This window comes from Carcharodon carcharias, chromosome 14 (assembly GCF_017639515.1).
Source record: "Carcharodon carcharias isolate sCarCar2 chromosome 14, sCarCar2.pri, whole genome shotgun sequence".
In the NCBI taxonomy this organism is placed as follows: domain Eukaryota; kingdom Metazoa; phylum Chordata; class Chondrichthyes; order Lamniformes; family Lamnidae; genus Carcharodon; species Carcharodon carcharias.
Genome location: NC_054480.1, coordinates 432,779 through 576,334, shown reverse-complemented (window position 1 = coordinate 576,334; position 143,556 = coordinate 432,779). Strand labels below are relative to the sequence as shown.

General features: G+C 43.5%; 2 protein-coding genes across 7 annotated transcripts; both read right to left on the bottom strand.

Annotated features, from left to right (window-relative positions):
- Positions 1-45,084: 45,084 nt before the first annotated feature.
- Positions 45,085-133,092, bottom strand: cpne1 (copine I). Of its 5 annotated transcripts, XM_041204451.1 has the most exons (17): positions 132,968-133,077; positions 128,275-128,371; positions 78,177-78,330; positions 75,527-75,706; positions 74,323-74,397; positions 73,478-73,549; positions 72,495-72,578; positions 71,288-71,377; positions 69,919-70,017; positions 68,643-68,729; positions 64,066-64,125; positions 58,124-58,257; positions 57,942-57,996; positions 57,141-57,192; positions 52,889-53,022; positions 50,931-51,167; positions 45,085-48,364 (listed from the first exon to the last, which is right to left on the bottom strand). In XM_041204451.1, exons 3-17 carry the CDS (start codon positions 78,306-78,308, stop codon positions 48,251-48,253), a joined length of 1,605 nt encoding a protein of 534 aa, XP_041060385.1. In that variant the 5' UTR covers positions 78,309-78,330; positions 128,275-128,371; positions 132,968-133,077; the 3' UTR covers positions 45,085-48,250. The 5 variants fall into 5 exon arrangements, with proteins under 5 accessions (XP_041060385.1, XP_041060387.1, XP_041060384.1 ...); XM_041204453.1 differs by lacking the exons at positions 69,919-70,017; positions 128,275-128,371 and adding an exon at positions 70,067-70,162 and having other exon boundaries at positions 132,968-133,092; XM_041204450.1 differs by lacking the exon at positions 128,275-128,371 and having other exon boundaries at positions 132,968-133,092.
- On the bottom strand, positions 111,690-133,082 carry rbm12 (RNA binding motif protein 12). 2 transcript variants are annotated; one of them, XM_041204448.1, is made up of 4 exons: positions 132,968-133,011; positions 128,275-128,371; positions 118,884-118,969; positions 111,690-117,190 (listed from the first exon to the last, which is right to left on the bottom strand). In XM_041204448.1, exon 4 carries the CDS (start codon positions 117,163-117,165, stop codon positions 114,661-114,663), a length of 2,505 nt encoding a protein of 834 aa, XP_041060382.1. In that variant the 5' UTR covers positions 117,166-117,190; positions 118,884-118,969; positions 128,275-128,371; positions 132,968-133,011; the 3' UTR covers positions 111,690-114,660. The 2 variants fall into 2 exon arrangements, with proteins under 2 accessions (XP_041060382.1, XP_041060383.1); XM_041204449.1 differs by lacking the exon at positions 128,275-128,371 and having other exon boundaries at positions 132,968-133,082.
- Positions 133,093-143,556: the final 10,464 nt, after the last annotated feature.

The following is a 143,556-nucleotide window of genomic DNA, read 5'->3' as shown; positions in this document are numbered from 1 at the left end:
CCCTCCGACGGCGCGGCGCTCCCTCGGTACTGACCCTCCCAAAGTGCGGCGCTCCCTCGGCACCGACCCTCCGACAGCGCGGCGCTCCCTCGGCACCGACCCTCCGACAGCGCGGCGCTCCCTCGGCACCGACCCTCCGACAACGCGGCTCTCCCTCGGCACCGACCCTCCGACAGCGCGGCTCTCCCTCGGCACCGACCCTCCGACAGCGCGGCTCTCCCTCGGCACCGACCCTCCGACAGCGCGGCGCTCCCTCGGCACCGACCCTCCGACAGCGCGGCGCTCCCTCGGCACCGACCCTCCGACAGCGCGGCGCTCCCTCGGCACCGACCCTCCGACAGCGCGGCGCTCCCTCGGCACCGACCCTCCGACAGCGCGGCGCTCCCTCGGCACCGACCCTCCGACAGTGCGGCGCTCCCTCAGCACCGACCCTCCGACAGTGCTTCCCCTGCTCCATATCTATTACCAGGAAGCTGCCATTAGGGAGATGGGTTATTAACTAAGCATATAAACATTTGCCTAATAACAGAGGCTGACTGTTATCTGACAATTCCTATTCATTGCTGGCTTTATGTTTCTATGTAGTATTTTGTCCTCCTACATCAAACAGTTCACACTGGAGTTATCCGAGAACCAGCCAATGAAGCGCCTCAAAATCAAAGCAGGTTTGAAGTGGAATCTGGGGGTCAGATAGACCTGGTGGGATCTGATCTAATATTGGGATCGGGAGATGGGATGGAATATAAGGCACTGAGCCAAAGGTAACTCTGTGGGAGAAAGCTCAGTCAATACCCTGTCTACCAAACTCAGTGGACAAGAAGTGGAATTATTTAAAAATGCAAAATCCTTTGGATGCTGGAAATCAGAAATAAAAACAGAAAATGCTGAAGGCATTTAGCGGAGCAGGCAGTATCTGTAGAGATAGAAACAGAGCAAAAAGTGGCAGCATGGATCCAAAGTCAACCGTGAGACAGGAAACAAATAATCAACTAGTGAATGGCTGTTTATCAGACTGGAAGAAGGTATATTGTGGTATTCTCAAGGGGTCAGTATTAGGAACACTGCTTTTCTTGATCTACATTCATGACTTAGATGTGCAGGGCACAACTCAGATAACAAAATATAAAAAAAAACTTATATCAACCCAATTCTTCTCAGCCAAATATTCCACCTCCCGTATATATATTGAAGGTGAGACTCTGGAATATGCTGAGCACACTGCATATTTCAGCAGACACGTCTCTCAAAAGGCCACCGTTGATGAGGAGATCCAACACTGGATCAGCTGCACCAGCTCAGCCTTCCACAAAGCACAGCAGTGAGTGTTTAACAACAAAGACCTCCGCAAGTCAATAAAAGTCCTAGTGTACAGAACAGTTGTTGTTACCACACTCTGCACTGCAGATCTGGTCTGTGTATCAGTGACACAGTAACAGTGCGAGAGAAATTCCATCAGCAACGCCTCTGCTGTGCCCTCCGGATTCAATGGGAGGCCCGTCAAACAAATGCCAGTGTCCGTGAAGCCAGCTCCACAAGTATTCAGGCAAAACTCCTGCAAAATCAACTATATTAGACAGTACACTGTGTCTGGATGGTCATCACCCATCATCTCCTGTTCTCTCAACTCTTAAATGGCCAGTGTTCCAGGGGAAGACGCAGGAAACTCTACAAAGACACACTGAAGCGTGGCAGCATTGACATTAATGACTAGGAGGAGCTCGCTACCTATTGTTCAAAATGGCAACAATTTTCCCATTAAGCTGGATCACCTTCGAGTCCAAATGCCAGGATGAGGTGAAGCAGCAGCAGAGGAGGAAAGAAAAGGAATTAAATCCTGCATTCCAGATCCCATTGCCTTGTGGGACATCCTGCCCCCTGTGGCCATAGATCTGTGGGTTGAGGATTGGCCTGTTCAGTCACATGAAGGCCCAGTCAGTAATTAAGAAAGCTAATAGAATGTAATCATTTATTGCGTGGGGAATGGAATACAAAAGTAGGGAGGTTGTGCTTCAGTTATACAGGGCACTGGTGAGACCACGTCTGGAGTACTGTGTACAGTATTGGTCACCTTATTTAAGCAAGGATGTAAATGCACTGGAAGCAGTTCAGACAAGGTTTACCGGACTAATACCTGGAATGGTGGGTGAAGAAAGGCTGGGCAGGCTAGGCTTGTATCCAATAAGATCCTGAAGGGTCTTGACAGGGTGGATGCGGAGAGAATTTTTCCTCATGTGGGAGAATCTGGAACTTGGGGTCACTGTTTAAAAATAAGGGGTCAAACAGACGAGGCAAAAATTTTTCACTCATTGGGTCGTGAGTCTTTGAAACTCTCTTCCTGAAAAGGTGGTAGAAGCAGAGTCTTTGAATATCTTTAAGGCAGAGGTGAATAGGTTATTGGAGGTAGGTGGGAGGCAGATTTCAGGTTACTATCAGATCAGTCATGATTCTATTAAGCGGTGGAGCAGGCTCGAGGGGCTCCTCCTGCTCCTTGTTTGTATGTTCGTAAGGCAGACCTCGTGACCCCGAGTAGACATCATCCTTGAATCGAGGGACAGCCAATGATGACGGCACAATTTCAAAATTTGCAGATGCATCAAAATTTGGAAATATTGTGGACTATGAGGAGGATAGTGACAGAGTGGTGGAGTGGGCAGATGTAATTTAATGCATCAAAACGTGAAGTGATACATCTTGGTCGGAAGGCTGTCCAATTCAGTTTCTGGTCAAGGGTAACCCCCAGGATGTTGACAGTGGGGAATTCAGCGATGGTAATGCCATTGAACATCAAGGGCAATGATTGGATTCTCTCTTGTTGGAGATGGAAATGTTACTTGCCACTTGTCAGGCCGAGCCTGGATATTGTCCAGGTCTTGCTGCATTTGGACATGGACTGCTTCAGTATCTGAGGAGTCACGAATGGTGCTGAACATTGTGCAATAATCAGTGAACATCCCCACTTCTGACCTGAGGATGGAAGGAAGGTCATTGATGAAGCAGCTGAAGATGGTTGGGCTGAGGACACTACCCTGAGGAACTCCTGCAGTGATGTCCTGGAGCTGAGATAACTGACCTCCAACAACAACAATCATCTTCCTTTGTGCTAGGTATGACTCCAACCAATGGAGAGCTTTCTCCCTGATTTCCATCTCAGCATTGCTAGGGCTCCTTGATGCCACACTTGGTCAAATGGCTTCCTTGATGTCAAGGGCAGTCACTCTTACCACTCCAGGACAAAGCAGCCCGCATGATTTGCACCCCATCCATCACCTTAAATATTCACTCTCCACCACTGACGTACAGTGGCAGCAGTGTGTACCATTTACAAGATGCACTGCAGAAACAAGGCTCCTTAGGCAGCACCTTCCAAACCCACGACCACTACCATCTTGAAGAACAAGCGCAGCAGATACATGGTAACACCACCACCTGGAAGTTCCCCTCCTGGCCACTCACCTGACTTGGAAATATATCACCATTCTTTCACTGTCGCTGGGTCAAAATCCTGGAACTCCCTCCCCAACAGCACTGTGGGTGTTGCTACACCCCAAGGAAGTTATAATAAACTTGTATAAAGCACTGGTTCAGCCTCAGCTGGAGTACTGTGTCCAATTCTGGGCACCACACCATAGGAAGGATGTGAAGGCATTAGAGACGGTGCAGAAAAGATTTACAAGAATGGTTCCAAGGATGAGGGACTTCAGTTATGTGGATAGATTGAAGAAGTTGGGGTTGATCTCCTTGGAGAAGAAAAAGCTTGAGAGGAGATTTGACACTGGTGTTCAAAATCACGAGGGGTCTGGACAGAGCGGATAGAAAGAAACTGTTCTTTGGTGGACAGACCAAGAAACAAAGGAGACAGATTTAAGGTGATTGGAAAAAGAACCGAAGTTGACATGAGAAGCAAGAGCCTAGCTGCAAAATAGGCTTATATGTTGAGCATAATTATCAGCTGTGGCTCAGAACCACAGAACTGTTACAGTGCAGAAGGAGGCCATTCGGCCCATCGTGTCTGCACCAGCACTTTGAGCATTTTAACTTAGTGCCAATCTCCTGCCTTTTCCCTGTAACCCTGCACATTGTTTAAATAGAAACAATCATCCAATGTCCTCTTGAATGCCTCAATTGAACCTGCCACCACCACATGTCCAGGCAGTGCATTCCAAACTCTAACTACTCGCTGGGAGAAAAAGTTTTTTTCCTACCTCACATTTGCTTCTTTTGCAAAATACTTTAAAACTGTGCTCTCTGGTTTTCGATCCATTTACAAGCAGGAACAGTTTCTCCCTTTCTACTCTGTCCAGACCCCTTGTGATTTTGAAACCTTCTATCAAGTCCCCTCTTAGTCTTCTCCTCTCCAAGGAAAACAGTCCCAACCTCTCCAATCTTTCCTCATAACTGAAGTGTCTTGTCCTTGAAACCATTCTCGTAAGCCTCTTCTGCACTCTCTCCAATGCGTTCACATCCTTCCTATAGTGTGGCCCCCATGAACTGTACATAATACTCCAGCTGGGGTCTAATCAGTTCATCATAACCTCCCTGCTCTATGCCCCTATTAATGAAGCCTAAAATACCGTATGCTTTAGAAACAGCTCTCTTTACCTGTCCTACCACATTTAATGAATTATGTACAAATACACCCATATCTCTCTGCTCCTGCACATCCTTTAGAATGGTATCCTTTATTTTGTGCTGATCTCCATGTTCTTTGTACCAAAGTGTATCACCTCACACTTCTCTGCATCGAACTGCAGCTAGTAGTACTCTTGCCTGAGTCAAGTTGTGCTCATTTCTGGACTTGAGCACAAATATCAAGGCTGACACTCCAGTTCTGCACCTGGGGTCGGAGGTGTTGTCTTTTCAACGGGATGAGAAACCAAAGCCCCATCTGTCCTGTCAGATGGGTTAAGAGATGCCATAGAACTATTTTGATGAAGATCACATCTCCGGTGTCCTGGCCAATATTGATCCTTCAATCAACATTAACAAAACAGATTATCTGGTCAGTAACAGTCCTTTTTTTAAGGAGCTTGCTGTGCACAAATTGGCAGCTTTGTTTCTATTTTATAACAGTGTCTGTTATGACCGATGCAGTTGGTAAAGCGGAGTTATTTAATACTCCCAGAGGGAAACTTTAAACAACTGCCATAACCTATAATTTTAAATGTTATGTTTGAGATGTGACTCCAAATTCAGGAATCAGACCACCAGTTCTCGAGGTTTTACATTAAACTAAATGAAACATTTTATTAATTTTACACAGGTTAAAGTATCGCTTCAAATTACTACTAGCCTAACTTTTAACAAGTTCTCAAACTAATCTCCAATAAGGCAACAGCAACCCATAGACTTAACCAAACACCAGGCAAAGCATTTTCACCTTATGAATTCAAAATGAGGCTATTTTCACTGTGGAGCCAGTTTGAGGCTGACTGCTGCCTTTTGATCTCACATTGCCTCTGCCCTGCACAGCCGAAAACTACTGAAATTATACCTACCAGCCCCATTCTCATTGTATCAACAACCTCTGAACTAAACCTCTCTAACAATAAAACTCCTTGCATAGTATCAACTTTATTAGTAATATAAACATATTGCTTGGTAGCTGCTAGATAGGCATCAGTTTTCACCCCACTTCTTGAATGCTCTATTCAAAAAATGCAAATGCACACTATATCTCTTACATATCAAACCTAGTACACAAAGCACCCAGACTAGCTGGCTATAATCCTATTAAGACACACCCACAGCCTATAACTCTATTTTAAAAGGAAAATATTTTCCAAAATATTATATACATTAATAGCTTCATGAGAGTGACCACACTTCAAAAGTACTTCATTGGCTGTGAAGCACTTTGGGATGAGTTGCGGCAGTGAATGGCGGTACATAAATACAAGTCTTTTTATTAGCAAAAGTATCTGGAACAACCTCCAATCAAAACAGTGTCATCACCTTCTTTGAAATGGAAACATTTGCATTTCTCATTTGATGTTAAGGATCCCCTAGAACTATTCATAGAATCAGAGGACAGAAAGATATCCATTCAATCTGTGGTGTCTGTCCTGGATCTTTGAGAGAACTATCCAATTTGTCCTAATTTGCACGGCAATTTTTTACCTATTCAAATATTTATTCAATAATCCTTTAGAAAGTTATTGAATCAGCTTCCAGCACCCTTTCAGGCAGCATATTCCAGATCACAACAACTTGCTGTGTAAAAAAAAAATTCTCTTCATCTCTCCCTGTTCTTTAGCCAATTATTTTTAAATCTGTCTCATACGATTACTGACTCTTCTGAGTTTCTCCCCATTTGCTCTACAAAAACCTCCTGCTGATTTTAAACGTCTCTATCAAATTCCCCCTTAACCTTCTCTGCTCGAAGGAGAACAATCCCAGCTTCTCCAGTCTCTCCACATTAACTGAAGCTCATTGTCCCTGAAATAATTCTAGTCAATCTCCTCTGCAACCTCTCCAAAGAGCATAAAGTGACCTTGATGTTCCAGCCAACATTCTTCCCTCAAACATCATCAAAACAGATTGTGCGCAAAATGGTTGCTGCCCTTGGCTGCAACACAAGCCGCTGAATTTCAAAATATGTGAAGCATTCTGCTACGTTGGAGACTAGTGATTAAAGTCCTCCATACAAATCCTTCACTCGCTGCCAGTGAGTCTGGTGAGTTTCATTCAGTTTTTCTGTACTTATGACAAATTAATAATCTGTCACTGAAAAATTGGAATCAAATTTTAAGAATCATCTCATCAGATTACGACTCGTGGTTAGTGGAAGATGCTGGTAAAAATGGATGAAAGGCTCTCCTGGTTCAGGCTCACTCACCTCGAACATGCGTAGTCCGTAGAAAGTTACAATAAGGAGCAGTTAGCTAGCAGCATGTAGGGCAGAGAGAGAAATTATTGACTCTGGCCGGTGGGGGGGGGGGGGGGGTAGTCCACGACAAGGGGGTATAACATATAACATTAAAATTAGAACCAAGCCACTCAGGAGTAATGTCAGGAAGTATTTCTTCACACAAAGGGGAGTGGAAATCCCCAAAAAACTGTGGATGGTGGGGGGGGCGGTCAGCTGGAGTTTTCAGGCCTGAGATTAATAGAGTTGGTTAGGAAAAAGTGTTAAGGGCTGCAGAGCAAAACGTGGTTGAGGTGCAGATCAGCCATGATCTGACTGAATGGTGGAACATGCTCGAGGGGCTGAATCGCCTCCTCCTGTTCCAATGTAGATCCAAAAAGTTGGCTTGTATTTTCCCCAAGCCCAGAGAGCTGCGTATGGTTTGACAATCATCTTTTCATAACCTTGAGGGGAGATGTGGCCTCACCTTTCCTGAAATATTTTGAATCTGAGCTCTCCCCCAACAGGACTATAATTCACTCCAGGATGTGGTTCAAACAGTTTCAAGGCAGCAGCCTGAGAGGTTTTAACAATGTTGATTTTTTGGATGCGTAATTAAACTGCGATCCCCAACTGCCCTCTCAAGTGGAGGAATTCCATGGGAGTATTTGAAAAAGAGGGAGTTCTCCTTGGCATTATCCCTCCAACTACATCAACAAAAAACAGGTAACCTGGTCATTTATCCCATTGCCATTTGTGTGACTTTGGCATACATCACAACGACTACACTTCATTGATTTTAAAACATTTTGGGATGTCTTGAGATTGTATTGACACACATCCTTTTATGTCAACTTGTGTCTGTCTCTCCTTTAGGGAATAATTCAATTGCTGCATGAATAGCTTCATAAGTCAGTAGGTTAGGAATAAATTATCTAGTTAGAATTCCAGAGATGCATCTTTGGGTTGTAGTGACTGCCTGATTCAATCGTTCTCACACTTCTCTAGTTACCAGTCGAGGCTGTACAATCCATCCTTGTTGATGTTTCCACACAGCTGGTGATTAGCAGAGGTTGAACTTGGCTCATTACCCTCTGCGTCTGCTCCCTTTAGTCCTGTTGGACACGGGGCCAGTTTCTCATCGTTCTTTGCATGTGAGTGTAGATGGCTATCACCGATTGGTCACAACCTCCAAGTCCACACTTCAACAGTTTGCAGCAGAGTCACTAAGCTGTGACAAAGAGCACAATCTCCTGGCTGACTGTTTAACCCATCGGCACTAACACCAACTCAAGCGTTATCCCTGATTAGGATCAGTTAATTCGGCACTGGAGACTAGATCGGGGACTGTCTGCTCTGTATGACTCTATCACAGCAGGCGCTTGATAATTAGCAGTAATCTCTGCCTTTTGATTAATTAGGACATCACATTCTGTTGCAACAAGCTCTCAGAACCTCTGTGCCGACTTAATGCATCAACACTAAACGTTAATGTGCCTTGGACTGCAGACTTCTGTAACATGGCAACGTGAATAAAACAAAAACCATGTAAGGTTCTGAGAAACCGTTTGTCTGGGTCTGGGAAGTGAGTAAAGGGTTTAATTTTGTTAACACGGTTTTGATTAAGCTTTTCGCTGATGTTACTGATCTTCACGTTGAGGTAAGCCGAGTGTGGACTGGGATTGGTTTAGAGGAGAATAAACAGGTTTCCGAAGAGTCCTGGAGAAATACCTTTCGCACGTGAACCACTATATATAAACATTTAATTATATAGATTATACATACATATCTATAAGCTATATATACACATACATACAAAATAGAAGTAGGCCATTCGGCCCCCCCTTGCCTGCTCCACCATTCAATAAGATCACGACTGATCTGTTTGTGTTTCAAATTCCACATTCCCATCTGCCCCGATAACCTTTGATTCCCTTATAGACTCAGACATTTACAGCACAGAAGGAGGCCATTCAACCCATTGTGTCTGCGCCGGTCAACAAACTTCTGACTACACTAATCCCATTTTCCAGTGCTTGGCCCATAGCCCTGGAGGCTATGCCAAATCAAGAGAATATCTAAATACTTCTTAAATGTTACAAGAGTTTCTGAGTCAACCACCCTTTCAAGCAGTGAGCAGACTCCCACCACCCTCTGGGTGAAAATCTTCTTCCTCAACTCCCCTCTTAGTCTTCAACCTCCTACCTTAAATCTATGCCCCTGGTTATTGACCTCTCTACTAATGGACAAAGTGCCTTCCTATCCAACCTATCTATGCCCCTCATAATTTTACACACTTAGAACATAAGAAATAGGAACAGGAGACGACCATTTTGCCCCTTGAGCCTGCTCCGCCATTCGATAAGATTCATGGCTAATGATCATGTGTTTCGATTTCCACATCCCCATCTAATCCCGATAACCTCTGATTCCCTTGCCTATCTACGCTTGCCTTAAAAATATTCAATGACCCCCACCTCCACTGCCTTCTGAGGCAGAGAGTTCCAAAGTCACACAACCCTCAGAAAAAAATTCTCCTCATCTCTGTCCTAAAAGGGTGACCCCTAATTTTAAACAGTGCCCCCTAGTTTTGGACTCACCCACAAGAGGAAACACCCTTTCCACGTCCACCTTGTCAAGGCCGTTCAGGGTCTTGTATACTTCAATCAAATCACCCCTCACTCTTCTAAACTCCAGTGGAAACAAGCCCAGTCTGTCCAACCTTTCCTCATAAGACAACCCACTCATACCAGCTATCAATCTAGTAAACCTCCTCTGAACCGCCTCCAATTCATTTACATCCTTCCTTAAAAAAGGAGACAAAACTGTACATAATATTCAAGATGTAATCTCACCTATGCTGTGTATAACTGAAGCATAACATCCTTACTTTTATGTTCAATTCCTCTTGTAATGATGGATAACACTCCATTAGCCTTCTGAACTTTTTGCTGTACCTGCTTACTAACTGTTTGTGATTGTGATCATATTGAATGGCGGAGCAGGCTCAAAGGGCCGAATGAGCTACTCCTGCTCCCAATTTCCATGTTTCTTTGACTCATGCACTAGAATACCTCTAGATTCCTCTGCACCTCAATTCTACAGCCTTTCTCTGTTTAAGTAACACTCTGCTTTTTTATCCTTCCTGCCAAAATGAACAACTTCACATTTTCCTACATTATATCCCATCTGCCAGATTATTGCCTACTCACTCAACCGCCCACTCATTCAACCTATCTATATCTGTCTGCAAGCTCCTTATGTCCTCTTCACAACATATTTTCCTACCTATCTTTATGTCATCTGCAAATTTAGCTGCCATGTCTTCACTTCCCTCATCTAAGTCATTGATACAAATTGTAAAAAAGTTGAGACCCCAGCACAGAGCCCGACGGGACTCCACTCTTCACATCCTGCCAATTATGCACTCTCTTGTTTTCTGCCAGCCAGCCAGCCAATCTTCTATCCACGTATCGAGTGGTGTGCCACAGGGATCAGTGCTGAGACCTCGACATTGTACAACTTATATCAATGACTTGGCTGAAGGAACCAAAGGTATGGTTGCTAAATTTGCTGGTGACACAAAGATAGGTTAGGTGAGTGGGCAAAGATCTAGCAAATGGAGTATAATGTGGGAAAATTTGAAAATGTCCATCTTGGCAGGTAGAATAAAGAAGAGCATATTAGCTAAATCATGAGAGATTGCAGAGCTCAGATTCAGAGGGATCATGAGGGGGCACGAATCACAAAATGCTAGTATGTAGGTACAGCAAGTAACTAGGAAAGCTAATAGTGTTATTGTTTGTTATGAGGGGAATCGAATACGAAAGCAGGGTGGTGTCATGAAGCTATTAATGAATATGTTATTGGAAAATATTTTCCTTTTAAAATAGAAGTTTAGTCTGTGGGTGTATCTTAATTGGATTAAAGCCAGCTAGCCTGGGTGCTTTGAGGTTTACTTGTTTATATCTCAAAACTGAGAGGTAGAGTACATTTGCATTTTTTGAATAGAACATTCAAGAAGGCAAGTGAAATCTGGAACCTAGCTAGCAGAGACCAAGCAATATGTTTATATTACTAAAAATTGGTACTATGAAATGGGTTTTATTGTTAGAAGAGACTGGTGATACAATGAGAGTTTACATTCCATGATCTGTGCTGTGTATAACTTCAACAGCTTTTGTGTGTGGGGGCAGAGGCAATGTAAGATCCAAGTAGGTGTAAGCCTCCAACTGTCTCCACAGGAACCAAAGTGAAAGGAACCTCATTTTGAATTCATAAGGTGAAAATGCTTTGCCTGGTGTCTGGTTAAATCTACGGGTTGCTGTTGTCCTAATAGATTAGTCTGGGAATTTGTTAACAGTTATGATAGTAGTAATTCGTAGCCATGTGTATGCATTTAACTTGTGTAAATTAATAAAATGTTTCATTTAATATAAAACCTTGGAGAACTGGTGGTCTGATTCCTGAATTCAGAATTGCATCTCAAACATACCACTTAAAAATATGGTTTGTCACAGTTTGGGATTCTTAAATAACTCAGCTTTACCAGAAGGGTATCTCATAACACTTGGGTGCTCTGGCGGGATAAAAATATTGCCAATTCCTTGATTGGTTTGGAATTGGTGAATCTTAAGTTTACGAGTACAAGAAGCACTTTGAATTCAGGAGTTGGTGAGATATTTTAGAAGTGGTGAGACTGCAAGATGGCTTTAACACTTGCTAAGACTTGTCTGGGAGTAGAAGAGATAACTCTGATTGGGTTGGAAAAAATAACCAAAAGTATGTTAACAGAGTTGGCAGATAAGTTAAAATTGGGGTTATCTGAGGGGGTTAGGAAATCAGATATAATTAAAAGTATAGCACGGCATCTACAGTTGGAAGTGAAACCTGACACTAGTGAGCCACAGCTGGAGGTAGTGCGACTTCAGTTACAAATGAAAACATTTGAATTTGAACAAGCAAAGGAGCTGAAAAAGCTTGAATTTGAATTCCAACTGAAAATGTTGGCAGTTAAAAAAAAAGAGATGCCATTAGGTGAGGAAGGATTTATCTCCAGAGTAGAAGCCAGTGAGGATATGTTTAAATTTGTACAAGCTCTTCCAGAATTTGAGGAAAAAGGCATTGAAGCATTCTTTATTTCATTTGAAAAGCTAGCTAAACAGATGAAATAGCCACAGGAAAACTGGATGTTATTATTACAGTCTAAGTTGTTAGGTAGGGTGCTTGAGATTTATGCTTCATTTTCAGAAGAAATGTCGGTGAATTCCGAAGTGGTGTAAAAGGCTATTTTGAGTTCATATGAGTTGGTTCCTAAAGCATACAGGCAGAAATTTAGGAATATGAGAAAACAGCCTGGGCAAACTTATACTGAGTTTGAAAGAGTAAAACAAAGTAATTTTGACCAGCGGATACGAGCATTAAAATAGAGACAACCTATGCAGCTCTTAGGGAAGTAATCCTTTTGGAAGAATTTAAAGATTCAATCCCTTCAGTAGTTAGAGCTCAGGTAGAGGAACAGAAGATTGATTCTGTAAAACGAGCAGCAGAGATAGCTGATGATTATGAGTTAGTTCGTAGAGCTAAACCTTTTTTTTTGCCACCCTTTTAAATTGGAAAAGGATAAAAAGTGGGAAGGTGAAAGGAAGGTAGGTATTCAGGGAAGAAAAGGAATAGCTCAAAGTTCCCAGCAAGTTTTTTCTCTGGATAAAAAAAGATGCTGAGTGTAGACGTGACATTCAAAAATTGAGGTGTTTTCATTGTAATAAAGTGGGACACACAAAGTCAGTGTGTTGGGGATTGCAGGAAAAATCTGTTGGAATTGTTGGGGTACAGAAAAGCTCTGGAAGTAAAAGTATTGTGGGTTCTGATGTTCAGCACAGGAGAAACCAGTGGTTTGTGTACAGGCGAAACAAGGAGAATTGGTGAAAGGTGAAGAAGAGGGAATATGTTCACAGTTTACTCAAGAGAATACTGAGGAGCAGGTTGCAGAAATGTTTAAAGATTTTGTGTGTGAAGGGAAAGTCTTTCCATGTGTACAGGGTGAAATAGGTGTTAAAATTTTAAGAGACACAGGGGCTAGTCAATGCTTAATGTTGTGGGATAATGATATTTGTCGTTCAAAGGGAATATTGCAGGAGCAGGTAGTAATAAGTGGGACTCATGGAGATATTAAATCTATTCCATTGCGGAAGGGAAATTTAAAGAGCAATTGGAAGAATGGTAAAGTTATAGTTGGAGTGATGGAAAAATTGTCCATTATAGAGGTTCAATTTACTCTGGGTAATGATATAGCTGGATCACAAATGTGGGTGATGCCTATGGTAGTTGAGCAGCACGTGGAAGTGTTTCCAACAGAAGGAACACCCTGGATTGTTTCCTGATTGTGTTGTAACAAGGTCAAAGGCTCATAGGGAAGAATAAGATAAACAGGCAGTTCAAAGACAAGAAGGTGTCAAAATCCAATTAGCTGGCGCTGTATTTGATAACATTGTTCAAGAGGAAGGAATGCAGGACAGTTCAGTTGAAGTGTTTAACTCAAAGAGGTTAGTGGAGTTACAGAAAAATGATCTGCAATTAAAGCAGTTATATCAGAAAGTTTATTCAGAAACAAAATGTAATCCAGTATGTTATTATCTTCGGAAATATAATTTGATGAGAAAATGGAGGTTGGATCATATCTCAGCAAAGCTGAAGGGAGGTGCATCGGATTGTTATCCCATTGGGATATAGAAACAAGATTGAGGATTGCTCATGAAATCCCAATGTGGGGGGGGGGGGGGGGGGGGGGGGGCGGGGGGGACATTTAGGAATTAGGAAAACACAGGAAAAGATGGAGGTATTTTTTTTGGCCAGGATTGCATTGGGATGTAGCCAAATTCTGTAGAACCTGTCATATATGTCAAATAACAGGAAAACCACAAGCAGTGATTATGTCGGTGCCTTTAATCCCAATACCAGCAATTGAAGGACCTTTTACCAGGGTTATGATTGATTGTGTAGGACCCCTCCCTAACGCTAAAAGTGGAAACTGGTATTTATTGACAATAAATCAGGTTTCCTGAAGCAATACCTTTAAAAAAAATTACAACTAAGAAGATTGTGGAGGAGTTAATTACAATTTTTACAAGACAGTTGTTTAAAGTTTCCCTCTGGGATTTTTAATAACTCCACTTTACTGAAAGGCTGTTTCATGACAGGAGGTTATGCTTCAGTTGTACAGGACACTGGTGAGACCATATCTGAAGTAGTGTGTGCGGTACTGGTCTCCTTATTTAAGAAAAGATGTAAATGCATTAGTAGCCCAGTTCAGAGAAGGTTTACTAGACTAACACCAGGAATGGGCGTGTTGAGGAAAGGCTGGGCAGGTTAGGCTGGCATCCCCAGGAGTTTAGAAGAGTAAGAGGAGACTTGACTGAAACCTTTAAAATCCTGAGGGGTCTTGACAGGGTGCATATGGAAAGGATGTTTCCTCCTGTGGGAGAATCTAGAACTAAGAGTCATTATTTAAAAATAAAGGGTCACTCATTTAAGGCAGAGATGAGGAGAACTTTTTTTCTGAGGGTTGAGTGTCTTTGGAACTCTTTTCCTCAAAAGGCAGTGCAAGTATAGTCTTTGAATATTTGTAAGGCAGAGGGAGTAGATTCTTGATAAACAAGGGGACAAAAGGTTGTGGGGGTAGGCGGGAATGTGGAGTTGAGGTTACAATCAGATCAGCCATGATCTTATTGAATTTTGGAGCAGGCTTGAAGGGCTGAGTGGCCTACTCCTGCTCCCAATTCGTGTGTTTGTATGTAAACCATTAGAGAAAAGTCAAAAAGGGATAAAACTGGATGAACCACCCGGCATCTACCTAAGTACCGGAAATGACAATGGCCAACTGTACCCTGCTGACACTGCAAAATCCCCTTACTAACATCTGGGGGCCAGTACTGAAATTGGGATGGATGTCCCACAGATCAGACGGACATTGTCTGTAAGGTATTGTAAAAAACATAACTTTTTACTTCTGTTGGACTGTGGATTACTGAATGGAATTTGGAAGACATCAATCAAAAAAAACCCATCAAATCCTGTACCTTGGAATTCAACTGTTTTATCCCATCTTTATAATCCATGTTTGTGTGTGTCTTATGTGTCTTGTATGTGGGTATATAGGGATTTAAGAAGGTGGTAGAGTTTAGGTTATGGAGTTAGAAGTTAGCAGTTCATATTTCTTTCTCTCACCATTAGTTAAAGACAACTTGTTCAATAAACAGTTATTTACTAATCAAGTTTACAAACCTGGTGCTTGTATTCTGTTAACCTAAATTAAAGCATTTGATTAAACTTTTCACATTTGTTGAGGCTCGGGGAGCAGTGGGACTTGATATTGCAGCACACTGTCCCCAATGAGACGTGACGATATGTTTGGTGAGTGTGACGAGGTCCCAGAAAGCACCATCACCATCCCCATCCTGGGTATTTCCTGCCCAGCACAGTGGTATAGAGTCACGAGGGAGCTGACCTGGGAGTCCTCAACATTAATGCCAGAGCCCATGAAGTCTCATGGCATCAGGTCAAAAATGAGCAAGGAAACAACCTGATTACCCCTCAGCTGATGAATCAGGGCTCCTCCATGTTGAACATCACTTAGAGGAAGCACTGAGGGTGGCAAGGGGGCAGAATGTACTCTGGGTGGGGGACTTCAATGTCTATCACCAAGAGTGGCCTGATAGCACCACTACTGACTGAGCTGGCCGAGTCCTAAAGGACATAGCTGCTACACTGGGTCTGCGGCAGGTGGTGAGGGAACCAACAAGAAGGAAAGACATACTTGACCTCATCCCCACCAACCTGCCTGCCACAGATGCATTTGTCCGTGACAGTATCGGTGGGAGCGGCCACCCACAGTCCTTGTGGAGATGAAGTCCTGTCTTCACATTGAGGATACCCTCCATCATGTTGAGTGGCACTACCACCGTGCTAAATGGGATAGATTTTGAACAGGTCCAGAAACTCAAGACTGAGCATCCAGAGGTTCTGTGGCCATCAGCAGCAGAATTGTACTCAACCACAATCTGTAAGCTCATGGCCTGGTACATCCACCATTACCATCAAGCCAGGGAATCAACCCTGGTTCAATGAAGAGTACAGGAGGGTATGCCAGGAGCAGCACCAGGCATACCTAAAAATGAGGTGTCAACCTTATCATACTATAACACAGGGTTACTTACGTGCCAAACAGCATAAGCAGCAAGTTCTGGAATGGTGGTGGACAATTAAACAACTCACTGGAGAGTGAGGCTGCACAAATATCCCTATCCTCAATGATGGGGGAGCCCAGCACATCAGTGCAGAAGATAAGGCTGAAGCATTTGCAACAATCTTCAGTCAGAAGTGCTGAGCAGATGATCCATCTTGGCCTCCTCCGGAGGTTCCCAGCATCACAGATGCCAGTCTTCAGCCAATTCCATTCACTCCATGTGATATCAAAAAATGGCTGAAGGCACTGGATGCTGCAAAGGCTATGGGCCTTAACAATATCCCTGCAAACTGAAGAATGGTGCTCCAGAACTTGCCGTGCCCCTAGCCAAGCTGTTCCAGTACAGCTACAACACTGGCACCTACCCAGCTATGTGGAAAATTGCCCAGGTATGTCCTGTACACAAAAAGCAGGACAAATCCAACCCGGCCAATTACTGCACCATCAGTCTACTCTCAATCATCAGTAAAGTAACGTAAGAGGCCATGAATAGTGCTATCAAGCGGCACTTGCTTAGCAATAAGCTGTTCACTGACACCCAGTTTGGGTTCCGCCAGGGTCACTCAGCTCCTGACCTCATTACAGCCTTGGGTCAAACATGGACAAAAAAAGAGTTGAACTCTCGAGGTGAGGTGAGAGTGACTGCCCTTGACATCAAGGCAACGTTTGACCAAGTGTGGCATCAAAGAGCCCTAGCAAAGCTGGAGTCAATGGGAATCGGGGGAAACTCTCCGCTGGTTGGTGTCATATCTAGCACAAAGGAAGATGGTTGTGGTTGTTTGAGGTCAGTCATCTCAATTCCAGGACATCACTGCAGGAGTTCCTCAGGGTAGTGTCCTCAGCCCAACCATCTTCAGCTGCTTCATCAATGACCTTCCTTCCATCATAAGTTCAGAAGTGGGGATGTTCGCTGATGATTGTACAATGTTCAGCACCATTCGCGACTCCTCAGATACTGGAACAGTCCATGTCCAAATGCAGCAAGACCTGGACAATATCCAGGCTTGGGCTGACAAGTGGCAAGTAACATTTGTGCCACACAAGTGCCAGGCAATGACCATCTCCAACAAGAGAATCTAACAATCACCCCTTGACATTCAATGGCATTACCATCACTGAATCCCCCACTATAAACATCCTGGTGGTTACCATTGACCAGAAACTGAACTGGACTAGCCATATAAATGCTGTGGCTACAAGAACAGGTCAGAGGCTGGGAATTCTGCAGTGAGTAACTCACCTCCTGACTCCCCAAAGCCTGTCCACCATCTACAAGGCACAAATCAGGAGTGTGATGAAAAACTCTGCACTCGCCTGGACAAGCGCAGCTTAAGAAGCTCATCATCATCCAGGACAAAGCTCCCCATTTGATTGGTACCTCTTCCGGAAACCTAAATATTCCCTCCCTCCACCACCGAACAGTGGCAACAGTGTGTACCATCTACAGGATGCACTGTTACAACTCACCAAGGCTCCTTCAGCAGTACCTTCAAACCTGTAACCTTTACCACCTAGAAGGACAAGGGCAGGCGATGCATGGGAACATCATCACCTGGAAGTCCCCCTCCAAGCCACACAACCTCTGACTTGGAAACATATCGGCCGTTCCTTCACTGTCGCTGGAACAAAATTCTGGAACTCCCTCCCTAACAGCACTGTGGGTGTACCTACACCACATGGACTGCAGCGGTTCAAGAAGGCAGCTCACCACCACCTTCTCAAGGGCAATTCGGGAGGGGCAGTAAAGGCTGGCCCAGCCAGCTACACTCACATCCCACCAAAGAATAAAAATCAAATCTGTGTTACTTTAATTCTGGTCTCTGAACATTTTAATCGCTTTCCCATTGTTTAAGGCACCCTTAAAAACCAGCTTTTAGACCAAAGTTTTGATCTAATATCTCATCTTGTTCAGAGTTAAATTTTGTTTGATAAAGCTCCTGTGAAGTGCTTTGGGATGTTTTACTAAGTTAAAGGCAACATAAGTTATTATATCTATCCATATATTTAAAAAGCAGCTTTCCGATGCTGTTTTGGTTTCTGCTGCTCCCTGGTGGCCCTCTATACCTATCACCATTCGGCTAAAGCACCACAAAACTTGTTCTTGCTTTTTCCTGAAAGATTCTGCTTTGTGCTTTGGCGAGGCTTCAATTTAACCCACAAGCTTCTGGTCCCTCATTCAGGATGGCGGGCAACACATCATCACCATGCACATCCCCAATGCCTGGATTTGTCAGTGGCATCATGTGCCAACCTTCTACAAGAGGTCACTGGTTGTTAGGAGGGAGTGGGGGAAACCCCTGAACCTTGGACACTCCCCACCCCGTGTCATCTAATTGGAGATCAAAATCATTTTTTAAAAAAATATTTGTTTTGATCATCTCCAGAACACACATCCACATTGTTTCTTTAGGGAAGCAAATCACTTTAAACAAATTATCAGAGGCTGAGATTAGTGATTTAAAGCAGAGAATGTGTCTGGTCTGTGGGGAGAAGGTGGAGAACTTCCTTTATGGGAGTATTCAGGAAGGAGCCACTCCAAACACCATGAGTCATTTCCACTCACCACATTCTTGTACCAACAAGTGGGGAAGCTGTTGAATCATCAGTTACAATCTGCCATTGTTCTAGAGCCAAGCTAGACCTTTCCTTTAATTATTTGGTTCCAAACAGCCTCCCACTCTGGTCAAAACCCAGGCAAATCCAAGGAAGGACATTCTGATGATTCAGCATCACCAGATTGTGTACGTGTGTTTGTGGGTGAAAGGAGGGCGGGGTTAGTGTAGTAAAATAGGGATTTGAAAAGCCTGCAGGTACAAGATGCCATTTATTCTCTCACAACACTGCAATTGTTTGTCCCATGTACACTGAGGGGATTGGGGCGGGTGGGGGGGGGGGGATGTCATTTTTGCTTTACTGCATCTTTCTAAGTTAGAATGAAGGAGATTAATTACTGTATAAGATGATGGGATAATTGACCTGTGCCACTGGCTTCAAATTTCACAGAAAACTGGTGCAAATACAGCAAATGCAGAGGAGAAATGGAGTGGAACCCAGATCCCCTGCTTGTCATCCAGGGCAGTGCAGTCACTCTAACTTCCTCCAGCATTATAAACCTCCACGATCTCGGCACTCCTCCCGTTCTGGCCTTTTGTGCATCCCAGATTTCCGTTGCTCCACCATTGGTGGCCGGGCCTTCAGCTTCATGGGCCCTAAGCTCTGGAATTCCCTCCCTAAACCTCATCGCCTCCATCTCCCCAAGACACTCCTTAAAATCTGCCTCTTTGATCAAGCTTCTGGTCACCCGTCTTAATGACTTACCTGGTGGCTTGGGCAAATTCTGTTTAATAATCACTCCTGTGAAACCCTAGAGCCGTTTTACAACATTAAGAGCGCTGTGTAAATAAATCCATGTTGCAGTGCTGAGTAAGGGGAAAGTGTCTTGACATGCCTCATTTCCCAAACTGACTGTGTCGTGGAAAGAAATATATCACTCACTAAGCAATTAATGGGATTTTTTTTTTTAAACAGATGCACAGGAGTGATTTTTTTTTTGTGTCAGCACCTGAAATTGAAACAAAAGCTTCACAATCGAGGCTGGACTCTTAAACATTGTTTAAAACGACAGTTTATATTCAAAACAGAAGCTTCCCTCTCTTCATTCACAGGCAGCCAAGAGACGTCACAAATTCCATACCAGAACTCCTGATGGGTTGTCCTTTTTCCTCAAGTAAGGGATTCCACCCCACCCTTCAACAGTGGTTGACAGGACCCTTGACCATGTCTGTTTTTTTTTATATACACTTTTACTCTCCCCCTTGCCCCCAACCAACCTCCCAAACCATAAGAGTTGCCCTTGTCCTACTTTCCAGATTTCAAACCTGGCTCAAAAGCCTGCAATGATATATGCCTTTAACTTAGATAACCGACACAACGGATTACAGGCGTGTAAATCGGACAAAAATTGACACTGGGCCACACCAGGACCTGGATCTACCAAGCAGCAGCAACAATGGTCAGGCTGCGGCTGCACTCGAAATTTCCAACTCGACGCTGCTGTGTATTTATTCCAGGGTTTTCCGATCCCAGCTTTCACAGAAACGTGGAGTGCAGCGTCCCCAGGGGGAGCTCTGTTGGAGCAGCACAGAGTCAGAGAAAGACAGGACATCCAACCCCCCCAACCCTTTTAACCGCACCAGCTGCTGTATGATAAACTTAAATGTCCAGTCTGAATGTCAGTGAAAGGACGAGTAAATGGGGTGCGTGAGTGAATGGGTAGGTGGCTGAACTGGGTCAAGGGTAGTTGGCGGGGGGGCGGGGGTTGTAGTCAGGTGGGGTTGGGGGGGGGGTGGTATAGTCGGTTGGTCATCAGGTCTGTGGGGGGCGGAGGTCAGGATGGGCAGTCGCATGATTGGGCAGGTAGTCAGATAAGAGATAGTTGGGTGATCGGGGTGGGGGGGTTGGTGGTGGTGGGTGGGGGTGGAGGTTGTAGAGTTGGGCCAGGGGACGAATCAATTGTGTAGTCACCCAGGTGTTGGACTAGGTTACAATTTATCTAACACTAACCACCTGAGTACTGTGGAGAGGTCCCAACAATACACAGACCAGAAGATTTGGCCCAAGCAGATATTGGAACAGTGAGGTAGGTTTTAATGAGCATATTAAAGGGGGAAGAGTAGACATAAAAACGTACAAAATCAGGGGCAGAAGGCCATTCAGCCCCTTGAGCCTGTTCTGTCCTTCGGTGCAGAAATAGGCCGAATAGCCTCCTCCTACACGGTAACGATTCTGTGAATAAGAACATGGCTGATCTGATTGGGGCTTTCACCTACCCTGGCTGGACATTCTGCCAAGTTGTTGTTGCTGCATATTGTGCAACACTGCCCAGTGGACAACAGGTTATAAAACAATCATTCTACCTCAGTCCCAGGAGAGTGAAGAGTTGAAAATCCCTCCTCTCTATTCCAGCTGTAAGGGATCAGCCAAGATTTAAAATTTAAGGCTGTCTCCACCCAGTGCCTCGAACACAAGGAGCACAAAATTCCCAGGCACGGGACCCTCACTTTGCTCAGGAAAGCTGGTTTAGGAATCGGAAATGCAACACTGGTGGTTTGGGTTTAACATACTTTGTTAAAGGGATCTGTACTGACGCCATCCCACACCTGGACACAGCTTATTAGGACCATGAGCTACTATCCTAGGTATTTATGGAACATATTTCCTTTTCAAGGCTATGAAAAATGATTCAGTGAGAGGCATAAACAATAACTGGAGAAGTCAAAAATCAACTCAGCACCGCTTGCTTTCGTCGTGATAAGGTCACTAAGATTGCCGCTAAACATCAACATAAGGAACAAACTTCCTTTATATATTTCGCAACCTCAAGACATGCCAATTCACAGTATTCACACAGAGCAAGCTTAGAAAAGCAGCAATGAATTGTTCTGTTGTCACTCCTGGCTGACCTCCCATCTTCCACCCTTTGTGAGCTGAGATCATTCAAAACTGCTGCCTATGTGCTAACTCACAGGCACGTTACCTGGGATACGTCAATGAACCAAACACTATTGGTGGTGATTTAAATAGCTCTAAAATAAACTAACCCCATTGTGAATGTCAGAGTCATAGAGGTCTACAGCACAGAAAAAGGCCCTTCGGCCCATCGAGTCTGCGCTGGTCAAACAAGTACCCAACTATTCTAATCCCATTTTCCAGCACTAGGCCCATAGCCCTGTATGCCGCGGCATCACAAGGGCACATCCAAATATTTCTTAAATGTTATGAGGGTTTCTGCCTCTACCACCCTTTCAGGCAGCGAGTTCCAGATTCCCACCACCCTCTGGGTGAAAAGATTCTTCCTCACATCCCCTCTAAACCTCCTGCCCCTTATCTTAAATCTATGCCCCCTGCTTCATTCCCCAGAATTAGGTCCAGCACTGCGCAGTCCCTTGTTGAGCCCTCTACATATTGACCTAAAAAGTTCTCCTGTACACATTTCAAGAAATCCACTCCATCCAAGCCATTAACACTATGATAAAAACAAAAAAACTGCGGATGCTGGAAATCCAAAACAAAAACAGAATTACCTGGAAAAACTCAGCAGGTCTGGCAGCATCGGCGGAGAAGAAAAGAGTTGACGTTTCGAGTCCTCATGACCCTTCGACAGAACTTGAGTTCGAGTCCAGGAAAGAGCTGAAATATAAGCTGGTTTAAGGTGTGTGTGTGGGGGGCGGAGAGATAGAGAGACAGAGAGGTGGAGGGGGTTGGTGTGGTTGTAGCGACAAACAAGCAGTGATAGAAGCAGATCATCAAAAGATGTCAACAACAATACTACAATAGAACACATAGGTGTTAAAGTTAAAGTTGGTGATATTATCTAAACGAATGTGCTAATTAAGAATGGATGGTAGGGCACTCAAGGTATAGCTCTAGTGGGTTTTTTTTTTTTATTTTTTTTTTTTATTTTATATAATGGAAATAGGTGGGAAAAGGAAAATCTTTATAATTTATTGGGAAAAAAAAAAGAAGGGGGAAACAGAAAGGGGGTGGGGATGGGGGAGGGGACTCACGACCTAAAGTTGTTGAATTCAATATTCAGTCCGGAAGGCTAACACTATGTCTATCCCAATTAATGTTAGGAAAGTTGAAATAACCTAATATAATTACCCTGTTGTTATTGTTTTTACACACCTCTGCAAATTGTGCATATATTTGCTCCTCAATTTCCTGCTGACTATCTAGAGTCTATAATAAACAATGTGGCCGCCCCATTCGTTTTAGATAATATCACCAACTTTAACTTTAACACCTATGTGTTCTTTTGTTCTATTGTCGTTGACATCTTTTGATGATCTGCTTCTATCACTGCTTGTTTGTCCCTACAACCACACCACCCCCTCCACCTCTCTATCTCTCCGCCCCCCACACACACACCTTAAACCAGCTTATATTTCAACTCTTTCTTGGACTCGAACTCAAGTTCTGTCGAAGGGTCATGAGGACTCGAAACGTCAACTCTTTTCTTCTCCGCCGATGCTGCCAGACCTGCTGAGTTTTTCCAGGTAATTCTGTTTTTGTTTTGGATTTCCAGCATCCGCAGTTTTTATGTTTTTATCTGTGGCTGCCCCTTTTTTATTCCTAAACTCTACCCACAAAGCTTCATTCGATATCCCCTCCAAAATATCATCTCTCCTTACTGCAGTAACTGACTCCTTAACTAATAAGGCAATGCCTCCTCCTCTTTTCCCCCTCCCCTGTCTTGCCTGAAGATTCTATATCCCAGAATGTTGTGCTGTCAATCCTGCCCCTCCCTCAACCACGTCTTAGTGATGGCTACTATATCACAATTCCACGTGTCAATCCTCACCCTTAATTCATCTGTTTTACCTGTAATACTCCTGGCATTAAAGTAGAGGCTATCCAGCCTTGCCTTACTCCCTTGAAACTTAATGCAGCTATGCTCCCTCTGACTTGATTGTTTTAATGTATTAGGATGTGTCCCTATTCTGATAACATTCTGAGTCCCCTCCCCCTGCCGAATTAGTTTAAACTCCTCCCAACAGCACTAGCAAACCTGCCCACAAGGATGTTAGTCCCGCTGTGGTTCAGATGTAGACCAACCCGCTTGTACAGGTCCCACCTTCCCCAGAATCGGTCCCAGTGATCCAGGATTCTAAAACCCTCCCTTCTGCACCAATTCTTAAGCCACATATTCATCTGCGCTATTCTCCTATTTCTGTGCTTGCTAGCATGTGACACTGGGAGTAATCCAGAGATTACATCCTGAGAGGTTTTGCTTTTTAGTTTACTGCCTAACTCCTTGAATTCTTGATGCAAGACCTCATCCCTCTTTCTACCCATGTCACTGGTACCAACATGTACCATGACCTCTGCCTTATCACCCTCCCCCTTCAGGATGCCCTGACATCCCAGATCCTGGCACCAGGAAGGCAACACACCATCCTGGACTCACGTTGATGGCCACAGTAGCACCTATCTGTAGGTGGGGTTACCCAATTTGTTCAATTCACTGCCTCATGACACGGAAGCAAAAGCATAAATATTTACGGGCAAGTTAGATAAACATGAAGGAGAAAGGATTGAGAGGGGAAGTAGGTTGGGGCAAAACTTACGTGGACTATAAATTCCAGCATGGATCAGCTTGGCCGAATGGCCTGTTTCTGTGTTGTACCATTATGTGTTTGGATCCTGTCTGTCACAGTACAACCAGGTTGAGTTTGAGGTTAATTTGACTCCATAGCAGTGTCTTTTCATATGTGAAGTCCAACTATTTCCTAAGATCTCCAAAGCTCAGAGATCATGTTTACTGTTTGGATATAATGCAAAAGATAAAAATGTTTGTAAATTACTGTAAAGACAGTTTTGCACTGAATACTGTCCTTTATAAATAAACTATCTGGTGAAAGCAAGGGGAGTTGATTTAATCTGATTCACCTAAGCAAGCTGAAGAGACCCAGATGGTAAAGTGCCATGGGTTCACTGTGCAATCTTACGGTCTCACCTGTGTTTCGCTAAATGTTGCCCAGGTAAAGACTCTCCCTGGAACCCTCAAGGAAAACCCAAACCTGCATCCAGGTTTCCTGGGTCTGTAAGGAATGGACACAAAGTTAGTATATGCTGCACAGTAACCTAAGATTCCGAGGGGGCTTGAACGGGGGCTGAGAGGAAGCTTCCAATCGTGGGGGGATCTAGAAATAAGCAGCATAGTTTCAGAACAAGGGGTCTCCCATTAAGACAGCAATGGGGAGCAATTTCTTCTCTCACAGGGTTGTTAATCCTTGGAATTCTCTACTCCACAGAGCAGTGGAGACTGGGTCATTGAATATTTTCAAGGCTGAATTAGACAGCCAGGAAAGCGGAGTTGAGGCCAAGATAAATCAGCCATGATCCTATTGTGAGGGGAATAGATATAAACGTAGGGAGGTTATACTTCTGTTGTGCAGGACACTGGTGAGACCACATATGGAGTACGGTGTATTATCTCCTTATTTAAGGATGTAAATGCATTAGAAACAGTTCAGAGAAGGCTTATTAGACTAATACCAGTAATGGGTGGTTGTTTTATAAGGAAAGATTGGATAAACTAGGCTTGTATCCACTGGAGTTTACAGGGTAAAGAACATAAGGAATAGAAGAAGACCATTCGGCCCGTCGAGCCTGATCTGCCATTCAATAAGATCAAGACTGATCATCTTGTGCTTCGATTTCCACATTCCCATCAAACCCCGATAATCTTTGATTCCCTTGCCTAACAAGAATCTACCTCTACCTTAAAAATTCAATGACCCCACCTCCACCACCTTCTGAGGCAAAGTTCCCAACTCGCAAAATCCTCCAAAAAAATTTCTCCTCAACTGTCCTAAAAGGGTGATCCTTAATGTTAAAACAGTGCCCTCTAGTTCTGGACTCACCCATAAGAAGAAACATCCTTTCCACTTCCACCTTGTCAAAGCCGTTCAGGATCTTGTAAACTTCAATCAAATCATCACTCATTCTTCTAAACTCCAGTGGAAACAAGCCCAGTCTAACCTTTCCTCATAAGACAACCCACTCATTCCAGGTATTAATCTAGTAAACCTCCTCTGAACCAGCTCCAATGCATTTACATCCTTCCTTAAATGAGACGGCCAAAACTGCACACAGTATTCGAGGTGCAGTCTCACCAGTGCACCGTATAACTGAAGCATAATATCCTTACTTTTTTGTTCAATCCCTCTCATAATAAAGGATAGCATTCCATTAGCCTTCTTAATTAATTGCTGTACCTGCATACTAACTTTGTGACTAATGCACTAGAACACCTAGATCCCTCCACACCTCAGAATTTTCCAGCCGTTCTCCATTTAAGTAATACTTTGCTTTTTTGTTCTTCCTACCAAAGTGAACAACTTCGCATTTTCCAACATTAAACTCCATTTGCCAGATTTTTGCCCACTCACTCAACCTATCTATATCCATCTGCAACCTCGTGTTTTTTTCACAACATACTTTCCGACCTATCTTTGTGTCAGCTGCAAATTTATCTACCATGTTTTCACTCCCCTCATCTAAGTCATTGATGTAAATCGTAAAAAGTTGAGGCCACAGTACAGACCCCTGTGGGACTCCACTCATCACATCCTGCCAATCCAAAAAAGACCCATTTACGCATACTCTCTGCTTTCTGCCAGCCACCCAAACTCCTATCTATGCTAAAATGTTACCCCCTACACCAGGCGCTTTTATTTCCCATCATAACCTTTGATGTGGCACCTTATCAAATGCCTTCTAGAAATCCAAGTACAGCACATCTACAGGCTCCCCTTTATCCACTGCGCATGTTACTCCTTCAAAAAACTCCAATAAATTGGTTAAACATGATTTTCCTTTCACAAAACTATGCTGACTCTTTCTGATTGACTTAAGCTCGTCAAAATGCCCAGCTATAACCTCCTTAATGATCAATTCTAAAAACTTCCCCAAAATGTGTTAAAGTAACTGGCCTAGTTTCCTGCCTCCCTCCCTTCTTGAATAGAGGGGTTATATTTGCTACTTTCCAGAATCCCTAGTTTCAATTTCACCAAGTTCCCCTCTCCCTTTTGCCTGCTGATTTGGAGCTAATACAGGAATTTTTTTGTATCCTATTGTGAAGACATAAGCAAAATATTTGTTCATTTCATCCGCCATTTCCTTATTATCTATGATTAACTCCCCACAGTCACTCTCTGGAGGACCAACACTCACTTTACTTACTCTTTCCCTTTTTAAATACCTGTAGAAACTCTTGCTATCTATTTTCACATTTCTAACTAGCTTCCTCTCATATCTAATTTCTTTCCCCGATTAACCTTTTAGTCATTCTCTGCCATTCTTTACATTCTGTCCAGTCATCTGTCCTGCCACCCATCTTTAAAGAGTTGTATGCTTTTTCCTTAAGTTTGATGCTTTAACATCTCTAGTTAACCATGGATGGTGGGTCCTCCCCTTAGAATTTTTCTTTATAATAGTAAGGTACTTATTCTGAATACTCCAAAATATCCCCTTAAATGTCTGCCATTGCTTCTCTATTGATTGATCCTCTAGCCTAGTTTCCCAGTTCACTTCAGCTAGCTCAGCTTTCATCCACAGTTACCCTTATTTAAGTTTAGGATACCAGTCTTAGACCCACGCATCTCCCTTTCAAACTGGATGTAAAATTCAATCATATTGTGGTCGCTGCTACCTAAGGGTGCCTGTACTCTGAGGTCATTAATTAATCTTATCACATTACACAATACCAACTCTAATATAACCTGCTCTCTGGTTGGTTCCAGAAAATGCTGCTCCAAGAACCCTCTGGAAAGCATTCGAGGAACTCATCGAGGTTACTACTCCCAATCTGGTTTTCCCAGTTTGTGTATATTAAAATCACCCTTGATTATGCCATTCCTTTATCACAAGCAGACAATATTTTCTCTTGAGCACTTTGACCTACACTATGGCTACTGTTAGGGGCCTGCAGACCACTCCCATTAATGACTTTTTCCCCTTACTGTTCCTCATCTCCACCCAAACCGAATCTACATCCTGATCTCCTGATCCAAGATCATCTCTAACAATTGCACCAATGCCCTCTTTGATTAACAGTTCTACCCCTCCACCTTTACCTAGCTTCCTATTCTTCTTGAATGTCATTTACCCCTCAATATTAAGGACCCAGACTTTGTTGTCCTGCAGCCACTTCTCTAATTGCCATCAGGTCATCTTTATTTACTTCAATGTGGGCCTTCAATTCATTTACTTTGTTATGAATGCCACGTGCATTCAGGTAGAGAACCTTCAGTTTTGTCTTTTTGTTATCTTTGCAACATCTGGTCTTGACTGTTGATGTATTGTTAGGTTTTTTCTCTGTCCCTTCCTGCCATTCTTTGACTCTCATTTTTCGTATTAACTATTTTGCTCTCCTACCTTGATTCTACACCTTGAATTTCTACATCTATCCAGGTTTGAACCCCCCACCCCACCCACCCCACCAGTTTAATTTAAAGCCCTCTCTACTTCCCTAGTTATGCGATTTGCGAGAACACTCGTCCCAGCACAGTTCAGGTGTAAACCTAGCTCCTCATACGGACTTTGTAGAACCTCTTTCCTAGTTCTACCTATGTCATTGGTACCGAAATGGACCACGACAACTGGATCGTCCCCCTCTCACTGCAAGTTCCTCTCCAGCCCTGAGCAATGTCCCGAACCCTGGCACTGGGCAGGCAGCAAAGCCACATGGATTCTTGCTCTTTGCTGCAGAGAACATGTCAATTCCCCTCTCTATACTAGCCCCTGCTACCATTACTGTGCCATGGTCAGTCAGCTCATCCACCTTGCAGACCTCGCTTTCCTCCACACCGGTTGTGAGCAACTCAAACCTGTGACAATTGCAAAGCCTGAGGCTCCTCCCCTACAGTCTGCTCAGTCCCGTTACCAGCCTCACTGAGTCACGTCCCCCTGTCCCTCACTGACAGTCACGTCCCCCTGTCCCTCACTGACAGTCACGTCCCCCTGTCCCTCACTGACAGTCACGTCCCCCTGTCCCTCACTGACAGTCACGTCCCCCTGTCCCTCACTGACAGTCACGTCCCCCTGTCCCTCACTGACAGTCACGTCCTCCTGTCCCTCACTGACAGTCACGTCCCCCTGTCCCTCACTGACAGTCACGTCCTCCTGTCCCTCACTGACAGTCACGTCCTCCTGTCCCTCACTGACAGTCACCTCCCCCTGTCCCTCACTGACAGTCACCTCCCCCTGTCCCTCACTGACAGTCACCTCCCCCTGTCCCTCCCTGACAGTCACCTCCCCCTGTCCCTCACTGACAGTCACCTCCCCCTGTCCCTCACTGACAGTCACCTCCCCCTGTCCCTCACTGACAGTCACCTCCTCCTGTCCCTCACTGACAGTCACCTCCTCCTGTCCCTCACTGACAGTCACCTCCTCCTGTCCCTCACTGACCGTCACATCCTCCTGTCCCTCACTGACCGTCACATCCTCCTGTCCCTCACTGACCGTCACATCCTCCTGTCCCTCACTGACCGTCACATCCTCCTGTCCCTCACTGACCGTCACCTCCCCCTGTCCCTCACTGACAGTCACCTCCCCCTGTCCCTCACTGACAGTCACCTCCCCCTGTCCCTCACTGACAGTCACCTCCCCCTGTCCCTCACTGACAGTCACCTCCCCCTGTCCCTGACAGTCACCTCCCCCTGTCCCTCACTGACAGTCACCTCCCCCTGTCCCTGACAGTCACCTCCCCCTGTCCCTCACTGACAGTCACCTCCCCCTGTCCCTCACTGACAGTCACCTCCCCCTGTCCCTCACTGACAGTCACATCCCCCTGTCCCTCACTGACAGTCACATCCTCCTGTCCCTCACTGCTGACCAAAACTGATAACCCTCTTCTAAGAGATGTGACTATATTCTGGAACAAAGTATCCTCCACCTCCCTTATATTGTGCAGTGTCTGCATTTCGGCTTCCAGATCAATAATCCCGATCTGGAATTCCTCAAGCTGCTTACACTTCCTGCAGATGTGTTTGTTATGGATCACCTTGGCGTCCAAAAGCTCCCACATTCCACAGCTGCAACATAACACCTGTCCCGCCATTGTTACTTATGTTATTTAATTTACTTTAATTACTTTTTTCCTATATATGCTACAATTTACTGTTTATTGAATGCTAGTACCACTGACAACTAAAGGTTATACGCATCTTAACTACAAAGGTATGTGTTTTAAATGTTTGTTTACTTTTTATTGCCTTTTTAAAAATGTTTTATTTTAATTTTGATTTATTATTTAAAATTTTAGTTTTTTATTTATAGAGGTACCTGAACTCACCTCTCCTAAGCTGGTTTCTCACACACTGTCTCTAAAACCGAGCACTTACCGGCCAATCAACTTACTAATTTCCTGCGATGTCAGTTACTTTTTTCCTTTTTCCCCCAGACTGCAAACACACAGCCGCTCAAACAGCCACTCCTCAGCTCCTCACTCCAATCCCCGCTCTGTATTTATAGGCGCTCCTCACTCCAATCCCCGGTCTGTATTTATAGGTGTTCCTCACTCCAATCCCTGGTCTATTTATAGGCGCTCCTCACTCCAATCCCCAGTCTGTATTTATAGGCGCTCCTCACTCCAATCCGTGGTCTATTTATAGGCGCTCCTCACTCCAATCCCCAGTCTGTATTTATAGGTGTTCCTCACTCCAATCCCTGGTCTATTTATAGGCGCTCCTCACTCCAATCCCCGGTCTGTATTTATAGGCGCTCCTCACTCCAATCCCTGGTCTATTTATAGGCGCTCCTCACTCCAATCCCCGGTCTGTATTTATAGGTGTTCCTCACTCCAATCCCCGGTCTGTATTTATAGGCGCTCCTCACTCCAATCCCCGGTCTGTATTTATAGATGCTCCTCACTCCAATCCCCGGTCTGTATTTATAGGTGTTCCTCACTCCAATCCCCGGTCTGTATTTATAGGCGCTCCTCACTCCAATCCCCGGTCTGTATTTATAGATGCTCCTCACTCCAATCCCCGGTCTGTATTTATAGGTGTTCCTCACTCCAATCTCCGGTCTGTATTTATAGGCGCTCCTCACTCCAATCCCCGGTCTGTATTTATAGATGCTCCTCACTCCAATCCCCGGTCTGTATTTATAGGTGTTCCTCACTCCAATCCCCGGTCTGTATTTATAGGTGTTCCTCACTCCAATCCCCGGTCTGTATTTATAGGCGCTCCTCACTCCAATCTCCGGTCTGTATTTATAGGTGTTCCTCACTCCAATCCCCGGTCTGTATTTATAGGTGCTTCTCACTCCAATCCCCGGTCTGTATTTATAGCCGCTCCTCACTCCAATCCCCGGTCTGTATTTATAGATGCTCCTCACTCCAATCCCCGGTCTGTATTTATAGGTGTTCCTCACTCCAATCCCCGGTCTGTATTTATAGGTGTTCCTCACTCCAATCCCCGGTCTGTATTTATAGGCACTCCTCACTCCAATCCCCGGTCTGTATTTATAGGTGCTTCTCAATCCAATCCCCGGTCTGTATTTATAGGCGCTCCTCACTCCAATCCCCGGTCTGTATTTATAGGCGTTCCTCACTCCAATCTCCGGTCTGTATTTATAGGTGCTCCTCACTCCAATCCCCGGTCTGTATTTATAGGCGCTCCTCACTCCAATCCCCGGTCTGTATTTATAGGTGTTCCTCACTCCAATCCCCGGTCTGTATTTATAGGTGTTCCTCACTCCAATCCCCGGTCTGTATTTATAGGTGCTCCTCACTCCAATCCCCGGTCTGTATTTATAGGCGCTCCTCACTCCAATCCCCGGTCTGTATTTATAGGTGTTCCTCACTCCAATCCCCGGTCTGTATTTATAGGTGCTCCTCACTCCAATCCCCGGTCTGTATTTATAGGGGCTCCTCACTCCAATCCCCGGTCTGTATTTATAGGCGCTCCTCACTCCAATCCCCGGTCTGTATTTATAGGTGTTCCTCACTCCAATCCCCGGTCTGTATTTATAGGTGTTCCTCACTCCAATCCCCGGTCTGTATTTATAGGTGCTCCTCACTCCAATCCCCGGTCTGTATTTATAGGCACTCCTCACTCCAATCCCCGGTCTGTATTTATAGGCGCTCCTCACTCCAATCCCCGGTCTGTATTTATAGCCGCTCCTCACTCCAATCCCCGGTCTGTATTTATAGGCGCTCCTCACTCCAATCCCCGGTCTGTATTTATAGCCGCTCCTCACTCCAATCCCCGGTCTGTATTTATAGGCGTTCCTCACTCCAATCCCCGGTCTGTATTTATAGGCGCTCCTCACTCCAATGCCCGGTCTGTATTTATAGATGCTCCTCACTCCAATCCCCTGTCTGTATTTATAGATGCTCCTCACTCCAATCCCCGGTCTGTATTTATAGGTGTTCCTCACTCCAATCTCCGGTCTGTATTTATAGGCGCTCCTCACTCCAATCCCCGGTCTGTATTTATAGCCGCTCCTCACTCCAATCCCCGGTCTGTATTTATAGGCACTCCTCACTCCAATCCCCGGTCTGTATTTATAGATGCTCCTCACTCCAATCTCCGGTCTGTATTTATAGGTGTTCCTCACTCCAATCCCCGGTCTGTATTTATAGATGCTCCTCACTCCAATCTCCGGTCTGTATTTATAGATGCTCCTCACTCCAATCTCCGGTCTGTATTTATAGGTGTTCCTCACTCCAATCCCCGGTCTGTATTTATAGATGCTCCTCACTCCAATCCCCGGTCTGTATTTATAGGTGCTCCTCACTCCAATCCCCGGTCTGTATTTATAGGTGCTCCTCACTCCAATCCCCGGTCTGTATTTATAGATGCTCCTCACTCCAATCCCCGGTCTGTATTTATAGATGCTTCTCAATCCAATCCCCGGTCTGTATTTATAGGCGCTCCTCACTCCAATCCCCGGTCTGTATTTATAGGCGTTCCTCACTCCAATCTCCGGTCTGTATTTATAGATGCTTCTCACTCCAATCCCCGGTCTGTATTTATAGGCGCTCCTCACTCCAATCCCCGGTCTGTATTTATAGGCGTTCCTCACTCCAATCTCCGGTCTGTATTTATAGGTGCTCCTCACTCCAATCCCCGGTCTGTATTTATAGGCGCTCCTCACTCCAATCCCCGGTCTGTATTTATAGGTGTTCCTCACTCCAATCCCCGGTCTGTATTTATAGGTGTTCCTCACTCCAATCCCCGGTCTGTATTTATAGGTGCTCCTCACTCCAATCCCCGGTCTGTATTTATAGGCGCTCCTCACTCCAATCCCCGGTCTGTATTTATAGATGCTCCTCACTCCAATCCCCGGTCTGTATTTATAGGTGTTCCTCACTCCAATCCCCGGTCTGTATTTATAGGTGCTCCTCACTCCAATCCCCGGTCTGTATTTATAGGCGCTCCTCACTCCAATCCCCGGTCTGTATTTATAGGTGTTCCTCACTCCAATCCCCGGTCTGTATTTATAGGTGTTCCTCACTCCAATCCCCGGTCTGTATTTATAGGTGTTCCTCACTCCAATCCCCGGTCTGTATTTATAGGTGTTCCTCACTCCAATCCCCGGTCTGTATTTATAGGTGCTCCTCACTCCAATCCCCGGTCTGTATTTATAGCCGCTCCTCACTCCAATCCCCGGTCTGTATTTATAGGCGCTCCTCACTCCAATCCCCGGTCTGTATTTATAGATGCTCCTCACTCCAATCCCCTGTCTGTATTTATAGATGCTCCTCACTCCAATCCCCGGTCTGTATTTATAGGTGCTTCTCACTCCAATCCCCGGTCTGTATTTATAGGCGCTCCTCACTCCAATCCCCGGTCTGTATTTATAGGTGCTTCTCACTCCAATCCCCGGTCTGTATTTATAGGCGTTCCTCACTCCAATCCCCGGTCTGTATTTATAGGTGTTCCTCACTCCAATCCCCGGTCTGTATTTATAGATGCTCCTCACTCCAATCCCCGGTCTGTATTTATAGGTGCTCCTCACTCCAATCCCCGGTCTGTATTTATAGGTGCTCCTCACTCCAATCCCCGGTCTGTATTTATAGATGCTCCTCACTCCAATCCCCGGTCTGTATTTATAGGCGCTCCTCACTCCAATCCCCGGTCTGTATTTATAGCCGCTCCTCACTCCAATCCCCGGTCTGTATTTATAGGCGCTCCTCACTCCAATCCCCGGTCTGTATTTATAGACGCTCCTCACTCCAATCTCCGGTCTGTATTTATAGGTGCTCCTCACTCCAATCCCCGGTCTGTATTTATAGGCACTCCTCACTCCAATCCCCGGTCTGTATTTATAGGCGCTCCTCACTCCAATCTCCGGTCTGTATTTATAGGTGCTCCTCACTCCAATCCCCGGTCTGTATTTATAGGCGCTCCTCACTCCAATCCCCGGTCTGTATTTATAGGCGCTCCTCACTCCAATCCCCGGTCTGTATTTATAGATGCTCCTCAAACCAATCCCCGGTCTGTATTTATAGGCGCTCCTCACTCCAATCCCCGGTCTGTATTTATAGCCGCTCCTCACTCCAATCCCCGGTCTGTATTTATAGGCGCTCCTCACTCCAATCCCCGGTCTGTATTTATAGGTGTTCCTCACTCCAATCCCTGGTCTATTTATAGGCGCTCCTCACTCCAATCCCCGGTCTGTATTTATAGACGCTCCTCACTCCAATCCCCGGTCTGTATTTATAGGTGTTCCTCACTCCAATCCCCGGTCTGTATTTATAGGCGCTCCTCACTCCAATCCCCGGTCTGTATTTATAGGCGCTCCTCACTCCAATCCCCGGTCTGTATTTATAGATGCTCCTCACTCCAATCCCCGGTCTGTATTTATAGGCGCTCCTCACTCCAATCCCCGGTCTGTATTTATAGATGCTCCTCACTCCAATCCCCGGTCTGTATTTATAGCCGCTCCTCACTCCAATCCCCGGTCTGTATTTATAGGTGCTCCTCACTCCAATCCCCGGTCTGTATTTATAGGTGTTCCTCACTCCAATCCCCGGTCTGTATTTATAGGTGTTCCTCACTCCAATCTCCGGTCTGTATTTATAGGTGCTCCTCACTCCAATCCCCGGTCTGTATTTATAGATGCTCCTCACTCCAATCCCCGGTCTGTATTTATAGGTGTTCCTCACTCCAATCCCCGGTCTGTATTTATAGATGCTCCTCACTCCAATCTCCGGTCTGTATTTATAGGTGCTTCTCACTCCAATCCCCGGTCTGTATTTATAGGCACTCCTCACTCCAATCCCCGGTCTGTATTTATAGGTGCTTCTCACTCCAATCCCCGGTCTGTATTTATAGATGCTCCTCACTCCAATCCCCGGTCTGTATTTATAGGCGCTCCTCACTCCAATCCCCGGTCTGTATTTATAGCCGCTCCTCACTCCAATCCCCGGTCTGTATTTATAGGTGCTTCTCACTCCAATCCCCGGTCTGTATTTATAGGCACTCCTCACTCCAATCCCCGGTCTGTATTTATAGGTGCTTCTCACTCCAATCCCCGGTCTGTATTTATAGATGCTCCTCACTCCAATCCCCGGTCTGTATTTATAGGTGTTCCTCACTCCAATCCCCGGTCTGTATTTATAGGTGTTCCTCACTCCAATCCCCGGTCTGTATTTATAGGTGTTCCTCACTCCAATCCCCGGTCTGTATTTATAGGTGCTCCTCACTCCAATCCCCGGTCTGTATTTATAGCCGCTCCTCACTCCAATCCCCGGTCTGTATTTATAGATGCTCCTCACTCCAATCCCCGGTCTGTATTTATAGATGCTCCTCACTCCAATCCCCGGTCTGTATTTATAGGTGTTCCTCACTCCAATCCCCGGTCTGTATTTATAGGTGTTCCTCACTCCAATCCCCGGTCTGTATTTATAGGTGTTCCTCACTCCAATCTCCGGTCTGTATTTATAGGTGTTCCTCACTCCAATCCCCGGTCTGTATTTATAGGTGTTCCTCACTCCAATCCCCGGTCTGTATTTATAGGTGCTCCTCACTCCAATCCCCGGTCTGTATTTATAGGCACTCCTCACTCCAATCTCCGGTCTGTATTTATAGATGCTCCTCACTCCAATCCCCGGTCTGTATTTATAGATGTTCCTCACTCCAATCCCCGGTCTGTATTTATAGGTGCTCCTCACTCCAATCCCCGGTCTGTATTTATAGGCGCTCCTCACTCCAATCCCCGGTCTGTATTTATAGATGCTCCTCACTCCAATCTCCGGTCTGTATTTATAGATGCTCCTCACTCCAATCCCCGGTCTGTATTTATAGGTGCTCCTCACTCCAATCCCCGGTCTGTATTTATAGCCATTCCTCACTCCAATCTCCGGTCTGTATTTATAGGCGCTCCTCACTCCAATCCCCGGTCTGTATTTATAGGCGCTCCTCACTCCAATCCCCGGTCTGTATTTATAGGTGCTTCTCACTCCAATCCCCGGTCTGTATTTATAGGTGTTCCTCACTCCAATCCCCGGTCTGTATTTATAGGTGTTCCTCACTCCAATCCCCGGTCTGTATTTATAGATGCTCCTCACTCCAATCCCCGGTCTGTATTTATAGATGCTCCTCACTCCAATCCCCGGTCTGTATTTATAGATGCTCCTCACTCCAATCCCCGGTCTGTATTTATAGATGCTCCTCACTCCAATCCCCGGTCTGTATTTATAGGCGCTCCTCACTCCAATCCCCGGTCTGTATTTATAGCCGCTCCTCACTCCAATCCCCGGTCTGTATTTATAGGCGCTCCTCACTCCAATCCCCGGTCTGTATTTATAGGTGTTCCTCACTCCAATCCCCGGTCTGTATTTATAGATGCTCCTCACTCCAATCCCCGGTCTGTATTTATAGATGCTCCTCACTCCAATCTCCGGTCTGTATTTATAGATGCTCCTCACTCCAATCCCCGGTCTGTATTTATAGGCGCTCCTCACTCCAATCCCCGGTCTGTATTTATAGATGCTCCTCACTCCAATCCCCGGTCTGTATTTATAGGCGCTTCTCATTCCAATCCCCGGTCTGTATTTATAGGCGCTCCTCACTCCGATCCCCGGTCTGTATTTATAGATGCTCCTCACTCCAATCCCCGGTCTGTATTTATAGGCGCTTCTCACTCCAATCCCCGGTCTGTATTTATAGATGCTCCTCACTCCAATCCCCGGTCTGTATTTATAGGCGTTCCTCACTCCAATCCCCGGTCTGTATTTATAGATGCTCCTCACTCCAATCCCCGGTCTGTATTTATAGATGCTCCTCACTCCAATCCCCGGTCTGTATTTATAGGCGCTTCTCACTCCAATCCCCGGTCTGTATTTATAGATGCTCCTCACTCCAATCCCCGGTCTGTATTTATAGGCGTTCCTCACTCCAATCCCCGGTCTGTATTTATAGGCACTCCTCACTCCAATCCCCGGTCTGTATTTATAGATGCTCCTCACTCCAATCCCCGGTCTGTATTTATAGATGCTCCTCACTCCAATCCCCGGTCTGTATTTATAGATGCTCCTCACTCCAATCTCCGGTCTGTATTTATAGATGCTCCTCACTCCAATCCCCGGTCTGTATTTATAGGTGCTCCTCACTCCAATCCCCGGTCTGTATTTATAGGTGCTTCTCACTCCAATCCCCGGTCTGTATTTATAGCCGCTCCTCACTCCAATCCCCGGTCTGTATTTATAGGCGCTCCTCACTCCAATCCCCGGTCTGTATTTATAGGCGCTCCTCACTCCAATCCCCGGTCTGTATTTATAGGTGCTCCTCACTCCAATCCCCGGTCTGTATTTATAGGTGCTTCTCACTCCAATCCCCGGTCTGTATTTATAGGCGCTCCTCACTCCAATCCCCGGTCTGTATTTATAGGCGCTCCTCACTCCAATCCCCGGTCTGTATTTATAGGCACTCCTCACTCCAATCCCCGGTCTGTATTTATAGGCGCTCCTCACTCCAATCTCCGGTCTGTATTTATAGGTGCTCCTCACTCCAATCCCCGGTCTGTATTTATAGGCGCTCCTCACTCCAATCCCCGGTCTGTATTTATAGGCGCTCCTCACTCCAATCCCCGGTCTGTATTTATAGGCGCTCCTCACTCCAATCCCCGGTCTGTATTTATAGATGCTCCTCAAACCAATCCCCGGTCTGTATTTATAGGCGCTCCTCACTCCAATCCCCGGTCTGTATTTATAGGCGCTCCTCACTCCAATCCCCGGTCTGTATTTATAGGCGCTCCTCACTCCAATCCCCGGTCTGTATTTATAGGTGTTCCTCACTCCAATCCCTGGTCTATTTATAGGCGCTCCTCACTCCAATCCCCGGTCTGTATTTATAGGCGCTCCTCACTCCAATCCCCGGTCTGTATTTATAGGCGCTCCTCACTCCAATCCCTGGTCTATTTATAGGCGCTCCTCACTCCAATCCCCGGTCTGTATTTATAGGCGCTCCTCACTCCAATCCCTGGTCTATTTATAGGCGCTCCTCACTCCAATCTCCGGTCTGTATTTATAGGCGTTCCTCACTCCAATCTCCGGTCTGTATTTATAGGCGTTCCTCACTCCAATCCCTGGTCTATTTATAGGCGCTCCTCACTCCAATCTCCGGTCTGTATTTATAGGCGTTCCTCACTCCAATCCCCGGTCTGTATTTATAGGTGTTCCTCACTCCAATCCCCGGTCTGTATTTATAGGCGCTCCTCACTCCAATCCCCGGTCTGTATTTATAGGCGCTCCTCACTCCAATCCCCGGTCTGTATTTATAGATGCTCCTCACTCCAATCCCCGGTCTGTATTTATAGGCGCTCCTCACTCCAATCCCCGGTCTGTATTTATAGGCGCTCCTCACTCCAATCCCCGGTCTGTATTTATAGGTGCTCCTCACTCCAATCCCCGGTCTGTATTTATAGGCGTTCCTCACTCCAATCTCCGGTCTGTATTTATAGATGCTCCTCACTCCAATCCCCGGTCTGTATTTATAGCCGCTCCTCACTCCAATCCCCGGTCTGTATTTATAGATGCTCCTCACTCCAATCTCCGGTCTGTATTTATAGGTGCTCCTCACTCCAATCCCCGGTCTGTATTTATAGATGCTCCTCACTCCAATCCCCGGTCTGTATTTATAGATGCTCCTCACTCCAATCCCCGGTCTGTATTTATAGGTGTTCCTCACTCCAATCTCCGGTCTGTATTTATAGGCGCTCCTCACTCCAATCCCCGGTCTGTATTTATAGGTGCTCCTCACTCCAATCCCCGGTCTGTATTTATAGGCACTCCTCACTCCAATCCCCGGTCTGTATTTATAGGTGCTTCTCACTCCAATCCCCGGTCTGTATTTATAGGCACTCCTCACTCCAATCCCCGGTCTGTATTTATAGGTGCTTCTCACTCCAATCCCCGGTCTGTATTTATAGATGCTCCTCACTCCAATCCCCGGTCTGTATTTATAGGTGTTCCTCACTCCAATCCCCGGTCTGTATTTATAGGCGCTCCTCACTCCAATCTCCGGTCTGTATTTATAGATGCTCCTCACTCCAATCCCCGGTCTGTATTTATAGGTGTTCCTCACTCCAATCCCCGGTCTGTATTTATAGATGCTCCTCACTCCAATCCCCGGTCTGTATTTATAGGTGTTCCTCACTCCAATCCCCGGTCTGTATTTATAGGTGTTCCTCACTCCAATCCCCGGTCTGTATTTATAGGTGTTCCTCACTCCAATCCCCGGTCTGTATTTATAGGTGTTCCTCACTCCAATCCCCGGTCTGTATTTATAGGCGCTCCTCACTCCAATCCCCGGTCTGTATTTATAGGTGCTCCTCACTCCAATCCCCGGTCTGTATTTATAGATGCTCCTCACTCCAATCCCCGGTCTGTATTTATAGGTGCTTCTCACTCCAATCCCCGGTCTGTATTTATAGATGCTCCTCACTCCAATCCCCGGTCTGTATTTATAGGTGCTTCTCACTCCAATCCCCGGTCTGTATTTATAGATGCTCCTCACTCCAATCCCCGGTCTGTATTTATAGGCACTCCTCACTCCAATCCCCGGTCTGTATTTATAGGTGCTTCTCACTCCAATCCCCGGTCTGTATTTATAGCCGCTCCTCACTCCAATCCCCAGTCTGTATTTATAGATGCTCCTCACTCCAATCCCCGGTCTGTATTTATAGCCGCTCCTCACTCCAATCCCCGGTCTGTATTTATAGATGCTCCTCACTCCAATCCCCGGTCTGTATTTATAGATGCTCCTCACTCCAATCCCCGGTCTGTATTTATAGGTGCTTCTCACTCCAATCCCCGGTCTGTATTTATAGATGCTCCTCACTCCAATCCCCGGTCTGTATTTATAGGCACTCCTCACTCCAATCCCCGGTCTGTATTTATAGGTGCTTCTCACTCCAATCCCCGGTCTGTATTTATAGCCGCTCCTCACTCCAATCCCCAGTCTGTATTTATAGATGCTCCTCACTCCAATCCCCGGTCTGTATTTATAGCCGCTCCTCACTCCAATCCCCGGTCTGTATTTATAGATGCTCCTCACTCCAATCCCCGGTCTGTATTTATAGGTGTTCCTCACTCCAATCCCCGGTCTGTATTTATAGGTGCTCCTCACTCCAATCCCCGGTCTGTATTTATAGGCGCTCCTCACTCCAATCCCCGGTCTGTATTTATAGATGCTCCTCACTCCAATCCCCGGTCTGTATTTATAGGTGCTTCTCACTCCAATCCCCGGTCTGTATTTATAGATGCTCCTCACTCCAATCCCCGGTCTGTATTTATAGCCGCTCCTCACTCCAATCCCCGGTCTGTATTTATAGGCGCTCCTCACTCCAATCCCCGGTCTGTATTTATAGGTGTTCCTCACTCCAATCTCCGCTCTGTATTTATAGCCGCTCCTCACTCCAATCCCCGGTCTGTATTTATAGATGCTCCTCACTCCAATCCCCGGTCTGTATTTATAGGCGCTCCTCACTCCAATCCCCGGTCTGTATTTATAGGCACTCCTCACTCCAATCCCCGGTCTGTATTTATAGGCGCTCCTCACTCCAATCCCCGGTCTGTATTTATAGGTGCTCCTCACTCCAATCCCCGGTCTGTATTTATAGGTGTTCCTCACTCCAATCCCCGGTCTGTATTTATAGGTGCTCCTCACTCCAATCCCCGGTCTGTATTTATAGGCGCTCCTCACTCCAATCCCCGGTCTGTATTTATAGGTGTTCCTCACTCCAATCCCCGGTCTGTATTTATAGATGCTCCTCACTCCAATCCCCGGTCTGTATTTATAGGCACTCCTCACTCCAATCCCCGGTCTGTATTTATAGGCGCTCCTCACTCCAATCCCCGGTCTGTATTTATAGGTGTTCCTCACTCCAATCCCCGGTCTGTATTTATAGGCGCTCCTCACTCCAATCCCCGGTCTGTATTTATAGGTGTTCCTCACTCCAATCCCCGGTCTGTATTTATAGGTGTTCCTCACTCCAATCCCCGGTCTGTATTTATAGACGTTCCTCACTCCAATCCCCGGTCTGTATTTATAGGTGTTCCTCACTCCAATCCCCGGTCTGTATTTATAGACGTTCCTCACTCCAATCCCCGGTCTGTATTTATAGATGCTCCTCACTCCAATCCCCGGTCTGTATTTATAGGTGTTCCTCACTCCAATCCCCGGTCTGTATTTATAGGTGTTCCTCACTCCAATCCCCGGTCTGTATTTATAGACGTTCCTCACTCCAATCCCCGGTCTGTATTTATAGATGCTCCTCACTCCAATCCCCGGTCTGTATTTATAGGTGTTCCTCACTCCAATCCCCGGTCTGTATTTATAGGTGTTCCTCACTCCAATCCCCGGTCTGTATTTATAGGTGTTCCTCACTCCAATCCCCGGTCTGTATTTATAGGTGCTTCTCACTCCAATCCCCGGTCTGTATTTATAGGTGCTCCTCACTCCAATCCCCGGTCTGTATTTATAGACGTTCCTCACTCCAATCCCCGGTCTGTATTTATAGGTGCTTCTCACTCCAATCCCCGGTCTGTATTTATAGGTGCTCCTCACTCCAATCCCCGGTCTGTATTTATAGACGTTCCTCACTCCAATCTCCGGTCTGTATTTATAGGCACTCCTCACTCCAATCCCCGGTCTGTATTTATAGGCGCTCCTCACTCCAATCCCCGGTCTGTATTTATAGGTGTTCCTCACTCCAATCTCCGGTCTGTATTTATAGCCGCTCCTCACTCCAATCCCCGGTCTGTATTTATAGCCGCTCCTCACTCCAATCCCCGGTCTGTATTTATAGGTGTTCCTCACTCCAATCCCCGGTCTGTATTTATAGGTGTTCCTCACTCCAATCCCCGGTCTGTATTTATAGATGCTCCTCACTCCAATCTCCGGTCTGTATTTATAGATGCTCCTCACTCCAATCCCCGGTCTGTATTTATAGGCGCTCCTCACTCCAATCCCCGGTCTATATTTATAGATGCTCCTCACTCCAATCCCCGGTCTGTATTTATAGCCGCTCCTCACTCCAATCTCCGGTCTGTATTTATAGGCGCTCCTCACTCCAATCCCCGGTCTGTATTTATAGATGCTCCTCACTCCAATCCCCGGTCTGTATTTATAGGCGCTCCTCACTCCAATCCCCGGTCTGTATTTATAGATGCTCCTCACTCCAATCTCCGGTCTGTATTTATAGATGCTCCTCACTCCAATCTCCGGTCTGTATTTATAGGTGCTCCTCACTCCAATCTCCGGTCTGTATTTATAGGTGCTCCTCACTCCAATCCCCGGTCTGTATTTATAGATGCTCCTCACTCCAATCCCCGGTCTGTATTTATAGGCGCTCCTCACTCCAATCTCCGGTCTGTATTTATAGATGCTCCTCACTCCAATCCCCGGTCTGTATTTATAGGCGCTCCTCACTCCAATCTCCGGTCTGTATTTATAGGCGTTCCTCACTCCAATCTCCGGTCTGTATTTATAGGCGTTCCTCACTCCAATCCCCGGTCTGTATTTATAGATGCTCCTCACTCCAATCCCCGGTCTGTATTTATAGGTGTTCCTCACTCCAATCCCCGGTCTGTATTTATAGGCGTTCCTCACTCCAATCCCCGGTCTGTATTTATAGATGCTCCTCACTCCAATCCCCGGTCTGTATTTATAGGCACTCCTCACTCCAATCCCCGGTCTGTATTTATAGATGCTCCTCACTCCAATCCCCGGTCTGTATTTATAGATGCTCCTCACTCCAATCCCCGGTCTGTATTTATAGGCACTCCTCACTCCAATCCCCGGTCTGTATTTATAGGCGCTCCTCACTCCAATCCCCGGTCTGTATTTATAGGTGTTCCTCACTCCAATCCCCGGTCTGTATTTATAGGCGCTCCTCACTCCAATCCCCGGTCTGTATTTATAGGTGTTCCTCACTCCAATCTCCGGTCTGTATTTATAGGCGCTCCTCACTCCAATCCCCGGTCTGTATTTATAGGTGTTCCTCACTCCAATCCCCGGTCTGTATTTATAGGCGCTCCTCACTCCAATCCCCGGTCTGTATTTATAGGTGTTCCTCACTCCAATCCCCGGTCTGTATTTATAGGTGCTCCTCACTCCAATCTCCGGTCTGTATTTATAGGCGCTCCTCACTCCAATCCCCGGTCTGTATTTATAGGTGTTCCTCACTCCAATCCCCGGTCTGTATTTATAGGCGCTCCTCACTCCAATCCCCGGTCTGTATTTATAGGTGTTCCTCACTCCAATCCCCGGTCTGTATTTATAGGTGTTCCTCACTCCAATCCCCGGTCTGTATTTATAGGTGCTCCTCACTCCAATCCCCGGTCTGTATTTATAGGTGTTCCTCACTCCAATCCCCGGTCTGTATTTATAGATGCTCCTCACTCCAATCCCCGGTCTGTATTTATAGGCGCTCCTCACTCCAATCCCCGGTCTGTATTTATAGGTGCTCCTCACTCCAATCCCCGGTCTGTATTTATAGGTGCTCCTCACTCCAATCCCCGGTCTGTATTTATAGGCGCTCCTCACTCCAATCCCCGGTCTGTATTTATAGGTGCTCCTCACTCCAATCCCCGGTCTGTATTTATAGGCGCTCCTCACTCCAATCTCCGGTCTGTATTTATAGGCACTCCTCACTCCAATCCCCGGTCTGTATTTATAGGCACTCCTCACTCCAATCCCCGGTCTGTATTTATAGGCGCTTCTCATTCCAATCCCCGGTCTGTATTTATAGGTGTTCCTCACTCCAATCTCCAGTCTGTATTTATAGGTGCTCCTCACTCCAATCTCCGCTCTGTATTTATAGGCGTTCCTCACTCCAATCCCCGGTCTGTATTTATAGGCGCTCCTCACTCCAATCTCCGGTCTGTATTTATAGATGCTCCTCACTCCAATCCCCGGTCTGTATTTATAGGTGCTCCTCACTCCAATCTCCGGTCTGTATTTATAGCCGCTCCTCACTCCAATCTCCGGTCTGTATTTATAGATGCTCCTCACTCCAATCCCTGGTCTGTATTTATAGGCGCTTCTCATTCCAATCCACGGTCTGTATTTATAGGCACTCCTCACTCCAATCCCCGGTCTGTATTTATAGGCGCTTCTCATTCCAATCCCCGGTCTGTATTTATAGGTCTTCCTCAGCTCCGCACCTCACTCCAATCCCCGGTCTGTATTTATAGGTGCTTCTCATTCCAATCCCCGGTCTGTATTTATAGGTCTTCCTCAGCTCCGCACCTCACTCCAATCCCCGGTCTGTATTTATAGGTGTTCCTCACTCCAATCTCCGGTCTGTATTTATAGCCGCTCCTCACTCCAATCTCCGGTCTGTATTTATAGCCGCTCCTCACTCCAATCCCCGGTCTGTATTTATAGGCGCTCCTCACTCCAATCCCCGGTCTGTATTTATAGCCGCTCCTCACTCCAATCCCCGGTCTGTATTTATAGGCACTCGTCAGCTCCTGTCTCCTGCAGGTCCGCTCTGACTTCCAGCAAGGTAGATAACTTGATTGAAACATAAGATCTTGATGGGTCTTGATGGGATGGACGTGAAGAGGATATTTCCTCTTGTGGAAGAATCGAGAACTAGGCGATTACTTTAAGAATAAGGAGGCACGCATTTAAGATAGATTAGGAGATTTTTTTCTCTCAGAGGATTGTGTCTCTTTGGAACTCTCTTCCTCAAAAGGCAGTGGAAGCTGGGTCTTTAGATATTTTCAAGGCAGAGCTAGATAGATTCTTGATGAACAAGGGGTGATGAAAGGTTATTGGGGTAGGCAGGAGGTTACAGTTAGATCAGCCACAATCTTATTGAATGGCAGAGCATGCTCGAGGGGCTGAATGGCCTACTCCTGCTCATATTTCTTACTGTCTTATGCAACTTAAATTAAAATAGCAAGTAAACCATGTACATATTTTCTCTGCTCTAACCTCTTTACTCAATGATTTACTCACGCACACACATTTATAGTTCTTTATTCAAAACCCAAGATCATTCGAAAAACAGTTACTAGATGGTCATGTTCTACTAAAGATGATTTGTTTTGGTCTCACTGGGATCCTTGGTTCTGTCTTTTTGGAAAAGGGGGAAGGGGAGAAAGATATAGGGAAGAGAAACACAAAAGAGGAAGGGCTAACAGTTTCGGAACATTTGTGAAATAACCCTAGTCCCTCATTCTTCAAATAAATTGAGATTTAAGATCTGAAAGATCATATTTAACACTGGTGGAATTTTATGAATCAATTTTTAAGGGTTTGATAAGTAACACTTGTAGACTCAATGAAAGTGATTTGGCAGATTCACAAGGAATCAAGAGTTGAGAGATTAAAACTGGATATTTGGCACTAATGGCGGAGTTCTGAGCACAAGTTCTAGGCCAGTTACACTCCTCAGACAGACTGTCCCATCTTAGTAAACACAGCAATGGAAGAGTAGGCAAGAGGCCTACACGACATAACCTTCATGTTGCCATTCGCATTTCTTCAATTGGAATGAAACAGAGCAGCAGCTGGAGTGTCTGCGTAGGACAGGGACCCACTTGGAATTTCAGGAGCGGCTGGATTTTTGGCGAATGAACAGGCAACAGATACTGCCTGATCCCTCAACAGGAGGAAGAATTAGGACATCTGTGGGCAGTGTAATACCGAGAGCTTTAATCCCATCTCATCTGAACAGGAACTGGAGAATAGCAAAGCTCACCATCTAGACATCCCAAACTAGGTACCAGTTTAGTCTTTGCCGAGATTTAAGGGAGAGAGATTCTTTGTTCAAGCACAGCCAGAGGCACTCGCTGGACCCTTAACTGTGCAAACATTCAAAAAAAAGTCAACAAGAAAAAAATCTGGCTTGGCCACATGAACATCGCTGAGGCGTGTCTCATGCCTCACATTAGGTGCAGAAACATTTAAAATATACACTCTGCAGATTGGCTGATCTACATCTAGTTCCAAGCTACAGAATTGTGAAGCTGGAAGCATGCTTGGTCACAGGCTGACTGGAGAGGCATGGCTTCACCTTGTGAAAGTACCGAGTCCTGCAGTAAGCAGACCGCAAAACGGACAGGGAGCAGTGAACAGGAGCAGGAGCTCTGCCTACAGTACAACGCTTCATTCTAACAGCTCAAGTGCTCCTCCGTTGAACCTCACAGAAGCGATCAGTTCTTCAGGTGAATGCTTTGTTTGAACTTTCAGAGCATCCAAGCATTATTAGGATTGTTCGTGCTGCATTCTTGTCCATCTCAGACTGGCAAAGCGGGCATGGTTCAACTCTACAAGCTGCTCAAAGTGGACAAAGGTTTGAGGAAGATGATATAATCATTGTGAAGATGGCTGGGGTTTAATCTGCCGACTGTCAACAGGAAATGTGCCAGTTTATGAAGGGCAGGTCATTGGTAACATGCTCACTGTGGAGTTCTGTAAACACAATACTGGGTAAATGTAATCCAATAAAGTAATAGTATGTTGGGAGGAGGAGGGAGCTATGGCTGACTGCAAACTTAAACTAGCTCATTCGCAGGTTCTGCTGATACAAAGTGCCATGAACTGATCCCGCCAACAGATGAGGGAGCTGGTGGAGGAGGCCCTACCACTCCAGGGTAAGGCAGCTAGAGTCATCCTGTGTAAAAAACAAATGGGAAACATTCCACGTATTCACAAGAAGAGGGAGAATTTCATTTTGGCAAATTGGGATCACATCCCATCTCTGCTTTCACCCACCAATCCCACTGTTCCTTAGTAGAAAATGACCTTTTTGCATTTTAGTGTTGCTAAGATATAAAAACACAGCTAGGTATTCAAGATAAAACATTGACAGACAGTTCAATGAGGAAAAAAATTGTCTCTCTTATCCAAGGTACTTTATGTAATTTCTTAATCTTTAACCAGCCAATGTTCAAACATGAACCAGTGCCCACTGGCAGAGGGGTTTGAAAGCAGCGATACAAAGTGCAGCAGAAAACAACAGTTAAATACCCAGTTTGATGGATCAATAAAGGATTCAGAAACTACCAGCTGGAAAATACTACATCCAAGTTAGAAAAAGTGACATAATCACAGTAACGGAGTACATTCACTGCTTGCAGTAACAAGGAAGAAAGCATTCTAAAAGTGACTGCCATTGGTAGCAACCTGCTTGCTCTATTATGTAATATATAATTGTCCCTGTTAGAGTATAAAGTGCATGCTGTACCAGTGAATAAAGCTTTGAAAGTCAGCTGTGCAAGGCAGCAGAGGATTCATTGAACAGTACACAAGAGTCAATACTTGTTTTAGCAGTGCTCTGATAGGCTCACAATGATGTGCACAACGGGGAGCGGCTTCGGAGGAGACAGAGCTACGAACTGCACAACTCCACTTGGACTAAACCCAAACCGGGCCAGCTATTGGTTAGAAAACCTGGAAATGGAGTTGAGCCTGTGAACTCCTGGCCTCACGTGTATCAGGTGTGAATCCAGACCCAGGACTCCACAAACTGTGGAAATCGTCTGCCTCTTCCCAAAATGAAGCTGGGTCTTGAATCCAGGAGTTAAAAGCCAAGCAACAAGCTAGCAGTGGGGGGGAGAGGGGATGGGATATGCTGGCATCATGGTCCAAACCAAACCTCTCTGAAATCAAGGAATATATTCAGATAGGTTGCTTTAGAGAATAATCTTCAAACATCTTGCATTGAGAACTCAGTCAACGTTTAACCTCACTGCCCTTCTCCCACACCCAGCCACCCCTCCCCCACAAAAAGCACTGGTCAATAAAAGATATTTGTTGAGTCTGTTAAGGTAGGTTACAAGTTAAGTCACATGGGTGGAAGCACTGCCAACACTCGCAAGTCCTTCCAGGATGTCCACTGCCCAGACACAAACAGTTGCATCTTTTCTGATACTTGTCGTTCTTGTGGGAAGTTTATCGAAAGTTACATTTTGAATTGTGTGTGTCAAGGTCAAGCATTTAAGAAAAAATCTTCCACAACCTGCAGGACTCGTGAATGTTGGATCCACCTGTGTCACCAGAAAAGACACTGGCCCCAATCACTGGCATCCGAGTCATAATTAGCTTGTGTGGGTATGGGCGCAGAGGTGAAGGGGCTGTTAACATTATACTGAACACAGTGCATCTAACATGCCTGGTGCACTGTTACTGGGCCAGCTTTGGGGGGTTCACTGGTGCCAGGTTTCTCATCTTGAAGTAAGACACCAATTGTTTGGGCACCTCAGCCAGCACAGTCTGGGCCAGAGCTTCCTTGGGAGCCTGAGAACAGAAGTAAAAAAAAAATAAATCAGCATTAAGAGAAACATTGGCCTTTACACAGCATCATCAATCCCCACGAGAAATCTCCGTCCAGTTCAGTGATGTGTTATATCCCACAAGCGGTTTCAATTTGAGCGTGTTAGGACAAGAGGTGCGAATATAAAATAGTCGCTAACGGAAAAAATAAGGAATTCCTTACATAAAATGGTGACAATGTGGAACTCGCTGCCAGCTGCGGTTGATACAGAGAGCACTGACGTATTTAAGGGGAGGCTTGATGTATCCATGAAGGATTAAATATTGAGGGATACGGAGGTGGTAAATCAGGGCAGAAGGGGGGGGTTTTTGTGGAGCAGCAACATCAGCATAGAGCAACTTAGCTGAACGGCTTGCTTCTGTAAAGATTCAACATAGTTGTATCATATTCTATGCACAGATGAACAGTGGATAGTAAATCCAGCTGAATAAATCAAGACTTGATGCCACGTTAAATGCACCAACTGTCTGAAATTCCCATCAGGTTGTGCATGATGCAGGTCAGTCCAAATTTAAGACTGAGGTTGATCGATTTTTGTTCAGGGTGCAGTACTGATCATGTCTAATCTGATTGAATTAAGAACAAGCTCGAGGCTGAATGGCTTTTTCCTGTGCTTATGTCAGGAAACAAGGATTCTCAGCCTAGCCCAATGTTGGTCTAATCTTAATGGCCACTCAAGTACATTCTCAAGCAGTGTTGGGGGACAGTGATGAATCCTGGATGATTCGCCCCCTTGTCCCAGGGGGAATGTGCAGGGAAAGACTACACAAACCAGCCATGTGGACTCACCCACAAGAAGAGTTACCATTGTGAATTTAACGCAAATTCAATCATTGTCAAGAAATACTGGAATTGAGAGTGTCCTTCACAACCTCAAGATAACCCAAAGAGCTTTACAGCCAGTGAAGTTCTTTGGAGTGTAGTCACTTGTTGCGCTGCAGGAAGCTACAGTCACCAATTTTCACACAGCAAACAATAACATCATAATAAACAGATACTGTTTCATTGATGTTGACTGATGGGTAAATATTGGTCAGGCTACTGGGGATAACTCCCGTTATTTGAAATAGTGCCAGGGGGGTCTTTTATCTCCACCCGAAGGGGCAGATGGGGCCTCTGTTTAACACAAGCATGAAAAGTTAAAGACAGAGGAGACCTTTTTGCCCATTATGTCTATGTTGTCCAAAAACGAGCTTTGCAGCTTAATCCCAGCTTTCGCTCTGTAGCCTGGATATCCAACTGTAAGAGCAGGGGTGTTATGCTGGAAGTGTATAAAACGCTGGTTAGGCCACAGCTAGAGTACTGTGCAGTTCTGAATCCACATTATAGGAAGGATGTGATTGCACTAGAGAGAGTGCAGAGGAGATTTACCAGGATGTTGCCTGGGCTGGAGAGCTTTAGTTATGAGGTGAGATTGGATAGACTGGAGTTATTTTCCCTGGAGCAGAGGAGATTGAGGGGGGACATGATTGAGGTGTATAAAATTATGAAGGGCATAGATAGGGTAGACAGGAAGGAACTTTTCCCCTTCGGTGGAGGGATCAATAACCAGGGGGCATAGATTTAAGGTAAGGGGGAAGGAGGTTTAGAGGGGATGCGAGGAAGAAATGTTTCACCCAGAGGTTTCACTGCCTGAAAGGGAGGTAGAGGCATTTAAGAAGTATTTGGATGTGCACTTGCGTTGCCATGGCATACAGGGCTATGGGCCTAGTGCTGGAAAATGGGATTAGAATAGTTAGGTACTTGTTTGAACGGCACAGACTCGATGGGCCGAAGGGCTTTTCTCTGAGCTGCAGACCTCTATGACTCTAACTGCTGTTCTCTGCCACCCTTTCAGGCAGTGGGTTCCAGATCCCCACCACCATCTGGATATTCCTCAAATCCCCTCTACTCCTCTAACCAATTACTTGAAATCTATCTTTCCCATAATCCATTATCAGGGAGTAGAGTGAATAGGAAGGTCCTAGCTCAATAGGGAAACAGTGGCATAGTGGTAATGTCACTAGACTAGTAACCTGGAGGCCAAGGTTTATGCTCTGGGAACATGGGTTCAAATCCCACCACGGCAGCTGGTGGAATTTAAATTCAATTAACAAATGAGAAATTGAAAGCTAGTCTCATTGTTGTAAAAACCCATCTGGCTCACTAACGTCCTCTAGGGAAGGAAATCTGCCGTCCTTACCTGGTCTGGCCCTACATGCGACTCCGGACCCACAGCAACGTGGTTGAGTCTTAAATGCCCTTGACGTGGCCAAGCAAGCCACTCGGCTCAAGGACAATTCAGGATGGGCAACAGACGCTGGCCCTGCCAGCAACGCCAAGTGTCAGTCTGTATGTTGTGTTCGAGTTTCTGCGGTGGAACTTGAAATCACAACCCCACTGAGTCAGGTGGCACTGTGCACTGAGCCTTAACTTGGCACCAAGAGTGAAGCTCGGGTATGTTGTTAGATTAATGTCAAAGAACTCCAAAAAGCACCTGGTGCTGTTCTGGAGGGGCGGGTGGTAGCTATGCCAGGCTGTTGTACTTACGTTTTGAAACTGTCTGAAGGGTACAAACTGCACAATGTCCCGGGCAACTGATTCTCCAGTCAGCGACTTCAGGACCCCATCATCACCATCAAGAAATTCCATGGCTTTGAAATCTGCACTGCCAACACCAATAATGATGATGGACATAGGCAACTTGGAGGCTTCCACAATTGCATTCCTTGTCTGGTCCAAATCAGTTATCTCCCCATCGGTGATAATTAACAGAACGTAATATTGCTGAAAGGGAAGAAAATCATAAGTTGAGAGAAAATATAAGCACAAAGTGCAAAGGAAGATCCCAGCAATTTCCTCCAGTGTTTCCCCAGGGGATAATTTCATGGGGATGGAAAATGTTTCATAGGCGAACACCCTCCAATCCCTCATCCCAGGCAGGCCATTCTACAACTGTGTGTTGTGCAACTATTCAACTGTGAAGGGCATCACACCCTGTCAATTCTGCTACATAGCCCCAGACACAGCCTTGCAATGAGTGTTGGTGGCGGGGCAGGTAGAATGGTGGTGGTGGGGGAGGTAAGGAGGCTCACACTGAATAGAGTCAAGGAGCAAGAACCTTGGCCTCAAATCCTCCTCTTCCTCCCTTCCCATCACAATCCCTCCCCTAACTAACTGCAGACCATACGCAGTGGAGATAAGTGCACCATCCCATCTGGGAACACAGTCTAGGAATCATCCAGGCCCCTGCAGCTCTGCATTCATTGGGTTGTGAACAGGCCCAATCTGTTAAACAAACCTTGGATCTCCCCCTTATCTAGAACCGACTGATCTACTGGTCAAGACAACCACAGCAGCAACTTGGCAAGGCTCCTTCAACATCACCTGTCAAAGCCAGGACCTCTGCTGTTTAGAAGAACAAGGGCAACAGGTGCATGAGAACACCACAACCTTCAAGTCACACACCAGTGTAGGACTGGAGTCACCTATAGGCCAAACACCACCTTCGCAGGGCCAATTAGGGATGGGCAATACATGCTGGCTTGGCCAGCAATGTCCACATCCCATGAATTAATAAGTTTTAAAAAAAATTCAATTTCCTGAAGGTTTAAAACAATCTAACACGTTTTAAGCCAGTTTTTCTCGTTCTAGGCACAAAAATTCAGATTTATTGAATACAATATCAAAGCTATCACGGTGAGGTTCAATCTAGTTACCGCACTCCTTTACAACACATGGATGATTGGATCAGAGAAATATCTTCAAGACGATAAACATCTTCCCAACTCATACTTCAGATTTTCCTTGGCAAACGTTAGCTTTAGCTGTCTAACACCAACAGATTCTCAATATTCTAGTCTCAGCAGATTCCCATCTCCATGTTGCTGTGGCTGCAGCCAAATGAGGCTAGAAGTCCCCAAACCTCGCCACACCTCCAGCTGCCAATTCCTGCACATATTTCCCCATCAAGCATTTATCAAGTATATTTATTCAAGCATATTCGAGACAAGCAGCAAATGCTGGCTTTGTCAGTGATGCTCACATCCCAGGAACAAGTTTTTTTTTTAAAATCCACTTCGCTTTTTGCAAGTATTGAATCTGCTTCCATCACCCTTTCAGGCAGATCCTTTCCAGATCACAAATGCTCATCTGCCCTCCGGATCTTTTACCAGTTACCTTAAATCTGTGTCCCCTGATTACCCACTCTCACGTCAGTGGGTTCCTCTCTACTTACACCACCAAAACTCACCATTTTTTGAGCACCTCTCTCTCAAGTCTCCCTTCAACCTTTGATGCTGTAAGGAGACCAACCCTAGCACCCCCCACCCCCCCCAACCCCCATCTCCACGCACCCCACCCCCCCCCACCCCCCGACCCCCCCCCCCCACCCACCCACCAACCCACCCCCAGTGTAAAGCAGGCCGGCTGTGCAGAGTGAGCTTTCTCTGCGAACAGATCAGTTTTGCTCCTTGCTGCCTAGTCCAAGCCGTGGTCTCGATACTCACCCCGGCAGTTGCTTGTTGAGTGGAAGCCGCAGCAAATTGGGACACGTGGGTTATAATTGGGGAGAAGTTGGTTGGTCCATAGAGTCTCACGTTGACAATGGCATTGCGGTAGGCATCAATAATACCCTGCACCCCTGTCGATAGAGAGAAAGCATTGTTAATCCATCTCAAACACCAACGTGCAAAACATGATTCAACATTTGGATCGAAATTCAACATCTGGATCGAAATTCAACATCAACAAGAGGATTGGGCATCATTTTGTCTCCCTTGGTGAATCATTGCTTTGCTCCACATTGTGAAGATCTGGGATGATTCTTGGTTTATTCCATTGGAAATGGAAATGAAGCATTAATTCACCCTTGCTATACTCCCTACACCATTTTTACAATCAACTGCTCAATGTCTCACTACCCCAGCAGGCAAAACCCCAGTTAAATCAGGCTCTCACACCTTCTCCTTTTCTGCACCATCTCAGGGCACAGAGCCTCCGGTACATTGGCCATTTGGCCATTGCTTGTGATGCACTGGCAGGGTCCTCAACATCAGGAGCATTGCAGCTCAGCTTAGTCCCATTGTCACTGATGCTCATCCTCATGGGCTCTCCAGCATGAGTCACTGCAGTGACCAGCAACTCGCTGGATTATCTCCACTTAGTCGTCATCAGCTGCCCCACGGTTTGAGGATGATGTCTACTCAGGATCACAAGTTTCTGCTGTGGGTCTTCATGTGACGGAACATGCCTATTCTTAACTCTCAGATCTTTGGGCACTTGGGGCAGGATGCCCCATGAGGTAGTGGGATCCAGAGCGCAGGATTGGCTTCCTTATCTTTCCTTCTCTGCCACCACTCTCTCTCATCACTAAGATGTTTAACTCCAAACATGATAAAGCTTGATGGACTGGTTGTCACTATTTTGAACAAGTGGTAGGAAGCTTCTCCCAGTCATTAATGTCAATGCCACCGTGCTACAAGGAGAGCTTCAGAGTGCCTCTGAAGCATTTTCTTTGTCCTCCCCTGCAAAGATGGCCATTTAAGAGCTGGTAAAACAGGACCTGGGACGGGAGACACTTTTTGGTCATCCAGACAGAGTGTCCAGTCCGGTCTATCAAAGTGTTTTGCCTGAATGCTTGTGGAACTGGCTTCAAAGAGAACACTAGCGTTAGTTTGTTCAACAGTCCGCCCATTGAATCCAGAGGATGCAGCGGAGGCAGTGCTGATGGAATTTCTCTAGCGCTCTTATGTGTCACTGTTATACAGTCCAGGTCTCACTGCAGTACAGTGACAACTGCTCTGAACTCTCGGACTTTTGACGGTTTGCAGTGGGCAATCACTCACTGCTGTGGTTTGTAGAAGGCTGAGCTTGTACTGCTGATCCGGTGTTGGATCTTGTCAATGGTGACTTTTTGAGAGAGGTGGCTGCCAAGGTATGGTGCTGAACACTTATGGGAGGTGGAATATTTGGCTGACCAGGTGAGTTGATGTGACTTTTCTTTTGGCAACATCCAAGGACAGGTCAAATTTCTAGTATGCAGAATTGAAGAGGTTGAGAGTGGCTTCCAAATCTGCTCTGCTTCCTACACACCAGCAGGTATAGCAAGAAATCCCAGAGGAACAGCAACAGGAGAAGGTCATTAAATCCCCAAGCCTGTTCCGCCATTCAATAAAATCACAGCCGATCTGCCACCTAACTCCATCCACCTGGCATTGTTCCATATCCTTGAATATCTTTAGTTAACTAAAAGTTACTCTTTGTTATCCAGGTAACCCAGAGAGGAATCATGCATATAGCATCTCAACTCCCTGTAAATGAATGAAAAGAAATGAACACTTCATCAGCACCTGATAGAAAGAAAAATGCTGAGGCTCAAATTGGTTCCAAGAGCCAACACAACCCAAACCATTACCTCCAATCAGGTTAACCCCACCCAGAATTAAACAGCCTTGTTGAATGGAAAGTTAGATTCTACCTGCAGGACATGCATCATTGTGACTTCAATAACATTAGACGTTCACACCAACCGAGTATCTGTTGGGAAGGGAGGTTTTGAGGGTGGGGTAAGGAGCTAGGGTGAGGACAAGGCAATCTGTGCAGCAGAAAATGTCTAGTGTATTTAACTGGCTGTGACCAGGTGCATGGGAGGAGCAAATGTGAAGATTAGGTACTTCCCAGTAGGCAGCAGAACCAGTAAGGAGTGGGAAAAGGATGAGAAATAGGGAAACTCATTCCTCACCTACTCCTGACAATTTTTTACATGAGGGGTAAGGCTCTCCCCTCCCAATCCTGGATGCATTCCACATCTTCAGACACAGTTAACGTCCTACCTGAATCCCAGGGTAACGTTCCTACCATTCAGCCAGGAAACAGCGAGGTGGGATACAGGGATAGAGTGCTGTTGGGCTATATGTGCACACTCCCTGCCTACCCTCTAAACACATCCTATATTGTTTGAAATATTGTAACAAGGTGTGTTCCTGGCACATTTTACACATCAACAGCTTAATAAATAGATCACTTAACAAGGACCAAGGGCATCACTTCACCATCAGTTACACTTGCGTGCGGATGAAGTTTAGGGAGGAATTCCAGAGCTCGGGAATGCACAACAGTCAACGGTGGAGCAAAAGAAATGGGGAGAATGCAGAAGAGGCCAGAATCAGAGAGGGTGAGGGACAAGGGGTGAGGGTGAAAATCATAGGGTGAGGAGGGGTTTGTTGGGGTGGAGAAGGTTACAAAGTTGAGGGTGGGGGTAGCAGGGAGTGGCAAGGTCATGGAAGGATTTGAACAAAAGACAGAATTTTAAACTGAAAGCGATGATGGACCAGGAGATAATATAAGTCAGGAGTGTGATAGAATACTCCCCACTTGCTGGATGAGCAGCAGTGTTTACCATCTACAAGATGCACTGCAGGAATTCACCAAGGTTACTTAGGCAGTACCTTCCAAACCCACATCCACTACCATCTAGGATGGCAAGGGCAGCAGCTGCTAGATGGGAACACCACCACCTGGAAGTTCCCCTCCAAGTCACTCAGCATCCTGACTTGGAAATATATCACTGTTCCTTCGCTGTCACTGGGTCAAAATCCTGGAACTCCCTCCCTAACAGCACTGTGGGTGTGACTGCAGCGGTTCAAGAAAGCAGCTCACCACCACCTTCTCAAGGGATGGGCAATAAATGCTGGCCCAGCCAGTGAAGCCCATATCTGGGGAATGAATTAAAAAAAGGAAAAAAAAGAGGGTTGATGGACAAAGGTATTTAATAAGAGTTTTGATATGACCAGCAGTTTTTCTTGAGCTCCAGTTTATAGGGGGTAGTAGATGGAAGCCCAGCCAGGAGTGCAATGGAATAGTTGAGTCTGGAACTAAAAGACATGGCTGAGGATTTCAATAGCAGATGAGCTGTGGCAGGGTGGAGACAGACAACTTTAGGAGTCTTTAGGAGTTGAAAGTCAGCAGGCTGTATGATGGAGAGTGTGCAGGATAGAAAGCTTAGTGCTGGGTCAGACAGGACACCTGGATTACATACAGATGGTCACAGGTTTGAGTGGACAGCTGGCACTGCTCGAGTTCAATCTATTAAGCCTACAAAGAAATGCGACTGGCCTGGCATTTCTTGTTATAACTTGCTTCTCATTCACTGAGTAGAGGAGGAATCTGGAGCCAGTCTCGTCTTAACATTAAGTTCATTTACAGGCACAGAGTCCCTTTCTCTCTCCCCTCCCCCACCCCCCCCAACTCCAAAGGTGGAGGCCAGTTCTTATATATACATAAGAATAATGCCCTAACCTTTTCCCAGTTAGTAATAGCTGCTTTCACTTACGACTAGAGCATGCACTTCATTGTGACACAATTGTAACATGAACAACTTCTGGGCACTCAGCAGATATAGAGCTCTCAAAAATGGAAGTGCCAATTCACACTGAGGCGAAGGATAGACTTTTGGTCAACAAGGGTATTCAGGGTTAGGCAAGCAAGGTGGGTTGATGCACCGATCAGCTATGGTCTAACTGAATGGTGGAACAGGCCTCTCCTGTCCCTATGTTCCAATCTGGAAATATGTGGTACCTTCCATGATACTCAGGTGGCAGTGAATGGAACGAAACCTAATCCAGACAGAGACGTTTGCCAGGATTAAGCAGGAGGGTATGCTGAATAGAGAGCATTTGCCCTGCATTGTCCTTTCCCTATACCATCAGTGACCTCATCACACTGATTCTACTTCAAAAGATTGATGGAGAAATTTCCTACCTTGGCAGTATGGGTTGTTGGGATTAAAATTCAAGGAAAACTCATGGGATACCTGCAGAAAGTAGGAAACAGCAATTAGGTTTGAAATGTTCCCTAATGAAATTTTCTCAACAGTAGTTCTTTTTTCCTAGTTTCACTCCCTCTGGGTCGGTGCCCCATACCTCCACTACTCAATGATTTGAGGCTGCAACAATCTCACTCCTGGGTCACAGTGTAAGGTGATACCAGCCCAAATGATGCCACAAACAAATCCCTCCATAAAAATGATCCAGGGATCAGCCACATTTGCATCGGGCCCAAGGTTCCAGGAGAGGACGTGCAACGACCAACTTCAGGACTATAGCCACAATCCAGAGATACCAGAGGTTTATGAAAATTGTTGCTTCAACAGGCAAGTTCCATATTGTGAAGATTGTAAAAAGCAGACCAGATTGGATGGTGGTGGTGGTGTGCACTGTCAGGGGAAGAGCAGACTGAGCAAACATTAAGATTACATGCTCCAGAAGAAGACAGTGCAGTAAAAGTGTTAACTCCAATACAGTGAGGTTTGCAGATTCAGCATGCAGGAGTTCTGATACTTGGAGCAGCAGTAAATCTATAGCACAAACAGTAGAGGGTAGGCATTATGACTTAACCGTAAATTCTAACTTGATAAATGCATTGTAAAAACTTAACTGATGCCAGTCTTATGCAGAATACGATATGGGAAAAAATGATACAGCACCTATAACAATGCTCACAAAGAATAAGACACAGCCCTCCAGCCTACAAACCAGGACTGCGCCTCTCAGTTGCTCTTACCTGCCAATTGGGAGGGACTTGGGCACCAAATCCAAATGCAGGAAACAGCTTATCTCTGTGGAGAAAGGGAGGACAGTGTGATGAGGGACAATGAAATGCAGACAGCTGATTGCTCATTTCACTTATGCAACAACCAGGAGTGCTTTGAAAACAAAACAATGGAGAAGAGCGAGGAATCTTACGTATCGTAATCCTGCACAACCTGCCCGACAGACCAGATGGCAGTCAGGTACTCATTTACTCCACTCGGGCTGATGTAATGTAGGGAGTCCGGTGAGCGGGGGTCTCCATTGGATCCAGTGAAGTCTACACCAACCTGCAAGAGGGGAAAGTTGTAAAGTGCATTTAATAAAAAGGACAAAACAGGAAACTGTAATCCAATTTAAAAAACGTGAAGTCCATGCACACCTCCCATATACAAAACTTCCTGCTGTCAACACTCCTATGTCCACATTTGTAATGGGAACTACCAACTAGGGAAGAGCCAGTGTAAACTTGTCATGCTGTAATTACAGCCTCCCACCTGTAGTGGTGCTGTAGTTCCTCAGTTTTTCACTTTCCAATGCCTATCAAACCAATTCTCCTTCCATCCATATTGTTCTAAGATTTGCTATTTTACAATAAATACAAAATCAAATGATATCAAAGCAAGGACCACATGCGCTTGAAAATGGGAACAAAATTCGATCTGGCTTCTTTTTACCATGCCCTTCAACTCCACTCCAGTTGATGGTGGCCCTTGTTCACAACTCCCAGTGATCAACACAAGAGATTGACCAGTCCAAAATAAAAGCTACCAGGAATACACAGGTCAAGCAACTGAGAAAAATTGACTCATTGACTCTCATCGGAAGATATCAGTTCCCTCAGCAGGGGAGGTCCACACAATATGTTAATTGTCTTTCTTTTTATATGCCGTCTGACTGATCGATTCTGACTCACCCTCAGCCGGAAATTTTCAAAAGAAAATCCGGCATGCAAATCTACCGCTTGTTCCATTTGGCTCATCCCTCCAGTGGCCCAATGTGCTCATGACCCTCACCTTAGCCTATTAACATAACACAAGTCAACACTTTAAATAAAAAAACTGCAATATAAACAAATCTCTGCTCCTCAATATCTGCCTCTTTCGAACTAGTGTGATCAGTAAGGGGTGTGTGAGGAGACAGACGACTACGCCAGAGTGAGACGAAGACCAGGAAGTAGCGAATTAGTGGTAAGTTCTGGAAATCCTTTACAGGTTTAACTGTACATTAATAATCAAGATCTGACATAGTACTAATCTTTAAGTAAATTAGGTTAACTTGTTAACCAGAGAATTGCCTGGAGTGGCAGTTATCTGTCAATCACCTGAAAGCAGTTGGTTTAAGCGGTACTAGTTACTGTAGCAGTAAGCTAAACTAGCTGGTAACTCAGAGGGTCTATAACAGAGACAGGGTTTTCAAACCACACCATCAGTAAGGGATGCATGAGGAGTCAAGCGAATACATCTCAGTGAGATGGGGACCGAGTGAGTAGCGAATTAGGTTCACATGGGAATTCAATGCACGGGGGAAAGAGGTATTGTATACATAGGAACTATTCTAAATTAATTGAGTGAGTAATTAAATTAAGATAACTAAATAACATAAGTAACAATGGCAGGACAGGTGTTATGTTGCAGCCGTGGAATGTAGACACCAAGGCGATCCAGGGCAAGCACGGCTGCAGAAAGTGTAAGCACCTAGAGGAATTCCAGATCAGGATTACTGATCAGGAAGCCAAACTGCAGACACTGCACAACAAAAGGGAAGGGGAGAAATACCTGGACACTTTGTTCCAGGAGACAGTCAAGCCTCTTAGAATAGGGTCGTCTGTGTTTTGGTCAGTGAGGGACAAGGGGATGTGACCATGAGTAAAGCAAGTAAAAGGACCGAGGAGACAGTAGTGGAGGAGCCACAGGCTTTGCAATGGTCAAACACATTTGAGATGCTCACAAAGTGTGTGGACAAAAGCAAGGGTGAGCAGGCTGGCCATGGCATCACGGTACAGGAGGGCATGCACACAGGGGGAGCAAACAGGAATGTCGTGGTACTAGGGAACAGTATAGTGAGGGGGGGGGTTGACACTGTTCTCTGCAGCATAAAGCAAGAGTTCAAAAGGCTGTGTTGCCTGCCATGTGCCAGGTTTCGGGACATCAGCTCAGAGCTAGGGAGGAACTTGCAGTGGGAGGGGGGAGGATCCAGTCATTGTGGGCCACGTAGGTACCGATGACAGAGGTAGGACAAGGAACGAGGTTCTGCATAGTCAGTTATGAGAAACTTGGTACCAAATTAAGAAGCAGAACCTCAAAAGGTAATAAGCTCTGGAGCCATGTGCAAATCGGCCTAGGGCAAATAAGATTAGAGAGGTGAATGTATGGCTCAAAGACTGGTATGGAAGAAGTGGGTTCCGGCTTTACAGGCACCAGTACTGGGGAAAGTGGGGGCTGTACCAGTGTGGTGGTCTACACCTGAACCATGCTGGGACGAATGTTCTTGCAAATCACTTAATTAGGGAAGCAGAAAGGGCTTTAAGCTAAACAAGGGGGTGATGTTTGGGTAGATGTGACAAATCAAGGGGTAGATTCAAGGCAGGAGGCCATAATAGTGAGATGGAAAACTAGGGTCATGGAATAGCAGGAAGGGACAAAAAGATAAAACCTAAGAATACACCAATAGTCAAGACTAGATGTTACTAAGATAACAAAAAGACAAAACTAAAGGTTCTGTATCTGAATGCATGTAGCATTCAGAACAAAGTAAATGAATTGATAGTGCACATTGAAGTAAATATGATCTGATAGCGATTACAGAGACGTGACTGCAAGATGACAAGGATTAGCTCCTGAACATCTTGGGTATATGACATTCGAGAAGAATAAGAAGCTAGGTAAAGGTGGAAGGGTAGCACTGTTGATCAAGAGTGGCATTTGTGCAATAGTTAGAGATGATCTTGGTTCAGGGCATCAGGATGTAGAATCGGTTTGGGTGGAAATGAGGAATAGTAGGGGAAAGGAGTCATTGGTGGGAGTGGTCTACAGACCCCCTAACAGTAGCCACAGTGTAGGACAAAGTGTACAAGAAGAAATATTGGGTGCATGTGACAAGGGACAGTAATAATCATGGGTGATTTTTATTTACATATAAATTGGAAAAATCAAATTGGCAGTCGTGGCTTTTGAGAGTTTTTCTTAGAGCAGCATGTTCTGGGCCAACCAGAGCGCAGGTTATATTAGACTTTGTATTATGTAATGTGACAGGGTTAATTAATAATGACGTCAGGAGTGAAGGTCGGTACCCTAGATAGCAGCGGCCACAATATAATTGTATTTTACATCCAGTTTGAAAAGAAGAGTGGGTCTAAGACTAATATTTTAAACTTTAATAAGGATAACTATGTGGACATGAAAGCTGTGCTAGTTGAAATGAATTGGGATACTAGGCCAGGGGGTGGATCAATAGAAAGAGATTAAGACATTTAAGGGGTATTTCAAAATACTTAGTAAGTATATTCCTACGGCAAAAAAAAATTCGAAGAGGAGGACCCATCATCCTTGGTTAACTAAAGAAGTTAAGGAAAGCATCAAACTAAAGGGGGAAGCATGTAACTGTGGAAAGATGAGCGGCAGGTCAGATGATTGGTCAGAATATAAAGAACAGCAGAGAATGGCTAAAAGGTTAATCAGGAAAAATAAATTAGAGTATAAGAGGAAGCTAACTAGAAATGTAAAAATGGATAGCAAGAGTTTCTATGGATATTTAAAAAGGGAAAGAGTAAGTAAAGTGAGTGCTGGTCCTCTAGAGAGTGACAGTGGGAAGTTAATAGTAGATAAGGAAATGGCGAATGAAACGAACAAACATTCTGCTTCTGTGTTCACTATAGAGGATACAAAAACTATTCCAGTAATAGCTATAAATCAGGAAGTGGAGGGGAGAGGGGAACTTGGTGAAAATACAATCACTAGGGAAGCGGTACTGAGCAAACTAATGGAGCTCTGGGCTGACAAGTTTCTGGGTCCTGATGGACTTCACCTTAGGGTCTTAAAAGATGTGGCTAATGAGATAGTAGATGTGTTGGTGTTAATTTTCCAAAATTTGTTAAATGCTGGAAAGGTTCCATCAGACTGGAAAGTGGCAAATATAACCCTTCTATTCAAGGAGGGAGGCAGAAAACAGGTAACTATAGGCCAGTTAGCTTGATGTCTGTCATGGGGAAGGTGTTAGAATTGATCATTAAAGGAGGTTATAGCTGGGCACTTAAGAGAAACTCAAGGTAATCAGGCAGAGTCAGCATAGTTTTGCGAAAGGGAAATCATGTTTAACCAATGTATTGGACTTCTTTGAAGGAGTGTGTGCTGTGGATAAAGGGGAGCCTGTAGACGTGCTGCACTTGGATTTCCAGAAGGCATTTGTTAAGGTTATGAAAAATAAAAGTTCATGGTGTAGGAGGTGACATATTAGCATGGATAAAAGATTGTTTTCTGCGAAGCAGGTAGAACATGCATAAATGGGTCTTTTTCTGATTGGCAGGGTGTAACAAGGAGTCCCACAGCGGTCTGTGCTGGGGCCTCAACTTTTTATAATTTCTATCAATTACTTAAATGAGGAGAGTGAAGACATGGTGTCTAAATTTGCAGATGACACAAAGATAGGTAGGAAATATGTTGTGAAGGGGACATAAGGAGCTTGCAGACAGAGATAAATAGGTTGAGTGAATGGGCAAAAATCTGTCAGATGGAGTATGATCTTGGAGAGTGTGAAGTTGTTCACTTTGGCAGGAAGAATAAAAAAAGCAAAATATTAAACAGAGAACAGCTGCGGAATTGAGGTGCAGAGGGATCTAGGTACTCTAGTGCATGAGTCACAAAATGTTAGTATGCAGGTCCAGCAGGTAATAAAGGCTGTTAATGGAATGCTATCCTTTATTAAGAGCAATTGAGCATAAAAGTAAGGATGTTAGATTTCAGTTATAAAGAGCATTGGTGAGACCACATTTCTAATATTGTGTGTATTTTTGGTCCCCTTATTTAAGGAAGGATGTAAATTCATTGGAGGCGGTTCAGAGGTTTACCAGATTAATACCTGTTGTCTTATGAGGAAAGGTTAGACAGACTGGACTTTAGAAGAGTGAGGAGTGATTATATTGAAGTATATAAGATCCTGAACGGCCTTGACAAGGTGAACATGGAAAGGATGTTTCCTCTTGTGGGTGAGTCCAGAACTAGGGGGCACTGTTTTAAAATTAGGGGTACCCCTTTTAGGACAGATGAGAATTTTTTTTTTTGAGGGTTGTGTGACTTTGGAACTCTGCCTCAGAAGGTGGTGGGGGCGGGGTCATTGAATATTTAAGGCAGAGGTAGATAGATTCTTGTTAGGCAAGGGAATCAAGGGTTATTGGGGATAGATAAGAATGTGGAATTTGAAACAAACAGATCAGCCATGATGTTCTCGAATAGCAGAGCTGGCTCAAGGGGCCGAATGGCCTACTTCTGCTCCTATTTTGTATGCTCATATTGACCTTTTTTTTAAAATATAAATTTAATTCTTGGTTGTGGGTGTTGCACTGAAGGCGAGCATTTATTGTTCATCAATAGTTGTTCTGGAAAGGTGATAGTGGGCCAATTGAGAGGCTTGCTTGGTCGCTTCAGAGGGAAGTTGAGACAATGCATTGGTGTGGAACTGGAGTCACATAAGGCCAGACCAGGTAAGGATGGCAGGTTTCCTTATCTACAGGGCATTAGCGAACCAGGTGAATTTTCACGACAATCTGCCAGCATCACGGTCACTTTTACTGATAAAAAATTCAGTTTTTTTTCCCTAAATAAATTTACCTGAAACTAACATAACGGAATCTGAACACAAGTACCAGATATCCTTTTAAAGGTCCTAATTTCTGCTCCGGCCTGTACAGAAGTCAGCTTTTAGAATATGGAGGGCACCAGCAGGGGGGACAGTATCAACTGATGTATAAAAACCAACAGCAATCTCAGCCCGTGTGGTGTTGTGTCAAAGCCACATGCAGAGCGAGGGACACTGGGGAGTGGACATCCCCAAAACCGACACCCTGCTGGGCACAAAATCAAATGCCAATTAAATTTACTCACCGTGAAATTAATCTGACATCCTCCCATAACGTAATCCAGGAAAGAGTATTCAGTTTCTATCTGTTAAGTTAAACAAGATGGAATGAGTACAACTTGTAAAGGTCAGCCTGCTGACAAAAATGATTCAATGTAGTAGAGAGAGAGAGAGAGAGAGAAACTCTTCCCTCTGCAAGAGGGTTGGGGGGCGGCGGGGGGGGTCCAAGAAAGGGGATGGAATCTTCAGGTTAGAGCTAGGCGGTAAAATCAGGAGGCAATTTTTCACAAAGGGTAGCAGAAAACTGGAACACACTCCCTGAAAAATCTATAGATGCTGAGGGCCAATTAAAAGTTTCAAGACAGGACATTAGATTTTCGATGGGTCAGAGTCTCAAAGATGTGGAGCAAAGGTGGGTAAACAGAGTTGAGCTAGAAATCGGCCATAATCTAACAATGGCAGAGGGGGCTCGAGGGTCAGACTGCCTTCCTCCTGTTCCTATTTAATAGGATCATGGGACTAAACAGCCTCCTTATTCTATCACTGAACTATCGTATTTTTCTTAATAGCAGAGAGGTGTCGTAAAGTAGGCTTGTGTGTGGCTGACTTAATTAAATTAGAGATGGATAGGCTGCAGGGTTTAAATGATCAAGAGTCAAGTGAAAAAAGGCATTTGAAATGCTAATGAGTAAGCCAGGGTAAAGTCTCAATAGATAGGGTGTGAATGAAATTTGCATTTTTAGATAAGGGGAAAAGTTAAAACAGAATTACCTGGAAAAACTCAGCAGGTCTGGCAGCATCGGCGGAGAAGAAAAGAGTTGACGTTTTGAGTCCTCATGACCCTTCAACAGAACTGATGAGGACTCGAAACGTGAACTCTTTTCTTCTCCGCCGATGCTGCCAGACCTGCTGAGTTTTTCCAGGTAATTCTGTTTTTGTTTTGGATTTCCAGCATCTGCAGTTTTTTTGTTTTTAAGGGGAAAAGTTGTTGGATTTTCAAAGAGAGATAAGGTGTTTATGACTGGCAAGATAAATGGGGCAAGGTTATTCTGTTGATTTTTCCCAAAAGTGCTGACCATAATGACAACACAAAACTTTTTTATGGAGGGGGGGAACAATGGGATTTACAGATTAAAGAGGAAGAAATACATTTATAGGAGGATGGAAAGCTGTGCAACCCAAACCAAGTGTCAACGGGCAGGTTATTGCTAAGCAAATGCCGCTTGATAGATCCGAGGGGTAAATCGTGTGAAACAGACTTGGGGAAATGCCTCCAGCCACTTTGCAGAAGTCTGCTGTTCCAATAACCAAAGTTGTGTTAAAAGCCTTTCGAATTCCGCCGTCGAGTCGGTGCTTGTGGTAACCCTGCTGGATTGTATCCATGAATTTAAAATCTATTTTGGGCTGTTGCCTTAAGGGGATGCGTAGTTGGGAGTTTGATTAAGGAGGAATTTCGGGAATTGATATAATATTAAGTAACTATGTTACTGTCAGTGCACAAGCCTTCTCATAATAAATACAAATTGCAAGACTGTTGTGATAGCATGGACAAGTTTCCCTTGTGGATTTGGTCAGCCTGGCAAATACCATTTGCCGTATCATAACACTTTTTTAAAATAATTACTTATTTGTTCATGGGGTGTGGGCATCACCAGCTAGGCCAGCATTTATTGCTTATCCCTAACTGCCCTTAAGAAGGTGGTGGTGAGCTGCCGCCTTGAACCGCTGCAGTCCATGTGGTGTGGGCGCGCCCACAGTGCTGTTAGGGAGGCAGTTCCAGGGCTTTGAACAAGTGACAGTGAAGGAACGGCCGATATATTTCCAAATCAGGATGGTGAGTGGTTTGGAGAGGAACTTGCAGGTGGTGGCGTTCTCGTGTGTCTGCTGCCCTTGTCCTTCTAGATGGTAGTGGTCGTGGGATTGCAAGGTGCTCTCTAAGAAGCCTTGGTGAGTTACTGCAGTGCATCTTGTAGATGGTCCGCACTGTTGCCACTATACAATGGTCAATGGCAACCCCCAATTTATTGATAGTGGGGGATTCAGCGATGGTAATGTCTTTAATGTCAAAGGTCAATGGTTAGATTTTCTTTGTTGGAGATGGTCATTGCCTGGCACTTGAGTAGCAGGAATGTTACTTGCCACTTGTCAGCCCAAGCCTGAATATTATCCAGGTTTTACTGCATTTGGACATGGACTGATTCAGTATCTGAGTCGTCGCAAATAATGAACACTGTGAAATCATCAGCGAATGTCCCCACTTCTGACCTTATGATGAAAGGAAGGTCATTGATAAAGGAGCTGAAGATGGTTGGGCCTAGGACACTATCCTGAGGAACTCCTGCAGAGATGTTCTGGAACTGAGGTTAATCTCCAACAACCACAACCATGTTCCTTTGTGCAAGGTATGACTCCACGCAGCGCAGAGTTTTCCTCTAGATTTTCACGGACTCCAGTTTTGCTAGGGCTCCTTGCTGGCCCACCCTCAGTCAAATGCTGCCTTAATGTCAAGGGCAGTCACTATCACCTCACCTCTGGAGTTCAGCCCTTTTGTCCATGCTTGAACCGAGGTTGTAATGAGGTCAGGAGCTGAGTGGCCCTGGCAGAGCTCAAACTGAGTGTCAGTGAGCAGGTTATTGCTAAGCAAATGCCGCTTGACAGCAACGTTGATGACCCCTTCCATTACTTTACTGATGATCAAGAGTAAAATGATAGGGTGGTAACTGGCCGGGTTGGATTTGTCTTGCTTTGTATACAGGACATACCTGGACAATTTTCCACACTGTTGGGTAGATGCCAGTGTTGTAGCTGTATTGGAATAGCTTGGCTAGGGGCGTGGTAAGTTCTGGAGCACAAGTCTTCAGTACTATTGCTGGAATATTGTCAGGGCCCATAGCCTTTGCAGAATCCAGTGCCTTCAGCCGTTTCTAGATATATAAGAACATAAGAAATAGGAGGAGTGGGCCATTTGGCCCCTCAAGCCTGCCCTGCCATTCAATAAGATCATGGCTGATCTGCTCCAGGCCTCAACTCTTCTTTCGTGCCAGCTCCTCATAGTCCTCAACTCCCTGATATTGCAAAAATCTATCTACCTGCTCTAAATACTTTCAGTGATCTAGCCTCCACAACTCTCTGGGGTAGAGAATTCCAGACATTTACTACCCTCAGAAGAAATGTCTTTGCATCAGTTTTAAATGAGTGTCCCCTTTATTCTGTAACTATGTCCCCTAGTTCGAGATTCCCCTCACACTAGTGGAAACACCTTCTCAACATCTTCCCATGGAGTGGACATGGAGTGAATGGAGTTGGCTGAAGACTGGCATCTGTGATGCTGGGGACCTCCAGAGGCCAAGTGGATTATCCACTCAGTACTTCTGGTTGAAGATGGTTGCAAAATGTTTCAGCCTTATCTTATGCACTGATGTGTTGGTCTTAGTTATAGGAGACAGGGGGTGATGGCAGAAGGATGCCCAGTTTTGAGTTGCTACATCTGTTCGAAATCTGAAGAGTCATACGGACTCAAAATGTTAACTCTGTTTCTCTCTCCACAGATGCTGTCAGATCTGCTGCGCTTTCCAGCATTTTCTGTTTTTGTTCGAAATCTATCCCATTTAGCATGGTGGTAGTGCCGAACCACACAACAGAGGGTACCCTCAATGAGGAGGCTTTGTCTCCATAAGGATTGCGCAGCGGTCACTCTTACTAACACTGTCACGGATAGCTGCACCTGCAACAGGTAGATTGGTGAGGCTTCCCTCTTGCTGGTTCCAGCAGCACCTGCCACAGACCCAGTCCAGCAGCTGTGTCTTTTAGGACTTGGACAGCTTGTTCAGTATTGGTGCTACCAAGCACTTTTGGTGATGAAATCCCCACCCAGTTTGACTTGATATCACGAGACTTCATGGGATCCAGGGTCGATTTGAGGACTCCAGGGTCGACTTGAGGACTCCCTGTCTGGGACATTGTCTGTAAGGTATGATTCCTTAAGTATGACTAGGAGCTTGACTAGTCAGAATCAGCACTCTCAATTTTGGCACTAGTCCTAGGTGTTAGTAAGGGGGACTTTGCAGGGTCGACAGGGCTGCGATTGCTGTTGTTTCCGGTGGTCCGTCTGGTTTCATTCCTTTTAGGCTTTGTAGCAATTTGATGCAATTGAGTGGCTTGCCAGACCTTTTCAGAGGGGGTTTAGGAATGAACCACATTGCTTTGGGTCTGGAGTCACATGTAGGCCACTAGATTTCTTTCCCTAAAGGACATTAGTGAACCAGATGAGTTTTTACGATAATTGACAATGGTTTCATGGTCACCATTAGATCTATTAATTGAATTTAAATTCCGCCAGCTGCCGTGGTGGGATTTGAACCCCTGTCCCCAGAGCATTAGCCTGGGCCTCTGGATTACTAGCCCGGTGACATTACCACTACGCCAGCATCTCTTGTTTCTCTGTAACAGGTTGGAGGGACGGAATGGCCTCCACCTGTTCCTGTGCAGCCGATACTCAAGATCACCCCCCCTTTATAAGGCAATTAGGGAGCAGGGTGATTCCCACAAGCTGTCCCACAAATTCAGACCTCCCCCAGGGTAACTTGTTTCAGGATTTACATACCTTACACGATCGAACCCGAATAATGCCAGAATTCTTGTAGCTTTTCTTCTTCTTTTTCTTTTCTGGGTGAATGCATTCAAACTCAACCTTCAGGACAGAAACACACCAATCAGGGAACAATAAGATAAAAGCAAAATCCTGCAGATGCTGGAAATCTGAAACAAAAATGGAAAATGCTGGAAAAACTCAGCAGGTCTGACAGCATCTGTGGAGAGAGAAACAGAGTTAACGCTTCAAAAGTCTGTCATACGGACTCAAAACGTTAACTCTGTTTCTCTCTCCACAGATGCTGTCAGACCAGCTGAGTTTTTGTAGCATTTTCTGGTTTTGAATCAGGGAACAGTACTTGGGGCATTAAAAGGCATATTTAAACCCTTTACTCCAGGTCTGGGCTCCTCTCACCTCGGTCTTTCTTGGACTAGGTACAGGAATAAAGGCTTTCCTTCTGATTCTTTGACCAACTCTAGACTTCAATCACCGCACCCCCCCTCTACTCCACAAAAACATCTCGTCCCTAATGTGACAACACCCTCAGAACCTTCCCTTTCTCCACATACCCACCATGCCTCCCAACACCTAAAATGTTCAAACATGATGACTATCCTGAGTTAAAGACCATTCACATCGGCTCTCTCCCATTTTTAACCCAGGGTAGCAGAACCGTGAACTCCTGGTTTCCCTTTGTACCAAAATCTGCAGGCTTTGAAAGTCCTAACGTAATGACACCCTCCATCTGAACTGTACGACTATGATGGGCAGAATGGTCTGGACCTACGCCGCTGCATCAAAGTGCCTCAAAAACCAAGCTCTCAAAACCAGCATCACCTCATCAACTCCAAGGTGATTTTTGTTTCCCTCCTCCGCTTCTCCTTGACTGAGACACTGAACCGCATCGCCTGCTGAATTGGGCAGCTTGTACCCACTGTTGGCTAACCCATCCCTCCTTATGCAGGGTCATGACAACCAGAGGAAGGGGAAGAGAGAGGGATGGAGGAAGCGAGATAGAGAGCATCAGAGAAAGCACAAGAGAAAAAAAGAGTGCAAGTGTGAAAAAAAGCAAGAGGGCGTGTGTGTGGGAACAAGCACCACTGGGAGGGGAGAGAAAAAGCACAAACAGGGAATTATACATTTACAGGAAGTGCAATGCCCAATTTGACAATAACTGCAAACAACACTTCAGCATGTAAATAGGGTCTGCAGGGTTGCTTCAGGACAGTTTTATATACAAAGAATACGCCATCTTTAAAGATTTGAGAGAAATAATGATGATTCTCACCGGACTCCCAGCTTCCACTTGCTGTAGTTTAGAGAAGTTAGTTTCAAAAAGGCCTATCAGATCATGTGAGCCGTCACCATCATAGTCAGAGCAGCTGACCTACAAAGGAAAGAGGGCAGCCAATAGTGGTAGTTAGAGAGAGGCTCACCACTTGGTTCTTTGCTTCCAATAGCTCCTGAGCGGGAACAGTGAACTCCCCTATCAAATCTGAGCCCGTGCTTTCATCCTTATCGTTACAAGCCACCTGATATCAAACAGAAATGCAGTGAGTGTAGAAACGGCATCAAAAAATTTCCTGGGGACCCGAGAGCTGAAGATGTGGACACATGACAAAGGGGTGAAGCACCCTGTGACTCACCCTGGAACAAAGCACTCCCTGCCCCGCTTGGGTAAGAACCCCAACACTTCACCCTGGCAAGGGGGTGGAGTGGGGCATTTTAGTTTCACAGTTGCTGCCAGCCCTCAGTCATCACCCAAGTGTCCATCCTTCTGGCGCCTGACCCTTAATGGAGACTTTTGAAAGGCTATTGAACTGTGGGAGCGTCACAGGCGGGCATGGCCCTGTCAGCATCCAATGTCCACACAAACACTCCAGTATGGGTCACCAGACTGAGAATGATCAGCAGGGTGGGCTGTTGCTGATTTTCTGCCCCCATTCCCTGCCCAGGGGTACAGAGGTCGACTGGAGCACCCACTAATAGCACCTCAGCCAAGATCAGATAACCCAGAACAGACCAGAATCGAGGTGCAAAAATCACACAGAGCAGTCCACTAACCAACAGAGCCACCCGGGAAACAGGGCTGCAGTTTCCAGAGGATCCAAACGGAGAACACCTAGGTCGCTCAGACACACTGTAAATCACAGCCCAGAAGCACTGGTTAGCAACCAGCTACAATGGGAAATAATACCTGTGAGCAGGCTGGAGGGTGGGGCCAAATATCTTCCAATCCACACTCTTCAACACGTAACTGGAGCCAATGCAGGTGGATGGAGTTAAGGTACAGATCAACCATGTTCTCACCATATGGCAGAACAGGCTTGAGGAGCCAAATGGCTTCTCCTGCTCCTATGGTTCAGAGCATGGAATAGCCAAGGAACTGAGGAAACCTGAGACAGCTTAAAATCACACCATTTAAAACAGTATGAATCAAGCAGTCAGTACATGAAATCCTTCAGTGACATATCCAGCACCTTCAACTAGAGTTTATTCTGCCCATATCCCATTCCCCATCAGTCACCTGGCACCAGTATCACACGCACACTTTTAATTCCTGCACTGCCCAACTCACAAGCAGAACCGCATCCTGGAACATAGGGAACACTCCAGTGCTCCTTGGACAGAACACAGAAAAGGACTCAAACCTGTACCTTAATGGGCTTCTGCAAATCTCCGTTACACAGTGACTGCAGGGACACAGAGAACGTTTTCCAGTTCGGATTCAGGTTGTTCTTAATAACCTGCAGCCAGGAAACAGCGGAAGAAGAGAATGATGTTAGAACATCATTGACCAGTCTTTACATCCAATACTGCAATCAGCCATGAGTAATATTTGTAGAACCACAGAATCTTACAGCAAAGGGGACATTCAGCCCATTGTATCTGTGCCAGCTCTTTGAATGACCTATCCGTTATTCCCACTCCCCTGCAAATATTTACCCTTTAAAGTTTTTATCTAATTCCCTTTGGAAAGGGACTTAGAATCAGGGCATGGATTCCAGGTCACAACAACTTGCTGGGTAAAAAAATTCTTATTTGCCCTCTGGTTTTTGTGTCAGTTACTTGGAAACTGTGTCAATTAGTTACCAGTCAGCAGAAACACCATCTTCCCCTTTCACTCTACCAACTTCCCTCACGGTTTTGAACATCTCGGTTAAATCTCCCCTTAACCATCTCTGCTCCAAGGAGAACAATTCCACCTTCGCTCTATTCGCATCACTCAAATCTCTCATCTCTGGTGCTGAGCTGTTTCTGTGCTGTAAATTCCACACATCGGGAAGGATGGTTGGGAGCAGCCTGGACCTGAACTTAACTAATTAGCAGAATCGGAACTTCCGACTTTCACCTGAAACCACCCCACAACTTCCTAAACCGCAGAGTGCTCACCCCCCTGCTGCAACACTCTAACCTCCAGGAGACTGACCAAAAAAACCTACTGTACCAGAGATTAAAATGAGTTTATCAAAAACAGGAAATGAAGCCACCACATACAAATACAAAAGAAAATCACTCTAAACGTCATAAGAACACATCAGCCATATAACACACACAGGCTGCCTGAAATGACTATCAGACTGGCCTCAACTGCTCACTTGAGGGTCTCCTCAGTATTCAACTAAAAGTCACTTCTTAGGACATTTTACGTGTTGTGAAGCAATAAAATGCAATTTATACAAATAAATATATATATGAAAAGGAAAAATTGAAAGCTGTGGGGAAAGAGTGGGCCTATTTAGATAGGTCTTTGAAAGGGACAGCACAGACACAATGGGCCAAACAGTCTCCTTCTGTGCTGTAAGATTCTCTGTTATGTGGAGAATGTTGCAGGTAGTGTCGGTTATGTTAGAAGGTCATTACCTCTGATCGGTAAGCTAGCTGCCACTTGTCACCGTCTCCCTGCCTGTACAGTTCCAGAAAAGGATCAGATTTCCCCATGAAATCCTTTTAAAAGACAAAAAGAAAATCAAGTTCACCAAAAATAAAAACCACACTTAAAACAGCTGACATGTTCAAACCCTCCCACTGATGCCAGGTTAAACGGACTTGTTTTGTTTTGAGCTCATTTAAGATCAGAAATGAAAACTGCACATTCAGGGTTAGAATCAAGGAGTCAGGTACAGTATGGTTTAGGCAAGGTACTGGCACTGTGTCCTCTTCACCGCTCCAACCGTGTGCTTTAAACCCATTCTATCGGTCACCCACTAATGCGTAAGCGATAATCAGCAAAATTGCCCATCTAGTGTGGGATCAAGGATAGTCAGAGTCTTGGCTATTACTGCACATGCGGCAGCTAACAAATGAGAGGCGGCTTTCGACTCCATCACTTCTGGACTCAATTCAAATCCAGGCCTCCGAAGTAAAAGGTCAGTTTGTCTGTCATGCAACCTCTCTGAAGGAGAAGAGTTTCAGATAGAACCTGCGCTCATTCTCACTGGCATCACTGGCAAAACCAAACAAAAAGGAATGGCCATAGTTAGCAGTTCCTGGTGCCAAGGTGCAGATGGGACTGGCAGAAACCCACAATCACTCAACTGTATGGCAAGAGCGCATGGATTCAGAAGGGGGAGAAAAATGGGCTGATCAATCAGCTCAAGGTAAGGTTTATGTCAGCTCCGTCAATTAGTCAACACATATCCCTGCAACTCTGCTGGGCATAGGTCTGGGAAGGAGCCTGTTATTTACCTGCTCCACCAGCCAAGTGGGAAAACACCCATACATAACTCTCCCATTGTGTGTTCCTCGTTTTCAAGAGACACAATGATCATTGCCTTCCATTATAGTCATACTTCACAAGTAAAGAGTGAACACCAACACAAAACCCTGAATGAGTAGTTCAGCACCTTATTGTCCAGGTTTCTTGCCTCCAGTTGGAGCACTGCTGCTCGTTTATCCTGGATCTCCTCAGCTATTACCTGAGCACAGAAATAAAAAAAGATCACACCAGAATTTGAATCTCAAATACACAACGGGACTTTGCAGGATGTTCTGGCACAGCTTTTATCAGGGAATTTATTCAAAGGATCCAGTGATGCAGCAAACACTCCCTGCGGCAGGCCCAAAACACCACCCCCGGGCAGATACAGTGTACAGCTCCCTCTACACTCTCTCCCAGAAAACGTGCCTGATTAAACCTCAAGAGCATGCACTGCTGTCATTTCCCACATTAACTGTCCTTCCAAGACCTCGGACTGCCAGTTCAGTGTGTGTTGTGGTCTCGTGCCGTTTTATAATTAGATTTCATGAGCTTACAGACCTGAGGGTAAACTTTCACTCTTTAGTTTAAACTGGAGTAAAACTGGATTCCAGAGGCAATATGCTAAACACGACTCTCAATCTAATCCCTTAAACAACTAACAGTCACTGTGGTTACTAAAAGTGTGGTTACTATAATCAGTTGATAAAATTGTGCAATTTCTAACATCACCATAAAGGCTTAAAAATATTCAATATATTGATTCAAGATAATCTATTGACTCAACTGATTATTCTCTTGTCAAAATAATACAGGCACCAAGGGTATGGAGCCTTCACTTCTATCTAACTCTAATTGCTGGAGCAAGTACATAACCTCCCATCAAGTACAGGAGAACAAAGACAACGAGGGATTGAGAGGACCAGAAGAGCACTTGGATGCTCTTTGTATTAGCCATGGGCAAGGAGAAAGATGGGCAGGATATTTACTTACGGTGATGTTCCCCTTTCCAGCCAACTTCCCCTTCTTCAACTGCAAAGGGCGAGTGAATGTCTTATTGGAGACAATCTGGGAAAACAAAAAGGGAAGTGTGTCAGTGGAATGGCTGATGTCCAACCCCAAGCTAATCCCACTGCCCTGCTCTCTCCCCATAGCCCTATATCAATCCCAAACTGATCCCCTGCCCACTCTCTTTCCATAGCCCTGTATCAATCCCAAACTAACCCCATTGCCCTGCTCTCCCCATAGCCATGTTTCAATCCCGAACTAATCCCACTGCCCCACTCTCTCCCCATAGCCCTATATCAATCCCAAACTGATCCCCTGCCCACTCTCTTTCCATAGCCCTGTATCAATCCCAAACTAATCCCACTGCCCTGCTCTCTCCCCATAGCCCTTTATCAATCCCAAACTAATCCCACGGCCCCACTCAATGCCCAGAGCTTGCTCTGGGAACAGGCTACTGAGTTGGATGATCAGCCATGATCATGATGAATGGCAGAGCAGTCTTGAAGGGCTGAATGGCCTACTCCTGCTCGTAGTTTCTATGTTTCCCCTAAGAGATGCAAAGCCTGTTTCAGCTACTCCGTGGCAAAATATTTCACACTTTAACAACCTTCAATGAAAACATTTCTGCTAATCTCTCTCCTGCTACCTGTAATTGTAATTTTGAACTATTCTCCCCTCATTCCTGACAGGGAAATGTTTTGCTATTCACCACCAAAAGCTTGTAATTTAAAAATCTCAATTAAATTTCTTCTTGGCCTTCCCCACCCTACTGGAAATAGTCCCATTTTTACAAGTCTCTCCTCGTAATTATGGTCCTGGCATCATCTGTCCGTACAGTAGCTCGTATCTTAACCATTCCTATCGGAACAGCACAGAGCGACAGGCATTTCTTTACAGCATTCAAATTAAACTCTCGCCTCTTCAGGAACAGGTGGAGATTTGCAGGTCAGATGACACAAATGACTAAAGTGAGAAAGGAAAAGCAGAAGGGAAATTAAAGCAGGTGCTCCTCATATTCCAGCCACCAATTCCCCACCTGGCAGGGATGGCCAGCTCAATATTTAACCAATATCCAGTAGACGTTCCCCTGGGAACTTACTTATACAGGTGAGGGAGCGAGGAGAGGGATGGAAAAGCAGAGCCTGCATCAGGCTGCAGCTACATGAGCCCAATACACAAAGTAGATCACCTGGCCCAAGGTGCACTCCATTCCTCCTAGGTAGTCATCGTCACTCAGATTTGTGGATTTATTATCGATATCGTAAATTCCAAACTTCAGTTTCTGCACACGCTCAAAGTAATAATCTACCTCCAGCTTCTTGGCAAATTCAGGACTCTGGCAATTTTTTACCCTCTCCGTTCGCTCCAGCTGTTGGGCAGAGACCAAATGGAGTTAGTTATGTTCAACTTGTCATCACATACAGAATAGCAACTCTGTCCTGCCCAGCTGTTAAAATGCATTCCATTCAACGTGAGCTCCGGTCCAAAGGGTAGCAAGCACTCTTGGGTCTGAGTCAGAAGGTCATGGCTTCAGGTCCAGGTTGACACTCCCAGCGCAGTACTGCGGGAGAGCTGCACTGTTCGGATTGTCAACTTTCATAAGACATTAACTCAAGGACCCGGCTGCCCCTCTGTGAATTTAAAAGACCCCAAGACACGATAGAAGAGCAGAGATGTTCTTCAGCCAATATCCAAAAACCAATGACCTGGTTATTTATTTCATGACTGTTTGTGGGTACTTGCTGTGCGCAAATTAGCTGCCACATTTCTTACTTTGCAACAATGACTACACTTCAGAAATACTTTATTGGCTATAGTGAGGTATCAAAAGGCACTATAGAAATCCAGATCTTTCTTCCCTTACCCGAGTCACTTCATGACAAAATGGCAAACTGCAACCATCTAAAAGATACTGGTGCTACTGGCAGGGCGGAGACAAACAGCACCATAATGGTTAACAGTGAAGGCCACAACAAACAGGAGTTCAGTCACGATTTCATCATGAGGGTGCCTAATTGTCTTTTCTATTTAAGATATAAGTGATCACTTTTTTGGCTTGCTGTTAAAGTGCCTTCCTCAAAACTGCAGACAATACACAGTGCTGCTGGTAACAATCACTTCCAGGGATGAGAAACTTCAGCTACGAGGATAGATTGGAGAGATTGGGACTGTTCTCCTTGGAGAGAAGGAGGCTAAGAGGAGGTTTGAGGGAGAAGTTCAAAATCATGAGGGGGTTGGACAGAGTAAATAGGGAGAAACTGTTCCCACTCGTAAAAGGGTCAAGAACAAGGGGGCACAGATTTAAAGTGATTTGCAAAAGAAGCAAATATGACATGTGGAAAAAAAACTTTTTCACACGAGTGGTTTGGGTCTGGAATGCACTGCCTGGAAGTGTGGTGGAGGCAGGTTCAATCGAGGCATTCAAGAAGGCAGTGGATGATTATTTGAATGGAAACAGGTGTACAGGGGAAAAGGAGGGCAATGGCATTAGGTCATAATGCTAATTTGGAAAGCTGGTGCAGACACGATGGGTCAAATGGCCTCATTCTGTGCCATTAAAATTCTGAGATTCTGTGACTTCAAAGGCCTTATGCATATGCAAATACACAGCAGCTTGTGTTCCAAGGAGACCTGATCACCTCTCTCTTGGCAGGGCCCCACTGTCAGTCCAGTATTTATTTAATTCCTTTATGAAGGAGTTATTCCACATCCCTATCACTCCGCAGGTTTTAGACTGGCTTCCTCTAGATTTTTTCTCTCAGTTATCTTTATAAAACCGAGAGCATTTTTAAACTTGTACTGTATTACATCCTCCCTCAATCCGCTGATTTGAGAAACCCAAGGAAAGGGTCAAAGTCCACATACTAAGGAGCAAAATTAGAAAGAGTAAAGAAACAACTTGAATTTATGTCTCATCTTATCACATTTTTAAAGGTGTTCAAAAGCATTTTGGATCTAATGAATTTCCTTTTGACTTACAGCTACCACTGTTGTATAGGGAAATGCAGCAACCATTTGCAGACAAGTGATCTGTTTTTGGTAGTGTTGCTTGAAGTAGGAATGTTGGCCCAAGTTGCTGGGAGAAATTCCTGCTCTTCTTCCCATATTGCCATGGAATTATTCACCTTTCTCTTGGCTGTCTAACTCGTCCACAAAGGCAGCATCTCTGACAATGCGATATTCCCTCCATACTACACTGAAGAGTCAGACCTGCATTGGGGTTTCAACTCTCAGCTTTTCGGCTAAGAAGCGAGTGTGGTATTTCTACAACGAACTGGCACTTTATGACGGGAAGGCAACTTTTCTTAGTTTTTGTTTTAAATTTTGCATCTACGGGTTTTTGTTGTTGACTATTGGTCTGGCAATATTTCAACTTTCAAATTCTCACCTTTGTTTTCAAATCCCTCCATGGCCTTGCCCCCACTCCACCCACCCCAGCCCCCCTCAGCTCCACAAATCTACGACATCTTTGCACTCCTTTAATTCTAGCCTTTTGAGCATCTCTGATTTTACCTGGTAGCCATACCTTCAACTGCCTAGGCCCTAAACTCGGAATAGCCTCCCTACAGCTCTTCACCTCTCTCTCTCTTCCTTGAAGGTGCTCCTTATAACTGGTCACACGTACTAATAACTAATGGGACTCGGGAATCACATTTGTTTGATAATGTTCCTGTGAAGCACCTGGAGACATTTTACTACATTAAAGGCGCTATATAAATACAAGTTGTTGTTAGGCATTGCAGGGCTACACTAGTGTAACAAAATCCTACACAGCAAGAGTACACAATTTGTTTTGAAATGCTTCAGAACACCCAAAGGCTCCTCAAAGAGAGTATTACCTCCATCCACTGGTCATCTGCTCCAGTGTTTTGAAGTAAAACGCACAACGGGTCAGACATTGAACCAACATCTTTATCCATCAAATTCTCACAGGAAATGGTCAACTGTACTTTAGTCACACACTGCGCCATCTTGGAGAAACAACTGAGTGTTCTTAAAAGAGAAAGAGAAAAGATTAATTAAAAAGGCATTTGGCAAACAGGAGAATAATTTTCCACAATCGTAAATACAGCTGATTCTCCCACCAGGCTCATTCAAGCCATTGGTAACACTGCATTACCAGGGGAATAAAGAACTGTCAGGTAAAAACTGCCAATGGGTTATATACTTTGTCTATCACTTACTGCAGACGCACAGAAACATGCAAAACAATTGTTTGAAAATGAAATACTATTTAATATTGTACAGTCCTGACATGCAGCCTCAAACTCAAGTTTTTTTTCAATCTGACAAACAATTAAGCTCTGATTGTTTATTCTGTAAACAGCTTCAAGTCAAAGTTTCATCGGGAGTAGCAAAATTATATTCAGCTCCATCTCCTGTCTCATAACTGGCTTGATTTTTGAGACAGCACAGAATCCAATTTTGCACTGATCAACAAATCCACTAACACAACTCAAAGCTGTCAGAAATGTCTCCATCAGCAGTTGCATCAGCTGTAATGAGCTGCAATCACCTGTTACACAATGCAAAAAACACCCTGCTGACCAAGTTTCATGGAATCAGAGTACTACAACATAAAGGAGGCCATTTGGCCCAAGAGATCTGCACTAGCTGTTTCAAAGAGCAATTCAGTTAGCCCCACTTCCCTGCTCTTCCCCCAAAGACCACCAATTTCTTTCCCCTTCAAGTTTGGAAAGGTTAAATTAATTGCACAGCTCAGAACCTGTTTATGGTTCACTGAGCACAACATGGTAATCAGCAAATGCCTCCTTCACACTTCAGTAGAAATCCCAGCAACAGTCTTTTGCCTCAGCTGATAAAAGCTTGCATATATTTCAAACGCACAACCCACACCTCAGTGCACGCCTGGCCCTTCAACAGCACCTTCCAAATCCACAGCCTCTACCACATGGAAACACCACCATCTGCAAGCTCCCCCAAGCCACTCACCATCCTGACTTGGAAATATATCACGGCTCCGTCACTGTCGCTGGGTCAAAGTCCTGGAACTCCCTCCCTAACAGCACTGTGGGTGTACCTACACCACAAGGACCCCAGTGGTTCAAGGCGGCAGCTCACCACCACTTTCTCAAGGGCAATTACGGATGGGCAATAAATCGTGGTCTCCCCAGCAACACCCACATCCCATGAATGAATAAAAAAAACGGTATTTACTGCTCACACTCAATGAGAAAAGATAGAGCCTATTACTGCTATAAGAATCCATATAGGCCACAAGCAAGAACTAGTTGTACTACCAGATCAAAACTAAGGAGGAAGTATTCTTTCTGCAATGCTCCTAGTATGCCTTGTCACCTCAAAACCATTCCCAGCCGCTATAGAAAGTCAGGTGCTTATATACCGGAAATAATTCAGGAGTGAAAAATCAGGTAGAACTTTTCCACAAGGGGTAACAGAAAGCTGGGACTCTCCCATAGAGCGCAGATGTTGGGGGACAACTGGAGCTTTCAAGGCTGCAATATATTTCTGTAGGGCAAAGGTGGAAAAGTATCAAAAATAGGATCAAAAGAGTGGGTAAGTGGAATTAGGATAGAGATGGGCCATGATCTAATTCAGAGATAGAGCAAGTGAAGGGCTGAATGACTAAGTCTTTTCCTTAATTCAAACTGCAGTTTATAAACCCACATGATGAACTACATAACCAGCCTGCACAGAAGTGCATTATGTACAGGAGTGTAGATTTTCCTCAAATTATCACAGGCGTTAACCCCTATTAGGGATTCAGTACAAATATCAGCTGAATCCTAGTGGGTAGCATTCTCGGTCCAAATTGGCAGATTGTCCAGGGGCTCGAGACTATCAGTCCTATTGTGGTACTGCACGGAGGGATAGCTGCCCTGTCCGAGGTGCTGCCTTTTGGATGATACATCAGTCCCAGGCGTTATTTGCCCTCTGATTAGCTATCCCATGGCACTTTTTCAAAGAGCAGGGGAGTTTTCTCCAGTGTCCTAAATCAAAGTAAAACCACCTGGTTATTAACACATTGCTCTTTGTGGGACCTCGCTGTGTGCAAATGCAGTGCCACGTTTCCTTCATCGAGCTCACCTCAGTATATTTTGGACTGTACATCCTGAGGTCACGAAAGGTGTGATATAAATGCAAGTATTTTTTTCTTTCATTAATAAATCACAAGCAGAAATCTCAAGGTAATCCGAAGCCAGGAGGCTTGATAGGAATCTTCATGGCGCAGTGTGAAGTCCACCTAGTTTTATTCCATTCCCAGTTGGCATTTACGCTTGTTGAGTAACAAGAGCCAGCTTTCTCAGCTTAGCTGATGGGTGAAGGCGAGTGACCAGCAGTTCCAAAGTAACATTGAGGGGTTTGTGTGCTAACCTACACCAGATTACCAAACCGATTCACCATCAATACCTTAAGCTTCAACAAGAGTCCTGTGAGGAGGCCCAAGAAAGGGTGTTCATATATATATATTTAATAAATCTGTGCTCTTTAAAGTGAGCAGCTTCAATGCTAAGGGGAGATGCGACTCTCAAATGCAGCTGTGCTACTGCAAGAATAGGCCAAATAAAGACCTCAAGTTTCACTAAAGGCTAGGGAACAGGCAAGAGCAAGAAATAGTGAGAAAGCAAGAGGCCAAGCATCACCCACCGCTGTCCACCACTCAGCGAGTGACACACACACTCTCGCGATCTAGATTCACTTGAAGTATGTCCACTTCACTGGGGTAGCAAGAGAAGCTCAATGGCAGCACAACAAGGCTCCAAACTACTCAACACAGCAAACAGCAACAAAGGGCCCGGGGTGTATGGGTAGTCTAGAACAAGGGGACAAAGTCTAAAACTAAGATGGAGGCCATTTAGGACCGAGATGAGGAGGAATTTCTTAAGTCAGAGGGTGGTGAATCTTTGAAATTCTATCTCAGAGGGCTGTGGAGGCTCAGTAGTTGAGTATGTTCAAAGTAGAGGTTGATAGATTTCTAGATACCAATGACATCAAGTGATACAGGGATAGTGCAGGAAGATGCCATTGAGGCAGATCAGCCATGATCTAGCTGAATGGCGGAGCAGGCTCGAGGGGCTGAATGGCTCCTATATAAATGAGGATATGAAATAACTGAAGGCTCACTGAACCAACCATTGAAAAAGCACTTTGTTCATCGTTTAACCCTTTAAACTCATCATTCTGGCATATCTGTACTGCACCCTCTCAAGGCCAATATACCCTTCTGGAGGGTCAGTGAAGAGAACAGAATGCAGTCACTCCAGATGAATTCTGGCCAAGGCTCTGAACAAGTAAAATATCATTTCTTCCTCTTTGTATTCCAGTTCCCTCGAGACAATCACTAACTTTCTAATTTTGGGTTATTTTTCTACCTGCCCACTAGGTTTGTGATGGACACCTGAATACTTTGCTCTTCCACAGCAACGGGGTTCTCATCATTAAAAAATACTCCAAATTATTTTTGATCCAAAGTGGATGCCTTCACATTTCCCTACATTGACCTCCATCTTCCACAATTTTGCCCGCTCACTTAATCTGCCTGTGCCCTTTCATAATTTCCAGCTCCCATTTGCACACTTTGCTGTCTTCAATAAATTAGTGTCAACTGCAAACCTGGATATGAAACTCTCCATTCATCAATCGGTGACATATATGGTAAAAATCCGAGACCCAGTACAGATCCAAGGGTTTGTTTGATCATCTGCTGCTTTTTAAAAAATAATCTCCATGCTGCTCAGGAATTATAAACAGAACAAGAATTTGTTTCCCAAACCCAGTAACAACTCCTCCTCTACAATAAATCTTTCAAGATGTGATATTGCGCTATCACAGCCAGCTGCACACACAATTAAACTGAAGCACAATGATAGCAATTATACCTGCCACACCCTGTAATACTAACATCCTCTGTGCACATGTGCCTCTCTCTCTCTGTACATGTCCTCCTATGCTGTATGCACTAACAAGTTCATACGGAGTTGTAACTAGCAAGAATTTGTGAGCAGCCAATGAGCACGCCCTGCCTATTGATATTGTAGACTGGAAGAGCTGCTCACAGTCCGCCACCAAAGAGGATCCGATACAAAATGTCCACCTGAAAAGGTTCATTTTTGAAGCACGAGGAACTAGAGATGACGGTGATATGGTAGTATCTACAAACATCTGTTTTTATTTAAACTGTTTACAGCTAGTTTACTGTACAAAGTGCAGAGTGCACTCCTCCCAATCCCCCAAGGCTAGGGTTAGAAGAGAGATTCTCACTTATGGCAAACACATGGAGTTACTTCTCAAATCAGTCACACAAGTTGCTCCATAGAACTGGACTGCGTAGGAAAACCAGTTTCAGTTGTAAAAGACCTTTGCACTTAATGGGTAATAAAATATTTGACAAGCCATGCTGCATCTACTTTTTTTAAATATAAATCTGCAATGCAAGGACATAAGCAACATTCAAAATGAAACTGGATAAATACTCAAAAGGGAGAAACTTGCCAGGGCTACAGGCGGGAACAGGGGAGTGGGTCTCATCGGTTTGCTCTACCAAAGACGCAGCATAGACGTAAGCTGAATGGCCTCCTCCTGTGCTCTGTGATTCTATAAAACGCACATCACATATGCGATAAAATCACATACTCTCCATCTGCACCTCACACGGCAGTTTTTTTTGAGAATTAGCACACACAAGACAAAAAGTATGAGGCATTCAGGTGGTGACAAAAGGCACCATTGGAAAGATCATTGTTGAGAGAAGCCCTTTAAAGGGCAAGAGATTTAACAAGAAAAATAGCTTGAATATAACAGTCCTTTCACACCTTCACGACAACCCAAAGCACTTCACAGCCAACTAATCACTTTTGAAATATAGTCACTTATGTAGTGAAATGTGGTTACCAATTTGCACACAATAAGATCCCACAAACAGGTGTGAGCAGGGATTTTTCTTTGAGAGGCTGATATTCGTTGAGGGGTAAGTCAGCCAAGGACATGGGGAGAACCCACCTTGCACTTCTAACAACGGCTAAGGGATTGTTTGCACCAACCCAAGGGCAGATAAGGACTCAATTTAACATCTCATCAGAAAAATGGTACATCTAACTGTGCAGGACTTCCTCAGTCATGGCACTGGGAGTATTATCCTGGATTATGTGCTCATGTGAGCCTTGAAGCCAAAACTTCCTGTCACAGGAGGAGTGAACGAGCCAGGAGGAAATTCAGAATGTGGGCCTGGAAGCACTAAATGGGGGCAGGGGAAAGGATTGGAATGGTGTCACGGTGAAGTTAGAAGATAAGGCTGAGGGTTTTAAAATCAGTATGATGGGGTAGGGGTTGAGTAGCACATGTGCTGCAGGCTTCCGGATGAGTTCTGGCTTTGATGAGGCGGAGATACAGTGGTTACGTTATGCGACTAATAATCCCAAGGATGCAAATTCCAGTTTTTAACAAATGAAGCTCCAGGTAGTTCTGCCTGAGACACACAGGCGGTGCCCAGGACACGGGATTGTATTACACACACACACACACTTCCTCTATGCAGATACTGCTATATGTTCACTGCATAACAAGGAAACTGCAAACTGCTCTCAAACTGCAGCATTTTTCAACAACACCATCAGAAGGTTTAAAATAAAACTCGACAGGTTTAATTACACGACAAGAACTGGAGGGAGAGAAACATCCTCTGATTATCTTCAGCAAGGGAGGGGTGTGGGTCTCCCCCTCCCAGCCCGCACAGTATAGATCGGAGTAAGGAACTGGACCACAAACGCTCACCAGTGGAACAATTCCAGACATTTACTGAGGCAATGGCACAGCATGGGCGGAACTATTATCATCATAAAACCACACTGTGAAAAAGCAAGGGTTAGAGCCTGAGACTCGGGAGTTACTCTGGTAACTCACACCCTGCAACACTGGCACCCACTGTATCAGAGTGTGATAATGTATCAGTATAATAATCAGTGTCGCACTGGATCACAGTGTAACAAGCTCACATTGACACGGTAAGAATATCTCTCTCTCTCTCTCTCTCTCTCTTGGTCCTGGTGAAGCCGCTCTGTCGGTGCTTTTTTCTCTCTTCTCTCTCGGTGCCACCGCCCAGCTCCAGAATGCTACAAATCAAGCCCCGCCCCCCCCCCAGTTTTGATTGGGCAGTTTGCTCAGGGACCTGTCTCAGCCATTGGTCCATTTCGCTGTCAATCAAATAAAAGCGCAGAAAACTAGTGTAACTTCCGCCTTGCCTTGAATCTGGGTGTGAGCAGAGAGAGTCACTCTCACTGGCAGCCACAAACACCATAATTACAACTGTTTCACAAAACTGGAAATACTCAACTCCCCAACACACTATTTTATACAGAATATTCCCAAACACAATACATTATACACAGGGATCACAAACCTGTTCTCCAAGGAATGAGGGATTTTTCTCCACCTAAGTTTAGGAATCAGGGTGGTAGCTTTCTCTGGAATCTGATAACTCTACTTCTATATTGGAGACACTAAAATAAACAGTGTTCCAGAAGCTACCTCACTAGGATCAAGTTCACATTCATAAACTCTTCTTTCACTCACATCCTAGGCATCGCATTCCAACCTTATATTTCATTTCTTGTCCAGCTCCAAACACAGAACCAGCTATTTCTAAAGACTTAGCCACCAAAATCCTGATCTCTTCCTTTCTGCTACCTCCAGTACCTTAATTTCTACTCCAAATTATCACTTTTTCTACTCACTCTCCTGACTACACTTACCATTTCTGTCTGCTGGTTCTGTCCAAGTTATTTTGGACACATTTGTTAGTGCTGCATGTAATACTTGCATTTATATAGCACCCTTTACCAACCCAGGGTGCCCCAAAGCACATGGCAGCCAGTTAAGTGCTTTTGAATTGCAGCTATTGTTGTAAATGTAGAAATAGAGTGTCGTCCACAAACTGAAAGTAACAGTTACCCCCAACACTGGCTCTATTGTACTCCACTGTTAATCGTATAGGAATTGCACATTTAATTGTGTTCAGGTGGAGGGCATTAACTGGGGACCCACTTGTGCTCCCGTATGTCATTAGCTGTCCCTTGATTAGAGGATAATGTCTACTCAGGGTCATGAGCTTCTGTCATTGATCTTCATGTGACCAGATCTTTAGACACATGGGGCAGGACATCCCATGAGGTAGTGGGATCCGGATTACAGGATTTGTTTCCTTTTCTGTCCTTCTCTGTCGTCGCTCTGTCTCATCATTAAGATGTTGGGACTCAAAGTGTGATGCAGCATGAGGGACAAGTTGTCGCCATTTTGAATGTTTGGTAGCGAGCTCCTCCTATTAACGTCATTAACGTCAATGCTGCTTCACTTCAAATATGCTCCAAAGCTCTCGAAGTGTTTTCTTTGTCCTCCCCTAGAACATCTGCCATTAGCAAGTTGAGAAAACAGGAGCTGGCAGGGAATATGCTTTTTGGCCATCCAGACAGGGTCCAGTTCATCAAAGCTGATCTTGTAGGATTTTTGCCCGAATGCTTATGGAGCTGGCTTCAAGGAGAACACTAGCGTTTGTTCAACAGTCATTCCATTGAATCCAGAGGATGCGGCGGAAGCACTGCTGGTGGAATTTCTTTAGCGCTCTCATGTGTCGCTGATACACAGTCCAGATCTCACTACAGTAGAATGTGGTGACGACAACTGCCCTGTACACTAGGACTTTGTGGACTTCTGGAGGGCTTTGTTGTTGAACACTCACTGCTCCTGTATATAGAAGCAGACTGAAACTGTGGTTGTTGAGTTAGGAGGTGCGTGCTTGTAATATGCACATATATAATTAAATGCTCGCAAAAGTGTGCAATAATTGAGCTCGAATTCTATCCTTCACTAACACTGGCTATCCAGAGTATACCAGATGCCGAGCTGCTCATCTGAGTTGCCATGCCAGCCATCCACACCATACTGAGACAGTCACAACTGAGTGGGGCTGGTCATGCTGCTACAATGTCTGACATTTGCTTACCAAAGCGAATCTTCTATGTAGAGCTCGAGACTGGGGTGTGCTCTCATGGCAGTCAAAGGAAATGCATTAAGGACACTGAAGGCTTTGTTAGGAAACCGAATCTGCACCCTCACCTACTGTTCAAGAGATTCTCGGAGTGGTTTTATGGGTCCCACATTGTCCTCATTACAAGTCTCAATCTATGAGAAATTTGAAGTCTCCCATGATTAAAAATGGGCCCTCAGCGCTAACCTTTATTGTCCCTTTATACTCCATCCTGATGTGTTTTATTCTGTGTGATCCTGAACTATATTGCAACTACTTCATGTCTCAGTGTCTGAGGTTTGCTACTCATGGCTCTCCGCACATCTCTATGCCTCGATATCACAATGGGGCAAGAGGAGGCAGCAGGACCCAAGAACAACCTCAGCCGATACGGGAATCAAATCTGCATTATCAGTATTAAGCACCACGCTCTAGCCAACTGAGCTAACCAGTCCCCCTTTCATCTCCCAGATCAGCCAAAAAAAGACCTGTACCAATTCTCAATTCCATAACAACCCAAGAAATAGGAGAACTATGGCCATTCCATTGTTCAAGCCTGTTCCACAATTCAATAAAGATCACAGCTGAATAGCTCCATCACGTTTGTCTCATTTGTTGCAGTATTAGTGGACCTTCCATGACTTAGATAAATGTAAGTCCTGTAACATACTAACAGGGGAATAATACCATATAATTTACAATGTAGATAAGAAATAGGAACAGGAGTAGACCATTTGGCCCTTTGAGCCTGCTCCACCATTCAAGAAGATCACGGCTGATCTTGTTTCGATTTCCACATTCCCATCTAACCCTGATAACCCTTGCCTAACAAGAATCAATCTATCTCCACCTTAAACATATTCAGTGACCCCCATCTCCACCTCCTTCTGAGGCAGAGAGTTCCAAAGTCACACAACCCTCTGAGAAAAATTTATCATCTCTGTCCTAAAAGGGTGACCCCTAATTTTAAACAGTGCCCCCTAGTTCTGGACTCACCCACAAGAGGAAACATCCTTTCCACGTCCACCTTGTCAAGGCCGTTCAGGATCTTATATACTTCAACCAAATCACCGCTCACTCTTCTACACTCCAGTGGAAACAAGCCCAGTCTGTCCAACCTTTCCTCATAAGACAACCCACTCATTCCAGGTATCAATCTAGTAAACCACCTCTGAACGGTCTCCAATTCCTTTTCCATCCTTCCTTAAATAAGGAGACCAAAACTGCACACACTATTTAAGTTGTGGTCTCACCAATACCCTGCATAACTGAAGCATAGCATCTTTACTTTTACTTTCAATTGCTCTTGCCATAAAGGAAAGCATTCCTTTAGCCTTAATTACTTGCTGTACCTGCATACTAACTTTTTGTGACTCATGTACTAGAACATCTAGATCCCTCTGCACCTCAGAATTATGCAGTCGTTCTCCATTGAAGTGCTGTGTACTGCTTGGCTGTTAAGACACAACTTTGTTTAATTTGTTCTGTTCCTTTAAATTCAGAAAATCTAATTGCAGTATTGTTAAGAGATTTGCTGCTGGCAAGAGAGGTTTACAAAGAAGTAGTAGCATGTGATTCCTGAGCAGAAGAAATCAGTACTGCACAACTGCACTATATTCTCTTTTTATAAAGAAACACTTGACACTAAGTATGAAACTAAAACAAAAACACAAGCAAAAGCAATGTCCAATCAAGCATAGAAATTACACAGAAACAGGCCATTCATCCCAAGAAGGCCATGCCAGAGTTAATACTCCACGCGAGCAAACTGTTCTCATCATGTTTATCCAGGCTGTTCCCATGTCCCTTCTTCCACTTATCCAATCTAATCTTGAATATTGACCGCACTGCAAGGTCAGATAAACCTCACGTTTAATGCATCTTGAAGCTCTTGACCCCAAAACCCAGCCTCAAGGGAATATGCTCCTACATCAGTTTAACATTTATTTACCAGACCTTCTACCCATATAAACAGGAACTGTCAATTTATGAACACACTTCCACAATGGAATTGTACTTTCGGATCTGGCTCAAGATTACCCAAACTCGTCTCAGTTAACTTCAAACTATACGACTGACAAAGTGGTGAGTTTCACTCATCAGTCTAAAATAGAGTCTAGTCTCCTATGAACACATATACATAAGAATTAGGGGGAGTAGGCCGTTCAGCCCCTCGACCCTGCTCCACCATTTGACAAGATGATGGCTGATCTGATTGTGGCCTCACTCCACTTTCCTGCCTAGATTCATAACTAACAAGGGAGTCAATCTAACTCTGTCTTAAAAACCTCAACCATTCTTTCAGACATCACTAGAACTGTTTTCTCCCATTATGTTTCAAGGCTTTAATGCAATCAGACTCTTATAGTCATTGCTTAAAAAAGACCGTGTCCTCAAACCATTACTTATTTTTATACCGTGCACTTCGAGATGCACACCTAAAGGGTTAACATTTACCCAGTTTCAATTATTGCCTCCTGGATCTCGAGGTGTTTTACACCAGTCTGAACTAGCAGATATCAGATGTCCCAGAGACTTACAGACTAAAGCCATGAAACTTTTTTTTAAAAATAGTAATGTGAAACACAAGGATAAGTGCTAAAAGTACATGATATTTCCTGCAATGGTTTCATTACCATCAGGAAGCACAGCACCTGCTTTAGTTCAAATATCACAGCCCTCAGCTGCTTTGGTTCCAAGCTTTGGAATTTCTTCTCTAAATCACTCCATCTCTCCCTTCCTACTTCAGGAGGCTTCCTAAAAAAAAACTACCAGTTTGAGCAAAGCTTTTGGCCACCTGTCCTAATATCTCACGTGGTTTGGTATAAGCTAGCTTGATAAGGCTCCAGTGACACACTTTGGGATATTTTACTACATGAAAGGTGCTGCTTAAATGCAAGCCAATGTTGACAATCAGCTGCGCATTTACCAATGTTCCAGGGATGAGGAACTTCAGTTATGTAGAAAGATTAGAGAAGAGAAGGTTGAGAGGAGATTTGATAGAGGTGTTCAAAATCATGAGGGGTCTGGACAGAGTAGGTAAAGAGAAACTGTTCCTATTGGTGGAAGGATCAAGAACCAGAGGACACAGATTTAAGGTAATTGGTAAAAGAAGCAATGCCGACATGAGGGAAAAATGTTTTCACACAGCGGGTGGTTAGGATCTGGAATGTGCTGCCTCAGTGTGATGGAGGCTGAGTCAGTCAAGGCTTTCAAAAGGGAATTGGATTATCTGAAAAGGTAAAATTTGCCAGGCTACGGGGAAAGGCAGGGAGTGGCACTAGGCAAATTGCTCCTTCAGAGGAACAGCACAGGCAACGGGCCAAATTGACTCCTCCTGTGCTGTAACCATTTTATGATTCCTAACTGGAATGATAATGGAGTGAAATTTTTATTTTGTGGTATTACATGCATTTAAGTTTTATACTTGCTTCTGTTATAATGTTTCAACCCCCAATCTCCGTATACTGACTTTTGTTATAAATTGAATTAATTAATTTTCTACCACTAAGATTGCTGAGATTAGTTGACAAATAATTTTGCTAACTTAGATCATATTAAATATGCAGATCATCTTTAGGAAAATTCCACCATAGCTACACATTAGTGAAACCAAAGTGTGATCCTTAGCTCAGTGGGTAGCACTCTTGCCTGAGAGTCAGAACATCAAGGGTTTAAGTTCCACTCCACATACTTGAGCACCATGCTGATACTCCCAGTGCACAACAAAGGGAGCGCTGCTTTCCAGTGAGACTTTAAACTGAGATCCTGCCTGCCTTCTCAGGTAAATGCAAAAAAAAATCCAGTACCACTATTTCAAAGAAGAGCAGGCGAGTTCTCCCTGGTATCCAAGGAACACTGGAACAGGCCATTTAGCCCCTCAAATCTGTTTGACCATTCAATTAGATCATGGTTGAGCTGTATATCTCAATCCTATTTACCTGCCTTTGACCCATACTCCTTACCCAACAAAAATTTAATGGCTCTAATAGTCTTCACAACTTCCATTTAACATTTAATCCATCCAATAACAGCGTTCATTTTCACGTTCACATTGATGCCACCCAGGTCTACCTCATCGCCACCTCACTAGTCTCCTTCACCGTCTCTAAATTTTCAAACTGCTTATCCAAAAATCCAGTACTAGATGAGCAGACATTTCTTCCCTGATTTTAATTGCTCCACCACTGGTGGCTATGTCTTCAACTGCCTGGGCCCCAAGCTCTGGAATTCCCTCCCTAGACTTCTCTGCCTCTCTACTTCATTTTCCTTTTTTAAAGATCCTCCTAAAAACCTGCCTCAATGACTGAGCTTCTGGTTTTCAGACCTAATTAATCTCATGTGGTTCAGTACCTAATTTTGCTTTATAACGCTCCTGTGAAGTGCCTTAGGATATTTTATTACCTTAAGGACACTATATAAATATAATTTGTTGTTGCTGCATCCATAGCAGGCTTTTGGGGAACGTGTTCCAGTTTTCTACTACCCCGAGTGTGATAAAATACTTCCTGATTTCCATCCAAAATGGCCTAGCTATAATTTTTAGAATATGCCTCCTCTCATGCTGTCCCCCAGAAGAGATAGATTCTCTTTACTTGCCCTGTTGATTCATTTTACCATCTTATTGTCAACATTTATCCCTTAACAATACAAAAACAGAATTACCTGGAAAAACTCAGCTGGTCTGGCAGCATCGGCGGAGAAAAAAAAAGTTGATGTTTCAAGTCCTCATGACCCTTCGACAGAACTTGAGTGAGTCCACGGGAGAGCCTCTCTCTCCCCCCACCCAAACACCCCCCCTCTCCCACACACCTTAAACCAGCTTATATTTCACCCCTTTCTTGGACTCACTCAAGTTCTGTCGAAGGGTCATGAGGACTTGAAACGTCAACTCTTTTTTTCTCCGCCGATGCTGCCAGACCAGCTGAGTTTTTCCAGGTAATTCTGTTTTTGTTTTGGATTTCCAGCATCCGCAGTTTTTTTGTTTTTATCCCTTCACAATGCTGTGTGTTGGAGTTTGATGTGCAGAGACTGGCTGCTGCATTTCATACATTACAATCGTGAGTATGCTTCAAGTAGTGTTGATTTGGCTGGGTAGCACTTTGGGATGTTCTGACGCTGTGAAAATGCAAGTTCTCTCTTTTCTCTGAACATTGAAATGTTATTCACGCAGCTGTGCAAAGCTTTTATTCTAACATTTGGTAGGTTGCAGTTAGCTGGCTGACTGCACATTCCTTGTGCTTCCCATTAGGCATATTAACTGGATTTACAGCATTGTTCGAAAATAGATGTCCAGCGTTCAACGTCTTCGATCAAGACATTTTTTTTTTAAAAAAAGAGGCTTAAACCTTTCACACGGGAGCCTCCGCTTAATCTTAGACAGTGGCCGGGGAAATACTGACTCCTGATCACGTATCCTGAGTTACGAGATTCAGATCATACAAGTAGACTGGTATAATAACTTGAGCAGATGCTAATTAAGCGTGGTCAGCCTTCCAAACAGCTTCTCACAGGAACTAAAGGTCGTTCAAGAACCAAACCCCACCCTTCCCTCCGCTGCTCCCCTATGTTGAGCCTGTTCCACCATTCCATTAATCTGCATCTCAGCTCCATTTACTCACCTTTGCTCCATACCCCATGACATCCTTAATATTCTTTAATATCCTTTAATATTCTGAAGACCTCAATTAGATCAGTTCTCAACCTTCTAAACCCAAGGGGGTACGAATGTTTACAAGGTCTCAGCTGGAGTTATCGTGTACAACTCTGGGCACCACACTTTTGGAAGGATGTCAAGGGCTAGGAGAAGGTACAGAGAAGTTTACCAGGGTGAGGTGCTCGTCAATTAGCTCAGTTAGCTGGATGGCTAGTGTGTGATGCAAAATGACACAAAGGTATGGGTACAATCCCCACATCAGCTGTGGTAGCCATGGAGGCCTGTCTCTTTGCCTTTCCCCACGTTTAGGGTGGTGGCCTTCAAGCTATATAACCAATTCTCTCTCTCCAATGGATGCCTATGGTCTTTTGTGGACTATAGCTAATTACCTTACCAGGCATGAGGCTCAGTTACATGGAGAGATTGGAGAAGCTATGATTGTGGTGCTTGGAATAGAGAAGGTTAATGGGAGACCAAATAGGGCTGTTCAAAATTATTAGACATTTTGCTAAACTAAGGAGAAACTATTTCCTTTGTTAAGTGGGTCAGAAATCAGAAGTCAGAGATTTAACATTGGGAAAGGGACTAAGCAAGAAATGAAGTGAATTTTCTTCCCAGAGGGTGGTTAAGATGCTGAAACACAGTACCTGAAAAGGATGGAGTTAGCACAATCCCCAGGAACTTTACAAAGGCATGTGCTTGAAGATGACAATTTACCGGATTATGGGGAAAAAGCTGACATATGGGACCAAATTGGGCAGCTCTTTCAAAGAACTGGCACAGACATGTTAGGCCCAATGGTCTCCTCCAGGATTATAAAATTCTATGATTCTAACTTGTCCTCTTAATTTAACTCTTTAAGCCATTAAAAATCATACCTACAGTTCCAGACCTTATATCCCCACAGGGGGAATCTCAAGGGAAGGTGAGATAGTAAACAGTAGGGAAAAGGTAGATCAGGAACAGTACCTGCAATTGAATAGATGACATAGGTGCATTTGGTGATGAATAAATTTAGCATTCACGACAGGAAGTAATTCATAAAAAGTGCATTCCTTGTGGGGTTATTGCTGGGAAGGGAATTGGGAGGCAAAAGTCTTGGGAACATTCCAGAAAACCAGATGCTGGGATGGAGGAGGCTGCTTGGCACACTCCCAGCGCAGCAGCCACCGGCACATAAATCAGGATAAGGGGTTGGCCATTTAGGTCTGAGGAGAGGAGAAATTTCTTCACTTGGAGGATTGTGAATCTTTGGAATTCTTTACCTCAGAGGGCTACTTATAGCTAAGACCGAAGGCACTCGATATAGATTTGGACACTTGGAGAACCAAGGAACATGGGAATGGGGCAGGACAGTGGAGTTGAGGTAGAACATTCAGCTGTGATCTCACGGAATGGTGGAACAGGTTCAAGGGGATTTACAGCCTGCTGCAGCTCCTATTTTTGTTCTTACAAAGCTCCCAGACTGGATCCTTGGTATATTTTGAATTCACTCTCATCTAAGCCATGTTACAGATTTCCACCATTTGCGGTATTTTGGTTTTGTTTTGACTGTATATAGTTGGCCTCAGTGTCCCAGGAATAGGAAAGAGTATGGGCAACACCTTCAGGAGGAGCCAAGAGAAAGAGAAAGAGAGGGAAGAAAACGGTCAACACATAAGCAACATTGGAATGCCAGTGTCAAAATGAAGGCAGCAGATGAGATCCAAGTTATTTGACGTGGGTCTCTGTGGAAAATCTGCATGAGGGGCAAAATAATTTAACCATTTCACTCCTTCTTTTGTTTCAAATCTTCAAATTAGCACATGACAGATTGAAAAGAACAAGCAGAGGAGAAAACGCCTACCCGGCTATAAGTACTTCAAATAGCAGGAGGAAAATAACATTTTTGTGCATGTAGTTTGTACTTTCCCCATGTTACGTAACACAGTGTACAGAAGTTCAGATAACTTATCAACCACAAAACCAAAGAGTACGTCATTCTACACCTGGGAATACTTTGTCCTTGCCGGCAAGGTAGAATGCAGTCTGATTACCGACTTCTGTAATCCAAACAGGTGAAGAGAGAAAATAATGATGGGGCTGTGCTGATCAGTCCAGGATATTAGGGCTTCCATATTTTGAAACTTGCCGATCCTACCTGTGTTTTTCACTTTCCAAGGTCTTTTCTGATCACTTTACATGGGCTTTTCCCTGGACCTGGATGTCATGTGGATCTTTCTGTTCTTCACCTCCTAAACTCTTCAACCCAATCCATCCTATATTGACCAATTCTTCTGACAAATTATTTTGTCACGTCAGTATAAGCATGAGGATATTGGATATTACAGACTTACTTTGTGAAAGTGACCATAAAACCTGTTAAGGTGGCTGCAACTTAGCATTTTTCTTAATTAATTTATGGGATGTGGGCTTCATGAGCCACGCCAGCGTTTATTGCCCATCCCTTGTTGCCCTTGAGAAGGCAATGGTAAGCTGCCTCCTTGAACTGCTGTAGTCCTTGTGGTGTAGATACACCCACAGTGCTGTTAGGAAGGGAGCTCCAGGATTTTGACCCAGCGACAGTGAAGGATCGGCGATATATTTTCAAGGTAGGATGGTGAGTGGCTTGGAGGGGAACTTCCAGGTGGTGGTGTTCCCATGTGTCTGCTGCGCTTGTCCTTCTAGATGGTAGCAGTCACAGGTTTGGAAGCTGCTTTATAAGAAACCTTGGTGAGTTCCTGCAGTGCATCTTGTAGATGGTACACACTAGTGGAGAGAGTGAATGTTTGTGGATGGGGTGCCAATCAAGCAGGCTACTTTGTCCTGGACAGCGTCAAGCTCAAGAGTTGATAGAGACGCACTCATCCAGGCAAGTGGAGAGTATTCCATCACACTCCTGCCTTGTGCCATGTAGATGGTGGACAGGTTATGGGGAGTCAGGAACTGAGTTACTCGCCACAGAATTCCCAGCCTCTGACCTGCTCTTGCAGCCACAGTATTTATATTGCTAGCCCAGTTCAGTTTCTGATCAATGGTAACCCCTAGGATGTTGATAGTGGGGAATTCAGTGATGGTAATGCTATTGAATGTCAACAGGTGATGGTTGGATTCTCTCTTGGAGATGGTCATTTCCTGACACTTGTGTGGCACAAATGTTACTTGCCACTTGTCAGCCCAAGCCTGGATATTGTCCAGGTCTTGCTGTATTTGTTCATGGACTGTTCCACTATCTGAGTCCTGAATGGTGCTGAACGTTGTGCAATCATCAGTGAACATCCCCACTTTTGACCTAATAATGGAAAGAAGGTCATTGACGAAGCAGCTGAAGATGGTTGGGCCCAGGACATTACCCTGAGGAACTCCTGCAGTGATGTCCTGGAACTGAGATGATTAACCTCCAACAAACACAACCATCTTCCTGTGTGTTAGGTATGACTCCAACTAGTGGAGACTTTTCCCTGATTCCCATTGACTCATTTTGCAAGGGCTCCTTGATGTTATTCTCGGTCAAATGCTGCCTTGATGTCAAGGGCAGTCACTCTCTCCTCACCTCGGGAGTTCAACTCTTTTGTCCATGTTTGGACCAAAGCTTTAATGAGGTCAGAAACTGAGTGGCCTTGACAGAACCCAAACTGAGCGTCAATGAGCAGGTTATCGCTGAGTAAGTGCCACTTGATAGCACTGTTGATGATCCCTTCTGTCACTTTACTGACGATTGGGAGTAGACAGATGGGGCGGTAATTGGCCGGGTTGGACATGTCCTGCTTTTTGTGTGCAGGACAAACCTGGGCAATTTTCCACATTGCTGGGAAAATGCTGTTCAGTGCTGTAGCTGTACTGGAAATAGCTTGGCTAGGGGCGCAGCAAGTTCTGGAGCACAAGTCTTCAGTACTATTGCTGGAATACTGTCAGGGCCCATAGCCTTTGCAGTATCCAGTGCCTTCAACTGTTTTTTGATATCACATGGAGTGAATGGAATTGGCTGAAGACTGGCATCTGTGATGCTGGGAACCTCCAGAGGAGGCAGGGATGGATCATTCAATTGGCATCCATGGGTATTTAAACTGTGGACAGTATTCAATTCTGTGGCCAATACTTAGTAAAATATGGACCTGACCAAGGGTACTTCACAGCCGCCAGTGAAGCTGAAAAATCTAATTGTTTAACAATAAACCAACATTTCAGATCTTTAGACTGTTCGAATGAATGCCATATTGAACGAGAGAGAATATTTGAGCTTAAGTTGGGGCAGGGATGAGTGTGAATGACCAATGTCAACTGCTATTGCATCTTGGTGGTCTGGACCCCGGAAGTACTAACCCTGCAGTCATGTCACCGAAATTAACTATGAAGGGCTGCAATTTAAAATATCCAGAACAAAGCAAATCCAGCAGAAAAACATCTGAAACAGCTGAACCATCGTAGCTGAAAGTCTTCTAAAGCAGCCAAAGTACCGTACTTGTCCCAGCTTCCAAGTCCACATAAGAACCAATCTTCTGGCTATTCATTTACAAGAGGCTTCACAGATTCATGAGAATCCTTTGTTTCTATAGGACCTTCACTCCATCTAATGTATCAACTGAACTAAGAAGACATCAAGCCTTCAATAACAGAGACTGAGTTATAAATTCCATTTTTATAATTCTGACTTTAACATCTGCATCTACCTTTGTGGTGTGTGAGATAGTGCGAGTGAGGCGAGTTATTCAGACGTTGCATTTTCAAACATCTGGGGAGAGTATGTGACATTACACACCTTTATTTTAAAAATCACCAAAAAGCCTGCTGCTGAATAAAATTTTAAATTAGGAAAAAATTATTCGAGGGTAATGAAATGCAAACACCTTACTTACAAACATCTTGATTAAGGACTGGAAGGGACTGTACAAATTCTGTCTGTAACAATTTACATCCAAGAAACAGGCCATTTGGACCAATTTGTTCATGTTAGTATTTATGTTCCACATAAGTCTCCTTAACTCCACTTTGTCTTACCTATCGGCATAACCTTTCTTCCTCATGCACTTATCTAGATTCCCCTTAAAATGTATCTATACTACTCACCTCAACCAATCCCTGTGGTACTGAGTTCACATTGTCATGTGAAAAAGAATCTGAGGTGTTTGGAGCAATGGTGGGTCTTGAAGGGGTAAAACAATATCCACTGGTCAGGGATAGGGTAACTAGGGGGCACAAATTAAACATCACAAAAAAAAAAGGCAAACTGTTTTTATGCAAAGGGTACAGAAGTTTCTCCCAAATTCCTAGTTGGATTTATTAACAGCTCTCATATTTATGGCCTCTAGGTTCTAACCTTGCTTGTAAGTGAAAACATTTTATAATGTAGTTGCTCAATCTTGATTTCCACCTTGCCTGACTTTCCACGGGCAAAGAAAATCTTCTTTAATTCTTCAAAGGCAGTTTCTCCAAGTCTCTCATATGTCCAACTAGCACCACTCACCTCTTATTTGTGATCATTCCTTCCTTAAATCAAAAGTGGGGATAGATGGAATATCTCCTCTGACTAAATACAATCCCTCATAGTTAAGCCTGTTCCACAAATTGGTTTCCTCTTTTCAGGACAAACACTTCTTTTCCCCTCAACAACCCATAATGTTCCCCAACAGTCTGAGGTTTCTCTCTTACTTGGGGTAGCTTCTTATTCCTCTCATTTACTTGGAACTCTCTCTCGGAGAACAACATATTATAGCATAGGAGGCCAATCAACCGGGCACACAGATGCTGGTTTTTTGAACATTCTCCATCTCCTTTAATATTTTTATTTATGTATCCATTTGCCCTTTAAAAGCCATTAGGGATTTTGCTTCACTCTATTTCTGGTGAAACCAGACAATCTTTTGCATAAAGTTTGCCTATTTTTTCCCTTGATTTCTTTGTATGGTTAATTTGTATTCTCTAGTTATCGTATCACTGACCATTGGATATTGTTTTACTTATTTACCCCACCAAGACCCACCATCACTCAACACTTTAGATTCCCTTTCCCCTTTTTTTTCTAGGAAAGGAAGATTGTTTTCTAGTCTCATCCCTGGAATAGAAGGAAACCATTCAGCCTCTTGAGCATGTTCTGTCATTCAATAAGATCATAGCTGATCTGTGGCCTAATTCCATATACTCACCTTTGTTTCATAGCCCTTACACTTAGTTAACAATAGGCATTAACAAACTCTGATTTAAAATCAACAATTGATCTAGCATATTATAGTCATGTAAAAATCGAATTTTTGAGCCCAAATTTTTAGGCAAAAAGTAAGGAGTCAACTTTCACAGGAGTAATATGAGGGGTTGAAATCCATCCATGTTCTTGGGTACAATGACGTACTTCGGGACTTTCGCACAGGTGACCCGACTGGCAACATTCTGGAGCGGCCTGTTCCCTTCCCCGAGACACTCTCCCACTCCCAGCTCCTTTTGTTCACTTCCTCCCACTAGCCGCCCCTCTCCTGTGCCCTCATTCACAGTGAAGGTTTGGACGAGAAAGTGGTGAGCGGGAGGGGGAGAGAGTTGGCCTGCAGGAGAGGTGGCAAGCAGGTGGTATATAGAAAAAGTTAGAACTCTTTTGGCCAAAAGTTGGGGGTCAACATATACACGGGATACATGAAAAATTAGGGACTTTTTGGCAGAAGTTAGGGGCCAACTTTTACGAGATCCAAGATTACTCGAGTATAGACAGTAATTTGCCATTTGCTGATGAGCATTCCAAAACTTTACCACCATTTTTGAAAGTGTTTCCTAATTTCACTCCTAAATGATTTGCCTTTTTTTTTTTACACTTTGTCCCAGACTCCCCAATTATCAGAAATAATTTATTTCCCTCTGCCCTTTCCGTTCCCCTTAATATCTTGAAAACTGATCAAATCATCCTTTCTTTCTAAATTCTGGGGAATACAACCCTTTTTGTAATCTTGCCTTGGAGTCCTGTATCATTCTGGTAAATCTGCACTGCGCTCTCTCCAAGGTCAATATGTCCATTTTAAGGTATAGTGCCGAGAAGTGATCACGGTTCTCCAGGTGTGTTCTAACCAGGGCTTTATTACCTTATTGAATATGTCGGACTACACTCTGTTGGTATTTACACCTGCTTATTCCCATCATAAAGGCTAACAGGGCTCAGTAGTCTGAGTGTTCTTCAAGGATTGGTTGCAACGTTTACAGCTCTTAATTAGGGATATGACACAGGGGCAAGGACCAACTCAGGTCTAAATTAGATCTTTTAACCTATTCCTCCACAATATCCCCCTGCCTGCATGCTGAACATTACATGACCAAAGGCACCAGGAATTAGTGTGGAATATTCCAAAAAACTACTTTTGTACCATTAGCTGAAATTTGTGTTGTGGGAGTTGCTAACCGATGCTGCCGTGACATTGCGGTAACACAAAAGCCCTGTGGATCTTTAATTCTCTCGCACTCTGTTGGAATCCTATCAGTAAACGGTTCACTCCCAAGCCAAGGTGATTAAGGTACAAAATCAGTACCATAACCAACAACCACCATTAAAAGGAACTGCAGATTATTTAGTGGTGGTGGACTGAGGAATCCTGGTTACCTATAGTCATCTGGGCCCAGGGAGGTTATACATTTCCAAGAATCCTTCAACCTCCCAAAAAAATCCATCTTTTCTTTAAAGCAAATCTTTTTTTGTTTGGTAGACATTCAAACAAGGTCTGAAAATAGATCATTTTAATTCTTCTATGATTTAAGAGTTAAGATTGTGCTTAGAACCTTATTCCATTCAACCAAAAGAAGCCGAGATGCCAGGCGGATTTCAACCCTGTCAACACCCAAGGAATGACATCAGTGCATGTGTGAGCTGGGTACTCATCAGTTTGACTATTTCAGGTTTTTAGCTCAACTTCAAATTAGGAAAATCAAGATCAAATTTGGTTGACAGGTTAATTGGAGGGAGCAAGATTACATTCCTCATTTTATAAAGCAGTGTGGATAGACTGAGTGTGGTTGATACACTATAATAAATGTATTTTAAGTTGTATTTGTGTGGGTTTGCACGCATCAATTTCCCCTGCTGATCGAATCTCAATTTCGGATACTTAAAAAAACTAGTTAACCTTGGGATGGTTAACCAAAGGATAATCTCAGATTATGAATCAAAATGGTTAAAAAAAAAGTGTGGTAATGCACAGTGGGAGGAACTGGATTCTCCCCTATTGTGGCCATGAGGTTCATATACATCTCCGAGCTGGCTAGCTTCCTTCTCTCTCAATCAAGAATGGCATAAAAGTTATAGACCAGTGAATAAACAGGAAGAAAAGGTATCATATACGTCAAAGATTTTAGAGACCTGTTAAATACACTTCTGCAGCTAACTGCAAGTGAGGGGATGCTGAAAACCACAATGAATGGTCTTACGCAATACTAGACTATGAAATAAAATTAAGGAATAGACTAATCAGAGAAGCTCATGTTGCATCTATACTGGAAAAATTGAATCCATTGTTTTCAGTCCCAGCCACAATCTCCATTTCCTAGCCACTAAACTCCATCTACCTCCCCGATTACTGTTTGAGGCCGAGCCAAACTATTTGCGTCCTTGCCTTCCTATTTGATCCTGAGCCGAGCTTCCATCCCATGTGCTCTCCATCACCGATCTCCTCAACTTCATCCTCTAATATCAACCATTCCACCCTTGTCTCAGCTGCTGCTCAAAGTCCCTCATCCAGGACTTTCTTACCTCTAAACTCAATTATTCCAATGCTCTCCTGGCTCGTCTCCCACCTTGCACGCTTCGTAAACTTAAGCTCATCAAAACTCTGCTGCCTGTATCCTAGCTCACACCAAATCCCACTGTGCTCACTGATGTACACTGACTCCCAGTCCATCAATGCTTCAATTTTAAAATCTCAACTTTATTTTCAAACCCCTTCATGGCCTCCTGTTTCTAACCTCCTGATGCCCTACAACCCACTGAGGACTCTGCATTCCTCCAATTTTGGTCTCTTGCTCATTTCTGATTTTCAATTGTCTAGGTTTTAAGCTGTGGAATTTCGTCCCTTAACTTCGCTCTTCCATTCAATTATTTAATTCCAGATCTTTTCTCCAGAAAAAAAAAATCATTTTTGATAACCCTGCAACCACTATTCTGTCTTTCAACAATTTCACGCTTTACCAAGCTTTCAGTCCCAAACACCTTGATCCTAAATTTAAATTCAATAGGATTGGTCTTGACAACATTTGCATCACTAGTTTTCTTTGGAGTTAGGTCATTTCTGTTGTGGATACATTCACAGCAGCACAATAAGATGCACTCCTCTTCATAACCGAAAGGGGTAGAGGGAGAGAAAAATACTTACAGCCAGCGCAGGCACAATGGGCTGAATGGCCTCTTTCTGTGCCGTAACTTTTCAATGGTTCTAAATGCACTTTGGCATTGCAAATTAGATATGTAAACCAAGAAGTGTTTAGGTAAAACAGACACCGGCAGAAGCATCAACAGGTAGGGAAGTAAAAACTGGCAGCGCACCTTTAAATAAAATGTTTTTAAGAATGCCCTAACCTTGTCTAAAAGTTCCTTTGGTGCTAGGAGGAGACCTGCTTTTAGCTAAAAACAAGTCAAGCTGATCAAAGGTGATTTGCACCTCCAAAGTATCCTTAAGAGGCAGGTTATTTGAGTTGCATGTCAATCTCCTCCAAGAAGAGCCAAGTCTAATTAATATTTTTGAATTAAACAGTCCATCAGTTACTAACCACATTTACAATTTCTCAGTAAGATGGTAAGTTACTGTATGGTTCACAAGTGCTAATGTTCATAATTCTCAGATACTGTACTTCAGAACTTTGATTTGAATAATTGCTTTCAATCTTCTCTCAAGCTCCTTCCCTGTAATAACGTGTCCTGCCATTTTGGCTAATGAACATGGCTGTAAAGGCAATTTAAAAATCTACTGCTAAGTAGGCAATTAATATGCAATACCTTGTTTTAATTTGGTTTTGGTGGGTCATTATCTATAGGTACAGCTCCAAGCAGAAAATTGAGTCTGGGACTCTATAATTTGTATATGATCCAGTGCAAGGAATCGTCCCTTATTCTATATTTCTAGGGACTATGGGTTCAATATGTAGGTGATCAATCATGTGCCACTCTGCCCTAGCCTTGTTTCTTCAAAATTTGTAGCACTATAAATACAGGTTGTTCAGAGAACTTTCTATCAGCTCACTCGAAAATCTCTAAATTACAGGTTTAATGCCTGGAAATTTGAGAAAAGCAGGAGGAATACATCAGAAAACACCTCATCTTACAACATGTAGGGCTAAACCTAGACGTGTCAATTTTATGGTCTTAACTGGATTGACTTTGTGATAACCAATCGTTAGCTGGCAATGGCTAAGCTTGGATAATAGATTGTGCAAATTTGATTGATGGGTGCCAAGGTTTACCACCATAGTTTCAGTTTTTGAAAGAATCCAGCAGTTAATTTGGACGATGCAGTTATTAGGAATTCAACAAGAGTCTCATTGAGTGTGAAATATTCACTAACAACTTGCATCTATCTAGCACCTTTAATCCAGTTTTAAAAGTAAACCAAGAAGCTTCACAGGAACAACAAAAAAAAGTTGACACCAAACCACATTAAGGGGATATTAGGGCAGGTGAGAGAGGTGGGTTTTAAGGAACGTCATAAAGGAGGAAAGAGATGAAGGTGGAGAGGTTTAGGGAGGGAATTCCTGAGCTAGACATCTGAAGGCATGGCCACCAGCAGTGGAGTGATTAAAATCGGGGAGGGGCACTCAAGAGGCCAGAATTAGAGGAGTGTACAGATCTACACGATTAGTCTTTCATCCTCCAGACATGGGAAACAGCCCCTCAGCAACTACCTTTATAAGCCCTCCAAGAATCTTATGTTTTAATGAGATCATGTCATTCCTCTAAACTCCGGAGAGTATCGGCCCATTCTAATCACTCTCTCCTGGTAGGAGAGCCCTTCATCCCTCGAATCAATCGAGTGCAACCCTCATTGTATCCCTTTAAGACAAGTTTACCTAATGAAGGATATACCTAACTATAGGTGTGGTCTCAGGTTCTGTACAATAACATCAGGCTTCCTTATTCTTCTATTCCAATCCCCTTTGCAAAAGGCCAACGTTACATTTGACTTGCTAAGTTATTATTGTACTTGCGTGTTAATCTGCTGTGTTTAAGGACACCCAAATCCTTCTGACACCCCTCATAGTTTCTCCGTATTCTTCCTACCAATGAATAACTTCACTTTATACTCTGCCACCTTCTTGCCATTCATTTAACCTATCTATATGCCTTTGCTGAGTCCTTGTTACCTCCCACCTAGCTTTGTAAGCTGAGGGGAAAGTGTCAGTACGTCAAGTCATTGATATTGATTAAATAGCGGAAGCCCAGTAATGACCTTTGCAGCACCCCACTAGTAACAGCCTGTCGACCCGAAAATGACCCATTTATTCCTACTCCATTTTTGCCCTTTAACCATTCCTCTATCCACGCAAAAATATTATCCCAACCCATGAACCTGATCTTGTGCAACAACCTTTTGTGCTGCACCTTATTGAGTGTCCAAATATACTACATCCACTGGTTTCCCTTTATCTACCCTACTGGTCACATCCTCAAAAAACTATAGGTTCAAATATGATTTCCTTTTCATTAAAACCTTGTTGACTCTGTATAATTTATTATTAAGGAAATGTTAACCGTACACTTAGATAATGAATTGCAGCAATTTTCAGACTACTGACATCAGGCTTACTGGCCTGCAGTTCCTGTTTTTGCTCTCCCTCCTTTCTTGAATACCAGCCTTACCATTTGTTATTTTCTAAATAGCAAATACCCCAGATTTAGCAAATTCTGGAAGTTGACAACCAAGGCATCCATTGTTGCTGTGGTCCCAGGATGTAGGCCAGAGTCAGGGGATTTTTGGCTTTTGGTCCCATTAATTTCTACAGTACTTTTTCTTTACTATTATTAATTACTCCAAGTTCCTCCTTCTCATTTGACCCTTGGTTCCGCACTAGTGATTCTGCGGTATGAGTTTGTGCCTTCTACTATAGAGACAGACATCACTTCAATTTCCTTATTCCATATTATAATTCCCTTGGTCTTAGACTCTAAGGGACGCACATTTACTTTTGCTACTCTATTCCTTTTTACGTACTCGTGGAAGCTTTGGTATATTTCTGGCTAGTTTATTCTCATTCTATTATTTTTTATCTTTCAATTTTTTGTCATCCTTTTGCTTATATTTATAAACTCTCCAAAACCTTCAGCATACTACTCTTCTTGGCAGTATTGTAAATCTTCTTAATCTAATACTACCCTTAACGTACTTTGTTATCTTCAGGTGGATCACTTTTTACCTTGGGGTTTTTATTTCTCAAATGGAATGATTAATTGTTGAGAATTATGAAAATTCTTTACCAAACTTTGCTGTTAATCTACAATCTTGGCTATTTTGTTTTAAAACGCTCCTGTGAAGCAGCTTGGGATGTTTTATTACATTAAGGTGCTATATAAATAGCAATGATCATAATACATTTTAACCTAATTCTCAATCTAGCTTAGCCAACTCAGCTCTAATACCCACATATTTGACTTTAAGGTCAATCCGCTAGATCCTGACTTTTGTACATAACTTTCAAATCAAGATGAAGCTTTATATTATGATCACTCAAACTTTTTAAACACCTACCCCCAATTTGATCTTATTCACTGAGGCTTCATTACCGTTAAACTTTGTCCCTTCCTGTCATACTCTGCTCATCTCTTACCAAAGTGCTACACTGCTCTGTGACCTTGAGTTTTCCATTTAGATTTATAAATTTCCGCTTATTTGAACCCCTTCTCAAACTTAATTCAAAGCCCTAGTTTTTAATTCACTAAAACGTTGGCCACAGCCCAGTTTAAATGGAGTCTGTCCCAACAGAACAGCTTCCACCCTCCCCAGTAAATCGAAAGCATGCCTCCCTAAACCACTCGTTGAGTCACACAATCAACGTTGATCTTTTTGTCTCTATGCCAATTTGTACATAGCTCAGGTAGAAATCTAGAGAGATTATCTAAGGTTCCATTTATTAATTTGGTTTCTAGCTCCTCAAACTCCTTCAGCCGAATCTCATCCTTTGTTTCATCATTGGTTCCTATGTGGACCATGACAAACGGATCCTCACTGTCCCATTCCAAGTTATTCTCCAGCTCGGAGATGTTTGGGCAAGCAACAACCTTTGGAATTTCTGGTGCAGAGAACAGTACCAATTCCACCCCCCCAAACCCCCGCCCAACTATACTGTCGCCTACCACTACCACAATCCTTTTCACTTCCCCCACTTGTGCCGTGGTCAATTTGCTCATTCTCCTTGCAGATTTTGTCCTCCATCTACATTGGCAATAACACTGTACTTGGGGTCTCCTTACTAGTCTTCTTGTTCATGGCTAACTAGACTTGTACCACTTACTTTTTGTCTATTAGAGGGTTTTAGGGTGAGGAATTCTCTTCCCCAGTGAGCAGTGGAGGCTGCGCCATGGAATATATTCAAATCTGGGTTAGGTTTGAGTGACAAGGGAATCAAGAGTTATGGGAGGCAGCAGGAAAGTGGAGTTAAGGCCATAACTAGATCAGCCACAATCTTATCAAATGGCAGAGAAGGCTCGAGGGGCGAATGGCCTACTCCTATTTATGTTATGTTCCTAACCTAGGGAGTGTGACTGTCTCCTGGATCAAAGTGTTTAGGTAGCCTCACCACCCCTCCACCTGCCTTCCCTGAGCCCCACAATGTTCTGCACCTTAGACTCAGCGCAATAATTCTGAGCTGAAGTTCCTCAAGATGCAGACAATTATTGCAGAGGTGGTTGTCCAGGACCACAATCCTCACTCGCAGTGCTTTGCACAAACTCTGTTACAATTGCAGCCCATCATCTACACTGCCATCCAAATATAACCTTAGTCAATGTATTTATTTAACATGGTTAAAAGACTAAAAACTATATATGTTTTAAAATCCAGTTTAAGTTTTAGGTAGATTATTTACCTGTAACAAGCCACTAGCAGCATTACAATTGACAGTATCTCCTCTCATACCAAATTCCCAACGTTCACAGAGTGCGAGTGCATCACAAAGCATCCTCTGATTACTAATTCTTCTGCCAGCAGAATGTTTCGCCTTATTTATTCCATCAAACCCCTTCATATTGTGAACGCCTCTATCAAATCTCCCCTTAACCTTCTCGACTTTTGAGGGGAACAATCCCAGATTTTCCAGTTCCTCCACATGAACTGAAATCCCTCATCCCTGGTTCCACTCTGGTAAATCTTTTCTGTGCCCTCTTCCAGGCCTAGAATTCCACCAGAAATGTGGTGCCTACAATTAGATGTATTAATCCATCTGGGGCCTAACCAGTGTTTTACAAAGGGGGAGCATAATTTCCTTGCTTTTGCACACCACACCTCTGTTTATAAATCCAAGGACCCTGTACGGTTATTGCCAACAGGCTTATCACCTGCTAAATTGAGAAAGCCCATAGCCACACAGCAGCCTGGAAGTGTCATGCAGACTTTGTACCACATGCACGGCCATGTACAACCGTTTACAGCGGTGAGTGGGGGAAATCTCTCAGCACATGTCCTCAGCCTTCATAGAATTTTGTATAGAACCCCCAGATCTTTGTTTATGTACTCCCTTTAAAACTACTTTTTTATTACTTTCCTTTCAAAACGTACTTCACATTTCTCTATTAAATGACACCAGCCGTGTGTCTGTCCATTTCACTAACCTGTCTGGACTCTCTGCAGTTTGTCACTATCCTCCTCATTGTTTACCACTGAGTGTTGTCATCTGCAAAATGTATTCTGAAAGTTGGATTATGTATACCAATCCAGGTCATTTATGGTCCCAATGCCAGACACAGGGTGACACCACTGTATACTTTCCTCCAGTCTGAAAACCAATAAGCTCTGCTTGCTGATCCTTTAAGCAATTTACTACCTGTGCCGCCACCATCCCTTTAATCCCACAGATTTCAATTTTCAGATAACACATCTTTGCAATGAAATCAACTGTGTAAACCATTCAAGTGTTTACTTTATTATTTCGTTGGGAACCGTAATGAACTGGGCATCATTTCAACTACAAGACTACCAGTTTTCAAACGGAGTGCGTCGAGATTACAGCGCAGTCATTACTATCAATTGTTAAGAAAGCCATTGGGCTGTGACCCTTCACTGCTGCCCGAGATGCGCCAGCACCGCAGGGATCTATGCCCATTCTTTTAAATCTGCAGGAATACTATTAACATAACGATTTTTCCTTCCGTTTATTTTTAAATCTAATACTCTTCGGCTGGCTGTGCAATTTATCGGCCAATTCGCAGGGCAGTATTACAGGACAGGAGAGGTCCATCGTATGTATCGAGTTAGTTGATCTCCCTCATTGGCCTCTAACCCAATGTTAGCAGTGTTAGCAAAATCGGGGGCTGGCTTTTATATTCACCGCCCCCCCACCCCCCCGGCAATCTGCCCTGGATAGCGGAGTGGGAGGAGTCTGGAAATTAGCAAAATGTTAGCCTCTCTTCTGTACTTAATAACATAAAACGTTGCTTGGGCTGTCACCAGTCTCCCTGTCGCGTGAAATGGCTGCTCGGAGAGTGGAAGAAAAACACTTTGAAGTCTGGTTTTGGTGGAGAGGAACCGATTACGCTCAGCTATTATTACCAGTTACACTGGAGCAATGCTGGCCGTGTTAAACCTGCTGTGGTCTCGGGTTTACATTAAAAGGCAAGCTGCGAACGTTTATAAGCAGTTTTCGAAATGGCCAAAGGCCAAACAGAGGAAATAATAATTGGAGGGGAAGGAAGAGACTCAATACTAAACATTTTAGAAAAAAACTGACCAGGTATATTTTTGCCCTTTTTAAAAAATCTATTTGTGAGGAGTCTCTCCTGCTATTCACCCTGCATTATTTGGACCAGTCTTTCTCCATTACAGCCCCTAGCAGTCTGTAGGTCATTACTTCCTCCCTAGGTGGGATGTATCTGTTGATTGTTCTCTTTCCACCACCCACCCCCCCGTTCCCCCTTTCTCTCCCACTTTGTTTCCAGCCTTACTGAGATTACTGTTCCTCTTCCAGTCTTCCGTTCGGATGAAGGAGCTCACGCCTGCATTGTAGTTTCTCTTGACAGATGCTGACTGACCTGTTTACTTCCAGGTATCGCTGTTCACATTTAAAATTCCCAGCATTTACTGGTTTGGCGTTTTAAGTTTCAAGCAGGTTGTAGACCGTCTGCCTCCAGGATATCGTTCACGTTACCGTCTAGAATGCCCATCGCGCAAACCTCCGCAACGGGAATAAGGTTTCTACATCAAAAATCACGGAGGAGGTTTTTCCACCGGGTCCAAGGCTGTTACACCGCACTTGTGTGAATTAAGTAGCGGGAATGTGAACAGCCATGGTTTGTCACGCTGCGAGTGTTCTTGAATTCACTCATCACTAACCGGTAGAGTTTGGTCTCTTTTTGTCTGGGAATGTTAACGCTTCCCAAACGGAAGCGACGTTGCTAAAGAAACTCCAGTCACTTTTCAGAAGGTAAAAAGGACTGTTAATATTTTCTCACGCCGCTGACCCGGCGTGGGCTGTCATTTTATATAGCGGATAATTTAACAAGTGAAACCTGAGCATTCCCCCTGAAGGAATGCAAACCTCAGCCAACTACCACAGAAGTCAAATTCTATTTATTGTCAAAATCTCACCACTGCTTTTGGCTGATTTGGTGTAATTTATTGTTACATTTCTCAAGCTAGTGCCGATTAATAGATTGTGTGGAGCGAATGCAGGTGTCACAGGTAGGTTACATCAGTACATGGATCATTGGTTAATAGTTTGTATTACTTTACTCAGTATTTGTGTCACACATTTTGTAACCTCAGACCAACACCAGCCTGGTAGGATAATGTCTCCTTGCTTTGCTGGTTGAAATATGAGTGAAAATTACGTGAATTGAGTTTGTTCACTCGCTCATAGCCATTACTTCCAATAACAAAATTCTCTGCAGATTCATCCAGTAACTAGGTGAGCCACAAGAACCGGGAGGATCTTTGGATTGCACTCAGCTGAACTTCGCCACGACAGCACTGCTACAAATAGCCTGAGCTCCCTCCGTTAAGCGGGATCTTGTTCTTTAATTATCCTCTAATCCCTGATTGAAGTATATGCAAGGCATTATGCGTCTTTTACAATAGTCAATCGCCATTCACTGGCCAACACGTGCAGATTAGACCCCCCGAGTGAAGGGAGACAGTAAGGGAGAAAACTGAAGCCTAAAAGCTATCCATACGGTGACAATCTCACTCAAGAGCAAACACAAGCTGTGTGCAAAATTAAGTATAACTTGTACAGTTGGGGAGGGAGTTAACATAAGTCAGGGCAGAATATTTTTTTTACTTTGCATCGGAATCTGGGAGTGTTTGATGCCAATAGATTAAAAAAGGAAATAATTTCCATTCTGAAAATCTGATTTGGGTGAGTACGTGTACACATTGACCATGTGTGCAGTGTTGATGGTGAAGGACTAGCAAGTTGTACAGTCTAAGATCACTGACACTGATGGCTTAGCTGCACAGCCAAATAAGTGCAGAAAAGTTACTAGACCAATTCAGTAAACGCTTAATAGGACATAAGCCTTCTGGAATACTTGACATGTGAATATTGGATTTTCAATGTCAATAAAGTACTTGTGTGAAAGTCTTTAGAACCATAAAGTTTGCTTTCAAAACTCATCTTTTTGCATGGTTTTTATTATCATTGACAAATATAGGTTTAGCAGTATTGGTTGTCCACACTATCCTTGCACCTCTGAAAATTAAACAATGCACCAAACAAATGAGTTGTATGCATTATCTAGTTCTCCGTTCTGGTTAGGGTAAGCAAAATAATTAATGGTCAGTCTCAAACTAGTTCCTTCTAAGAGGGCTTAAACATTCAGTACAAAGATTATAATGAACATTACGAAATCTCAGATCTGACAGGCTAACAGCTCTAGACAACATAATAAATAGATATTCAAATAAGGGGTGAAATGTTGACAATTAGTTGAACTGGAAACAGGCAAGAATGTGGCTATTTCTGCAACATCATATTCTGAACGAGAAGTGGGAAACCAGCCAAATCCATTTAAGTACCCCTCTAACAAGCCACCAAGAGATGCGGATTGGAGATGTTGGAATACAGTGTGTAAATGTTGGTCACTTGTATACCATACTGGGATAGCAACCCAGAGGTTCAGGGTTGAGTCCCACCAATGCGAGCTACAAAGTGGGATTCAATAAGACTGGTAACTGAACTGGCTCCAAATATGATGTGTTTCCAGACAAGAACATTCAACTGGTTCATTAATGTCCTTCAGGATAGAGGGAATCTGCCATTCCAACCCAGCCTAACAAGCCACTCAGTTGAAATGACTTCTATCAAACTACTACCATCTCAGTATAACTAAGTCTGGGCAATAAATTCAACCTAGTCAGTGTCACCCATAACTGAGAACAAATCAGAAAAGATCTACACACCAAAATGTAAGTGAATGCCAAATTTCCATCATCGGATTTATTCAACCACTCATCTCCTTCCCAAATACGTGACAACCTACCTTTTCCAAGTTGACATCACCGCAGTGACTTTACAAGTTTGGTCTCTGCGCTTAAGCATCAATGGAGACAGCAGGAACTGCAGATTGTAGCCAGGTCTAAGTCAAAAGGTCTCAAAATTGGCAACCGTGATGGCATCAACTAACAGTGGCATATATGAAATGGACCATCATTCAGACACTTAGATACATTCACTCTTCAGCAGCTTTCTTCATTCAAATATCAGCCTGTACGTTTGATTAAATTTGGTACATTTCTGCACATCCCATGGTTCCAAATGAGTTACTGCATTAGATTCAAAATTTATCAGTTTGTTCACTTGTGATACATCTACTGAACAAAAGTAATTGCAAAACTGGTTCACCAGCATAAATCAATAATCTGATGATACAAGTGTAGTCAAGTGTCTCTGAGTTTCCTTTTCCCAAATAAATAAACTATTTCACAAGGTCATCTCTCTTAAATGAACATCACCTTTGCCAAAGCACTTGATTGTAATTTAAACCATTTGCGCACCATGATCAAAAATTCAAATACCACACGAGTCTTTATTTCATTATATTCCAACCTTGGACATTTCAGAATATCAAGATCATGAAAAAAGGAACCAATTTTTACAAGATTACCCTGATTTGTGAAACAGGGGTGCCTTCTGTGCTAACGTTGAATTGAGAAGTGAGTGAGAAACAGATGATGTTTGAGAAATACATAAAAACATTAGTTGCATTCAAAACCAATGCCCATTCTGCAGATGTACACAGTATACGTTAGCTGCAAAGCATAGAACTTGCCACAATACCAGCAATGCGTTTTTCGAAGTTGTACCATATATATTCCACAAATATAAATGCATTGGACCACTGACAAATGAATGTTCACACTGAAGCCATCAAACTGCTGGTGTACAGAAGGCCTACTGATTCTCTGAAGGAAAACACAGCATATTCCAAACCGTATATACAAAGTGATCGTACAATGTTGAGAGGTAGCACACCAGTGTTCTTATAGCAATGTCAAAATGGCAATGAGTAGGCAAAGTAAATCAGACACAAGCAATTTGGACAAGTCAGACAATGAGTTACTCTTGCCATTTTATGTATGCAGTTTAAAGGTCGTACAACAGAAACAGAACAAGACACTTGAGTTTCATGTAAATATTACGCACAACTTCTCTGAAAATTGAAGAAAGTAAATTGAGAATATACCACAAGGACAAGCCAGACAAAAATTCACTCATTCTCTTGATAACAGGAAGAATTCAGTCTAATACATATTCTTTAAAAAAAGTAACTGGGAGGGAAAGTCACCAATATTCTCCTGCAGTTAAAATCAAATCTAACCTAACCATTAATGGATCTTCTCTTTCGAAATCGCCACCTCTTTTCCAGAAATTGTAAGAGTAATGTAATTGGGGGCAAAAGCAAAACAAGCTTTGTACTCTTTTAGGGAGGACTAAGCATTGTAAAAGGTTTGGGGGGCTGGGGGGAGGAATAAATTAGTCTTAGCAAAGTGGAACTCCAAAAAAAGGGGAAAAATTTGAAATCATTTATGGAGACTTTCACTTTAAAAAAAAATCGGCTTGTATTGATTCTCCCAACTCAAAGAACCAGCAAAGTAAAATGATTTTTAACATGGAATATCACTGTCACAGCTGCTCATTGAAAATGCTGTTGTATAAAACATTAACTTGCTTCTGAAATAATGAGGTAAATTGCAAGTATAGATGATCAATGAGAAAAATCAGACAGATAACTGTGGTCCGCTCATCTATTTAAGTCAGTATTGGACAACTTTGTTCCCACCAGACCATTAGGTTCAGACATCAGGTGCACTACAATGTTCTTCACTGTTTCACACAAAACATAGAAAAACAAAAAAGACAGCCAACAAATTTGCCATTTGTCTGGCCTTTTTTAAAAAAAAGCAACACAACGTTTTACATCTAAACCTACAGGAGCTGTTTCCTTTATTCATCACGGAATGCATTTTATTGACAAAAAGCTGCAAAGATAATGGTGTATGTACAACTTGTTCTTTTACATCATGGTTCAGTTCAACATTTTGCCTACTGATCTCACCAAATAGATGTAAATGCAAAATTTATCAGTCTGCAAATTACAAAGGCGATCTTTAAATGCAACTGTGCCAATACAAAGACGCTTAATATGTTGCATCAGCAGATATCCTAGTCACACAAAGAACAATGCAGTTCTTACAATAGTTCTTACAAGTAGTTTATGTGGACTTCACACATCAGCCCACTGAGCAGACCTTGGGTTTAGACTGGAGTTGAATTTGGCTCAAGGGTCAACCATCAGGAGCTCGGAGTCACATGACAATTAAATATCACTGCCAAGTTGATTAAAAATAACCAGCTACTTTTGAGACCCAGTTTACGTGGGAGCTGAATCTAGGTTCTTGTGAATTGAGACCAATCTGTTCCAAATCCCTCCCCACTGCCTCCAGTATTAAGTAAACACTACTGGTACAGTAGTGTGGGATGGGAGTCCCAAAACTGAAAACCACAGGGATACAATATCCCAAGATGTACTGGGAACAGTTATGGATGCTCAGTAGACCAATAAAAGTCCTTCCTCACTATACAATGTAGTGTTGCATACGTTTCAGATCTCCTCAACATCATTTGGAAAAACACATCAAAAATTCAAATAAGCAATACGCATTGTTCTTTTTAGTTAAAAAAACAGCATCACACTTTTACTGATTCATTTTGTATCTTTTACAAAAAACTCACGGATATGATACAGTAGGATTATTGAGTTTTGGGTCATTAACAAGACTGTACAGCATTTCCCAGTACAGGGCACTGTCTACCCAGCGTATATTTGCTTACAAATACATTTCAAAATGCTAGTTACACTAAATTTCTACTAGCACTGCATGCTGGTATGAATACAATGAACTTTTCCCAGTGCCAGAGAAGAATACATTTGCAGCTAGCCTTTTTTTAAAAAAAAAAACACTGTTACAAGAATTCATTCAACCTTTGAATGAGTTTAGTTAGAGGGGACTTTTGTACACTTTTACAAACCAACAAGTAACAAAATTTTAGAAAAGTATTAATGCAGAAATTATACTAAGTGCGTCAGCATTAAAAGGTTGGTATTAGCCAAATCCTACAGCAAGAAATATATCTACTGGCAGCCTGTAGTGGTTAAAAATAATAAAAAAACAGTTCATCTGAACTGATTTCACCACTGTTGCAGCATCAATATGAACAGTGTGGGTACTAGCAGAACAATTAGGTAACTAGCATACAAATGAGCTCTATAAACATTTGAATGTCAAGCCTTGGGTCATACATTAACACAAGTTCGAATTGAACACAGAAGTGAAACAACCTAACCTGCAGTATGCTGTATATATACAGGGACTGGAGAGAATGGCTGCTCTCAAACTCAAAAGATTCAAAAAAACACACCATGCCCAGAACAAAAAGGGTCAACATGCACATTAAGAACTCAGTTTTCAATTTATTTGTACCCTCGTTCCTACTATTTTCACTGTGTCTAATGGCAGCTGACAATAACACCCAAGTGCACAAAATACTATAATTTACATCACTTAGAAAGAACTGTCCAACCTAGGTTTAGCTCTGATTTCATCATTTTCATATGCAGGGTTAGTTATCTGCAGTTACAGTTTAGTCGCCAGAGACAGAGTTTCTATCCACTTAACAATCAGGGCGCCAAAACTTAAAATGATTGCATTGTAACAAAGAAATATGGCTACATTAGCATCTAGTATGCATCTGTGCATAGGCTGTTTGCCTAGTGTATAAGTAAACTAACAGTTTCATGGATCTACACAAAAACATCCACTTCTGCTAGGTCTACACTAATCAGTGGTGTACAGTACTTACAATTTCCACTGGACACCTAAACATTTTCATCCGGTTCCAAATAATCTGGGTCAAAAAGTCAGCGCAAACACTTGCAAGTTTCAGGCCCGAGGTTCAGACAACCTCCATTTAAACAGCTGTGCTAAAGGCAAGCCAAAAAGCTACAGCCTTTGTTTAAAGTTTGGAATTATCCCAAGACTAGCTTCACTTTCCTTGATCCCATTGGTCTATCACTGAGATCAACAACAGCTGACATTGCTTCGTCGCAGGACTCAAAAGCAACCATTGCTTCACCTGTAGGCATGCCTTGTTCATTGAACTGCAGGCACACAGAGTCAGGAATCACACGGTAGCCATAAAAGAAATCCAAAATTTCATCCACAGATACTTTAAAGGGCAAATTCTGCACTTTAACCACTGTTGGGCTATTGGTATTTAAAGGGCCACCTCCAAAGCTTGGTTCAACCCCTGGTCCTGGAAAACTACCTACACTGCTGCTGCCAAAAACAGGCCCTCCCACTGGGCCATCACCAATACTGACACTGACCCCTGATCCAGGACCTGGTCCTGGTCCAAACATATTACTTGATCCACTGAAACTACTAACAGGGTTAAATGGTGGTACAGGGCCATTAAGATTACCTGAATTGCCACCTGGAGAAAAAATGCTGTCTCCTCCAACACTCGGGAGGAAAGGAGGATCAAGGCTCCCTTGGTTTGGATTCTTTTGACCTTTGGTTTGAAATGGTGGATTAGTCTCCATGTCTTGCTTTTGCTCAAGAGTGATTAGTTGCAGAAATGCATTGCGTCCATTTAATTTCTTGCGATGCAGTCGCTCAGCCTTCTGTGCCTCCTCTTCATTTAGGAATTGCACCAGTGCCTGCCCCAGCCCTTGACCATTAGAGTCAACAAGAATCTGGACACCATTTTCTGCTAGTCCAATACCTTCCAAAAACTGGAACACATCACTTTTCGTTACATTATAAGGAATATTCCATATATGACCACAGAGTTTTGGTGAACCAGACACTTCCTCAGTTTTCACAGTTACTTCTCTCTTCTGCTCATTTTGCACAAAGTTGTGTGTTCGCTTCTGAATAATTTCTAGCTTCTCTAACATGGCTTTTTTAGTGATTGGATGAACCTGGATGAAGCGACTGCCCATGTACTGCTTGTGGCGACACAATGCAGCTTGGTAATCAGTGGGAGTTTTAAATTCCACAAAGCCTTCACCTGTTGCTCTTCCATTTGGTCCATAGGCTATGTAGATGCTGTCCTCTATGAGTTCCAGTTTATTGAAAAATTCCATGATGTGTTTATTTTCAGCCTCGTATGGTAAGCCTTTCAAATAGACGCAGAACTCTTTCTCATGAGGGGAGCGTGATCGTGACCGTTCACGCCTGCTTGGAGATTCAGACCTAGATGTATGAAATGGAGGTAGGTTTTGTCCATAATGCCCAATGGTAGGTGGGGGACCCATGCTTTTGGGTGTATTAAAGCCAACCGTAGTATTCATCCACTGTCTCTCTGTTGCAGGGAACACATTGGCAAATCTCTGGCCCATCATCATTTTCCCATGACGTTTCAGAGCTTCAAAAGTGTCCGAGGGACTATAAAATTTCACCATTGCATCTCTGTTATTGCGACCCAAATGATCTTTCATCATGTGCACTGCATCAACACGAAGTCCATGAAAAAATTCCCTTACATCCGATTCCATTGCAGTGTATGGCATCCCATAAACATGGACATAGAGATCATCTGAATTAATTGGTGGTGGTCCTTTATTCATTGAACTATGGGAATTCATGGGGTGCAATGGATTCAATGAACCCAGGGGACCCATGTACATGGAACTTATGCTATTACTGATGCCCATTGCAGACCCAGAACCATTCATTCCACTGGGCCCAGAGCTTCCCAGAGGAAGAGCACTACCTGCGTTCATAGGCATGGGTGGTAAGCTTGGCATAGGAGGTAGAGGCGGCATGGGAGGGATAGGAGCAAGAGGTGCTATAGGAGGAAGGGGAGGCACTGGTGGCAAAATACCAATTGGAGGAATTGAAGGCATAGGTGGCAGTGATGGCATTGTAGGTAAAGGAGGAAGTGGTGGCAAAGGTGGTACAGAGTTTATTGTATTCAATGGCGGCATAGTGCTGGCCATTGTTGAACCCATGCTAAACCCAGGGCTGCTAAAAGTGGGATTGAGGCTTGAGGGTGTACTTCCCATGCTGGCAGCAGAAAAGGTGGGCACATTTTTATTGCCCATGCCTTCATGCAATGAGGAAGTTGTGGTAACCATAGTGGGAGTGTTTAAGTTAGGCATAGTAGTTGGTAAATTACCCCTTCCACTCATACCAGTATTGCTAGTTGGCCCTGGCCTGCTCGAGCCCCCTGGTGGCATATCCACATTACCGGTTTCAAAACGCCTACGGCTGAGCTCAATCATATTTTGCATTTCAGTTTTACTACTCAGTAGGAGTGACACTTTGGATCCTTTAATTGTACCCCCACCACGCATCATACCAAGCCGTGCATCTTCATCTGTGGAGAAAACGATGAAAGCCTCACCAAGTTCACCACCTACAATATGCACACCACCATCAGGAATGGTTAGTCCAGAGAAGAAGTGGCGGATATCCATGGTCCCCGCCACAATGGGGAGACCCTGCAAGCGGATGACCACGGCCATGCTGAGCCCAATCAATAACAACCACCTGCAGACGAGAAAGGCACGAACTACGTCAGACGTGTTAGAACAAAACCAGCCTAACCAGAAATGTAAAATGTACTTAGCATACAATATAAGCCATCACAGGAAAACCATCAATTTTTTTTGCATAGAGGACCAGTTTTAGGACAGATTTTTAAACAAACATTGCATTGAGTCCAAGTTGCATAAATGCAATATCCAAAACTTAATTGCACAGCAGTTTAATGAAGTAACCACAACAGTAATGCATTTCTCTTTACCACAACAAGTTGCATTTATACCAAAATAATAGAGCCCGAGGCACTTCACAGAAGGGTTTTCAGACAAAATATGACATGAGCCATGTTAGGACAGATGACCAAAACCTTGGTTGGTCAATGAGGTAGATTTGAAGTGTGTAACGGAGAAGAAAAAAAAAAAGAGGCTGATAGGTTCAGGAAGGGAATTCTGGAGTTTGGAGTCAAGGAAGCTGAGAGGTCAGCCATCAAATCAGGAGGCCTGAATCAGAAGAGCACAGAGCTGGAGGAATTAGAGATAGAAAGAGGAGGGAGACTTTGAAGCGATTTGAATACAAGGATGAGAATTTTTAAAAATTGAGGCATTGGCAGATCAGGAGCCAAATAGCTCAGCAAGCTCAGGGATAATGGGTGAATGAGGCTTAGTGAAGTTAGGATTTGGGAAGAGTTTTGGATGAGCTGAGGTTTATGGAGAATGCAAGGTGGGAGGCTGCCCTGGAGCATTGGAGGTGTCATATTTAGAGGTAAATAAGGCATACATGAACTGATTCAGGGTAGAAAAGGTGGTCAGATAGAGAGGATGTAAACAGCCTTAGTAGCCAGGAAGAGAAAGGAGACAGTGGCAGGGGAATGAAGTTTGTAGCAGCATCAAAAGACAATGGCTTTTGGTCTTCCCAATATTAAAGTGGAGGAAAGCTCTGCTCATCTAATACTGAATGTTGAATGAGCAGTGTGACAAATCAGAGACAACGGAGAAGTCGACAGAGGTTGTGAGGTATAATTGAATGGTGTCAGCATGCACATGGAATCTGATGCAATTTTGGAAGGTGTTTGTTTCAATGTCAAGCTTCCTTACAAATATGTTGCAATATGCAACATGAAATCGGAATGCAAAAGCAAGCAGCTACAATTCAGATTTTTCCCAGATTTCAAATCATTCTCAGCTTGTAAAGGATATCAGAATTTGGAATTGTTTTCAGACTCAAGACAACTACAGTAAGCAAACTCTTGTATTAAGTTTAGTTGATATATAAATCTTCTGGGTTTGTTTCTGTGCTCACTCTATGCTAATAGCCAATTCTGCAATTTTTGAAGACAAACATACTAGTGGTTCTAAAAACCCAATGCATTCGAATAACAATGTTGGGGTCAGAGATTAAAATTCAGTAGGTGAATCAAAAACACTTTTACAGCCTAAAACAGATTTGAGTCAAAGCGGTCAGCAATTTTTAAAAAAAATGTAACCAACTTCAGACACATGAGCAAATAAATTCGAGTGTAAAATACTATATTTAAACCAAAATAATCTACCAAACTGAAGAGCTAATGCCATTTTACTAAATACCAATTAAAATTGTAAATCTCAATGTTTCTGCTCAAAATTTGATAGCAACTAACATGGAGCCTATATAAATCTTTAAATTCTATATCTAAAACAACCTTTACAGAAGAGAATCTTACCTGTGACCAAAACAGAGGCGTTTCCCTTAAGAAGCTGAGGACACCAGCCAATCCTGTTGTCAACCAATTTAAACCAACTTTACAGACTGCAGAAAGAATAAACGGGATGACAAATCAATGTCTGCAATACGCAATGCAATCAGGCTCGTGCCGTGTACACAAATGTCTCCACATAAGACCGCATCTTGCAGAATCAGTACAAACTGAACATTTCAGAATTTCTCACAACTTCCCATGTTATACAGCATTAACTATCACTTCTCCCCTAGCTAAATATTAAAAGGGTGCTACAAATCCAAGACCATAATCACAAGTCTCCAGATCCAATCGAGGGAAGGAAAAGTACAGAAAAAGGAGGGCAGACTATTCAGCAAAAAAACCCCCAAGGTTCTTACCAAGTAAAACTTATGAAAAATGTTTCCCTGACAAGAGTTCACTCTTTGCTGGGGTGCAGCTCCAGGGATGCCTGGGGCCTTCCAGTATTTCACCCAAGTAGCCATGCTAGCACAAACAAGTGTTGCAAGTATTAGCAAGTTATTTAAATTTTGCACAAAGCCAAACTCAGTCCCACTATGGCCTAATGCACCATTCACACACAATTTCTAACAGGGACTGCTGGATAGCAGCCAGGAGCTGGAAACCAAAAAGGACTGCCCTTTCTAAGCCAATGATGGTGCCCCTATTGCTGCACTAGCTGAGATCAGCTAACTCACAGAAGATCAGGGATCAATTCTGGTACCTGCCTAGTTTGTATGGTTCAGCTATTTCTCACCAAGCTACAGGAACACAAATGATATTTATTTCCCAAAGGTCTTCTAATTTGAAGCAGTGAGGTTCGGCATTTGAATTTGGCAGGAGGCCACAAATAACTTGGGGTTTAGTCAATGGTTAAAAAAAATGTTCACGAAGGTGTTAAATTGGAAGACAACTGCCATCAAATTGTACAGGACAACTAGAGATGACAACAGCTGTGTTTTACCAAAGAGAAACACAGGCTTTCTGCAAAGTATAACCATTACCTATTTGGAAACATTACTGGCTATTATCTGACACTAATAATCTGTTTGCAATTCATTACTCTGCCATGAAAAACCTACACAAATTACTCCCAAGTTGAAAAACTTAGCTGTGAGATTTAAACTATAAATTTTCACATATATAAACTTACACCCTAAAAACACAATTGTGCATTTTAAACAGATACCAACATGTATCTAAAATGCTATTATTTTCTCGGAAATTCACTGGCCATGGCAGGGAGGAGTATGCTACAAACAATATTCACCTGATCTACAATGCCAATTTGCACCTATTTTATAACACAGGTCACTATTTTTCATGAAAATGTTATTTTGAAATATTTTGTTCAGTGATAAAAATCAAGAATTTATCTTAAATTATATAAGTCATGTGGAGCTCAAACGCTGAAGTCAACTTGAGTTCTTGCTACACGCTTATTTCACTGCAGCTTTTGCAGATTGTACTTGTCCTATGAATTCTTCAACAAGAAACTATCCAATTGATCAACAAAAATGTTTACCCAAAGCATAAACATTATATATTTATATAGTTGGAAATTTAAACTTTTGCAACTTGTTAAAATAATCTGATCACAGTGGAAGGCAGACAGATGTAGTTTTTTTTTAAGAGCAATTTTTACAGCTACCCATTTTTAAAAATAAAAATCTAGATATCTAGAATGGACAATCATTACCTGAAACAGGATCAAGCAAGTGAAATTTAAAATTATGAATTGGATTGGAAATTATGCACGATGGGTGACTGACTTAAGGTAACAATGACGATCAGATGAAATTTTAAATTCTAGCTCAGTGCTTTACTCCTTCAGTCAGACACTGATTAATGTAACTACTGTATCTTGTGTATAAAGTGTGCACTTCTTAGAGATCATTCAAAGGAGGCACACATGGCTTTCTGCCTGTGGCAGCACACTGTACAGTTAACATGTCCTAGCAAGAGATTTACTGAAATTTCCATTGGTCCAGGCTCACTCATTCCCAATGGCTCGTTGTGGAGAAATATTCTTTGCAACTAATAAGTCAGGTTTTGCTTCAAAGATTACAGTGGACATTCTCCGTCACTAATAACTGTAGACTCACAATGTGCACTGTTGGAGACATCATTCAGTTATAAAAAGGTAAATAGTGTGTAGTTTACAGAGGATATGCAGATCTGACAAACATGGCTTCTATTTGAAATGACCTGGAATGGCACTTTCCTTTTTCACATTACGTAGATTAAAAGTCCCCTACCTGGGTGCACGCTTATCTATAAAACCTCATCATCAAGTCTTTGCCACAATTGTGTGCCAAATTTCCACTCAAACTCCTACACCCACATTTATAATAGAAACTGCCAACTTTAACTTATCACTCTGTAATGACTCCTTCCCTCTAGTATTTGCACTATAGTATCTCAGTTTTACATCTTCCAACTCCTCAGCTTGGACTGCAAAGAAAATCTTCCTACAAATTTGATATCTGCACACTCTAGGCCAATTAATTACCATCCTCTAATCCAGATTCACCTGAAAACCTCAGTTGATGATAAGTATATGTTCATTCTATTAGTAATTCAACTAGTAATGGTACAATGTTAATTCTGCTCAAATATACTACCCTCTCCAAAAATCCTTAACACTCATGGTTTAAAAAAATGAGAAAATATGTGGTAACCAGTAGCTGACAGCTGTATTTACAAGTATATAGTTTAGTGTCTAGAGAATGTATTTCACTACAGGGCATTTTATTTCTATATTCACAGCAAAGTGACATTCTAACAATTCCCCATCCTCCCCCAAAAAAGACTGGTTAAAAAAGATTGATTAGAATAGGAACAGAGTTCTTCTGCTATTGGCAAATTAAAAGTTTAAAAAAAAATTGGAATGTGCATACTGAAAAAACTCAAGTAGATTATGGTTACTACTGAATAGTAAAGACCATCTGTAAAACTTCACAGGAAGTCAGCTACCACTCAGTATAGTCCAATGCAGTCCTGACCTAAATACAAGCTACTCTAATATACAATAGTGCATTTGTGATTTGAGTGCTTCATTTTGACTCACTGTGAGTCCCATGTAGATGTGGATCGAGTGATGCAACTCCTATTTGATTTATTAAAAATGGTTTGGTGCTTTCATTTCTGATTTATGAAGGAAATCAAATCTAAAGGATACAGATTTGATAAATGTTCAGACCCTGTCTTCAGATTGATCTGGAAATAAAAGCCCATCAAGTAGATTCCTGGAAACCAGTGTCAGTTCAGAAGAGAGCAGAATTTGCAATATCTACAATGCTTGATGCCACTGCTCATTACTTACACAGATTAGCCTTTTGGTTACAAATCCAGGAGGGATAACACACAAACCATATCTGAATAATAGTAGCGGCGTTACTGCATCCGTAACAGTACAAGCAAGCAACACATTATCACAACGAACTCTTGCATCACACCAATCCAGTCAAGCCTAGATTCCAAATACAACACTAGCTCAGATCACTGTCACAAGCCTATCAGTTTTTAGTGATGCTATGAAACAGCTGAAATCAAGGGCAGGGCTTGATACCAATTTGGTTTTATTTACAAATGTAAGACTTCTAAAAAATTGGAATAAATTTGGCAAAGAATCAGTTTAATGATAGGCTTCATTTTAATCCTCGAAAAAAAACTTAGATGAATTTATTGCAAACATATCAATATTCAACTGATCTATACATCTATAGCCAGCAGCTGTGGATTGAAAACAATAGATTAGATGCCTCAAGCTCTCAATATTGGCCATCTGCCTATGGCTTCTATAATAGCCCACATGTTCAAATGCTGATTGTTCCTCCGTATTGGTCATTTCACCCATCCGTTCCCAACTGCACAAAAATCTTAACTCCAAAGTCTAAAACAATTACCGCATCTGACAAAATTGAACTCTAACACATACAATATCAAGACACAGAATGCAAGATCAATTGTTATTTTTGAAGTTTTTTTTTAAGGAAAAACATGATCCAATGCATTTATTTTCTGGTGGGGGCAGCAATTACTGCCAAGTTTCCTCAGACTATCACTAGACTAATATTATAGGATTTCAGTAAAGCATCCACCCAAATTGTGGGAAGCACCCAGGGGTTCAACTACAGATTTTGTTTTCCCAAACATCCAGAGAATGGATTTCTGAGCTGTCAAATGTTTGGGTGAAGTACTCATTGCAGGGACATAATGAGAGCATTATACAAGATGATACTGGAAATTAAATCAGTCAGTTGTGTTAAATAATCAGAACACCACCAGATTTCCTAGTGAACCAAATACATGGGTAGAATCCAAGATATTTGATTCTTTAAAGGTCCATTATGCAAGATGTTCTTCCTAATACAAACACCCACTGAATAATTACGTACTACAGCACAACCAGACTAGCCAATCCATTTGCAGTTGAAGGCCTGTCATAGCAAAACATTATATGTAGTTGTTCCATTTCAAAGCATAACATATGGGTTATTTACAGTAATCACGCAATGGAATAAAACTACTGCATCTTAAGTGCAGGTTTGGCCATAAAACCAGCTTCTCCTTGTTTTTTTTTCCAGACTGCCAGCATTAAAACAAGCCTAACCAAGACAACACAGAAGAACGCATTATAAGTTCAAGCACTCTTATTTTCACTGCATCATTCCATATTTTTATTAGACTTAGCAAAGCTGAGCCTAAAATACAAAAATTGCTCCTTGTGAAGGCTAAGAAAACAAGAGAACTTACATTTATCTAGGACATCGCAATGAATGTTACAGCCAATGAAGTATGTTCTGAAGTGTAATCAATCACTATACTATTGTAAATGTAGGAAACACAGCAACCAATTTGTACAGAGAAAGATCCCATTAGATACTGACCAGACCACCTGGTTTAGCCACATTGCTGGAGGGGTAAATATTGTCCAAAACACCATGGAAAACTTCAGGTCAAGGGATTTTTTTTTTTTTACACACCCACCTGAGGGCAGACTAAGTTCATCTCATCTGATAGATAGCGCATCCGACAGTGCAACAGCACTCCCTCGTTACTGTACTGAAGTAACAGCCTAGATTGTGCACTCAAGCCACTGGAGTGGAGCTTGAACCCACAATCTTGTGGCTCAGACAAGCATGCTACCTACTGAGCCATGGCTGACACTAATCCTTCAACCAGTTAATGCCAAGTCGCATCACTTCTAGCCATGTCCAGTTAGTAAACAGCAGTACCATTAATCAAGAGAAATGCCAACTCTACTTCATGCAAGGAGATTTACACCAACTTCTGTTGGGAGAGACATTTTCAGGTCGGAATATCCATCCCATCAAATTGAACACAGCAGAGGCACAAGACAGAATTAAGGAAATAAAGTGAAAGTTTTCTCCCACAACAAATGTTGGTATTTGTACAATGATCAGCAGCAACCTCAACATGGTCCAACAAGCCTCCTTTGCTCAGAACAGACAACAGAATCATTGCCTAAGGAATAGGAAACCAAGTCCCCGTATCAGCTAATGCCAAACAAATTATTATGTGAGAAAAGCACAAAACAATCCCAACTCCAATTTCTGCCTCCATTCCTGGTCCCTGCTATTTACCATCTCACTATCACAACCCAAGCCAGAAACGTGCATTGTGAGGAATCATACATACCCTTTACTCAGCTGAACTGAAGTGCAAGTTGTGAAAGCACTGAACGAAGATACTGGCAAATTAGCTAGGCTGTGTGTTTGACACCAATGAAATGTAAAGTGGCCATATCAGTGGCCGTGGCAATGCACACTTCGAATTAGCTAAGCTCCCAAAAAGTGCACAATTAAACTAGGAACAGAGAAAGGTTTGAGATGACAAATACAAACATTTGCATATTTAAGCTCCGTAAATCACCAACATTTTGTTCCAAAGTAACTTGCTACACAACACAAATTCAACTTGAGCCACAAAATCAGCAATCACAGAACAGGGAATCTTTTCCTTAGAATCACGTGACAGAAGAAATAACCACCACTCGGAAAAGTTCCAAACCATATAGTGAAACTCCAATAGCATTGCCATTTATTGTAACAGAAGATAACCAACCAGAATACAGTACATACACCAAGCAACACAGAACATAAAGACAAAGCCATAAACCTTAAAATAAGCAACTCAAAAGAAAAACAAGTCATAATGGAACATTCTGGAGGAAGAAACTGACACTTGTAACTGCAGACTTAAAATGAGCTTGATATAATTTTAAATCAGATTGAGTTTAATGGCACCTTCCTTCGGGAATACACAAACATTAAAACACAACATTTAAACAAACCCTTGTTAAAAATTCAATAGTTTGAACAATCAAGCATACCCTTGCACAATTACCATGAAGTTCAACATATTATAAACCAGGAGACCTCCTGTACTATATAACTTTACTTCTTCAATACAGGTTATCTGAAATGTAATCAGGAAGAATATCATAACAATTGTGCATTTTCTCAAAGCAGCACAGACTGTAACAACATTGTTCACAGAAAGCAGATCTTGCAATTTTATCACCAGTACAGCAAGTAAAATGAAACTAACAATGCCACAAAATCTGCTTATTGAATAATCTTGTATTGCTTTATATATCATCTCAAAAACAAATCCATTAATGTGAACAAAGTTTATAAATTCCGAGCTCAAACAAAATTATGCTTCAACAGTCACTTGACTCGAAAATAACATTGCCCTGCCAAATACAGTCACCATCAAACATAAGGTCGGTTCATTTCAGATTGATTCCCATCAATCAAGATAACTGATTAAAGATTTGTTCCGCAACAGAGCAATATAAACAAGAATCTTTAGCCCTCATTTACAGAACACTGCAAATTAAAACATTTTTAATTCCACATTCTTTATTGCCGCAGTAATAAGGTTTGGGGAGCTGAAAGCACAGGCATGATCTCAGAGCTGCAAACAGTGTTTGTTACTGTTAAAAAAACAACGCTGATCATAAATAAATACATATGCATTTCAGACCAAAGCAAACACCACTGCTTTCACGATCATTTAGAACAGAAAAGGAAGATTTGCATTTATACAGCGCTTTTCATGACCAATGACATCTCAAAAACACTTTACAGCCAATGAAGTACTGTTTGAAGTGTAGTCACTGATGTAATGTGGGAAACATAGCTGAAAGCCAGGTCCTTGGGCAGTGATTATTAACAAGCTAGTTTCACACTCAAAACAATCCAGAAGCTTCTTAACCTCTTTGAGAACTAAGTGCTCTGCAGCTTTCAAAATGAACTCTTATACACAAGTTCTGAACATTTCTTATTTGAATGCTGAACATATGAACAGAGTACAGTGAGAATCAACTTATCTCCACTTAGAAATGCCACAATAATCTTTAAAAAAGGATAATTAAATGGATTACACACAAACATAGGATCTTTCTTTTGAATTCCCAGATATTTAAACAGATAGGAGGAACACTACAATGTTAAGCATGTCCGAGAAAACAAGTAACATTCATACCCAATGAAAAAACTAACCACACCAAACTCAATCCTGAGAATAAAAACATCAACTCAAAGGGCACAAATTTCATCTATATTTTCAAATCCTTTACATAATCAGGAAAAAAAATTGCCAACATTTATTCCCCATTCCTACACGGTTGGAAGTTGGTCACATGAAAGAATAGCTTGCTTTACTATTTCAGAAGACAGTTACAAATCAACCACGTTTGTGTGGGACTGAATTTGTATATACAATCACAATGGTTACCGCACCAGAGGCCATTTGTCCAGTCATGTCTGCATTAGTTCTCTGCAACCTAGCTAATCCCACTTGCCTGCCCCTTCACAATAGCACCCAACATTTTTTCCTCTTCAGGTACATACTCATCTGTTGGTAGCCCCTAGTTGCGTATGCCTTCACCACACACTCAGGTAAATTCTGGACCCTAACTACTTGCTGTGTAGAGAAGTTAATCCTCATGTCGTCTTTGGATCTTTTGATAATCACCTTAGTATCCTCTGGTTCCTCAACCCTCCCACCAATGGCAGCACTTTCTAATATACTGTCTAGACCCCTCATGATTTGAGCACTTCTATTAAATCTTCTCCATGAGCAATTCCAACTTCTCCAATTTATATATAGGGTCCGTTTGCACCTTCCACCAGGCTCATATAGTGAACACCCACCCCGGACTCCTGTTCTCTCTGTGCTGTGCTTTTTTACTGTTTTTTATGAGGTGCATAAGTTCACGAGGGACCAAGATAGGTCTTTCCTATCAATGCTATTTCCATTAGCAGAAAGAACAATAACCAGGGGCATAGGTTTAAAGTAATAGACAGATTAGAGGGGAGTTCAGCAATACTTTATTCCACCCAATGAGTGATGGAGGTCTGGAACTCTGCATGAAAACGTGGTAATGGTAGACACCCTCCACATTTAAAAAAACTCTTGGATATGAACCTGAGGTGCTGTAATCCATGGGGATGTGGACCAAGAGCTAGAAGGCACGATTAAACAAGTTAATGGCCCGAATAGCCTCCTTCTGTGCCCTAAATTTTTCTGTTTCTAGGTATGTTACTGAAGTCCTTCACCCTGGAACCAATCTCTTAAATCTTTTCAGCACCCTCTCTAAAGCCTTTGTTCCTTCCTAAATGTCTGAAGTAGATTAATGAACAAACTGTCAGCTTCATGGTTATATTTACTAACACCAAAGATCTGAAACCGAATTCAAAACCTCAAATCTCGGAGCACAGCCACGCTACACTATTGTTCCTCTAAAGCATTTATGATGGTCATTTGGATGTTAAAACAAAAAGGCAGAGATCCCTCCTACCAGGTGTTTTTAACAAAAAAAAGTGCAAGATGGCAGAGGTTTCTACCCTAGCTTGAAATAATAAAAGATCTTGTTCCATTCCTTCACCTGTTACAGCTCAAAGATATATAATATTGAGAATAAATCTCAATTTCAATTTCCAGCACTGGAACTAATGCATGGACTTTTCCAGCTGTCAAATGTTGTCCATTATGCACACATTTTAAGAAATTAATCTGACTGGCTAACAGATAACACAGATAATTTGAATTACATCCAATTGCATTTAAGTCTATGGGTTGGCGTCAGATCGGTTTTCACAACGAGTGAGTGGTTTCTTCCAGAAAATATCAGGAGAAATTAGTGAATGAAATGAATTGGAAAATTAAGGATTCACTTTTTGGAAAACATACATTATATATTTTATAGCAACCTTTCTACATTACAAAGCCAAGACCTTGCGTCAACAGCAGTTAAAGAACAATGTATCTCATATCAGTCAGATCTTGCATAACCACATTACCAAAGCATAACATTCAGTCCAAATAGTACTGCACGTACCTCGTCTATCTTTTCAAAGCCACTTGCCAGCAATTTAGAAAGCAGAATTGGAGTAAAATAATTCATGGGCTCAGGATTACATGCCTAAAAAAGAAGGCTGAATGGGAAAAATTTAACAAAAAGTTTACATCAGAATTCCAAACAAGTCTCACATAAATCATTCTGTCCAATATTGACAGTTTATCATTGTCACTTTAGAATATTAAAAAATAGAAGTACAAAGAGAAAGTTTACATGCTAAAGAGAAATACCATCTGGCATAAATGTTGATTAATTTTTATATAAAGTAAAAGTGGTTAAGCGTTTTATTTCACTTAAAGAAAATACTAATGCCTTCACCCACTTTCAAAAGTTTTGGCGAACTTTGCACACACAAGGTTTCGTTCAGTAAACCGTCATTTTAGGTTTTTTTTGTGGGGGGGGGGGGGGGGGGGCGGTGAAAATAACTGTGGTAAACAGAAATATCCCAGACTACAATTTCCTAAAATGCACCACCTGCCTGGACAGCGAGATCATGAAATCACCTCATAATGAACATTACTACTACAGAACTGCAACTCCCACAACTGAGCAGCCTGCTGACTCTCTCATGGAAAGAGTGGGCACTTGGGCATGACAATAAAAGCCATGGAGATGTATTACAGTCAAGTCAGTGCATTTAGCAAGCAAAGGAGAAAACTGGAAAGGGAACACAGGATGGGATGCAGACTGAAACTTGCTCTGCACTGCCCCAGTCAACATTTCTTACGAGAGTATGAACATTTCTACTGACAACAAAATCCACTTTCAAAGCACACAATAGCTCAAAACAAAGTAAACTTAATCAGACTATTTATAATTCCATAAATAAGCACACTATAGCTTAAGCATTTAGTTTATTTTAGTGACTGTTTTAAATTCATCCATAAACACTGGAAAATTCTGCGCAGAATAAACATTTCCCCAGCAATCACAATAACACCAATGGAACAGGTGAGCCACAATAACCAATTAAAACAGCACTTGCAGTTGCAATACAAAAGCAAGGTTAAAACCAAGTTTTTTTTAAAGTGGTCAGTGGTTAGGTCTTTAAAAGCCATGTCACTCTTAGCCCCGCGAAGCCTAACTTGTTTGAACTCCAAGTTGATCATTGGTTTTAAAAACCTACATTTGTTTTGATGCTACTCAAGTATAAAACTGACACTTTGGGATCCAACAGGCAATAAGGCTGACCAGAATGCAGAAATCATTTATCCAATAAGTTTCTTATTAGCCACACTATCCATTCTAAAGTTTCAGTTTAAGAGTAATTCTGTGCTCTGGATTCATAATCCCCATCAACATGATTGAGATTGGTTTACTCAGCATTTTGAACATCAGAGGAAAGAGAAGATCTGGTCCCATTAACCTGGTCAAGATTAAGTCCTATTTTAGGAAAAAGGATGTTTTAATCTGTACTTTCCCCTTTAAATTTCCAATATAAAATAAATTTAGTTCCTAAAGCTGCAGAGATGGGAGAGAGAAAAGAACAGAACCTAACTCCATTTCACATACATATATGCATACAGTTCTGAGACCAGCACACAACTCAACACTCTCAGCTCCTAAAATCACAGAAATTCAAACACAGGTCATTCAGCCCATCATGCCTGTGCCACTTCCACTTTGGAGTTACCTCCTCTAATCAATGTCTGTGCTCTCTGTATCCTTTGTTTTTCTTCAAGTGTTTACATAATTCTATTTTCAGAGACTCTGACTAACCGCATTTCAATGGCTCTCTGCAATAAAACTTTACAGATTACAGCAGCTGTATCTGTGGGCAGGGAATAGAATTATACCATAGACTTCATCATTTCTTCTTGTAACTAAATTTGTAGAGATCTGGAGAATTTCTGATACATATCATATCCAATGGCTCCACATACCGCTCCTGGACCACTCCTGCACTAGTAATCATGGTTAGAATATCTGACAAGAGGAGCAGAGTGTGCAGGCTAGCAGAGAGGAAAAAAAAACCTGGAGAAAGATCAAACAATGCTGAACCTTTAATAGTTTAGCACAAGGGCTTTCCTGGTAGCTCATCAAGTTTATTTAGCAACTACTGTACCAAGCAGATCAAGAAAGTGGCAAAATCTTTGTTAAGGAGGTGGCTGGAGTTAGGCAAATAAGATTTCTGCTCCTGGAAGTCTGTGCTTTAGGATAATCAGGTGAACAAAGATTCAAGTTCAGATGGAGCTCAAATAACCCGCTGACACTCAACAGATGTGTGTAAATTATGGTCACCTGTGTAAGGCAGCAGTGGGTGAGTCTGTCTGTGGAGACATAGCCAGAGGGGATTAGCACATTCAGTAGAGTTGGGAAGAAAAATTGATAGAGAAAATAAATTGGCACAGTAGGATGGCTAAAATGTTAAAATATTTTACACTAAAAAAGGGCAGTAAATTATAGGCAATGTTAGATATTACTACAATTAATTATCCTTTAATTTTGCCTGTTCCCTGTGAAGCATTTATTCTGAAATCAGCAGCACAGAAACAGGAGCTTGTGTAACAGGCTGATCCCTCCAAAATCCATGTTTGCTACAAGATCAGGGAATTTTAAAATCTTTCACAGATTAAAGGCTTCTAAAAAAATCACTTAATCACTGAAGTTTATTCTATATTTTCTCAATAAGTGCATCTCCTCACACTTGGTTTTTAAATATTTCTAAAATTTTCAAATGTTTTTGTTTCTCCAAGTTGAAGTTTCATACAATACAAAGCCCAGGATCTTAGGTAATTAATTTTAAAAGATGCTTAAAGAGCTTGTTACAGCCCTCCAAATACCTTGTTAGTTTGCACCAGCTAGGATTTGCCAGGAATTAATTGTAACCTCCAATACTTTCAAAATGATTATTTATCTATTGATTTCTTCCAAAACGCACACTATTGGATGGGGATGCAGAATGCTAAGTGTTTAGAATTAAGAGGAAACGTTCCCACATCTATTTAAAATTCGACCAACAAAAATTATCACCGATGATTCCAAACTAACACCAGAGTCTGCATAAGGCTACTGGGAAGCCAAATTGTTACCAAGACTCACCCTTTGGTTGCAGTCTCTATACTGGGACGTACCTATTTGGTGAACATCACAAACAACTGTGCCTGTACCAATCTGTGACTTCTACATCACGCACCCGCGTTCAAAATAAACACAGCCTGTAGTAGTGTTACTGGCTCTGCTCTCATTTCCAATAGCGATGGACCCGAATTGGAGCAGTTCCAGGGGGTGTAAACAAAAAAAAGGCAGTCACTGATGTACTTTAGCACATATGGCTCATTAAGAATCAAAATTCATGTCACTAACTAAAAACCAACCCATCACTGCCTCCTTTTACATATTAAAAATCTTTTGTTTACAAAAGCAGTCCAAGTACATATTAGAAAAATAATGCTTAAAACTGGAACCTTACGCCTCAATCACATCCTGCAAAGTGCATGAAAACAGGGTTACAAATGTGTTCATAAGGAACTTTAATGTGTTTCATACACAACTGCATAACACAATCAAAAGTAGAGACTAAACATAGCTAAATTATAATCAAGTCAAAACTGCTCCAGGGACAAGCTGATGTGACAAAGGTACACATTCTAACAAGGTTTCACAACAAGCAACGCAAACAAACCAGACTTGGCTGACATCCATTTTACAGCAAGGCCCTAAATGAAAAACATAAAACGTTAAAGGTACAAGTAGTATGTAGACCAATACAAAAAAAAGTCAAAAAGGTAACACAATCCAATCAGTCTGATAAAAACAAGTATAATACACATCAACTGCCTTCCTTTTGAATCATACATTCCTTCTGCTCAAATTTAATTCTTTATACTTCAAGATGTTTGAAAAAAGCACCAATAAAAAAAAAACAATCTAACTTTTTCTACACTCAAACCCATTTAACAAAAGAAGTCTCTATTCTGAATGCACCATAATCCATCACATACAGGTCACTGAAAGGGATTCATTACATGAGATGGCAAAACATTTGCAGCTTTTCAAAACGTGCAGTATCCACAAAAACGAAACCAGTAAATACCTGCTGATTATTTTGAGACATAAAGTCTGGATCTTGAACAGTTAAAAAAAAAGAAATGGCCAATGTATTAATTTGCCTTCAGGAATAAAAAGTATGTGGTTGGTGCTGAAATCCTCCTTTTCGATGTTAGAATCAGATATATAAATACCACTGGCTGGTATATGTCAAAATAGAGCCCCCAGAGCTTTTCCTGAGGGATTGGACAGTAGCTGTGTGCCCTGGGCAGTGGGAGGACTCCCAGGATCTTTCAATGGCCCCCGAGTAGTCCCTCTTGCTACGCATGCACACTCTTTGTCTGCTCCCAAGGCGCGCACAAAGCGCCGTCTCCCCCTCACAAGAGGCCGAGGCCGCCGCGGTATAAACCACCTGAACTTCAACTAAAACCGATTAACTGTACAATCCAAAACCGCGGGTGAGCAAGGCGATCAAGCCCCGGAGGAGGAGGAGGCGGCAGCGGCGGTAGCGGATGAGAGGCCTACCCGGGGCCGGCTGTCGGCCGCGGGGCGGCCTAGCTGCTCCGGCCGCCAAACTCCGAGCGCCGAGGGGCCAGCGGAAGCGGCAATTTACTGACAGATAACACAACCCACGCCGGCCCCCCCGCACGGCCGCAGGAAGTCGAGTGACCGATGCCCTTACCGGTGACACGGGGACAAAAAGGATAAACTAGGGGCGGGTCTGAGGGTTTAAGCGAGCGGACGCGCTGCTGCTCTCCCGCTCGTTTCCTCACTCGGCAAACATGGCGGCGCGGCGCCTGGCCCCGCCCATGGACTTGGCGTCAACACCACCCTGGCCCCGCCCATCGACTTGGCGTCAACACCAGCCTGGCCCCGCCCACTGACTGGCATCGTCCCTGGCCCCGCCGCCGCCATGACGTCACAGCTCCGTGACGTCATCGCAGCACCATGACGTCATTGCACCACCAGCCGGTCGGGTGGGGTGTTGTTGGAGATGGCGGTGAATGGTATGGTAATGTTGGGTCGGACCACCCCCTCGATCGCCCGCTGCCTGGACCTGTTAGTGGCCAACTTGGCCAAGCCCAGGAGCAGGCTCACGAGGAGGTCCCCCCTCCGCACCGGGTGTCCGTAGATCAGGAGCGTGGGACTGAAGTGCAAACAGAACAGTAACAAAAGGTTTTTCAGATAATTGTAAAGGGAGTGCAGCCTGCAACACCCTATGTAAACGTGGTCCACGGACTCCACAAAAAGGGCAGGTATCCTGGGAATCTGTGACCCCATACGTTCTGCGATTACAGAGGACTGCTGCACGCAACACCCTCCATCCCAGGTCCCCGATGGAAAGCGGGAGGACACCTCCGTAGAGGGCCCATCAACTGCGTTTAATTATTTGCGGGTACTGGGAATTCACAGGCACCCCCGTCCCCTATAAACAGAGACAGACTAAAGCTGTGGTCGTTGGATTACAAGTTATCTAACTCCACAAAACAAAAGTGTGTAAAGGTTGCTCCAGTTCTAGCCTCCAGCTACTGATTTTCTGGAACAGAATATTCTCTCCCCCAACGGCCCCCCCCCCCCCCCCCCCCCCCAAATAAAAACAGTATCAATTTACACTGGTATGTGCACTGGTGATAGATGTACATTGGTGACACGCAGGTCTACCTCACCACCACCTCTACCTCAACCCCTCCGCTGTCTCTGAATTGTCAGACTGCCCGTCCAATAACCTGTACAGGATGCACATCAACTATATATCAGAAAGAACAAAGCTATTATCTTCAGTAACGAGCACAAACTCTGCTCCCCAGCCACAGACTCAATTTCCCCCCCACCCCACCGCACTGATGGCCCCTTGGGTCTCATCCAAAAAACAGGATGAAGTAAATGGAATGGGTAGAGTTTTGTGCAAAGTAGAAACACCAGGACAAAGTAGTAGGGACACCTGTTTCTGTGCTGTCTTTTTGATATATTTGCCCCAGTGTCACAAGGGTGGCAGGACAGGTTAACAAAATATTTTAATATAGTATATGGAATCTTGGACGTTATAAATGAAGTCAGAGAGTACAAAAATCAGGAAGCTTTGTGAAACCATATAAAATACTAGTTCAGGCCCAGCTGTCCAATTCTGGGCATCAGACTTATGATGCACAAGAAGGCTTTGTAGAGGGTGCAGAGGAGGTTTACTAGAATGGCTGTAAGGATGAGGGACTTCAGTTACGTGGATAGATTGGAGATGGTGGGGCTGCTCTCCTTGGAGCAGAGAAGGCTAAGAGGAATTTTGATATATTTCTTTAAAGTCATGAAGGGGTTTGATAGAGAAAATAAGGGAAAAAACTTTCTGCCAGCAGGATTGTCGATAACCAGAGATTTAAGGGGGATTGGCAGAAGATCCAGAGGCAAGATGAATTTTTTATGCAGAGCGTGGTAAAGATTTGGAATATATAGCCTGATAGAGTGATGGAAGCAAATTCAATAGTGGCTTCCTAAATCATAACCAATTTCTTGACTTCACGCTTTAAATAATTAATGCATTAAAAAATCAGATAATTGGATATATTGATGAGAACAAGATGTTTCTTTCTAATTAAATTTCTGTGGCAATAAGCTGCTGCAAATCAGCCTCACTAAGGAGATATCGACAAACTGGAGCTCTGAGCAATAATCTAATATATAACATTTACACAAAAAAGGTCATCTCTCCAACAGTGAGCCCCTTCTTTCAGCTGCACATGGCTTTTATCACTACTGGTTTTCGAGTTGCTTAGCAAGTTAAATTAATTAGGGTCATTATCAATCAAGGGCTCTTCCAATAACCATACCTTCTCAAGAATTCAAGTAGAGCAATCAAGTGTTTACAAGAGAATTAGGAAGCCCAAGAGATGTAAATAGATAGCAAGAGCTTGCGTTTTTTTTAGTATTTTTCACAGCCTCAGGACATCACAATGTGCTTTACAGCTTCACACTAGAATGCTGTTTTGGGCTGCATTAGAGTGCTTCAGTTGCAGTTTGGTGAGGGAAGGAATTTTACGGGTTAATTTCTACCTAAAGTCTAATCTTTCTTTAATTTAGCAACTCACAAAAAGTTGGGCTTTGGATTGGGAGAAGGTGGGTTTTAGTCCAGCTTTAAAACTGGGGTTACAGAGGCTCTACTTGCAGCTACAGCTAGTAAATTAGTTAACTGGCTCAAACAGGTTTTCAGAAGCTAGATTCAGGCAGCATAAAAGCAAACCATCTTCAGTACTGCTTTTGTCCACACTGGAGTGCTGTTTTGGGCTGCATTAGAATGAGTCAGCTGGAGTTTGGTGAGAGAGGGAATTCACTGAAGAGGAAAGGAGGTGATCCTTTCATTTTCTACCTTTCCTCAGTGATAAGAGTGATGGCCTTGGTGAGTGGGGTAAGTATTTCTTCTGTCCTTAATATTCTCTAAACTAGAGGAAGTAAAAGTAAAGGGAGTGATTTAACGGTAAATCGTGGTAGGGCAGCTCGGCCAAGTGGTATGCTCCTCCTGTGTGATTTGGGAAGACAGGGACACTTCCAGTGTCCAGGGCAACCATGTGTATAGGAAGTGTCTCCTGCTGCAGCTACTCCAAATGCATATTTTGGAGTTGGAACTGCACTTGGAGCCACTGTGGAACATCCGCAGGGATGAGATCTTCATGGATAGCACGTACAGTGAGGTGGTCACACTGCAGGTCAAGAATGTGCAGGCAGAAAGGGAGTGGGCAAGCACCAGACAGAGTAAAAGCACTAGGCAGGTAGTGCAGGACTCTGGGTTCATCTCCCTCTGCAACAGCTTTTCCACTTTGGATGCTGCTGAGGAAGATGGTTTCTCAGGGAAATGCAGCAAGAGCCAAGTCCGTGGTGCCATGAGTATCTCAGTTGCACAGCGAGGGAGGGGGTTGTGGAAGAGTGGGAGAGCAATAGTGATGGGGGATTCTATCATCAGGGGAACAGATAGACCTTTCTGCAGCCACAGACATGACACCAGGATTGTATGTTGCCTCCCTGGAGCCAGGGTCAAGGATGTCAATGAGCGGCTGCAGGACATTCTGAAGGGGCAGGGTGAATAACCAGAGGCTATGGTCTATATCGGTACCAAAGACATAGGTAAAAAGAGGGATGAGGTCCTGAAAGTAGAATATAGGGGGCTAGGAAATAAATTAAAAAGCAGGACTTCCAAGGTAGTAATCTCAGGATTACTCCCAGTGCCATGTGCTAGCAAGTTCAAGAACAGGAGAATAGACAACTTGAATGCGTGGCAGGAGAGATGGTGCAGGAGGGAGGGATTTAGACCCTTGAGGAATTGGGACTGATTCTGGGGAAGATGAGACCTGTACAAGCTGGACGGGTTGCACCCCAGCAGGACTGGGACCAATACCCCCACAGGGGTATTCGCTAGTACTGTGGGGGAGGGCTTAAGCTAGATTGGCAGGGGGCTGGGAACCTGAGCTAGGAGAGGCAAGAAAGGGAAACAAAGATAGGAATGAAAGACAGAAAAGTAGAAAGCAAAAGTGGAAGGCAAAGGAAACAAGCGACAGCAGAAAATAGGGCCATAGTACAAAAAAAGGGTAAAAATGTTAAAAAGACAAGTCTAAAGGCACTGCCTTTGAATGCATGGAGCATTCACAATATGGTAGATGAACTAACAGCGCAAATAGGTATAAACGACTACGATATGATTGCGATTACAGAGACTTGGCTGCAGGGTGACCAAGCCTGGGAACTGAATATCCAAGGGTACTCAATATTTAGGGCAGACAGGCAGAAAGGAAAAGGTGGGGTAGTGTTGTTAGTTAAGGATGACGTCAGTGTGATAGTGAGAGAGGATAATGGTTCAGAAAATCTAGATGTAGAGTCAGTCTGGGTGGAGCTAAGAAGCAACAAGGGGCAGAAAACATTAGTTGGAATTGTCTATAGGCCTCCAAACAGTAATGATAAGGTAGGGGACGGTATTAAACAAGAAATTAGAGATGCATGTAACAAGGATGCTACAGTGACCATGAGTGACTTTAATTTACATATAGACTGGGCAAACCAAATTACCAATAATACTGTGGTGGATGAATTCCTGAAGTGTGTACAAGATTTTTTTTAGACCAGTATGTCAAGGATCTGACTAGGGAGGAGGCTATCCTGGATTTGGTTTTGTGCAATGAGAAGGGGTTAATTAATAATCTTATTGTGCATGGTTCTTTAGGGAACAGTGACCATAACATGATAGAATCCTTCATGAGGATGGAAAGTCAAGTAGTCCGATCGGAAACTGGTGTCCTAAATCTTAACAAAGGAAACTACAAAGGCATGAGGCGTGAGTTGGCTAAGATAGATTGGGGAACTTCATTAAAAGAATAGACAATGACTAATATTTAAGGAACGAATGTATGCATTGCAACAGTATACATTCATTTCTCGTGCAAGAACACAACAGGAAAAGTGATCCAACCATGGCTAACAAAAGAAATTGAGGATAGTATTAGATCCAAAGAGGACTCATATAAAATTGTTAGAAAAAGTAGCAAGCCTGAGGATTGGGAACAATTTAGAATTCAGCAAAGGCAGACCAAGAGATTGATTAAGAGGGGAAAAAAGAGTATGAGGGTAAACGTGCAAGGAACATAAAAGAGGACTGTAAACACTTCTATAAGTACATAAAAAGAAAGAGATTACTGAAGACAAATATGTGTCCCTTACAGTCTGAAACGAGAGAATTTATGATGGAGAACAAGGAACTGGCAGAGCATTTAAACAGAAACTTTAGTTCTGTCTTCACAGAGGAAGACACACGTAACTTCCCAGAAATACTAGGGAGTCAAGGGTTTAGTGAGAAGGAGGAATTGAAGGAAATTAGTATTACTAAAACAATAGTTCTAGGGAAATTAATGGGACTGAAAGCCAATAAATCCCCAGGGCCCGATAATCTACATCCCAGGGTACTAAAGGAGGTGGCCATGGAAATAGTGGATACATTGGTTGACATCTTCCAAAATTCTATAGATTCTGGAATAGTCCCAGCAGATTGGAGGGTGGCAAATCTAACCCCACTATTTAAGAAAGGAGGGAGGGAGGGAGAAAACAGCAAATTACAGACTGGTTAGCCTAATATCAGTAGTAGGAAAGTGCTAGAGTCCACTATAAAGGATGTGATAACAGGACACTTAGAAAATATCAACGGGATTAGACAAAGTCAACATGGATTTATGAAGGGAAATCATGTTTGACAAACCTACTGGAGTTTTTTGAGATCATAACTAGCAGAATAGATAAGGGAGAACCGGTGGATGTGGTGTATTTGGATTTTCAGAAAGCTTTTGATAACGTCCTGTATAAGAGGTTCGTGTGTAAAATTAAAGCACATGGGGTTGGGGGTAATATACTGGCATGGATTGAGCATTGGTTAGCAGACAGGAAATGGAGAGTAAGAATAAATAGGTCTTTTTTGGAGTAGCAGGCGGTAACTAATGGAGTACCACAGAGATCAGTGCTTGGGCCTCAGCTATTCACAATATACATCAATGATTTGGATGAGGAAATCAAATGTTATACTTCTGAGTTGCTTACAACATGAAACTTGGTGAGAATGTGAGGGTGAGGAGGATGTTATGAGGCTTCAAGGCAATTTAGACAAGTTGAGTGAGTGGGCAAATACATGGCAGATGCAGTATAATGTGTGTAAATGTGAAGTTATCCACTTCGGTGGGAAGAACAGGATGGCAGAGTATTATTTAAATGGTGATAGATTGGGAAATGTTGATGTACAAAGGGATCTGGATGTTCTTATACACTAATCACAAAATCACAGAATCACACAGTGCAGAAGAGGCCCTTCGGCCCATCGGGTCTGCACCGACACGTGAGAAGCACTTGACCTACCTACCTAATCCCATTTACCAGCACTTGGCCCATAGCCTTGAATGTTATGACGTGCCAAGTGCTCATCCAGATACTTTTTAAAGGAAGTGAGGCAATCCACCTCCACCACCCTCCCAGGCAGCGCATTCCAGACCGTCACCACCCTCTGGGTAAAAAAGTTTTTCCTCACATCCCCCCCCTAAACCTCCTGCCCCTCATCTTGAACTTATGCCCCCTTGTGACTGACCCTTCAACTAAGGGGAACAGCTGCTCCCTACCCACCCTGTCCATGCCCCTCAATCTTGTACACCTCGATCAGGTCTCCCCCTCAGTCTTCTCTGCTCCAATGAAAACAACCTAAGTCTATCCAACTTTTCTTCATAACCTAAATGTTTCATCCCAGGCAACATCCTGGTGAATCTCCTCTGCACCCCCTCCAGTGCAATCACATCCTTCCTATAATGTGGTGACCAGAACTGCACACACTACTCCGCCTGTGGCCTCACCAAGGTTCTATACAGCTCCAACACGACTTCCCTACTTTTGTAATCTATGCCTCGATTGATAAAGGCAGGTGTCCCATATGTCTTTTTCACCACCCCACTAATATGCTCCTACGCCTTCAGAGATCTATGGACACACACGCCAAGGTCCCTTTGTTCCTCAGAACTTAGTGCCATGCCGTTCATTGAATACTTCCTTGTCAAATTACTCCTTCCAAAGTGTATCACCTCACACTTTTCAGGATTAAATTCCATCTGCCACTTATCTGCCCATTTGACCATCCCGTCTATATCTTCCTGTAGCCCAACACACTCAACCTCACTGTTAACCACCCGGCTAATTTTTGTGTCATCCGCAAACTTACTAATCCAACCCCCTGCATAGTAATCTGTGTTGTTTATATAAATAACAAATAATAGGGGACCCAGCACAGATCCCTGTGGTACGCCACTGGACACTGGCTTCCAGTCACTAAAGCATCCTTCTGTCATCACCCTCTGTCTCCTACAACTAAGCCAATTTTGAATCCACCTTATCAAATTACCGTGTATCCCATGTGCATTTGCCTTCTTTATAAGTCTCCCATATGGGACCTTGTCAAAGGCTTTGCTGAAATCCATATAAACTACATCAACTGCACTCCCCTCATCTACACACCTGGTCACCTCCTCAAAAAATTTAATGAAATTTGTTAGGCATGACATCCTTCTGACAAAGCTATGCTGACTATCCCTGATCAAACCTTGCCTCTCCAAGTGGAGATAGATACTCTCCTTCAGAAATTTCTCCAATAGTTTCCCTACCACTGATATGAGACTCACTGGCCTGTAGTTCCCTGGCTTATCTCTACAACCCTTCTTAAATAGCGGAACCACATTAGCTGTTCTCCAGTCCTCTGGCACCTCCCCCGTGGCCAGAGAGGAACTAAAAATTTGGGTCAGAGCCCCTGTGATCTCCTCCCTTGCCTCCCTCAGCAGTCTGGGACACAAATCATCCAGTCCTGGAGATTTGTCTACTTTTAAGTCTGCCTACACCTCCAAGACCTTGTCACTCCCTATATCAATTTGCTTAAGAACCTCACAGTCTCTCTCCCCGAATTTGATACCTTCATCCTCATTTTCTTGGGTGAAGATGGACGTGAAATATTCATTCAACACTCTAGCGATGTCCTCTGGCTCCACCCATAGATTGCCCCCTTGGTCCCTTATGGGCCCTACTCTTTCCTTCGTTATCCTCTTCCCATAGATATACTTACAGAATATCTTGGGATTTTCCCTCCTTTTACCAGCCAGAGATTTCTTATATCCCCTCTTTGCTCTCCTAATTGCTTTCTTAAGCTCCACCCTGCACTGTCTGCACTCCACTAATGCCTTTGCTGATTTGCTTCCCTTGTACTCCAATAGCTATAAACCAGGAAAAGGAAGTGGGGGAGGAAGTCAGGAAAATTACAGTTACCAGAGAAGTGGTGTTGAGTAAATTTTTGGAGCTGTGGGCTGACAAGAACCCAGGTCCTGATGGACTTCATCCTAGGGTCTTAAAAGTGTCTGGTGAGATAGTTTTAATTTTCCAAAACTCCATAGAATCGGGGAAAGTCCCATTAGATTGGAAGATAGCAAATGTAACTCCATTATTCAAAAAGGGAGGGAGACAGAAAGCGGGAAACTACAGACCAGTTAGCTTAACATCTGTTGTAGGGAGAATGTTCAAAGCTATTATTAAAGACATTGTAGCAGGGTTATCAGGCTCAGTCAACATGGTCTTGTGAAAGGGAAATAATGTTTAACTGACTTAGTGGAGTTCTTTGATGGAGGAACATGTGCTGTGGATAAAGGGGAACCAGTGGATGTCCTGTACTTAGATTTCCAGAAGGCATTTGATAAAGTGCCACATCAAAAGTTATTGTGGGAAATAAAACCTCATGGAATAGTGGGTAATATGTTGACATGAAGAGTACATTTGGCTGGCTAACATAAAGCAGAGAGTAGGCATAAATGGGTCTTTTTCAGGTTGGCAAGGTGCATTGATTGGTGTGTCACAAGGATCAGTGCTGGGACCTCAATTGTTTATAATTTATATAAATGTGTTGGATAAGGGGATGGATGGGATGATTGCCAAATTTGCTGATGACACAAGGATAGGTAGGAAAGTAAGTTGTGAAGGGGAGGAGGCTACAAAGGGATAAAGATAGGTTAAGTGATTGGGCAAAGGTCTGGCAAATGGAGTATAATGTGGGAAAATGTGAAATTGTCCATTTTGACAGAAAGAATAAAAGAGAAGCATATTATCTAAACGGTGAGAGATTGCAGAGCTCTGAGATTCAGAGGGATCTGGGTGTCCTAGTGCATGAATCACAAAAGGTTAGTATGCAGGGACAGCAGGTAATTAGGAAAGCTAATAGAATGTTATCATTTATTGTGAGGGGAACTGAATACAATTGTAGGGAGGTTATACTTCCAGTTGTACAGGGCACTGAGGCCACACTTGGAGTAATGTGTAGTATTGGTCACCATATTTAAGGATGTTAAATGCGTTGGAAGCAGTTCAGAGAAGGTTTACCAGGCTAATACCTGGAATGGGTGGATTGTCTTATGAGGAAAGGCTGGACAGGCTAGGCTTGTATCCGCTGGATTTAGAAGAGTAACAGGCGACTCAATTGAAACATATAGGGCAGGATTTTTCAGTCGACTTGCGGAAGCGGACCTGACACGCCAAAGCGTAAAATGATGCGTGATGATGTCGGGCGTGCATCCTGATGTCATCGCGCAGTCCTACGATATTTCGTTCGGCGGGCGCGTGCTGGAGTCGGCTGCGTGCCCACTGAAATGTAAGCAGCCTATTAAGGCCATTAACAAAGCAATCATTGTAACTGTTAACGCTGGGCCCGTCCAACCTTAAGGTTGGTGGGCAGGCGAAAAGCCCAAGTGGCCTTCGCGTACACTGTCACATGAGGGAACATGTTTAAATAAACTTTTAATTGATAATTTTAATATCGATTCAATCTCCCCCCCTCCCCCGCCCTAGCACTACTGATCACGTCTTACACTGAGCAGGCCTTAATTGGCCCGCCCGCGTAAAACGGTGGCACAGAGCTGATCGCGGGTGATGATCGGCTCCAAGTCCGCTCCTGCTGAGCCCACCTGCCATATGAAAAATTCTGCCCATAAAATCCTGTGGGGTCTTGACAGGGTGGATGTGGAGAGGGTGTTTCCTCTTGTGAGAGAACCTAGAACCAGGGACCACTGTTTAAAAATAAGGGGTCGCCCACTTAAAAGAGAGATGAGGCGAATTTTTTCCACTGAGGGTCATACGTTTTTGGAACTCTCTCCCTGAAATGGCACCTTCGGATATCTTTAAGGCAGAGGTGGATAGATCCTTGGCTAGCAAAGGAGCCATAGGTTATCGGGGGTAGGTGGGATGCAGATTTGAGGTTACTAATCAGATCAGCCATGATCTTATTAAATAGCGGAGCAGGCTTGAGGGGCTGAATGGCCTATTCCTGCACCTTGTTCGTATGCTTATATAAATATTGGCCAAGACACCAAAGAGAACTCCCCTGCTCTTCTTCAAATATCGCCATGGAATCCTTTACATCCACCTGAGATGACTTGTGAGGCCCTGTTTAACATCTCAAAGACCAACCCCTGCACATGTTGGTGCAGCACTAAATTGGTATGCTTTGTGCCCATTTTATGCAGGGAGAACATATATCCTTGTTAGTCCAATACAGATTGACATCTTGAGAGTCATAAAGTTACTGTGGGGAATGGAAATGTTTTGGTGGTGTTGTACAGTGTATTTTCCTGAGAACGGAGCAGTACAAAGAGAGTGCAATTTTGCAATTGAACTATTCTGCGCCAGACCTGAGACTGCACCCTGAGGTAGTGTGTGTAGCTGCAACCACGGAACTGCACCTAGGGA

Excerpts from the sequence above, each read along its gene's own strand:
- cpne1 (XM_041204450.1), bottom strand. The coding sequence starts at position 78,308 with ATGGCGCAGTGTGTGACTAAAGTACAGTTGACCATTTCCTGTGAGAAT. Across the intron at positions 64,126-68,642 it reads TTCGGGTTCGATCGTGTAAG|ATAGAAACTGAATACTCTTT; the intron begins GTATGTAAATCC and ends TTAACTTAACAG. Across the intron at positions 51,168-52,888 it reads CTCAACAAGCAACTGCCGGG|CAATATTACGTTCTGTTAAT; the intron begins GTGAGTATCGAG and ends CTTCCCTTTCAG.
- rbm12 (XM_041204449.1), bottom strand. The coding sequence starts at position 117,165 with ATGGCCGTGGTCATCCGCTTGCAGGGTCTCCCCATTGTGGCGGGGACC.